This window comes from Amphibalanus amphitrite, unplaced genomic scaffold (genome assembly GCF_019059575.1).
Source record: "Amphibalanus amphitrite isolate SeventyFive unplaced genomic scaffold, NRLGWU_Aamphi_draft 001215F_arrow, whole genome shotgun sequence".
Taxonomy (NCBI): Eukaryota; Metazoa; Arthropoda; class Thecostraca; order Balanomorpha; family Balanidae; genus Amphibalanus; species Amphibalanus amphitrite.
In genome coordinates, this window is record NW_024882709.1 from 44,843 (window position 1) to 189,021 (window position 144,179).

The window sequence follows — 144,179 nt, forward strand, 5'->3', positions numbered from 1 at the left end:
GAAAATCGGGACCTGTTAGAAAGTCGTAAAGTGTGGCTGTTATGTGGTTTTCCGGGGTGCTGATCACGAATATCGTGTTAGTTTTGATCAGAGATGATGTCTTTAAGCATTTAGACCAGGTCGGGTCAGGTCAGGTCAGGTCAACCGGTAGGGGTTGTGACGGGTATTCGTAATACGTGTCAACCGCCTCTGACAGCTTCGTAACATGTTCGTAACATGTTACGAAGGCACCAAAACTACTTCGTAAATGTTCAAATGGTTGCTAAATTCGAATTCAGCTCCAAAAACTAGCCTAGAAACATGTAAAATTCAAAAAAGTGAACCGAAGTCACCCGAGGTCACCAAAGGTCAATGACCTGACCTGACCTTCAGGTGACCTTGACACCCACCCTAATGTATGGGAGCAACATCAAATCACATGTTTGAAGGTTTGAAACCACGAAAAGCTTGCAAACGCGCGGCTAATGCGAGCCGACATACGCCGAATCGCGATTCCGGCCAAACATGGTCTCGGAAAAGAGGTCACAAGTCAAAGGTCATTTGGGTCAGGGTCATGAAATTTTTAGGGTAGGTGTAAAATTGATCAATGCGAGGGTACTGAAAGTTTCGTTGCGATCAGACGCTTTTTACGCGAGTTATTCGCGAAAAACCTTAAGGGGGGTTGCATCAACCCCCCCCCCGTGCCGGCGAGGGTTAAAGACTACTTTTTTTGACTACTTTTTAAGTCATTTATAGGTTATGTTACACAAGATATAGGTATGCTTATTTCTTTGGACCACGTAACAGAATCAGTGAATGGTGCAATCTTTGGCCGTTGAAGGCCGTCTTCAGCATGTTTAACCCGCGGACGGCTGGGGGTCCTGGATTTCCACGCCCTGCTGGGGGGAGGGGTGTTTGAACACCCCCCTTCTAACTCGGCTCCTGGGCCACGTAGCGATACGCGGAAGGCAGCGTTAGAAAGAACGCCAAAAATAATGACGAAATCACTTCGGTCACTTTTTGGTCAGGTCAAAGGTCAGGTCACCAGAGGTCATTGAAGGCAAAATTTCGCCGATTTTCAGGTCGAATGTCGACAATTTCCAGGAAGCCAACGCATAACTCGGGAACCAATAAAGCTACAGCGCCGCGGAAAAGCGCATTCGATAGCCCTATTAACGCCCTTTCTGAGTAATTCTCTCAGATTTGACCTAACGTCAACGGTTTTGCCTGCAGGGGACAAAAACTGCAAAAATAGCCGATTTTTTCTGAAAGTTTTTCTGCAATAACTTTTGACCCAAGCCTTGTAAGAGCTTACTTTTACCGGCATCGTGTTCCTCTCGTCAAGACGCATCGAATGAACTACAACTTGACCTTGAAAGGTCAACTTGAAAATTTGACCTCAGGTCAAGGTCATGACCTGACCGGAAAGGGTCATGTTGCATATCAGTCGATCTGTATCGTCGAGCTGAGCACATCTAAGGCGTTTTCACCGCTCTAGCATGCCTCTATCAAAAGTTATTTGCGAAAAACTGTTAGACACCATTCGTGACCTGAGATGACCTCAGGGGCATAAATAGGGGTTACAGACACCAATTTCATGTTCAGTGTGTCTAAACCACTTGTAAATCAGTGTTTGGGAGTGTTTATAATGTCTTTCGTCCAAAAGAGACGCATTTCAATTTTCTCCCATTGACTTATAATGGAGAGGTCGCAAAATTGATCTGACCTTAGGTCATGGATATCAAAATTCCGAGATATTCATTTTATAGACACTGTTACCCTTAGCAATCGCTGAAAGTTTCAAAGCGATCGCTCACTCGGTGTAGCTATGGCAGACATTGAAACGTTTTATGAGGTGAGGTCACTTCAAGTGACCTGGTGACCTGACCTTGAATGACCTCGGTCTGAAATTTTCACAACATGTGTAGAATTGATATATGATAAGGTGTACCAAAACGGCGGCGCTCCGTGCCGCCGTTTTTGAGATATTCGCGAAAAACCACAAGGGGGGTGTTCAAACACTCCCCCCCAGCAGGGCGCGGGTTAACCCTCGCCCAGTTGGGGGAGGGGGGGGGTTGCAATCTGGCTCCCCTGTGGTGTTTTCTAAGTAACAAGAAAACGCTTCGCACAAAATTTCAAGTCTTAGGTCACCTTAGGTCAGGAGTTATTGAGGTCAAACTGAGGTCATGTTCGAGTAAAAATGAGCAAAAAACATGAAATCTTGAAACGCTCACCAATTCTGCAGTTAAAAAGCAATTTTAAAGTTCTTTATGTGGTTGTGTAGACAAAAGACGGCGCTACAAAACTGCTATCTCGGATTTTCGAAATTTTGGGATTTTAACCCCCAAAAATTAAAAAAAAATTGACTTTTTAAGAAAAACTAAAAAAAATCCAAAAACTTTTTGAATGTCGAAAAAAACGGAATAAATGTGATAGTCCCTGCGCTCTTCGATATACATACCAAATTTTAGATCGATACCCCTTTTTTGCCAAGTTATAGCGAACAAACTGTTAAAAATTGATGACGTCAAATTTTTGATACCCATTTTATGCAAAAATATTAACTTTGAAATTTGACCTTATTTGACCTGACCTTGACCTGACCTTGACCTGACCTTCACTAAAACAATCTCAACTGACCCCAAGGGCTGCCTGTCCCACATAATCGCATTTGGCATATAAAATGGACCATAAAACATGCATCACATGATATTTTTAATTTGTGACCCTCAGTGACCTGACCTCTGTGACCTGACCTGGTATCACTGACCTCAAGTAGCAAGATATGTGTTTGACGAACATTTCCCCATCGATGATTTTCAATGAAATGCATTTTACTCGATTTTACAACGCATTTCTTGAAATGCCTATAAACGGTGAAAATTCGACCTTTGACCTGACCTGTGACGTCATCGGTTTGACCGAGGTCAATGAAATTGGGTCACAAGGTAGTTCCCCGTTGGGGCTATCCCACGCCGTTTGCCGCTTGTCGCTACGTTGCGTGGTTCTCGAGATCTTAGGTGGGGGGGGGGGTCAAAATGCCCCCCCCCCCCCATCAAACCGCGTTGCTCGGTAGACCCCATCATGGCGCGGGTTAAATCTTAGATTGATACTTCCTTTTTTTGGCCAAGTCATAGCAAAAAACTGTTCAAAGTTCATGACGTCAATTTTTTTTAGATAACTCAATTTGTAGCCATTCTAGATCACGTAGCACAAAACAAAGACCACCATTAGACTTCCCGTGACGAGCTGCATCGAATCGATGCCCATCTTATGCAAAGATATCAACTTTGAAATTTGACCTAATTTGACCTGACTTTAACCTGACCTTGACCAGAGCATAACCCAAACTGGCCACAAAGGCTGCCTGACCTACAAAATAGCATTTTTCATGTAAAATGGACCATAAAACATGCATCGCGTGACTTATTTTCGTATTGGGACCATCAGTGACCTGACCAGTGACATCTGTGACCTGACCTAGTATCAGTGACCTTAACCCGTGCCCCGTAGGGGGGTGCCGAAACGGCCCACCTGTCCTTTTCCGTCGATATATCCTAAACGGCTGGAGATATCGCCACCAAACTTTCAGGACCCCTCCGGGCATCAATTTTACACATTGTGACCAAAAATTTTCCAGAGGCTATGATAGGTTGGCCACAAATGACTTCAGAATGACGTCATGTTCTGTCATTTTCAACCGAAAAAAGACCTTCGCGAGAAGACCTGTCAGGCCTACAGCTTTGAAGATACAGAAAAATGATTAAGGCATAAAAGGTGTAGAATTAATAGGATTACAAAACTGCTATCTCGGATTTTTAACATTTTTGAGTTTTGACCCCCAAAAATCAAAAATGCAATTTTTGTTTAAATATTAGCCAAAAAACCCAAAAAGTTTTTGAGTTTCGTAAAAACCGGGATATATGTCATAGTACCTACTGTCTCCTATCTAAATATCAAGTTTTAGATCGATACCTCATTTTTTTGGCCAAGTTATAGCGAAAAAAACTGTTCAAAAATGATGACGTCAAATTTTCAAACTCAATATTTGGCCATTCTAGACCTCCTAGAGCAAAACAAAGACCACCATTAGACTCCCCGTGACGAGCTGCATCGAATCAATACCCATTTTATGCAAAAATATCAACTTTGAAATTTGACCTAATTTGACCTGACCTTGACCTGACCTTCACCAAAACGTGACCTACGCTGGCCCCAAAGGCTGCCTAACCCACATAATCGCATTTGTCATGTAAAATGGACCATAAAGCATGTCACACGACACTTTCATATTGTGACCCCGGTGACCTGACCTCGCTGTGACCTGACCTGGTATCAGTGACCTCAGATAGCAAATGATGTGTTTGACGAACAATATGCCATCGATGGTTTTCAATAAATTACCAATTTACTCGATTTCACAGCACATTTCTTGAAATGCCTGTGAACTCCGACCTTTGACCTGACCTGTGACGTCATCAGTTTGACCTAGGTCAATGAAATTTGGTCAGAATGTAGGTCCTTGGTGGGGCTATCGAACACCGTTTGAATTTTGAAAAGCGGCCGGTAAATTTCAGAGATCTTAGGGGGGGGGGGTGAAACTAGGGTCCGCCGATAGCCCTACGGGGCGCGGGTTAACTAGTAAAATATGTGTTTGACGAACGATTCCCCATCGATGATTTTAATGACATGCATTTTATTCGATTTTACAACACATTTCTTGAAATGCCTGTGCCCCGTTAAAACCTTCGCCCCAGAGTGGGGGGGGGGGGGGCATATGTTACCACCCTGTCGTGTTTTTCGCGTGTGAATAAAAAACAGCGGCGCGTAGCGCCACGCCGCTTGGGGTAGCTTTTCGCACATCAATTGTGGACAATGTGTGAAATTTTTGACCCCAGGTCATGTCAGGTCAGGTCACCAGGTCAAGTTAACTGACCAAGCCTAAAAAAAAGTTTGCAATTATGTCCAGCCTGCAGTGTTTGTCAGAAAGGTTTTAAACTTGGTGGATTGCATGATGTTATAGGCGCCTACAATTTGTATATCTCGGATTTTTTATACCCGTGACCTAAGGTCAGGTCAGTGGCGTAACCTTACCATTATAAGTCAATGGAGAAAAATGAAAATGCCTCTAGATCCGTGTGTACGCATAGGAACAGTCCAAATATTTCAGAATCACAATGATTCGGACCACCCGTGACGACCAAGGTGTCGTTTTTGCTGATAGCCTCTAGAAAGGTCATCCGAGGTCATTTGAGGCTACAAACAGAGTTTTGCCAATAACTCTCGATTGGAAAGAGATAGAACGCTGGGGATGGTCTCATTGTGTTTGTCTTGCCGAGACGCATCGACTGATATGCAACATGACCTTTTCCGGTCAGGTCATGACCTTGACCTGAGGTCAAATTTTCAAGTTGACCTTGCAAGGTCAAATTATAGCTCATTCGATGCGTCTCGGCGAGAGGAACACGATTCTGGCAATAGAAATGTCGTGGCGTTTTTTAGTCAAAAGTTATTGTCGAAAAACACTTTCCGTAAAAACAGCTATTTTTGGAGTTTTTGCCCTCTGGAGGCTAAACCGTTGACCTGAGGTCAATTTTGATGATCAACTTATCGAAAGAAGAGTTCAAGGGCTATCGATTGCTTTTCAATGCGTTTTTCTAACTATCATAGTTCCTGAGATAAATGCATGTTTTTGGAAAAGTATAATGACATTTGGCAAATTTTGACCTTTGATGACCTCCAGTGACCCCAATATTGCTCTAAGATGAAAAATGACCGAAATACTTTCAAACGTACGCATTGAGAGCTATCGATTGCTTTTTACCGCGTCTTTCTAGCCCTCTTAGTTTTTGAGTTAGAGGTGGGTGGTAACATAACCCCCCCCCCCCCCCACTAGGGCGAAGTTGGCTGAGACCGCCACTGGGGCGCGGATTTAACGGTGAAAATTCGACTTTTGACCTGACCTGTCACGTCATCGGTTTGACCGAGGTCAATGAAATTAGGTCACAAGGTAGTTCCTCGTTGGGGCTATCCAAAACCGTTTGGAGTTTGTCGCTATGTTGCGTGGTTCTCGACATCTTAGGGAGGGGGGCAAAATACCCCCCAAACAGGGCGCGTTGCTAGGCCGACCGAAACGGGGCACTGGTTAATAGTTTTTCATGCCAGAATAAGGCCTAGAAATGTAAAAAATAGATATAATTTGTTCAACATTTTTCACTAAGCCTATTGCATTGTTGCCAATGTTTCAATAATGTTGGATGAACGTTCTTCTTCAACTTTTAACTAAATCTGGCCACTCTTAGTGAGAAGTATTCAAGTACTTTTCCAATTTTTCACTTCTGAGTTCACAAAATTTCCTACTTCTTTAACAACATACCACTATTTGAATAAATCAAATAAATAATTTAGTGACTCATTTATAACTTGCATATCTATTCCTGTGTGTAAGACCCAGACAACAAATAAGTCTCAGAAGACTCTGTTCCAGATTGTCCACCTCTACAGTGCAACAGTTCTCGACATTTATTGGGTCGGATCCGGTGTGTTGCTGTGAAGTTGTGCCCTGTTTGCTCCCTATTTTGAAATTATTGCTACAGAACACCCATAGCTATTCGAAGAAAAGTGTTGCAAAACCACGGTGAAGTGTTTTATAACTGTGCTGCCGTTGGACAGTTCTTAAAAGGGGCGTTGAAATACACTGTCAGCTGCGCAAGTTTCGCCTAATTTGTGCAAGGGCCTGGCCCCTTAGGAAAATATTGAAATAATCGTTGGCTTTTGGGACGATGGAGGCCATTGCCAGGCACGATTTTGCAGCAACAGCTGAAGATGAGCTTAGCTTCAGAAAAGGAAATGTCTTAAAGGTGAGTTATACTGAGTGGGACTTTCAATAATTTGCATTGGGGAAGTTGTTTCTGTTCTGCAATATCAATGTCAGTGTTTGCCTCTCCCTTTTGCTGCTTTGCAAAGGGACCCTTAAACTACTGATATATTAATTTAATATGAACTTGTATCATTCACTACTCTGGCATTGCCATTGGGCAGCCATTCTCTATTTCAGTCGGGGAAACTATGGTGAAATCTGCTATTTTTAGCAGTCTGCTATTTTTAACAGAAATCTGCCAAAAATGGGTATGCATGTGACGTCATCGTACCCAAATATAGCAGATTTGGGTACGGCCCCATACAAAAGCAGATCTGCACCCTAATTGAAGCAAATGCGCATCAAATGCCTGGCAGATTCATGATTAGAATAGTGCTGAGAATGTCCTCTGATATTTTTGTTCAGATCCGACTATTTTCAAATAATGAATTTGAAAATAGTCAGATCTGAACAAAAATAGCAGAGATCACTCTCAGCACTATTCTCATCATGAATCTGCCAGGCATTTGATGCGCATTTGCTTCAATTAGGGTGTAGATCTGCTTTTATATGGGGCCGTACGGCGTACCCAAATCTGCTATATTTGGGTACGATGACGTCACATGCGTACCCATTTTTGGCAGATTTCTGTCAAAAATAGCAGACTGCTAAAAATAGCAGATTTTGCCATAGTTTCCCCGACTGATTTGTTGTTGGCAGATCACTTTCACTAGGCAATAGCCCTCCAGCCAAAGAGTTGCTGGTTAGCCTTAACTGCCTACATTACAGGGGTATACATCAATGCAGGTCTATTATTGTGATGTTTGCAACCAACTACTTGATATCTGGAGTGCTGACCTACCCATCTTCTTAAATGAAAACTGCTTTTGTGCTTGTGAGGCATACCATTATATTCGTCTTCAATAGCTGATTTTACAGTTGTGAATGCATCCACTTTTGTTGTTTGTGTCACACAGCACCAGCTCTTCTGATAAATGGGTTGTATATATGAATGGGATGAATAGATTTCACCAAATAAATAATATTAGTGAAAGCAGCTTAGGTTTTCATATCAATGCATTAAAACTGCAAAGATTAACTACTTCCTATTAGAACTGCTTCCCAATAGACAATCTTAATGAGTGTTTTGATTAATGATTTAATTAGTGTTAACCATGTAATATATTGATTAGATGTCATTGATACACTATCTATGCCTTGGTGTGGTTGCAGATATTGAACATGGAGGATGACATGAACTGGTACCGCGCGGAGCTGGAGAGTCGAGAGGGCCTCATCCCCAGCAACTACATCGAGATGAAGCCCCATGAGTCAGTATCCCCACACCACTGTCTTCTGCAGTTGGACATCATGATTCAGCTGCTCTCTGCTGTAATGTGACCTATATCTGGTTTATCAGCTCATAAGTGAACCATTTTTCATATCTGTCTTGTATTGCTAGTTTCCTTGCTGCCTTTGACATCAGTAAAAACATTCATTATGCCTCACATTTTTGGAAGCTGCTTACGGATACACATTACTCCCTTTCACCTACACACTGGGGCAGACTGTAAAATGTTTGTGATAAATGGCAGCAGCTCAGGTGGAATGTTTGGATTTGTTACTTGCTGATGGCTCTGCTGGCTGTTTCTGCTGGTGCTGCAGTTCTGTGCTTTGGATGCTGTTTGCCAGTTAACCCTCATGTTTGTGTTGGTGTTGTTTCTGTTGTTTGGCTGCTGTTTGTCAGCTGACCCCTGTTTGCTTTTAGTGTTCTGTTGTTTTGTCTGCTGTATTCCAGTTGATACTCCTATCTGTGCTTGGTGATCTCCTGCCAGTATGCTTCTGACACTGCCTGTTCATTTCCAGCTGTCCTTGACACTGTGTATATTTGAAAGTGGTCCTGACACTGAGTTTGTGTGTTTGACACATAATTATGTTTGTGTGTGTGTGTGTGTTTGCAGCTGGTAGTGACTCAGTATGTGTGTTTTCAGTTGGTAGTGACTCTGTATGTGTGTGTTTACAGCAGTGGTACTGACTCGATATGTGTGTGTGTTTTCAGCTGATACTGACTCTGTATGTGTATGTTTTCAGCTGGTACTACGGCAGGATCACGCGCGCAGACGCTGAGAAGATGCTGATGAACAAGCACGAGGGCGCGTTCGTGGTGCGCGTCAGCGAGAGCTCTCCGGCCGATTTTTCGCTGAGCGTCAAGTGAGTGCCGCCGTCCGTCCCGTCTCACCGACACCGACTGCCCGGGGGAATTCACAGGGATCATGTAGCCAACAAATAGGTGCTAAGAAGCTTTTTTGGCGACAAACGAACGCGAGCTTGGCGACAAACGAACGCGAACCATAGCCCTGCGCCTGAGCACTTGCAAAGAGAGACCACTGACTTAATTTTGCGGAACTGTTTGGCTAAAATCATTGAGGTAGCCGCCAGCCGGTGCCCACAGCATACCAGTTTGTCGCAAACCGGCCCAGTCCCTCTGGAGATGCGGTATCGTCACCTGCCTGCCCCGTACCCTCGTAAAGTTACGCCCCAGCCGTGACGTTTGGAAATGCATCGTCTGATTTTGACACCTCTTGATATTGCACGTGGCACGTGCGTTAGACAGTGGTGATCATCTACTGGGTTTGAGGCATGGAGAGTAGTTTGAGCTTAGGAAGAAGGGATGTGCCTACCTAGCTATAGACTAGAAGTCTTTCGGCTCCAAGCAGTTACTGTGACATCAGCCTCTGAAAAGTGCTACGGGCTAGGCTGCCCAATGCCCTTCCTAAGGTTTTTTTCTGTGAAAGGACTGCTTTGCGCTCGTTCATAATAATTGTTCAGGTATGAGACCGAGAATTACACATTGGAGACCAAGAAAATAAGACAAAATCGTGTCTTTTGCTTTCTTGACCAAAAGTCAAAACTATTTTGCTTGTTGTCAAAACTACTGGTTCAAGGAGGAGTTAAAAAACGGAAACAATAACACCATTCTTCTACATGGGATGAATGTAGGCGAGATCAGCTCCTCGGTTCTATCCTCGTGTGCTCTCCAGATAACTCGGTTCTTAAGTGAAGAAATTCAACTGGAAAGTCCGTGCCTAGTCCGGCACTGTCAGCGCGCGGCTAAGCTGTGCTGTGTGGCGGCGGCTGAGCGCGGGCCGTTTCGTCGGTGTCGGACGCCGTCGGTGGTCCGGCCCGACTCGGATGACGTCACGGTGTAGCCGGCCCGGCGCGTCGCGTCATGGGCGGCTCCTGGCGGGGTGGGCCAACTCCAAACGGCCCGGCCTGCTCCGTGGGAGGGGTGGGGGCGTCACCCCGTCCCTCCCCGTATGGTGTTAGACATTCCGGCGTATCGTCTCCCTATCTGCTTCGGGCGCCGGTGGGGCGTTGTCACCGGTCGTGCGGCGCGTGTCGCCGTGTTTAGCGGCGGTGTTCCCCGTGTGACAGCGCAGGCGCTGAGTGTCCGGGCGGTACCGGGGAGGTGGTGGCTCCCCCTACTGGGTGTCCGGGCGGTACCGGGGAGGTGGTGGCTCCCCCCTACTGGGTGTCCGGGCGGTACCGGGGAGGTGGTGGCTCCCCCTACTGGGTGTCCGGGCGGTACCGGGGAGGTGGTGGCTCCCCCCTACTGGGTGTCCGGGCGGTACCGGGGAGGTGGTAGCTCCCCCTACTGGGTGTCCGGGCGGTACCGGGGAGGTGGTGGCTCCCCCTACTGGGTGTCCGGGCGGTACCGGGGAGGTGGTGACTCTCCCTACTGGGTGTTCGGGCGGTACCGGGGAGGTGGCTCTCCTACTGGGTGTCCGGGCGGTACCGGGGAGGTGGCTCTCCTACTGGGTGTTCGGGCGGTACCGGGGAGGTGGTGGCTCCCCCTACTGGGTGTCCGGGCGGTACCGGGGAGGTGGTGGCTCCCTGCCCGGCTGGGCGGGTCGGCCTTCGATCAGCGCCGGTTCCTCGTCCAGTGTGCTGTCTGAGGGGCTTACGGGGGACGGATACCCCGGCGCCCACAGCAGTTTCATTCCGCTACAATCAGCTGCCGGTCCTATCTTATCAGTTGGAGTACTACTCTCCAAATACTACGCCACTCCTGCTGGGAGCTGCCGGTGATAGCGATGTGGATTATTTGCAGCGTCAAAAGTACTGCACAATGCTATGAATTATATTCATCCACCCCGCATCAGCTTATTTCAGTGTGGAGTAGGCTCAACGTTAGTATAATGTAAAAGGTGGAGTATTATAGCCGGTGTGTTACACTTTGCAAGTAGCTATAAGTACGCTACAAACTCTTTTACGTTGCTGTTTGCTGCACATGATAGGAGGTGCACGCAGCTTTTTATTGGCGATGCTTTTGTATGAAGATGACCCCGGTGTGTCTGACAATGTGACTAATGCAGTTGAGCATAACCAGATTGGCAAACGTCCTGTGGTAAACTCCCGTGAATAGGGGAGACGATCTTACGATGTTGATAAGATTGCATGCTATCGATGGCTTGATCGAGCGGAATCTTTTATTGCCCCAGTGTATAAGATTGAGCCCGGGTGGGGCTTTCCTCCCCACTGATCCGTCCTTACCCTCCCACCGACCCCTCACCTGTCCCACTGACCCCTCACCTCACTTGTCCAACCGACTGACCCCCCTGTTACCTCCAGGTGCGGGGACGGCGTGCAGCATTTCAAGGTGCTGAGGGACGCCAGCGGCAAGTTCTTCCTCTGGGTGGTCAAGTTCAGCTCACTGAACGAGCTAGTCGAATACCACCGCTCTGCCAGCGTCAGTCGCTCTCAGGACATCAAACTCAGGGACATGGTCTCACAGGAGGTCAGTGCGGGCTATCAGGGACATGGTCTCACAGGAGGTCAGTGCGGGGTTCTCAAACTGAGGGACACGGTTTCACAGGTCAGTGGGCTTTCTGAGGGACATGGTCTCACAGGATGTCAGTTGTGTCAGTATTCATAACCCATTTAGAGTGTTTTGTGGGTACCCAGAATGGAAAACTGTATGTCCCAACCCCCAGTACCTTTCTCGGTATTTTGTACCCTTCCGCCGTCCCCGTTACTGAGTAGTATGTACTATCAGTCTCATAATAAATGTTCCATCTGATTGGATAAGAATTAATACCCTCACCCTCGCGCTCACTCGAGCTGGGCTGGTATTACTCGGTCTGATTACACAGTCGGGTCGCTGGGGCGGCTGGGGATATTCACAGAACCCTGACAACTGGTCACTGGAACCCTTATCTCAGTACTATGTGTGCCGGTATAAGACAGAGCCTTTCCCAGCCCCTCCGCGGACACCGGTGTCCCCCGGCCGACCCTCCCAGTATCAGGCGGAGCCACCCCTCCGGCCGAACCATCCCTCTGGCGGACTGGGAGCGCCGCGGGACCGTCCCGCCTGACTCGGCCCGCGTTTCGGTCCGTTCCAGTACCACGTGCAGGCGCTGTACGACTTCAAGCCGCAGGAGCAAGGCGAGCTGGAGTTCCAGCGGGGCGACATCATCACGGTGACGGACCGCTCCGACCAGCACTGGTGGAACGGCGAGATAGGAGACCGCAAGGGCCTCTTCCCCAACACCTACGTCACCGCCTACCACACGTAGAGGGGCTGGAGGACCGACCGGGCCGGGCCGGGCCGCGGGAGGCGCCGCCCGGACTGACGGAGGGAGACACCGGCGACAGAGCGCACAGCCAGCCATCTGAGGGAGAGGGGAGGTACAGACATCACTGACACAAACTGACACACACACACGGACCCCAGCGTCCGGCCAAAGATAATATTAAAACACAAACGCAACACTGAACAGACTACCTGTAACAAGCAGCCGAATACAGACGGAACCGGACGCGCACGGCCGGGCCCCTGGACACCCACAGTCAGACAGAGACGCGCCGACTCGACCCGTGCGGCTGCCGGGTGTGGCCGGTGCTGACGGGCGGCGCTGCGGCGGCTGGCCGTCCCCCTGCTGGGTGGGAGGTGGCCGGCGGACAGTGGTACAGCGGCGGCAGCAGTCCGCGGACCGATGGACAGAGAGTGCGGCGAACGGACGGCGCAGGACCGGCCGGCCGCCCGCTGTAGTCATGATGTGTCGCGCGGCCCCCTCGCCTGTCCCAATGTGGAGAGAGGGAACGAGAGAGAGAGTGTGTGAGAGACTCGGCCGCGGCGCCGGACGGCCGTGCGATATTTTTAGACGGAGCGTCTCAGAGGGCGCCGCTGGACCGCCGCGCCCGGCCACTAAATAGACAACGAATTGTACGTGTCTCCGGCGGCGCGGCGGCGGCTGCGGGCCGGGACGGGCCACCCCGCGCAGCGCTAGTTAAGTTGCTGGTTTCTAACAGTTTATTCGTTGTATTGTTTACCAGGCGTCCGCTGATCACCGCTATGTATGCCCTCGGGGCGCTGCGACCGCCCGCCAAACCCGTGAAATGGTGCTTTCTGCTTGATTCCTGTGCTAGCGGCGTCCCGTGGTGGACGGCGCCGCGCCTGCCATCTGCCGGCCGGCTGCAGAACTAGTGGTTCGGCCGGTGGCCGTGTGGAGGACGTTTTGTACATAGCGCAGCCCTCGGCCCCGGCCATGCACTTCGCAGACGACTTTTTCAATAAACGGATGACGAGAGGACCAGGGTTTTATGTGCTGTATATGACTGGGATAATAATGTTCTCCAGCTGGGATGATGGGTTAGCGCTCGCCGTCTGCAGGTTCTACACGTCTAGCCGACTTCGAGTTATTTGCTGGGGTGGGTACGTGCCAACAACGGTGTGCTGAGTAATCTGTTATCATATTTAACCTTCAGGCTACGGACAAATAACACCTGTCATCACACATAACTCCTCTGTAGCGTCTGTCCGCGCCTGGCCGCCGCGGGCGGACCGACCGCGCTGACATCTGGCGGGGACTGCCGGAGTTGAGTGGGGAACGTAAACACAGGGCTCCGTCGACTGACAGAGCCTGCCACCCGTCTGCAGTGAGACGTTCCGGGCAGCCTCAGATCAGCGGCACGGCGCGGCGGATACCGTGAAAAGAACTCAGCCCCGGGACGGAATTATCGCGCAGCTCTCTGGCTGGTGTCTGACTCCCGCCTCTGTCTGGTGAAAGGCCGTTTGGCACGGGTCTTGGCTTTAATCGTCGCCTGGTGCAACTGCTATGAAGGAAGTGTGGAGCAGATTATCCGAGACTCCACTGCACGGCCGATGTCGGGTGCGTATTATTTAGGCCAGGGTTCATAATGTCCAGGGTACGATGTGTCCAGTGCTCGAAATGGCCAGTGCCTTGAATTGGCCAGTGTTCATATTGTCCAGGGTTTGCATGGTCCAAATGTGGCCAACTGGCTGCAGATAGGGTAAATTCAAAGAGGCCAGGGTTCATAATGTCCAGGGCACGATGTGTCCAGTGCTCGAAATGGCCAGGGTTCATAATGTCCAGGGCACGATGTGTCCAGTGTTCGAAATGGCCAGGGTTCATAATGTCCAGGGCACGATGTGTCCAGTGTTCAAAATGGCCAGTGCCTTGAATTGGCCAGAGTTTATAGTGTCCAGGGATTACACAGTCAACCAAACCAAACCAAACCAAACCTAACCTAACCTAACCTAACCTAACCTAACCTAACCTAACCTAACCTAAGGTAATGATGTTTGCCTACCGGGGATAAGGAAATAGTTTCTCGCATGAATAGATTGCAAGCAATAGTAAATCAAATATTTTTAGGTTAAGTGGTTATGCATCAGGCTTCAGGCCTTCGGCCTGAAGCCAGATACATAACCACTTAACCTAAAAATATTTGATTTACTATTGCCTGTAATCTCTCCTAAGGCATTGCCTTCGGCACTGCACTGCTTCGCATTGAGCTGGTTCCGTGTTTTTACATAATGACGTCACTTTCAATGACTATGTAATCCCTGGACATTATGAACTCTGGCCCATTCAAGGCACTGGCCATTTTGAACACTGGACACATCGTTCCCTGGACATTATGAACCCTGGCCATTTCGAACACTGGACACATCGTGTCCTGGACATTATGAACCCTGGCCATTTCGAACACTGGACACATCGTGCCCTGGACATTATGAACCCTGGCCTCTTTGAATATACCCTATCTGCAGCCAGTTGGCCGCATTTGGACCATGCAATCCCTGGACATTATGAACTCTGGCCTATTCAAGGCACTGGCCATTTCGACACTGGGCATATCGTACCCTGGACATTATGAACCCTGGCCAGAATGAATGTTCCCCCCGATGTCCCTGGAACGACACCTGCGCAGGTCACACGCACCCGAAACCCCAGCTCGGGGCGGACCTCGGTCTGTAGGACGTGCCCCCGCCGACCCTGACCCTGATGTTCCCGTCCGGTGGCTGTTGGCACCTCTCGGATACCCTGATGTTCCCGTCCGGTGGCTGTTGGCACCTCTCGGATACCCTGATGTTCCCGTCCGGTGGCTGTTGGCACCTCTCGGATTCGGGATATTTGGCGTAACAGGTGACCACTACATACCACGGCCTTATCTCGAGCGTCAGACGGGACAGTGTAGAACGGACAGGGAAGAGTCTGGGACGAGAAAAATATCGGCCTATAGAACTGTCAGTCATGCCTATATTCGTCACCGGGTGTCGGTTATACCTCCTCAGTGGTGACAGCCATCCTCCACCTGTCGACCTGCCATTCCCTTTGTTAGATGACCCCCTCTCACACAGAGTGTCAGCAGAAGCAGGCACTCCCCCCCCCCCCGTGTAGTGGTGCTCCGTCCTCCGTCAGCTGCTCCGTCCCGCCTGTCTTGTGGTGCTCCCCCAGTCTGGTTGTTTGGTACCCCTAACGGTGCTCCGTGCGGTGCTCCGTCCCCCTAATGGTGCTCCGCCCCGCCCGTGCGGTGTTCGGTCCCCTAGCGGTGCCCGGCCCGCCGCCTGTCTGGCGGCGGGCCGTGCCCCGCCGGCCGCCGACAGCCGCCGGGCGCCGGGCAGGCCCGCGGAGCCCGGCGCTCGGCGGCCCCTGCCAACGAAAACACGCCGACGTGCACCACTTCCGTCGACCCGGTTTTCCTCCAGCCACCCCGGCCCGACCTATAACCGATCTCCGAGAGCGAACGCCCTGCCTCCGCACCGGGGTGTGAAACGGTACTGAAACAGGTGACCCGGGAATGATTTGGGGTACGTCAGACGGCGGACGAACGGTCTGAACGTTTTGATAGAACGTTATGAGGCCGGTATAGAATATCGTAATTTTCCATACCCAATGCGAACAAATAAACGAATCCTATTATACAACAAGTTACAATAGACTGATCATAGACTGATAGATTAGGGCCCCAAGGCCTAGGGACCGACCACCGTTTCCATCTAGACCGAACACTTCTTCGTAATGGACACACGTAGCACTAACAATGAATATCATTTATTTCGGTATATCAAATGTATGTCACACCGTTCACTTATGACATCATGTGTGAGGATCAATCCGATTGGTCTGGCACACAAATAATGCGAGGAAGACATGCACGCGGTGAATAGGTGATGCTCGTTACATGGAACATGAACCGCAGACGGAGGCCCAGGTCCAAAGCCACCGATTGTGTCCAGGCACACCAAGAGGCAGTCCTTTCATCGCAGCTTCTGGCGGCTGGCAGTCGCCGTCAAACGAAGCAATCATGCAGCGAACAGTCACAACGGAGCAACGATAGCGGCATCGACATACGCTCACACTGCACAGAAACGGGACATTTAGCCTCACCGTGACACCAACGTTTTTACGGAGCGAGCGAAGCGAGCGGAGTCTCATACTGAATTAAGGGAAAATCCTGAGTATGAGCGGCCGGCCGGCCGGCCGGCCGGCCGGCCGTGGGGACGCTCTTCAAAAGCTAATATCTTAGGAACGGGACATCCGATTGACAAGCGGTCTTCTTTACTGAATGTCACTTGGACGTAAAAGTTCTGTGGTGTGATGGCCACCATGCGTTCTTGCCAACCACCGCACGTGGCGCGTGGTAAAGTTGGACATTTTTTAAGAACCCCAAAATTGCAACCTCAATAACGGCACAACGGTCGGGCCGATTGAATTGAAACTCGGTACACAGTTAGGTCTCCATCAGATAACTCATCTGCATGTGTTAAGGTTGGGGTGCTACAGCACGTGCGCACGTGCAGGGGGCGCTCCCAGATCTCGAGAACGGCTGGGCCGATTGCGCTCAAGTTTGGTACACGGTTGGGGACCAGTTAGTAGGGTGCCGTGCAAAAGTCAGTTTGGACCCCGCTTGCACGTGCGCACGTGCAGTGTGCCGCTTCCAGATCTCGAGAACGGCTAGGCCGATTGCGCTGAAATTTGGCACATCGCTAAAGACCGGTTAGTAGGGTGCAGTTGGAGGTACAAGTTAGTTGGAGGTACCCCCTCGCAATTTCGCACGTGCAAGGCCCATCCTCTCGCTCGCTCCGTTGGTCGCCCAAAAGGCGTTTTACTGGTAGTAGTTTCGCCACGGCGAGACTTGGTAAATAATCTAAAATCATCTGCCAGTGCACAGTATTGGTCAACACGTGTCGTAAAAGTACGCTATTTTGATCGTTTATCTACCATTTTGACCGTATGTCTAGCATTTTGATCGGGTACTTTTTTATCGTGACCTTTTTGATCGTATACCACTTGATAGCGCACGAGTCTGGCCGAGTCAAGTCGTTGGAGTCGGATCTCTCTACCTGGCCAGTTCGCCCGGCAGTTCAGAGTCTACTCGACGTCTTCCTCGGCCAGCGAGCCGGCCGGACTGTGCCGCGGACCGGAGGCCGCCGACGCCGCCGAGCTCTGGCTGCCGCCGCCGCGGCCCTCCGTCAGCTCCGGCCCACCCTCCTCCTCGAGGGCGGGCCCGCGCGCCGTCAGCGCCACCCAGTCCCGCAGCCGCTGCCGCTTGGCGTCGTGATCGACGACCGTCTCCAGTCCGAGGGCGCGCAGCGGCGCCAGCACGGCGTTCTTCTGCTGCTGACACGAGTGCACCGACCACGTCGAGTAGCAGACCGAGGTGGCGTCGCCGGCGTCCACGCCGTCGCCGGCGGCGGCCGAGGCCGAACGGGCCGTCCAGCGGTGGCCCAGGTGCCGGCCGATCTCGGTGACGGCGCAGCGGCGGCGCGCGCGCGGCTCGAACAGCCGCCGCAGCAGGCTCTGCAGCCGCAGCGAGAACTCGCCGAACCGGTGCGGAGCGCGCAGCGCCCGGTAGCCGCGCCACTGGCAGAAGGCCGCGTACCGGGCGTCGGTCTTGTCGGCGCGCTGCCAGGGCAGGGCGCCGGTCAGACACACCACTAGCACCACGGCCAGCTGCCAGGTGTCGTGCGCGGCCGCCACCGTGTACAGCTCGCCGCGCGGCTGGCTCACGACCTCGGGCGGCGCGTACGGCGCCCACTCGTCGCCGCGCCGGGCGCGCCAGCCCACCGGCCGCGTCTGGTCAAAGTCGGCCAGCTTGACGCGCGACAGGTCGCTCTTGAAGACCAGGATGTTGTCGAGCCGCACGTTGCGGTGTACCAGGCCCTTGCTGTGCATGAAGTCGAGAGCGGCGACCAGCTGCGGCGCCAGCAGCTTGGTGTTGCGCTCGCCGATGCCGCCGTTGGAGACGTAGCAGGCCAGGTCGCCGAACTGAGCGTACTCCTCGGCGAACACGAACATGTCGGACGTGCTGAACGCCACGTCGTACGTGGTCACGATGCTCCGGTGGGGACTCAGAAAGTAACTGCCGGCCGGGTGGGAGGTACGGGTCAGCACACCCGTCACACACGAAACGAGCATCCATTCGATCATCCTTTATAAGACAGAGTGGACAGTGGCTTCCGTCTTTAGCGTAGTTCAGTACCGGGGATACCCTGGAAGCGGCCGAGCTCACCTGTAGTGGAACTCGCGCAGAAAGTCGGCCCGGCTGGTGGCCACCTTGTGAAGCGCCTTGAGGATGACCTCGTGTCGGCTGTCGCGGTGCTCAGCCAGCAGAATACGGCCGGACCACACCTCGCAGAGCGTCTGCAGCACCTCATACTGCTCCTCCAGCTTCACCTGACATGGAGGGAGCTGGGGTTTGAACGCATCTGGCTATTTCACCAGCCACAGTCACACAGTCATTCAGCGTCTGTAGGATATCAAACTTCTCATTTAGCAACCTGTCAGCGTTTGCAGTCGTTTATCGTGCAATGGAATATCCGGTATTGCGGCTGACTTACCTCCTCCAGCTTCAGGTTCCTGATCTGATGAATGCTTCCCTTCCTTTCACTGGAGCTGTGACCGGATTTTCTGGGCCGGTCGCTCATGCTCCGTCACTTCACTGGGAAGTATCCCGTTCGAGTTCGACCGAAGCTGTCACCGAGACGCTCACTTCACTCTGCTCCGTCAGCATGAGCGCTGTGAGACATCACTGACAAACGAAATCACCTTAGACACTTTTTTCTACCACTTCAGCGGTAACACGGTACCTATCACCTGAATAACTCAGCACTCAGCACGCCTTGTGGCGCGGTTCTATCATGCATAAAATAATTATCACGACTAATTTCCGCGAGTCACTACAGGTGACACTACCCTGCTCTCTGGGTCACTGTATCTCGTGTGACTCCGTTCACCGCCTCACTGCAGCTGGGCGGCCCGTTTCTCGGATCCCCCTCACACCGCCCGCCCTCCGCCTACCTCGACACCCGCTGCCCGACTGCGCCGCTGACAGCGCCGTCGGCCGGCCCCTGCTGCAGGGCAGGTGTGCCGCGCACAGACAGTGTTTGGCACCCCCGGCACCCGCCGTCGGCAGCTCACGCAGTGCTCAGCAGCCGTTCCGCCGCTCTGCGAACCAGCGTCGGCAGCTCTCCATGGTATTCAGAAGCTCACTTCACCGACGTCGATACCGCCTTTCCGCTTAAGTGCTCGTCTTTTGGTGTTCGTCTAGGTATTCTTCTCTACTTACGTCCTCCCGCCTGTCCGTCTTTACGTCTCTGCTTCTGAGCCTCAGTCTCTTTCCGTCTGCGCGTCTCCGTCTCCGATCTTTGTTCCGGTGTCTCTGCCACTGTCAGCACGGGCCGGGCTCTGCCACCGACTGTCGTGACCGCCGCGCCGGCCGGCAGAGGTGAAATAAACCTGCTACTCGCCTGCGTGCGTAGGTGACAGCCATAGGAATAAAGAGACAGATTCAAGCATCTCAGATGATGCACTTAAAATAGATAACTAGGCCGTTTCCGCTAAAATCAGAGCTGTCTTCCCACAGAGGGCCACTATGGACCACGGCACAAAAAATTTAGCAGCGTCATCTCTTTGTAGCCAGCTCCGGCTGAAAAATCCCGCCGGTACGACAGCCGGTGCGTTGTAAAGCGCCATAGACAACGCAGGAAAAACGGCGACAGCGCGACAGCTCGTCCCCGTTCGTCGCCGGTTGAGCGGTGGCGGGGACCGGCGCGGCCTTGGCCGCCGCCGGAGATAGGGAGGGACCGGGCGACTGGGACGGGGGACGTCACATCTGGGCCACAACTGGGGTGAGGTCCATGACCATCGGTCCCAGAAACTTGGTAGGAGCGTTGATAATTGGTTCTGACTACTGAAGCAAAGGCAAGTGAATCAGTGACAACTGACAATCCTTTCGTGAGTTCTGATTGAACTGGATCCGGAAGCCAGGACGAGCTAAGAAGTCGATCAGACCTATAGGTAAGTTGGATGATAGTAATTTATTTTTGTTGTTGTGTCACTGAAATGTGGTGATGCATTGTAATGCACAAAGGCCGAAATTTGAAAGGTCAGTTTCTTTCTAACATTCTGGCCTCATTTCATTAGGCCTACAAAGATGATGAGAAAATGTCAAAAATATGGTGCCTACTGTTTCAAGATGACTTGTAAAAAATTGGTGACAGCTGGACATTGCGTAGGTGACAGCTTTTGAGTTTTATTCACCTCTGCCGGCCGGTCTGCGCTATTTAAGTACCACACCTGTGCCACAGCACGTGCGACTCGGCCGACGGTGCCGGCCCGACTGAGGGCGCGCCGAGACCGTCCCGCTCTACCGCGGGCCCGGAATGGGCCGCATGGTCTCCAGACCAGCCGTCCTGGCAGCCCGCGATGTTTACCCCGGCAGAGGCAGTGTTTCCTGCACGAGACACTTTAGCCTCGACAGAAGTCCCAAACGTCTCCATTAAACCTCTCATTAGCAGCGTTTCCTGCAACATCCCAGCTGTGAGCCCGTCTCCGAGTCCCAGCTGTCCCAGCTCATAGTACTGTCCCAGATCCTAAGACCGCCCAAGCTCGGACGGCCGGCAGCTGACGGCACCTGGCGTCCGCCCAGCAGAGGTGCACAAACCTTCCTACTTGCCTACAATGTAGGAGACAGGAAAGAGCCGAAGAGGGTAGCCGCGAGACAGATTTCAGTTTGTGTTTTCTGTACAAAAATGACTATAAAAACAGCTAACTGGTAGCAATTGGTCGGTACAATCAGCTGTCAACGGCATTTGGTCATTACATTTCTTTACGTGTCTTCAAAAACAGTTCCTACAAATCTCCTCCATGAGACACCCACGAGACAGTTCCCATTGGATTAACATTGTGTCTCATGAGACACCGTGTAGGTAAAATGTAGGATGAAAAACTGCGAAAGTGGTGGGCATGTTTCGAAAAACGGCGCACAAATTCTTGGGGCGCCTTAACAAAACTCCTGTTCGAAAATGGGTTCTGGTTAAGTTTCGTCAGCTGGTTTCCATAGCAACCGCCATTCGTAGGACAAGCTGACGCCATTTGCATAGCGCGTTGCGTGGTAACCAGCTATCGGTGTCAGTTGAATTTGAAAGATAGTTGTAACAGTGAACAGCTCGCTTCAGTTGCTGTACTGTGCTGTGGATGTGTGTCTTGTGCAGTGTAAGCAAAGTGTATAAGGACTTTCTTCACATTATATTTTGTGATGTGATGGTGTGGTAATAGAAGGTTGTGAGCTCCAAGTGGAGTTAAGGAATTGCCAAAGAAATGAAAACTCTGCATGGGCCGGAAATCTGCAGCCTGCACTTCTATAAACTCTTCATAAGAGGTTCGTGGCAGGGGGCATTTTGGGGAGCGATTATGGAGGTGCTGGTAAGTAGGTAGGTACCCAACCTAATTGGCTTGATGAGAACTGAAACTGAAAGTCAAATGAATTGTGAAATTGCTTTACCTATCCTATCTGATCACTTCTACTTATTTTTTAAATTTTCCATTCATTTTGATTGATAAAGAACAACATTGAAAGATGCTAACTGTAACATGCAGGTAACTACCTACCTAGCTCTAATGTAAATAGGTACCTAATAATTTCCTTCAAAAGAATATATGGCTCTTCAATGTACTGGAGATTTAGTAATTGAAGGCATCTCACTTCATTTTGAACATTACCTAGGTATAACTTCCCTAAACTGCATGACAAATTTTCAATTTCCTTGTTGTAACACCAATACCACAAACATTCATCTTGGCACAAGGCTCACAACATCAAATTATTCATGTTTTATAGACAGGTACCTATACAGCAAAAATGCAACAGATATATGTGATTATTTTAAACATAGGCTTTGTGTTCAGTTGTGTATATAATAATTTTGTGTGTGGAAAATGTGTCATGAATTGTCTACAGGTCTGTGTAGAATTGTAATTAATATGATTATAGAAAAAGGAATGGTCAGTTAAGTAGTCAACATGTTTACTCAATAACAAGATATGCTGGCATGGAGTTTGCTCATGAGTTTGCTCAAAAACCTTTCAGTTAGTGTGGGAAGCATAGCAATTTGAAGCATATGCTTATAAAACTGATTTGTAATGGGGTTTGTGAAGTTCTCCATAAATTTCACACCTAGCAATGTACCTACCTAATGCATTGCATTACTTTAAAAAGAGGGAGACCATACAAGTTGTCAGGTAGGTAGGCTTTGACATTGATTTCAAGAATTCAAGGTGATCTGTGCTTTTTGCTTATAACTTGTCCTCATTCTCTGACTAAAGGAGTGGCAATACAATCTGACTTGTTCTATTTTCCTCTTGCCTTGCCATTTTTGACATAATCCTTGCCCAGGCTATATGTTGGTATGATGAAGGTCAATCAGATGACATATTTCAAATATTACAGTCATGATTTCAGTTTAATTTGCCTAACTTTATTTAAACAATATAAGATTACACATTGCATATATTTGCAGCAATATTTGAGCCACCACTGGCATAGAAATTAATAGGTTGCAAAACATTACTCAGCAAGAAGAAATCAGTCATTGACAGTGGAGAAAACACATCTAGACTTGACAACAAATTACAATTGATTATTGTTCTACCATGCATGCTGGCATAAGTAATAATTCAAATGGATACTTAGTGCATTTTTCTAAAGAGTTTAAGCACATGAGATCCATCCAAAGGCACAGACTCGGAACAAAGGCTGTGTTATAAACAAGGATATTGCACCTTTTTGGTATCTTAACATGTTGTTATATTCCGACATCCTAAGAAAAATAATATGGTAATCTGCCCTGCTTCATTTGATACGTATCGATGAGTAACTGGATGTTGCGGGAATGCAGTTAGTTTTCCGGCAGTTGTCTCCAGCAGCGACAAAATGGCCGCTTACTTTCTGTCAAACATTTGCTTTCGTATGGCTAAGTACATTAATTCACTTAGTCTAACTTTGTCTAGCAAATCTCCAGTTTTACTTCGGAAAAACCGGCAGCGTGTTCCACATTGGTGACCCCGCCAGGCGAGGCAGTTCCGTCGGCCGTCGATGTCCTTCGGTCATATAACCCCCAATAAAACTAGCGCGTCGAACGATCGGCAGCATGGATGGCCTCACACCATCCATGGCAGGGACCGACCTCACAGAGTCACGCAGAAAACAGGAATATCGGATTTATCTGCCTCTAAACTGTAATGTATGAATGCGTCGTGAAAATTTTACAAGACAGCTGAGGTTTGCTAAGCAAGAAAAAATAGACCAGGATCTGTATTAGCGAAGAGATTAGCGATGCACGTGAAATGTGTATAGATTGCAGCATAGATGTAGTCAGCGATGGATTATAAAAGGATTTAAAGCCGCTTCTTAAAGCCTACAGTCAAAACGTTTTCTGAACGTTTGCGGTCCTCAATATGATAGGTATTCCATAGCAATTTAATGGGCTTCGTCCCATTAGCAAATATTGCAAAATCGTCCTCAAATAATGTTTTCTTACCTAAATGAAGTAATGTTGATCCAGGAAAAAAACTTGTTACACACTCCTTAAAGTTTCATATTCCTAAACAGAAACACTGATGTGCACCGTACACTGCAGCGTTACGTCACTTCACCTTCAGCCCGCCAAGTAGTAACTGCCCCACTAAACGGGAGAGGGACGCTATGGGACGGCAGATGGACGCCCGTCTGGTCCATGTGGAACTGAACCCTCATTGGATGAGAGGAATTAATTGAGCGTCCCGGTGGTTTTATGAGGGTAGTTCTTGACTTTCCAGTGTTTCCAGACACAGTCAACAACCAGACCGCCTCACTCTAGTCTATTTATACACCACCAGTATGCATTTCAGGTGGAGGTGTACAAAGTCCTGCCTCGCACTTTGCCCAAATCAGCGCATACCGTATGTCTGTCGGCTTCTTAAAAAATGACGATATATCTGCGGATAGCTTCAGAAATAAAAACACTTCAGGAATAGCGTTTACGTCCTGTATATATTAATAACTGTAATGTAAATAACCAGCTTTACTTGAAAGTATAGATATGTTGGGATATACCTAAGGATGATCGGTGAGACAAACCGGAGCCATCGGAGACCGTGTAGGAGACAGGCTGGGCTATTTGTGCACCTCTGCCGCCCAGCACGTCTGGCAAACTGCCGGCACGCGACGTAGGATCTCTATCGGCAGTGACGGCGTCACAACAACGGAGAGCTGTCAGCGGGCACCGCGAGACCGCCAGGCTGACATCCGATGTCACTGTCAGAAGTGGAGAATTGTCATAATCTCAGGGGTGCTTTTTCGGCACCTGGTGAGTGGCAGCGTCAAATTCTTGCAAAGTAAAACTCGTGATTTCACGCAGTCCTGTTGTGGCCTCTGCTCGAGGCATTCCGTCCTCCACTCGAGCTCCCGCGCGCAATCCGAGCACAGCTGTATAAGGTGTGTTCTAGGAGTAAAACGAATCAACGCCGTCCGGTCGGGCGCCGCCGTGAGACCAGGGAGGCACCGGTTCTGACGTCACACGAAAATATCAGTCGGCTGGTTGTGGCACTGCCCCCTGCCGGCGCGACTGTGCTGCCACCTAGCTAAGCCTAGTCAGCCTAGGACGGGACGGTTTTACTTTTTCTCGTCGAAAGGGGTAGCTTGCGACGACACTCGGTCGACATAGCTGTGCTGCAACATACCCCAGGTTCTGAGTCTCTCGGACGGCCAATCCTGTTCCATAACCACAGCTAAGTCCCCGCTGACCTTAACCAGGATTGGCCGGACGACGTTGAATTTTCGTAGTTCGAGAGACACCGAACCCGCGGATAGTCTGTCGAAGCCTTGGCGGCTGAAGAAAGGCTAGACATATCTCACTTGATTTTGGCGTGGCCAGCCTCACTTCTGTAGTTTTGCTTCACAGCATTCCACGTCCTATTGAGTTTCCGGTTGCGTAGTACACGACCACGTTCAGAAACTTGATGTCTTTTAGATACATCACGCAATGACAAACTTTTGGCAGCATTTACATTTGTTGCCTGCATATTTTGGTGAGGAAAAATCACTATCGCAGTAGTACAATCAAGACATACCACAAAGGATCAGAGCTAAAGCAGCATTATTAATCAAGTGTATTGCATTGATCACCAGCATGTTCGTAAAATAAAATACATCACGAATAAAGATGACAACCAAGCCGGACCAGGACACTTATGACAAACATGAACGCTAAAGTGGCAACACAAATGAAAGAGAGAAGATGAATCTGCCCTTCGCAATCGTCAACCTAAAATAAAACTTCAAATATACAACAGACTTCTGTGCATTAAAAGAACATGAATATACTCGCTTTGCCGTCGACACATGGGAAGTGGGAACATCCTGCCGGCCCAGCCAAACAGCGCGCCCGCTTTCGAGTAGGAAATGGCAGCTTCCGCAGAAGTGGCCAACAGACACATTGTTCGTCACGCCACCTGCACTGAAACGTACCAGCTATTTAATCGTGAAATGTAGCTAGCCATCCAAAAATGTTGCACTACACCAGCACTACCGCACAGTTAGCAGATAGGTACGGACCGGAGACCGCAGGTCCTGGTCTCTGTCTCTTCCGAGTACGGTCTCCGGACCGGTCACCGGCGCCACCATCTCCGCGCGGTAGCTATAGCACAACTCTCCGGCCGGGGCCCGCAGTTCCTCGACCTCTTCGTCCAGCCAGACCAGCACGGCTCCCGCCCAGCGCCTGAAGACTCCGCCCTCCACAGATCCGTCCGTCCAAAGCCGGACAGCACACAGGGGCAGGAACGCGAGGTGCAGCGTAGCCACGCTTTCCCTTTCCGCCGCCGTGGCCCCAGCCCGGATCGGGCACACGTCCAACCGGAAGGTGACGCCAGCCGTCTGTTGCCACGGTGGGATTCTCGCTCTCGCCCAGGCCTGGCGGCCTCGCAATCTCCAGCCTCGGACCGAAGGCAGGCGCGCCGGTGCCGAGGCCTCGGCGGTCGCGTGCAGGGGGTCCCCTGATGGCAGACCCAGCGCCCTCCCCAGCAGCCTGGCAGCCAGCGTCCAGCTTCTCTCCTCCATCGGAGAAAGTCGGGCTTCCGCCATTAGTGCGTGGCACGGTGTTGAGCGCGGATACAGGTGATGATGCGGCCGCCTCCCGCAGTCCTCGCTCCAGGAGATTCACGTGCGAGGGGGCGGCCGCCGGCAGCCACGCGACGGCAGCGTGTTCGAGCGCCCCTCGGACGTAACCGATTGACCACCGTACTAAGGGCACTCTCGTCCAGGCCCCAGCTATTCAACCAGGTCGACGGCGCCGTAGCCGTCAGAACCTGGTGATCACTCGAGCCACGCCACAGAGCTCACGCCTCAAAGCGGTTGGCTCTCCGGTCCTCGGCATCCGGCATCCGCAGTGATTTGGCGTAGCCAGGACACGTGAGATGCTGGCCTCAGTCATAACCGGAAAGCCTGTAAAAAAAAGCAATATGTGATTGACAAATGGAAATATATTGTATGCATAGAGTTGAGAAATCATGACGCACACTGCATTGTGACAGTAGATAGTTTAGTGTGATTGGCAGAGGAGGGACTTATTGTAATAAAACAATGAACAATTGAGGCATTGATTTGATTTTGTAGGTAGCTACCTACCCTTCTCATATGAATCTGGATGATTTGTACCATTAAGAAAAAAAAGGTCTAGGATCGGGGGGATGTCCCCACTTTTCAGCTATGCTAATTTTTAAAGTACAATATTTATTTTTCATTTAAATTCAAAACTAAGAGCAAGAAATTGTTCGGCAAGGTGAGATAAGCACGAAACTGCAAAGAATTTGTTTATAGGGGCACTGGGGTTCCCACAAAGTGACATTGAAGTTCTCTGCCCCCTCCCCCCACACTTTAAGTGAGGTTCCTGCGCCCATGGAAAAAAACACATTGCATTATGTGCATCAACACTTAACCCTTGCACTTAGAGAGGGCCACAAAGCCCACTATAAAGCCCACAAGACACCACCTGAAATCAAAGCATGACAAATGATAGCATGTAGGCACCTGACCTACTATAACCTACTGAACCACATACCCCATATATCAATATGTATGTGTACTGTGTAGATAAAGTATGAATGGTAGGTTGATACCAAGGCTGTTTAGTAGGTTGTAGGCATGCTGAAAGGATGAAAGATGGGTATTTGTTCAAAAAATATCTGATCTACAGTTCATATGAATATGCAACATGGGGTCCAGACTGGAAAAAATACACGTTAAGCCGAATATGTCCGGCGTAGTGGCGGGATTGCGCCGAAAATTTAAGCGCACGTCCGGCGTAACTTCGCATGCGCCGAATTCAGCGCATGGCGGCGGACGAATTTTTCGGTGCAGGGCGGTCGCATATTTTTTTTGGCGAAAGACAGTCACCGAATTTATGCGGTACGCTGGTCAATCTAGCAGCAGATTCGCCCCGTGGGCAGCTCTGGAGAGGTTGCGGGACGAGACGTCCCCCGCCCCGGTCGTCGCGTGCTCGAACTGGCGAGCCGCCCTGAGTCTACTCAGCGGAGGAACGGCCGCCCAGGTGAGGCCTCAACCTTCGGCGTAGAGATAAGCATGGAAAACGTTGTTGAACGTCGCCAAGCGTCGTTAAGCAATAGCAGTGGGTTCCTGCCCACTGCAGTATCGAGGGGAATGAGAGCGTGGACGATCTGGCAAAACTGGCGGCCGCCCTGCCCTCAAACGCCCGATCGCTGACCAGGGCGGTTCATTGTGCGGCCTCGCATCAGTGGCGCGACAACTGCTCAGAATCACTATTCAAGCCACTCCTCGGGAGCACGCCGCCGCTCCCTCTCCCCGGAGAGGACCGAGAGGATGCCATTTCGGTGCACCAGATGAGGGCCGGCCACCGGGGCAGCTCGCTCCAATACGGCACCGAATCGGCTGTCTCCACTCCGCCGCGTGTCAGCAGTGCCCAGACAAGCGGTGCCCAGCGGCGCTCTGCACCGTGAGCCGAGAAGAGGCTGATGTGCCGGAGCACGTGCTGCTCCGCTGCCGGGCCCTCGCTGGCTCCCACCGAGGTATTGGGTTTACGTGGAAATAAAAACTAATTCGGACGCTCAAACATGGGATAGCGTACAAAGCCCCGAAACACTCTGCCTGGTTGATATAGCCTTGATCAGTATATGTGCACATGTGCTTTATATGAAAAGGGCTTAATTTTCGCACAAATAGGCACCTAATTTTTGGCGCAAATCACTCAGAAATTTCGGCGCAAAATCGCTTGCGCCGAATTTCGTCTCACTGGCATCCGGCGTAGTGTATGGATGTTTTCCAGTCTGGCATGGGGTTAGGTAAGGTTTGATTTTTGTTTTGTATTTGTATCACATGTAAATATCATATCTGGATTCAGGATGTCAAATAGTGCAAGAATGTACAAAATGTATGCCTGAAAAGTGAATCACTCTTTCTGAACATTTACCAAAAGTGGTAGTTTAGTACGCAAAGGTTAGGCTAGGGTAGATGATGTTTTTTATCTTCACCATAGTTTATCTACACAGTAACCGAGAAACCCTCGTCCAGACATAGGTAGGCATGGCAAATCATCAAAAAGTTAATATTTTTCTGCTCATCAGCATTTGACCAAAATAAGGGTTCTAGCATGTCTGGTTATTTCAGGTTATGTTAGGTTATATGTAGGTGAGGTTAAAACTTTAACAATCTCTAAGACATATATACGGGCTTCATCTGAGATTAATATTGAGCTAGGGGTCTGGGTACCCACCTTCCTGTCAGGCCATGATACTTGACACACCATCCTGCTATCTGAGGCAGCCCAGGAACAAGCTCAAGCAATTACAATGAAAGTCAACAGTCGTGCGGGCATTACACCACTCCCCATTAAAATATATCAAGTAATTAGTTAATGACGATAATCCCGCCACCACAAATCTTATGAAACACATCAACATTGACCTTTGATATTCCGAAAAGAAATATCCATAATGATTTAAAGCGAACGTGTTCTTACGCTGCTGTGACATAAGCTGCGCATGCGAAAAACACCCGCTAGACCAATTGATGGCGAATAAACCTGTTGATGAAGAAATACTTGTCTCCCATTGGTCTGTGAACACAATCTGCAGGAAACGCAGCTTAAACTACAGTAAAATTTTGCAGGAAAATCTGCAGAAAGTAAGAAAAATGCAATTTAAACATATTTAGCCAATGAGTCTGGCCAATCTGTTGATATATTCCGGTAGATATTGAGCATTATCGGTCATTTTGAAAGAATTACGGTCCGACTCTCTTTATTTTTAAAGCAATGACGCATAATATGATTATTGAAAAATTGACAAATATATTTTCTTGGAGGGAAAAGTGGGACTAGCGTTAAGTTAAAAATCAAAATTTACACACTGATCGAGACCTCGCTTTCAAAAGTATATATCAGTGCATTTTCGCATCGAATCTCTCTCAATCATGAACAAACTTGGGCAAAAACAGCAAGATTGCCTGTTTTGTCAATTCACACATTTTCATATTCGGGGGCAATTTTAAAGTTGATGGCCAATGTTTTCAAAGTCAACATTTTCATAGGAAAAAATACAGCTATTTTTCTTCCAAATTCATTCATTTGTAGAGTCCGACTCTCTCTTGTTTTCTCGCAGTTTCCGTTGTGCTCTGAGAGAAACGATCATGTGTATCATAAGCGTTTGGCTCACTTCAAGACGGCAGAATTTGCACTTGCATTTTCTGCCGTGTGGAAGACCAGAGGGAGTCAGCTAATTTATGACAGAATGTGCTTTAAAAATGACTGGTGAATAATATCTTTTGTAAGTGCCTGACAAATATTTATATTTTAAATCACGCTCTTCAGCTGTCAAGTGAGCTCCAAATGGCCTAAATTGTCAGCTGTTTATCATCCTAGGTCAGCTCAAGGTCACAGACGTCAGCTGAAGAAAGTGGTGACCATTGGCTCTGTGTTGAGCGGACAAACCGGTGTTACCTAGTATTCTATGTACCGTGCGTGAGACTGCTGTCCGAACTGCGCCGGTCGGCGATTCGCGCGCCCCCCGCCGGCAGGCGCGCTCACTACCGGTATCGCCCCTTCGCATAGATGGCGCGACACCACAAGTTCGTCTGATGTGCCTTCCGCCTCGTTCCGTGGTTGCGCTGTTTAACCTTCGCCCCAGTGGGGGGGGGGGGGCATATGTTACCACCCTGTCGCGTTTTTTGCGTGTAAATAAAAAACCGCGGCGCGTAGCGCCGCGCTGCTTGGGGTAGGTTTTGGTACATCAATGTCGGACAATGTGTGAAATTTTTGACCCCAGGTCATGTCACGTCAGGTCACCAGGTCAAGTTAACTGACCAAGCCTAAAAAAGTTTGCAATCATGTCCAGTCTGCAGTGTTTGTCAGGAAGGTTTTAAACTTGGTGGGTTGCATGATGTTATGGGCGCCTACAACTTGTATATCTCGGATTTTTTATATCCGTGACCTAAGGTCAGGTCAGTGGCGTGACCTTTCCATTACAAGTCAATGGAGAAAAATGAAAATGCCTCTAGATCCGTGTGTACGCATAGGAACAGTCCAAATATTTCAGAATCACAATGATTTGGACCACCCGTGATGACCAGGGTGTAATTTTTGCTGATAGCCTCTAGAAAGGTCATCCGAGGTCATTTGAGACTACAAACAGATTTTTGCCAATAACTCGCGATTGGAAAGCGATAGAACACTGGGGATGGTCTCATTGTGTTTGTCTTGCCGAGACGCATCGACTGATATGCAACATGACCTTTCCCGGTCAGGTCATGACCTTGACCTGAGGTCAAATTTTAAAGTTGACCTTTCAAGGTTAAATTATAGTACATTCGACGCGTCTCGGCGAGAGGAACACGATTCTGGCAATAGAAATGTCGTGGCTTTTTTTAGTCAAAAGTTATTGTCGAAAACACTTTCGTAAAAACAGCTATTTTTATAGTTTTTGCCCTCTGGAGGCTAAACCCGTGACCTGAGGTCATTTTTTATAGTGACCTTTTCAAAAGAAGAGTTCAAGAGCTATCGATTGCTTTCTCATGCGTTTGTCTAGCTACCATAGTTCCTGAGATAACGGCATGTTTTCTGAAAAATATAATGACCATTGGCAAATTTTGACCTTTGATGACCTCTGGTGACCCCAATATTGCTCTAAGATGAAAAATGACTAAAATACTTTCAAACGTACGCATTGAGAGCTATCGACTGCTTTTTACCGCGTCTTTCTAGCCCTCTTAGTTTTTGAGTTAGAGGTGGGTGGTAACATATCCCCCCCCCCCCCCCACTAGGGCGAAGTTGGCTGAGACCGCCACTGGGGCGCGGGTTAAGTCTCGTGATTCCGTGATGTTACGTGCTTTCTGTGATAATTTCCACCGTGCCTTCTGTGTGACGATTCGCTCTCTTCCCCTCCTGAATGGTACGATGGCTCGTTCCGCGGTCTCCGTGACGTGCGGTGTTCCGTTACCGGTAACCCTCTGACGGCACGTTCCCGCTGCCGACAGTCGCTCGCACACCGTCTTCTCTGTGACCGTGCACATCAAGGAGAACACGGTGGACGGCGAGGAGCTGCTCCAGACCGGCAAACTGAGCCTGGTGGACCAGGCCGGCAGCCAGAACGTTTGCCGATAGGCGGCCGGCGCGCGGGGTCGTGCCGTGTGGTAGCAATATACGAGTATATACGATATACGAGTATTGTGCTGTGAGTGATTGAGGATATAGGACGACAGGTGAGGTCTCTTTGAAACCTGGGAAAAAAATTGGCCATAAATGAACTCGACCTTGTCCGAGTTGGCGTTTTTAGAGGAATTATGCGATTGGTGTGTTGTCCCGAGATAGGTATTTAATGCTTTTTTTGTGACGAAGCTGGTTAGTTTTATGCATGAAGCGATTTTTCGTTTTTCACACCGTATCGTAAGAGCTTCGATCAAATCAGCACCTGTGGGTGTGACTATTTGTTACCTTTTTCCGGCCGCCGGGCCGTCTAGCTGGCCGCCGCTGCTGCAGCGAGCAGCACTGTGGCACAGTCTATATGCTCCGTTTTTTTCTTCTCAAAAAATGAAAAAATATTGCAAAAAAAGATACAAATATAAATTCTGAAATTTATTACAAATAATCAGATACATGTATGTGATCAGATGCCTTGAAATTTAACCTGCAGGGTGTCTCAAAAGTTCGTTCACACGTTTTCCATGTTAACCCGCGCCCTGCTGGGGGGGTGTTTGAACACCCCCCCTTGTGGTTTTTCGCGAATATCTCAAAAACGGCGGCGCGGAGCGCCGCCGTTTTTGGTACACCTTATCATACATCAATTTTACACATTTTGTGAAAATTTCAGACCAAGGTCATTCAAGGTCAGGTCACCAGGTCACTTGAAGTGACCTCACCTCATAAAAAGTTTCAATGTCTGTCATAGCTACACCGAGTGACCGATCGCTTTGAAACTTTCAGCGATTGCTAAGAGCAATAGCATGTACAAAATGTATATCTCAGAATTTTGATATCGATGACCTAAGGTCAGGTCAATTTTGCGACCTCCCCATTATAAGTCAATGGGAGAAAATTGAAATGCGCCTCTTTTGGATGAAAGACATTATAAACACTCCCAAACACCGAATTACAAGTGGTTTAGACACACTGAACATGAAAATGGTGTCCGTGACCCTTGTTTATGCCCTGAGGTCATTAAAGGTCACGAATGGTATCTAACAGTTTTTCGCAAATAACTTTTGATAGAGGCATGCTAGAGCGATGAAAACGCATTAGATGTGTTCAGCTCGACGATACGGATCGACTGATATGCAACATGACCCTTTCCGATCAGGTCATGACCTTGACCTGAGGTCAAATTTTCAAGTTGACCTTTCAAGGTCAAGTTATAGTTCATTCGATGCGTCTTGACGAGAGGAACACGATGCCGGTGAAAGTAAGCTCGTACAAGGCCTGGGTCAAAAGTTATTGCAGAAAAACTGTTTCCGAAAAAATCGGCTATTTTTGCAGTTTTTGCCCCCTGCAGGCAAAACCGTTGACGTTAGGTCAAATCTGAGAGAATTACTCAGAAAGGGCGTTAATAGGGCTATCGAATGCGCTTTTCCGCGGCGCTGTAGCTCTATTGGTTCCCGAGTAATGCGTTGGCTTCTTGGAAACTTTCGACATTCGACCTGGAAATCGGCGAAATTTTGCCTTCAATGACCTCTGGTGACCTGACCTTTGACCTGACCAAAAAATTGACCGAAGTGATTTCGTCATTATTTTTGACGCTCTTTCGAACGCCGCCTTCCGCGTATCGCTACGTGGCCCAGGAGCCGAGTTACAAGGGGGGTGTTCAAACACCCCCCCCCCCCAGCAGGGCGTGGAAATCCAGGACCCCCAGCCGGGCGCGGGTTAATAAAACATATAATAATGAGCCAACAATATACGGCTTTGATGCCTATGCGTGCCTACACTAGACAAATATGCGTACTTTGACAACGAATTCGGAATGTCGGAAACCAAATCCTTTGCTGTAGCTCCAAACATATTTGCCGATACCGATTTTCGTCGCTCCGTCAGCTGCTGGAGGCTGATAAAAGGTTACCTGCTTTCAAGCTTTTGCAGGGAAATCCCCTGCAGTTTCTGCGTCGGATTTAGGTTTGATGAGCTCCTTGGCCACATTTGCTTCTCCCTGAAAGCCGACAGCTTGCATTGACACCATTCATGAGTATTTTGTAGGTATTCTCTGGCACCAACTCCTTCACGATGACTGGCGCCGACATCCAAAGCACCATTTTCTCTTTCAAAACGACCACATTCCTGAACAAACGGGAAGTGCCAGGGGTAATTTTTTGCATCATATCGTAGCCGAATGTGTTGGCCATCTGTTTCTGAGACACACAAACCGTTCAAATTTTGCTAATTCCAAGCGCTCGACATTCCCCATGCCAAAACATTTGCTGGGTTGCGGAGGGACAGGGCTTTCGAATGCCGTTTGAATTTTACGGATTTATCTAGTAATTTCGGAGATACAAGGGAGCAAAAAATGCCCTCCCCCTTCCCCACCGCGCGGATGGTGGCCAGGAGGCCCTCCGCCTGCCGGGATATATACTCTTGACCCGCGCCGGGCCGGTGCTCCGTGACTTCTGCGCCGGGCCGGGGGGGGGGGGGGTCTGAACACCCTTTCCCCTTCTAACTCGGCTTAAAGTCAAATCAAGATCTAATCTAAGGTGATGGTCATTACTTAGCCGTCGAAAGTCATATAACGGTTTATGAGTACTTCAGGAAGCCCTGAGACGTAGGGTGGGGGTGGGGGGTCCGAGCCTACATAAACGTTTTGTAGCGGTAGAGAAATGCGTCTCACTATGACTGTCACTTCAGCCTCATATCGAGGATCATCCCGGCGCGCACTGTCGGAGCAGCGCTGCCGTCACTGGCGGTGGGACTGAACAGGTGGCCGTGCCGCTCCGATACAGGCCGATGTGGAGCGGCCGCCGGCCGGCCCTGTCGAGCTCACTCTGCCGGCCGCCGGCCGGTCCTGTCGAGCTCACTCTGCCGACCCCCGCGCACCGCCGGCATGCTGACCTGGCTGCTGCTGTGGGCCGCCGCCGGCACCCTGGCCGCCGGCGACTACTGCGAGGACTTTGAGAGGGGCGAGCTGGGCCCGTTCTGGTCCACCAGTCCTCTGGACAGCCGCGGCCACTGGAAGGCCACCGGGTACGAGCAGCTGCGCACGGCCGTGCCCGACTTCCCGGCGCCGGCCGATGGCAGCACCGTGGCCTACCTGACGGCCGACCCCTACCAGATATACGTGTACGCCCGGCTGCAGATGGCCAGCGCGCTGGTGCTCCCGGCGGGCTCGAGCGTGTCGCTGCGGTACTGGCTGCGCACTGACTACCCGGGCTCGGGCACGCTGGAGGTGCGCCGCCAGGTGGACGGCGTGGAGCAGAAGGAGCCGCTGCTCTCACTCACCAACACCACCGGGCCCAACAGCACCCAGTGGGCCGAGGTCAGCGTGCCCATCCCCGACAGCAGCCGGCCGCAGAAGGTGAGACCCCCGACAGCAGCCGGCCGCAGACGGTGAGACCCCCGACAGCAGTCGGCCGCAAACGGTGAGACCCCCGACAGCAGCCGGCCGCAGAAGGTGAGACCCCCGACAGCAGCCAGCCGCAGAAGGTGAGACCCCCGACAGCAGCCGGCAGCAGGACGGGTTCTAAGTCAGGCACTAGTGACCAGTACAGTAGGTCTACTAAAAAAGTCCCCCGCTCCAGAGGCGGCCGGCCGGCCGAACCCCCGGATTCCAGCCCCGACTCTATTGCGCAGGCCGCGGCAGCGACACGGGTCAGGTCGCGGCGCCCGGCGAGTGGGTCAGTTGGCGGCGGCCGGCCGTGGAGTGAGGATGCCGTGTGTGGGGCGCAGAGATGCCGCAGTGCAGAGGAGGGGAAGATAATGACTCTGCACGATGCCGGAAATGATGCCTTTGTGATCTAAATTAAACACCTGCAGTGCATATCCTCCCTTGCCCCAGTCCTATTTTATCATAATCCTTCAATAATCCGTAATGACCATTCAACGCAAGCAAGCAAACAAAACAACCCGTTTAGCGGCGACATCATCTCGGATAAAAAAAGCGACAGTGATGATTAGAATAGACTTCGCGCGAGGGCAAATCGAGGGGTATAACTATATAATATATATCACATACCGAGTATTTTATTCCCATCTAGCGAACTAAGATTGGGGATCTTGTCCAACAAGTCAGCGGCCGTTCTAGACACAGATAAATGCTTTGTTTTCGGTCGCATCATTATCCGCAATAATTCGAAGCGAGGTTTAACCCTCGCCGGCCGAGAGGAAGGGGTGGATGCCGCCACCATGTATTTTTTTGCGGTAGCTCAAAGCACACTGATGATAGAAGGCTGACATTTCACATGCCTTACATTTCATTCAAGCCGGATCACGTGACATCAACCACGTTTTCAGGTCAGGTCACTTAACTTATAACTATGACGGGTTAAGTAAATCTCTGCACGGTTGTCGGTTATAAAATGATGCAATCCGCAATGCACTTAGTGTCATATTGGGGAATTATGGAAACTGTTAATTTGGCGTCGGAAATGATCTGAAACTATACCTCAAGCACATGAAATCGTGACTTCATACATTCTTGGCAAGGTCTAATGCTTCACTTTTGCATTGTTCACCTTGCGTGACGTCATTTATGACGTCACTAGGGTCATAGGAGTGCTTCGTCAATAACTCCCGATCAAAATGAGCTAGCCAGTCGGGACAGCCATCAATGGACTTTGCAAGACTTGCCGAATCAAATGATATGCAACATGTCCTCCTTTCAACAGCTTCGTGACCTGCGTTGCCCTAACATGACATTGACCTGAGTTAAACATCCTAAATTGCTTCACCTAAACAAAAAAGCATATAAATCGACGCGTCTGAGAACAGAAAACACGATTGTATCGAAATGACGATAATGCGTTTAGCTATTAACCAAAAACCGATCAAATGCCTTGTGGCCCTTGACCTGCCCTAAGAGGTCATTGATATTTTAAAGTGACCATCCCACCTTAACATTAGTTTTGAGTTGAGATAGCCAAATTGGTGGCCATGGCCTGCAAATACCGGTTTGGGCACTCACAACATCGAAAAATGCTTTAATTCGGAGAAATGGAATTTCAATTCAAACTTGCAGTTTTCGGATTCTAAGGGGCTAATGAATTGGAATGCCCTCTTAGAATTTGTGACGTCAGCGGATATCTAACGATTTTAAATCTTTGACTAAAACGTTTGGTAGCACGCGGTGGTATACGCTGCTTTCCGCGCAACAAGTGCCGCACTTTCAAATAAAGTCGCTAGGAACAGCGGAGATGCCAAAAAGTAAACAAAAGTAAAGGTCTAATATCTTGAAAACCGGTGAATATTTTTCGATGAAATTTGGTAGATATTCGTTTTTGCTCTTTTTGAACCGAGCGACATCACTTTCATGCCAATTCATTAACTTTTTTGAAGGTGGGAGGGTCCCTTTAAAATGGGGTACCAGTCGCTGCGTCACGTAACGACGCAAGCGCTCGTTTTTTCCGCGAGGCTCTAGCAGCTAGCTCAATTATAGGAGCTAAACATGGGGTCGGGGAATCGCTCCCTTCTCACTCACTATTTGGCCGGGATAGTGTTTGCAATTATTTTTAAAATCTAGCATTTTAAGATTTCAAATGACCCATTTTTCCCGCCCAAGTCTTTCAATTCAAGGTCATAACACCAGGTCACGTCAAGTGACCTTACCTCAAGGAAAGTTCCTGTGCTCATCATATCTAAATACACCGACTAACCGATCGCTTCAGAACTTTCAGCGATTTTAATGGGCAACAGTATATGTATTTGAAACGTTTACTTTGCAAGTTTGACATTGTTGACAGAAAGGCCGGGTCAATTTTGAGAGAAAATGGGAGCCAATGGGAGAAAAAAGCCAATGGGAGAAAATTGAACTGCGCTTTTTTACGTGACGCATAATAAACACTCTGAAAACATGTGGTGCTTGATGAGATACAATACTGAATGAGACAATTGTTTGTTTTGTTGGGGGCCATCTTTTTCGGTCTGAAAAGGCCCTTGCAGAGCTATGACATACATATTACATAACCATGCTCTGGTGTAGTAATTGGGTTGTGCGAGCCAGCGACAGTGATCTGCAGAAGCGAGACTGTTCCCGTGGGACGATTGCCCTGTCGGGACGGTCCAGCCGTCTCCCAAACGGTCACCCGAAGAGGATTATGTGTCCTGGAATGGATCCGACATCAACTACAGGTTGGCTGGTGGGGTGACCTCCAGTCCAGAGAGGGAAGCATGAAGACTAGGGGCGATGCGGATTGGTTTTTCCTGAGGATAGCGAGGACGGAAGGAATCTAGCACCCTTGAACCTTCCTTATACTGAATGTATCTGAGGCTGTTAAATCTACTAAGCGTTTTTTTTTCTCGACATCGTCAAGGTGTCATTAACAAAAATATGAAATCCGGGAGGATAAATTAAATATAGAAATTGTGGCCAACAGAACATTATCAGTTGCGTTCAACATACTCGTAAGCATGTTCACACACCCATCTTATATATGAGCCATGTAATCATTATTTTTGATAGACATGCTTAAGTTATGAAATCATCTGAAGTGTTTGTAAAGTTCCACGATACGGATCTAATATCCTGCTATGCATTATGACCATTTCTGGTCAGGTCATGTCTTTGAACATAGGCCACATTTTTCAAATGACCTTTAAAGATCAACTTTTGATTCATTCGAAGCGTTTTGATAAGAGGAACACGAGGCTGGTAAAATTAATTTCATGCAAGTTTTAAGCTAAAAACTTTTAAGTGTTTGTGGAAAAGCAATTGGTTTTCTCATAATACCAATGCGTGGCAGTTGTTGTTATTTACATGCTAATCACCTTAATTAAATCTGGCAATATTATTCAGACATAGCGGTAAACGAGCTGATTGTTGTGTTAGGTTAGGCTCTTTCGGTCGATTTCAGAGTGAGAAGGATGACAGGAATTAGGGGGAGACAGGGGGCCTGGGCGGGAGTCCTGGCCCTCATGCTCAAGGCCCTATATAGAAGGTATGCTCATTAGGCCGAAGCAGCGATTTCCGTGACGTCACTGGTACGAAGGGTTGGACGGCTGTAATGCAATCCTATGGAAAATGACCCAACTTTAGGGCTCTCCCACATAGCTGCCAACCTCGACACTAAGGTAAAAGTTATATCACATAAAAGCTCAAATCAAGACGAACAAGAAACCTATCTGACGTTTTTACGTATTACTAACGGCTTAGACTCTATTCAAGTATATTCAGAGCTCTGCATTACCTCACTTTTTTGCCGTCAATGCCACTACAAATGTCTAGTCGGCGCACGTGCGCTTGTCGAGCGGAGACCACCAGTCGGGCGATTCAGAGCTGCCGCCCAATCAGAACGCCGCAATGCCGTGACGTCATTGGTCGCACACGACACGTTACGGAGATGGGATGAGACAGCCCTGCCTCATGCTCCGCTGGGGCCGAGCCCATCACGTGGGTTGGATTGCCCTGACACATGGATAGCCCTGGGCGGTGTTTTACGGCCCCGCGCGCGTTGCGCTGCTGCATTGTTGCGGCGGATGATAAGAATTCGGCTCCACGCTAGCGTTGCGAGCTTCCGAGTCTGTTGATGTTTCCATGGAAATTGGAAACCCAATGCACCGGTGCGCGCAACGCGCCCTGTCCAAGCAAAATGTTACCACCGATGACCTGTAGTGACATGATCTCTGGCTATGACCCGATCCAAAATTGACTAAAGTATTCTTTCTTCTTTTTGCTACTTTTGACGCTACTTCGAATACCACTCAAATTCCCAAAGCTGAGTTATAAGAATGATGCTCAATCCCCATTTCCCCTCCAACAGGGCGTGAGTGTCTAGGCATTCCTGTGGGGCACGGGCTAACAATGACTATCTCATAATCATTGTGGCCATGAACATCTACTGCCATTCTTTAACACCGGTTTCGCTGCGCTGAGCGGTGGCCGTCCCGTTTGTTGGATCCTACAGCTGGCTGGCGGAAAGCGTTACCGGCCGCCCGTCCACCGCCCGCGGGCCGGACCGAGCGGTCCCGCTGACCCTACCTGACCTGAGCCCGGCGCGATATGGGACAGGCAGACGGGGGTTCGGCTCAGCGAAGGCAGCGCCCACTGGTGCTGGGGACTTTTTTAATAGACCTACTGTACATACAGACATGGCTGATGTAAACAAGTGTGTAGTCGACTACAGAATGATGTTCCACTCCTCAGAAGCTATCACTTGACCGGAGCGCTAAGATGTGCCGTATATCACGCAATCAAGCGTGTCGATTGTGAGCATTGGGACAAAGCTATAAGTTGTGAACTCAGCCCATGTGATGCGGCACAGCCTACCACCCCGGGCAAATATTGCCTGTGAGAAGTGGAACATCATTCTGTAGTCGACTACAGTATGATGTAGTCGACAGTGTAGTGCTGGGGGGAGGGGCGTTTTCACGCCAACGACTAACCCCGTTCTAGTCCAGAGGGCAAAAATAGTTTAAACGAAAAAGTTTTACTGTAGTAACTCTCGACTCAAGAGAGTCTCGACACTAATTTTGCCAGCATTGTGTTTCTCTCGTCGAGACGCGTCGAATTAACTACATATAATTTGACCCTAAAAGGCCATTTTCAAAATTTGACCTCAGGTCAAGTTCATGACCCGACCGAAGAAGGTCATGTTGCGTATCTGTCGATCCGTATTGTCGAGCTGAACACATCTGAGGTGTTTCCATCGCTCTAGCAGGTCTACCAAAATTTATTGTAAAAGAACTGCTGGGGACCTGCCATAACCTGAGATGACCAAATGCTACTTATCAATCTTTTCAGATAACTATTTTCGGTGGATGCGCAAATCATGAACAGAACAACATTGCTGTCGACGACGTCACAATATGTGGGCCGATGGAGCTAAACCAGGAGTGCAACGCATTGACAACTACCACAGAGCTTACAACAATAACGGAGGTCCCCACCACCCGCTGGACGGAGGATCCCACCACCCGCTGGACGGAGGATCCCACCACCCGCTGGACAGAGGACCCTACCACCCGCTGGACGGAGGACCCTACCACCCGCTGGACAGAGGATCCCACCACCCGCTGGACGGAGGATCCCACCACCCGCTGGACGCCGACCAGTCCGGCGCCCGTTCCGGGCGAGTACTGCGACGATTTCGAGTCGGACGACTTTGGTTTGTTCTGGCGCCAGAGCCGGTGGGACTCGGGCGGCCACTGGGAGCAGAGCGCCTTCTCCCGGCTGCGGGACACGGTGCCCGATTTCCCGGCGCCGGCCAGCGGCGACTGGCTGGTCTTCCTGACGCCGGCGGCGGGCAGCAGTTTCGCGGCCGCCCGGCTGCAGATGACCGCGGAGTTGGTGTTCCCGGCCGGGTCGCGGCTCTCGTTCCGCTACTGGCTGCGCTCCCAGGTGCCGGCCGGCGCGGCGCTGTTCGTCAAACGGTGCGTCGGCGAGGAGGAGGACCGCGATCCGCTGCTGGACCTCTCCGAGACGGCCGCGCCCGAGAACGACCGCTGGAGGGAGGTCAGCGTGGCCGTGCCAGCCGACCCGCGGCCGGCCAAGGTAACGATCCGCCGTGGCCAGCGGCTGGGATAGGTAACAAACCGCCGCGGCCGGCGGCTGATCCCAGCCCGCCGCATACCGCCACCGGCTAGTGTCAGAGTGTAGGTGTGTGAACACAGCAGGCAGGCTAAAACAGATGGTGCTATAGCAATAGTCAGATAACTGTGTATCTAGTGTTGTGGATATGCTTACGGTGTTCAGAGAATATGTATTGTGTATGGACAATTCACTTTAATTCGCTGGACCTTTGCCGAGAACGCAGCTATTTATGTATATACTCTCATCCCTGTCGCCTCTTCTGCGTTTTCTTCATTCCTCAGACGTCCAGCCGCCTGTGGAGCGTCTTTTGGCACCGAACACCTTGCCCTAGTGAGCCTCGATGTTTGCTTTCAGATTATCATATTCGGCTCGCGCGGCACCCAGCCTCTGGACAGCATTGCCATTGACGACATCCGCATCAGCGGGCCCGAGGGCCTCGACCATCAGTGTTTGACCGCGGCTCCGCCACGGCTCGGGTAGCCCAGCGGTACGTGCCACCCCTGTGACGTATCTGACAACACTGGTATTCCGTCCTCTGTGTGACGCCTCTGGTATTCATAATGCTGTAATGTATCTTATCGGCCGCACTGCCTGGATTCCAATGGCATGAGACGGTGTTGGGAGCGGCTCCAGCGTTCCAGAGTCTCCGCCTGGCTCTGGCCGCGGCCCAGCCGCTGACGGAACCGCTCTCTGGACACGGGCCAGCCGCCGACGGCCCCAGTCGGCGGAGATACGAAATCGCCAGCTTCGAATGTTGCCTTCTCTTCTATATGTATTTCTTTATCGTGCACATATTTTACAAGGTCGGGTCTATAAAAGACATTTGATCAATTTGTTTGTTTGTTTTGTTTTGTTGGGTTAGCCCCTTTCGGTCCAATTAGACTATTTCAGAGCCGGAAGGATGATAGGAATTAGGGGGAGACATTGGTCTGGGCAGGCACCCTAGTGAGTCACCGGGGCTGAGCCCATCCCGAAGGACAGGCCGACCAGCCCCAAGGTACTCACTGCACCCGGCTACGGGGTGCGCTCCCTCGGGAGCAGCGGTGCCGCTCCAAGGGAGCAGCCCGCATGAGATAAAGTTGCCTGTCCAGCCCGGAAGGGGGTTGCGGCGTGGAGGAGAAGGATTTCCGTATCCTGAGGATAGAAGCATGGAACGGTGACATTTGATCAACATTTCATACAACTCTTCATCAGCCAGATGCTTCTCCCTCGAGTCAGTTTCGGCTCAGTTTTACATCCACACAGTTTTATCCACAATCCACAGTTTTACATCACTGATTTTGGTATCCTGATTGAAGCTTCGGCGATTGATAAAAAATACGGAGAAATACATACAGCATACAAGGTGGAAAGTCACTACGTGAGCATACTTGTTCGCCTTCTAACGATGGAAAAACGGCAGTGACATGAAAATATTATCAGTTACTATATCCTTGTTTCTGTACAATATACCTACAAAACCGTTCCGCATGATTGACACCACTACCAGGGATGAAGGCAATGCTGGCCAGACCTTAGCCCACGCCTTCTGGAGCTGCCTGGTGAGGTAATCGATGTTGGTGGCTCCTAACTAGTAGAACTCTGATGTTCTGTTGCAGAATCACACAGTGATTTTTCTTTTTTATCGGATTAACCATCGCCGGCCGAGGGGGGGGGGGGCGGGTACCATCCCCCCATCAGTTTTTTTCGCAATAGCTCCGAACACGCTGGCGATAAAGCGTTGAAACTTGGCATACCTGACCTTTGATTCAAGCCGGATCTTTTGACGCCAACTGTATTTTCGAGTCAGGTTAGGTCACTGACCTATGACGTCATAAGTGAACCTCTGCACGGTCTTCATATGTCGCAACTTCGCAACACCCTCACTGCCAGAGGAGCTTTAACAGAGAAATGAAACTTGCAGGATCTAGTATCCATTACCAGTCTCACAGCTTGTATATCTCGGACTTTTTCTAGAGGTCAAAGAAGGTCGGGTCATTTTCGTGACCTCACCATTAAAAGTCAATGGAGAAAAATGAAAACGGCTATTCTGGCGCCGGGAACGATCTCCAACTATCTTAAGCACACAGAATCGTGATTTGGTGCACTCCTTGCAAGGCTCGATGCGTCACTTTTGCGATTTTGACCTTGTGTGACGTCATTTATGACGTCATTAGGGTCACATTAGTTTTTCGCCAATAACCTTACATCAAATTGAGCTAGCGAGTCGGGAAAGCCACCAATGGACTCAGGAAGACCTGCCGAATCGAATGACATGCGGCATGACCTCTTTCGACCAACTTCGTGACCTGGGGGTGCTGACCTGACCTTGACCTGAGGTCAACACCCTAAGTTGACCTGACCCGAACAAAAAGTATATCATTCGACGCGCCTGAGCGAGGCAAACACGATGCTGCCAAAATCGCGGCTCTGCGGCCGTTTTTTTGCGAAGTTATTCACCAAAAACTGAACCGTACCCTGGGGCCCTTGACCTGACCTTAGAGGTCATCGGTTGACCTAGGACCTTAAAATCGGGTATCAATCTCTGCGTTTCGTAACGGCGCACACGCTCGTTTTTTCCGCGACGCGCTAGCTCTACCAGGGGCAAAACGGCGAAGGGGGTCGTACCCCCCCCCCCCCCTCCGCCCCCTCGGCTGGCGCGTATGTAGAAAACCAATAGGTCCGGCGCGGGGGTCTGGGCTATTCCCAGATCAGATAACTCTGCCCAGAAGGATAGGTTCTCACAGCACCAGTCTTGAGTCTTCTGGCCATAGGCGGCGGAACGGGGAGGGCACCGGGGCACCGTGCCCCCCTTTGATTTTGGCATTTTAACATTAGCCCTATGGGCGTTGCATGGAAAGAATGAGACCGAAAGTCGGCGGTGCCCCCCCCCCCTTAATTGAAGGTGCTCCGCCACTACTACTTCTGGCCGTGTGAGGAGGGACTTCAGCAATCACGATGAATATTTTATTTGCTCGGGCACGAAAGTGCGCATAATTATTTTGCCAGTTTTGTCCCGTCGGTGGATTAGAGGAGACACTATTCTGGGAAGATGTTCCACTGGTTGCACTCTTTTATTTTGGTACGCGTAGTGTTGCTAAATTTGTCATACCATCAAAAGCAATATTTTGACACCTATCATAAAGATTTCAGGTCTCAATGATTTCAGGTCAGGCATCCAGGTCGCAAAAAGCCGGTACTAGATCAGGATAAAATTGGGCTAGTTGAGCAGCATCAGAACAACAGAGCCTTTCGTTAAAAGCGTGAGTGCCGTTGCGCATAGCGCCACCAAGCTTCAGACACCACTTGGGACATTCATTTGACACGTTTCCTGGGAGTTTCCTGCCTTTGCACTGCCGCACAAAGGCAAAAACTACTATGTTGGGCACCCAGCCTCTGACCCAACACGACCTGACCCAACATAGTAGTTTTGCCTTTACACTGGGTCACAAGATCACTAGAACCGGTACATTGTCAAAATGTCACTAAAAATACAATATGTTATCCATAAAAACTATAGTTATTCATCTAACTTGATTCAAACTTGCAGGATGTGCTAAAGCTAAGTTAGTCCATACATTTTTTAAGAGTGCCATGTATGAAGAGAAACAAGAAGCTTCAGCTCGGGTGATGGGTCATAGCGAGATCACTTCTGGGCAGGGAATCATGGAAGACATTTGAAGTAATAGGCCATAAGTGATTTATACGTGTTTGGGTGTTTGGATGGGTGAAAATGACCTCGAATTCGGTTTCCTCTCGTCTCTCTCTCCCTCCCCCCGTGCCATCCAGCAGCTGGGGGCTGCCAGGCACATTTCCAGAGCCCTACTAAATCGGGTCCTGGTGCTTCCAGTGCGGCCGTGGGCGCAGTCTGGACGACTCTGATTGGTCGGCAGCGCCTTCCAGCGGGCCGGCCGGCCAATGGGCGTCGCCGGTGCGGGTCGGCCGGCCCGTCTCGGGTGTCGGCCGCGTCGGGTCGCCGGCGGAGGTGCTCTGGCCGAGCTCACTGCGACTTCAGGGCGGACACGGTACGGACTGCAGCCGACCCAGTGTGCGCCAGTGTCTGTGTGTGTGTGTCCGTGTGTCTGTGAGCCGGCTGGCAGGTAACGCGACCCGACCGGCCCGCCGAGTCAGGCCGGGTCCAGTCGGCCCGGCCACCCTAGCACGATATAGGGTGACAACATTAACACGGACTGCAGACTCCGGTGTACCCAGATGTGGCATGCCTCTGATTGAAACCGACGGGAGTCCTATTTTGGGAAATCCATCACGTTTGTAATGTTAAATAATTTCGAAAAATCTGTCAACTCATCAATTTAAGTATCGACAGAAGCACGGAGCTTCAAATACGCATCATTTCCTAATGGGACAGGTGTTGCCAAGGAATGTTGGTCTTTGTGAGTTAGAAGTTGTTGTGACTTAGAGTTATTGACGGAATTTTAATCGCCGGGATCTCTTGTTTGGTTTGCTCCTCTGCTCTGAATGGTTTGTAGCCTGCTGTCCCTCGCTCGGTTTGGTTTGTAGTATGTGTGTGCTCGTCCTCACCGGCCCGGCACGGGACTGGCTCGCCCGTCTGATCTGTAATGCGTCTGTCACACTCACGCCCTGTCCCCGGCCGCTGCCAGGCTCAGTCGGGCCGGCCGTCCGTCTGCCCCTGTTTGTGTGAGAGAGCGGGCAATAAACGTCTTCCCCTGTACACGGTCTTTATCTGTACCGCATGCATTCCGCACGTCCCGTACACAACACGGCGACCTGGTGGCTGGCTGCACATACCACAGGTGTGCGTACTACACGCGACATCCGCCGGTGAGAGCCCAAGCAGATACGATCTCAGCACATCACTAAAGTCATTGGCCATTAGTTGACCTTCCGGGCTAGGTCAATGATACCACCGTCGAGAATCTGGGAACCTACTAGAATTTCTTCAAGAAGAAGCCTTCCTGGACCCTTATTTCGGATTTTGCATTTGTTTTGATCAAAGAAGATATATCCTTGCAGTTGGATTGGTGGGTCAGGCCAGGTCAGATCAACAGGCAAGCGTCCCGTACTTTCATAATAGTTTGATATCTAACCAGTAACCACTGATGCTTTGGCCCTGCAACACGGCGCGAGTCTTACAATATGTTGCTAAAACCAGCTCTCAGTTGTTAAAATGGGCACTCAATTCTAAATCAGCTAACAATGCCTTGTGCTCGGCGCCATCCACGTCGGGCTGAAGGGGGAGGGGTGAACAGCCCCCGTCCAAGTCGACTCCTAGTCCACGTAACGACCCGCGGTAAGCGACGTTTGAAATAGCGTTAAATCACAAAGTTAGTGTCCGGTCCAATTTTGGGCCGGGTCCACCAAATGTCTTTACCTGCGCCGTGCTGGAGGTCTGAGTTTTCCGTGTCGTGCTGGGCGGGAGGGGGCGTCTTCACCTTCCCCGTCTAACTCGGCTCATGGGCCACGTAGCGATACGCGGTAAGCGGCATTCAAAAGAAAGTAAAGAAATAATAACGATGGAAATACTTCGGTAATTTTTTAGGTCATGTCAAAGGTCAGATCCCCACATGCCATTAAAGGTCAAATTTTGTCTATTCCAACAATTTTGGAAACACCGACGACATCGATTTTGCCAGCATCGTGTTCCCCTCGTCGAGATTCGTCGATTGAACCATGATTAGACCTTAAAAGGTCACCTTTAAAATTTCCTCAGGTCAAAGTCATGACCTGACCGGAAAAGGTCATGGTGGATACTAGTCGATCCGTTTCGTTGAGCCGAACACATCTAAGGCGTTTTCATCGCTATAGCATGCATCTCTCGGAATTTATTAGCGAAAAACTGTTAGAGCCCATTTGTAACCCGAGATAACTCCAAGGGATATAAAGAGGGGTCGCGGGTGCCAACTCCCGGCTTAGTGTCATTTTTACTTGTTATTAGGTGTTGGGAAGGGTTAAAAAATAACGTTCGTACAAAAGAGGCGCATTTCAATTTTCTCTCATTGATTTATGATGCGGAGGTCGCAAAATTGATCTAACCTTAGGTCATGCGGACATCGAGTTTCAGAGGCATACCTTTTGTACACACGAGTGGGGATCGGCCACTCGGTGTAGCTATGGCAGACATTGAAACTTTTTATGAGGTGAGATTTTGAAGTGACCTGGTGACCTGACCTGGAATGACCCGGATCTGAAATTTTCACAGCATGTCTGGACATTGAACAGGTCTGTTGTCGAAAACGACGACGTGGAGGAGGGCGTGAAAATACCCCCCCCCCCCAACACGGCGTCAAATTTATCCCTTATTTCAACACTCCTAGAGAAATCGCCGCATAACTTAACCCGCGCATGACTGGGGTATTTTCCATAACGCGAGTGACGGGGGGGGGGGCTCTCCAGAGCCCCCCCCCCCCCTCCTATCTCCGAAACTACTGGGCCGATCGTCAAAATTCAAACGGCGTCTGATAGCCCTGGAAAAAACTGTCGACCGAAACCTGTTTTCATTGACCTCGAGGTCACCGATGACGTCACAGGTCAGGTCAAAGTAAAAATTATCGACATTTTTGCTAGTTCACAATTCAGGCTCTGACCACCGGACGGCCGGTCCGACCAGGCTCATTTTTGGTTTACGCACTCCTTGACGGATCCCTTAGATACCCTGAGGGTACCGAACTTTTACTTCGAATTTTTAACCCGCGCCCTGCTGGGGGGGAGTGTTTGAACACCCCCCCCCTTGTGGTTTTTCGCGAATATCTCAAAAACGGCGGCGCCGAGCGCCACCGTTTTTGGTACACCTTATCATACATCAATTCTACACATGTTGTGAAAATTTCAGACCAAGGTCATTCAAGGTCAGGTCACCAGGTCACTTGAAGTGACCTCACCTCATAAAAAAGTTTCAATGTCTGTCATAGCTACACCGAGTGACCCATCGCTTTGAAACTTTCAGCGATTGCTAAGAGCAATAGCATGTACAAAATGTATGTCTCATAATTTTGATATCGATGACCTAAGGTCAGGTCAATTTTGCGACCTCCCCATTATAAGTCAATGGGAGAAAATTGAAATGCGCCTCTTTTGGACGAAAGACATTATAAACACTCCCAAACACTGAATTACAAGTGGTTTAGACATACTGAACATGAAAATGGTGTCCGTGACCCCTGTTTATGCCCTGAGGTCATCTTAGGTCACGAATAGTATCTAACAGTTTTTCGCAAATAACTTTTGATAGAGGCATGCTAGAGCGATGAAAACGCCTTAGATGTGTTCAGCTCGAAGATACGGATCGACTGATATGTAACATGACCCTTTCCGGTCAGGTCATGACCTTGACCTGAGGTCAAATTTTCAAGTTGACCTTTCAAGGTCAAGTTATAGTTCATTCGATGCGTCTTGACGAGGGGAACACGATGCCGGTAAAAGTAAGCTCGTACAATGCTTGCGTCAAAAGTTATTGCAGAAAAAACTGTTTCCGAAAAAAATCGGTTATTTTTGCAGTTTTTGCCCCCTGTAGGCAAAACCATTGGCGTTAGGTCAAATATGAGAAAATTACTCAGAAAGGGCGTTAATAGGGCTATCGAATGCGCTTTTCCGCGGCGCTGTAGCTCTATTGGTTTTTTGAGTTATGCGTTGGCTTCTTGGAAATTGTCGATATTCGACCTGGAAATCGGCGAAATTTTGCCTTCAATGACCTCTGGTGACCTGACCTTTGACCTGACCAAAAATTGACTGAAGTGATTTCCTCATTATTTTTGACGCTCTTTCGAACGCCGCCTTCCGCGTATCGCTACGTGGCCCAGGAGCCGAGTTAGAAGGGGGGTGTTCAAACACCCCCCCCCCCCAGCAGGGCGTGGAAATCCAGGACCCCCAGCCGGGCGCGGGTTAAGGTCAAGGCCAGGTCATCCTAGGTCACGAAAATTGTATATCATGTATCGGTCACGTGACGCATGTTTTATGGTCCATTTTACTCATAGATTTCGAAAATAGTGTCGTCTGTGTCATTTGAGGTCATTGTCAGCTGAATTTACCGGAGGTCAGGTCACTTTCAGGTCAGAAACGGTCAAATTTTGAAAATGAAATTTGTCAACAAAAAAGGTGCCTATCAGATGCAGTTTGAGCTCAGGAACACGATAGTGCCATTTATATTGCTGTACGACGTCAAAAACGTACCGAAAAATGGATTTGAAAAAAAACATAAAATTGTAAAATTTTGACAATAATGCGAATAACTTGGCTATTTTTGAAGATATTGGGCTAAAACTTGCAAATGTAGTTCATCAGTGTGTGTCCTATCACATGTATTCCGGTTTTTGCGAAAAGTCAAAAACTTTTTGAAAAAAAAAATATATATTTTTGTAATTGTAAATACATATTTTTCAAAATTTTCAAAATATCGAAAATTCGAGATAGCAGTTTGATAGCTAGGTGTATTTTTAGTCCACTCATGCAAAGAAAATGGATCTAGCTTTAACACGCGCACCGACGGGGGGCGGATATTCGCCCCCCTGAGATTTTTTGCAGATAGCGGGAAAACCGCGGCGCGTAGCGCCGCGAAATTTAGTACGACTATTCTCTCATCAGTTTTAGACATGGTGTGCAAGTTTGAACCTCCTAACTTTGAAGGTCAGGTCACCAGGTCACTTTGAATGACCCAACCTCAAGTCCCTTTTTGCAACTTTGTCACCGTGCCAGAGCTACAGTAGATGTCGGAGGTCTTTGAAAGTCGCAGGATGTTATTAGGTCATTAGTAGCTACAATTTGTATATCTCGGAATTTCGATGTCGGTGACCTAAGGTCAGGTCAATTTCGCGACCTCCCCATTATAAGTCAATGGGGGAAAAATCAACTCCCTGTTTTTACCACTAAAACGGGTCGGAATGGCCCCATATACCATACATGACTTCATATACGACCAACCTTCACTACCTTGAGGTCTGTTTTGCTGTTGGGCAGCTGAAAGGTCATGTGACGTCATCAAAGGTCACCAAAGGTTTTTTGCGAATAACTCCGTACAGAAACAAGATACAGCCGCGCGGATGGTCTCATTGTGTTCAGCTCGTCAAGACGCATCGAATGATATACATGATGACCTCGAGGTCACGTGACCTGAGGTCAACCTTTGACCTTGACCTTTCGAGGTCAACATATGTATCATTCGATGTGGATTGACGAGAGGATCACGATGATGCTCTTAGTTTGTTCCTATCATGACTAGTTCGAAAGGTATTCGAGAAAAACTCTCCCCATATCTAGCGCCGCCATTTTGACTTTTTCGACCCCTGTGACGTCATCTTTGACCTGACCTGAAAATGACCTTTGGAAAAATTGTAGACCTTGTCCGTGCGTATCCGATGCCGTTTACCGCTTCTCGCTATCTTGCTTCGTACTCGAGATCTCAGGGGGGGGCGGTCATCCGCCCCCCCCCCCCCGTCGGTACGAAGTTGGCGCAGACCCCCGTCGGTGCGCGGGTTAAAACTGAGCTCTTGAGAGCGTTTGCCGTAATTCAGTATTTTGCATGAAAATCGGACGCCATGACGTCACTCTGACGTCATTTCCGGTCGTACTATGGTAGCTAGAAAGTTGAAATTTTAACACATGGTGTCAAATTGATGCCTTTGAAGGTACCGCAAGTTTCGTGTTGATCCATCAAACGGTTTAGAAGATATTGCTGAAAAACGGGAGGGGGCTCCGTAGAGCCCCCCCCCCCCCCCCCCAGTCATGCGCGGGTTAAGAAACATGAATGAATACGAAACTACAGCGTCTTGGAAAAGTAGAGGTCCTATTCGATAGCCCTTATAAACATTTTTGAACAATATGCGTAGATTTTACCTAAGGTCAACATTTACGCCTTTAGAGGCCTTAGGTATATACCTAAATGTCTTTCCGGATAGCGTCTTCTACAATAAGTTTTGACACAAAGCTGGTAACACGTTGATTTTATCACCACAATGTTTCTATTGCCGAGACGTGTGAAATGAAATAAAAGTTAACACGCGCACCGACGGGGGGGCGGATATCCGCCCCCCCCCGAGTTTTTTCGCGAATAGCGGGAAAACCACGGCGCGTAGCGCCGCAAAATTTAGTACGACTATTCCCCATCAATTTTACACATGGTGTGCAAGTTTGAACCTCCTAACTTTTAAGGTCAGGTCACCAGGTCACTTTGAATGACCCAACCTCAAGTCACTTTTTGCAACTTTGTCACCGTGCCAGAGCTACAGTAGATGTCGGAGGCCTTTGAAAGTCGCAGGATGTTATAAGGTCATTAGTAGCTACAATTTGTATATCTCGGAATTTTGATATCGGTGACATAAGGTCAGGTCAATTTCGCGACCTCCCCATTATAAGTCAATGGGGGAAAATCAACTCCCTGTTTTTACCACTAAAACGGGTCGGAATGGCCCCATATACCATGCATGACTTCATATACGATCAACCTTCACTACCTTGAGGTCTGTTTTGCTGTTGGGCAGCTGTAAGGTCATGTGACGTCATCAAAGGTCACCAAAGGTTTTTGGCCAATAACTCCGTACAGGAACAAGATGCAGCCGCGCGGATGGTCTCATTGTGTTCAGCTCGTCAAGACGCATTGAATGTTTTACATGATGACCTCGAGGTCACGTGACCTGAGGTCAACCTTTGACCTTGACCTTTCGAGGTCAATATATATCATTCGATGCGGATTGACGAGAGGATCACGATGATGCCCTTAGTTTGTTCCTGTCTTGACTAATTCGAAAGTTATTCGAGAAAAACTCTCTCCATATCTAGCGCCGCCATTTTGACTTTTTCGACCCCTGTGACGTCATCTTTGACCTGACCTGAAAATTACCTGTGTGAAAATTGTAGACCTTGACTGTGCGTATCCGATGCCGTTTACCGCTTGTCGCTATCTTGCTTCGTTCTCGAGATCTCAGGGGGGACGGTCATCCGCCCCCCCCCCCCGTCGGTACGAAGTTGGCGCAGACCCCCGTCGGTGCGCGGGTTAAGCTGGAGAGGTTAAGCTGAATATTTGACGAAGAGTCAGGTTCTAGACGTGACCAAACGAGTCATGTTGCATATTAGTCGATCCGTATTGTTGACCTAGATAATTCCAGGTGCTTTTATTGCCCCACCATTTCGCCATCAAGAGTTATTGTCTGAAAACTGCTGGTGCCTTTTGACCTGGCCGGGCCCAGGGTAGCTAGCTCCAACCACCGCAGTCCGGGGAGGGGTTTTCGCCCCCCTTTCCGACTAACCTATCTTATCTGGTTTCGGAGATATCAGACAAAATGTAAAGGGAGGGGGCAACTTTTTGTCCCCCACCCCCACCCCCATCCCGAGGGGCTCATGGGTTAATAGCTAAATTTATGCCAAGTAGGACATGTCTGGCAGCGCTAAGTTCCAACAAATGCATGCAATGGGACAGAATGGCTCAAATGCCCCCCCCCCCCCCTAACCTAAAGAAACCTTTTTTATTCTACCATTTTCATTTCGCTAAGATTTAGAAAAAGCACATGTCTAATGATATGTTTGTAATTGGACATAATCACATCGACTTCATAATCTGTCATTCACTTTGATGTCTATCTAGTGAACGTAGCACGGGTGATGCACCATCACCCTTAGTTTTTTTTTTTTTTTATAAATTTAGTCCGAACCTTTTGATGGGAAGGATTCACAAGGACAGAGCCACCGCTAAGCGAAGCTTGTTGCGATGACCCTGCCCTCTACCCTCCGATCGCGCAATTCCGATTCTATGGCAGAATTTAGAGTCCAAAGTTTAACGTGCGCACAAAGCCGCGCACGGCCGGTCCCCTCACTGACTTCCCCTGGCTACGGCCTGCCACCAACCGCAACCATACCTGTCAGGAGGCCCATAAATGTCGAGCGCCCGTCGCGCTTCGAACCTGGACTGTCATAACCAGGAACGCGTGCTCTCACCACGCGGAGTCCAACGCTCTAACCAACTGAGCTACGGGACCGGCAATGTTCATAGTTGCCGGTCCCGACTAACATCTTCATAGTTGGGGTGTTAAACAGCTAAGACCGCCTTCAACCATAATATTGTAGACTATAACTCTGATCTTTGAGCTCTGATCTCCGTACTTAACCCGCGCGGGGCTGGGGGGGTAAATTTTACCCCCCCCCCTCGTGAATTTTTGCAATATCTCGAAAACGGCGCCGCGCAGCGCCTCCAAACTTTCAGAACCTTTTTTTACATCAATTTGACACGTTCCCTGAAAATTTTAGCAAAATCCCTCGGATATTTTTTTGAGAAAATGACGTTTTAGTGACGTCATGTTCGCCATTTTCGCCTCAAAAACGGCAAAATTTCAAACGCCGCTAACATCTTCATTTTAAGGGAATCAAGACGTAACAAAAAAGGCTATACGTGATGCTACTTTGTCTATCAAATGGCTATCTCGGTTTTTTGAAAAATTTTATTTTGGCCCAAATTTTTTCAAAAAACTGACTTTTTTGGGAAAATAATTATGAAATCCAAAATTTTGCGTGTATAAAAAAAACGGAATATATGTCAGAGAAGTGGTTTATGTGCACCTACATACCAATTTTTAGAAGAATTGGTTCAAAAATGTGGAAGTTATTCAAAATGTTATGACGTCATGACAAACAATTTTTTTGAAAAATGATTTTGTTTGAAGTTCTAGACCTCGTACGGAAACAAGAATAGCACCATTCGATTCGCCGTGAAAAACTGCATCAGATAGATACCTTTTTAGGCCTTAACAACCAACTTTAAAATTTGACCTTACTTGACCTGACCTTGACCTGACCTCGACCTGAAATTCATCCAGATGTGGTCCATATCACCTATTGAGTATGCCTATTGAATTCTATGAATAAAATGGCCCATAAAACATGTGTCGCACATGCCCTTTTCTATATTTTGTTTTTGGTGACCTGACCTGACCTGACCTGACCTTGACCTTGACCTCGGAATGATATCGTATGCAAGGAATATTGTCTTGGTAGCCTAAGAACACGTTTTGGGCAATCAGTCTCAGTCCATGACTCCATTCTTCGGCAACTACGGTGCAAGGCCGATACTGTAGAAACTTTCAATTTGTACCCTTGACCTGACCTTGACCTTGACCTCAAACTTTAAATTAAGTACATTTTGTAGTTGTTCGTGATGAGATCTTTCGATTGGCGTTTCAATTTTCCAAATCGGACCATTAGTTCGGGAGATAACAGGGGGGTAAAATTTACCCCCCCCCCCAGCCCCGCGCGTTCGGCTGGAGACCCCAGCCCCGCGCGGGTTAATCCAGAGCACTGTAGGAGCTATCTCTGGATACATGATCAATTCACTTCTCTTCACCCGCGGCGGGTCCTCGTCGCCGGGGCAGCAGAACATTCACACCGCTGCACCTTGGCTCGTCAGCCTAGTGCGTCCACGGTGACTGACTGTGGATTGGTCACCGGACCAGCACAGCATGTTCACGCCACTACACTGGGGCCCACGGCCTCACGGACTGACCACTGTGCACGCGAACCCTCGGCGGCTCCTCTCTTCACCCGCACCGCGGACAGACTGACTGAGTGGCCTCCCTGACCACTACCAGAGCCCGCGGACTGCGTCCCGGCAAAACAGACTGACTCACCGGAGCTCCATACGCCGTGCCGGGCGGGCGGCTTCAGTCACGTTCGGCCGTGTTTGTGCTCTCACGTCTGAACCCCGAGCTCCGACGGCCCGCTCGGCCTCTGACGAATGAATCAGGCCTTGGTGTGCCTCCCACGTCAGCATTGACGCACGTAATACCGCGGATGGGCGGGCGGAGGTGCAGCTATCCATATCACTGGGCAATGAGACATCGATAGGGAGTGGGTCCGCCTGACATGTGCACGGAGCCGCCCGCAGTCCGCGCTTCGTCCGCAGCGTCCCGTTGTCAGCGCCGCTGACGGCGCGCTCTTCTGCCCGCAGGAATCCAGCCTCCGAGGCCGCAGCCGAAGTACGTAGGTCGCCGATCTCTCAGCTCTGAGCCGCCCCGCAGCCGGCAGCCATGGTCATCGAGAAGCAGTACAAGCCGGAGGACGAGCCGGATCCCGAGCCGTACCTGTGAGTGAGCAGCCCCTCAGCGGGTCATACCTCTCCGCTCCCTCCGTTCAGCGCCCCCGCCGCCTTCCTTCGCGACGGTCCATTAGACCGTCCACCTCAGCCGTGCCGGTGCCCTCGCCACTCTGTTTTATTATTGAATAAATATTAACTAAGCCATAGCAATCACACATCACATAAGCAATATCAGAGCAGTAAGCTCAATAAGTTTTGTTTGACTTTTCAAATGCCTGGTGCTGCTGTCTAAGTTATTCCCCTCGGGACTGCGTCTTTTACAGTCGTGTCCTTTCACCGTCCCTTCCCAGGTTCGTCTCTCTCGAGCAGAAGCGCATCGATGGCACCAAGCCGTACGATGCCAAGACGGCCTGCTGGGTGCCCGACCCCAAGGAGGGCTTCCTCCTGGGAAAGATCGTCAAGACCGAGGGCGACAAGACCATCGTCCAGATGCCCAACTTTGAGGTCCGCATCAACTATAACTGGTTTACAATGTTTGGATGTGCTTGGAGTCTTCATCTTTTGAACTTACTTGTCGGTATTTGTTCCTGAACTGTCAGTTCCAACTCCGACCCTTCGACTCTCTCGCCCCCGCAGGAGAAGGAGTACAAGAAGTCGTCGCTACAGCAGGTGAACCCTCCCAAGTTCGAGAAATGCGAGGACATGTCCAATCTGACCTACCTGAACGACGCTTCGGTGCTGCACAACCTCAAACAGCGCTACTACACCAAACTCATCTACGTAAGTGGACGGAAGAGCCCGTGTGGATGACGGGCAGCAGTGAAAACTTTACATTGTGATTGTAGTTTGACCTCTGACCTGACCCGGTGACTCCTCAGGGACCTCTGACCTGACCCGGCGCGCCGTTTCAGACGTATTCGGGTCTGTTCTGCGTGGCCATCAATCCGTACAAGCGGTTCCCGATCTACACCCTGCGCGCCATCAATATCTACAAGGGCAAGAGGCGTAATGAGGTGCCGCCGCACATCTTCGCGCTGGCCGACGAGGCCTACCACGACATGATGGCCAGTGAGTGCCGCAGGGGATCGGCAGTGGCTGTCCTACCAGGTCCCCGGGCAGTCGGGAACAGTCGTCCTCTGGTGTCGTGCTCAGCGCCGACCAGCTCGGTCGATCCCTGCCGACCCCCCGTGTATCGAAACGATAGCTGCTGGCGTGGGCCCCGACTGCGCCGCTAGGAGCCTCATATAACCGAATCACCGTCATCATTAGTCAGACGGTGAAAACAGCACCATCCACCGGAGAGGCGGCGTTTACTGCCGGTCCAGAGCCGGCCCCCGGACGACTCTGCCCCCCCCCCCGGACCACCTCCGCCGCTGCCAGCGCGGCGGTTCCAGCGGCGACCACTGGAGGAGGGAGGGGGAGAGGGGGGATCCAGGCAGCCCGATTTAGACCCAGCGGCGGTGCCGTTGGCTGGAAGCCCGCTCCAGCCGGCCGGCTGGCCGTATTTAGGGCGGGCACGGCGGAGATCTGGTGACCGGGCCGCGGGCCGAGCCCCCAGCGGCCGCCCAGGCCCTCTGCCGGCCTCACCAAACGACAGCTGACCATCGCCAACCGTTTACACTGACGGAAATGGTCCTGGATACTTAATGGAAGCCTGAATTAATCCTCGTCGGCTCAGGGGAGGGGTTGATGCAACCCCCCTAAGGTCTCCCGCAAATAACTTGCGTAAAAGCGGTCGATCGCGACGAAGTTGTTTAATACCCTCGCGTTTATCTATTTTACACCTATCATAAAAAATTATGACCCTGAAGCATGTTATATGACGCAGGTCCCATACATTAGGTTGGGTGTCAAGGTCACCTAAAGTTCAGGTCAGGTCATTGACCTCTGATGACCTCGGGTCACTCTTCCAAGTTTGATTTATTTTTAGGCTAGTTTTTTAGTCGAATCCGAATTTAGCAACTATTTGAACATTTACGAAGTAGTTTTGGTGCCTTCGCAACATGTTGCGAAGCTGTCAGAGGCGGCTTACACCTACCACGAATACCCAGTGGGACTTCTACAGGTTGACCTTGCCTGACCTGACCCGACCTGGCCTAAATGAATGTAGGCAACATCTTTGATGAAAACTAACATAATATACTTCATGTTTTAACGACACCTGTTGTATTTCAGATGGAGTGAATCAGTCCATCCTTATTACGTAAGTAGGGGTATGCGTGTGTTTTCGACAAACGTTTTAACTAAATTGGTTGTACATGCCTTCGATGTTAAACTCAACAAATCATTACGTTCGCTGAAAAGTGATTTAAAAAAGAATGATATTTGACACTAAACGTAGTAGTGATGTCAATTACAGAAAATCAGGATACCGATACCAAACCAACTACCAACCAAAACCATGGGAAAATACCGAAACCAAACCAACTTGGGAATCCAGGAAAATACCAACTTTTCGCCAAATTTACAGCCTCTTGGTACATTAGTGAGGATTCATAATACTAACAAAATACCAAAAACATCAGGTTTGAAATACCAAATACCAAGTTGTTATCGGTTTGGTATCGGTATACCAAAAAGTCGGTATCCGATTGACATCTCTGAAACGTAGTGCTTTCTACGTAACATCATAAGTATTAAGACGTTTAACTTGGCTTTTTCTATCTAAAATCTTAAATATAAGTTTGAAGTTCTCAAAGATTCTCAAATCTCAGCACATATATCATCTCTGAGCCACGAGAAGGGATATTCTCACTGCCTCTCTCTCCGGTATACTCTGCTGACCTCCTTGACTCTGGAGTGGCGAGTGTTTACCCCCGGTATACTCTGATGACCTTCCCAACTCTGCAGCGGTGAGTCTGGAGCCGGAAAAACCGAAAACACCAAGAAAGTCATCACCTACTTCGCCAATGTGGGCGCCACTGGCAAAAAGAAGACCCAGGAGCCCAGCAAGGCGAGTTGCACATAAACTCACCGACGTATACGCATTAACTTGCTACGTAATCTAACATATAGAAAATGCCAATAAAGGATTATTTTGGCGAAGGGTGTCTTTCACCGATAAGATATTGTATTTGACGTAATATACATAATAGATGTGGAAAATATGCAGCAGCCACATACTCTTGTATGTTTAGCGTGAGCATGACTTTGCGTCACCTCTTCATTGTGCTCACGCGCGTACGACTCAGAGCAGCGGTGTTGTGAATCTGTCGCCATCTCGCCACCACGTCAATGTAACCAGTAACCAGTTCACCTATCTGGCGGAGGCTGACATGTGTGAGCTCTGGTGGCCGCAGGGTAATCTCGAGGACCAGGTCGTCCAGACCAACCCCGTGCTGGAGGCCTTCGGCAATGCCAAGACCACCCGTAACGACAACTCGTCCCGCTTCGTGAGTTCTGGTCTGCGCTGCGCCGGGTGGCCGATTCAGCAGGGCCGAGTGCGACTCTGTATCAGAAACGACTCGGACATCGCAATATCTGCGGACACAACCATTGCGGAGATGTAGACCGTCAGTGAACAGTCTTACCAATTTGTATGGAGGACTGGGGGAAGCGGTTGGGTGGCTCCGTATCAATGTCACGCCTAAATATTTTTACGGACTCATTCAGGTGTAGTTGTGAGGGCGGCTTGGTAAAAATATTACAACCCAGCTCAGAGCTGTCCCCGAGCTGCACTACATTTATACCGATGCTAGCATGATGAGGTCTCTGTTTCGCTGCCACCGTGGCCAGTCGCGAGTTGGACCACTGCTCACCGTCCCCTGTCCGCGCGCAGGGCAAGTTCATCCGTATTCACTTCGGCCCGCTGGGCAAGCTGGCCGGCGCCGACATCGAGACCTACCTGCTGGAAAAGGCGCGCGTCATCTCTCAGGGCCCGCTGGAGCGCTCCTACCACATCTTCTACCAGATCATGTCCGGCGCTATCGACGGCCTGCTCGGTGAGAGGAGTAGGACAGAGACACGGGACAGCAGCGCAGGGAGCACAGCTGACAGAGGCTCAACAACATCAGACTGTAGCGCACATATATCCTCGGTGTCTCCAATAGGCCCACTGAGTGATCATTCGTTATTGTGGACTGTGGTGAGTCCGAGGAGCCGTTTGGAGTCATTGGGTTAATCATGTGACCCTGTCTCTTCGCCAGATCGTCTGCTGCTCTCCACGGACATCTACGACTACCACTACGTCTCCAACGGCAAGACCACCGTGGACAGCATCGACGACCACGAGGAGATGAAGATGACGGACGTAAGTGCAGCGACATCCGCGGCGTCACTGTTAACGCTCGGAGGAATTCATGTTCCGATCCCGACAAGGGAACCGGTCAGGATATTTTCTCAACAGAGGTGCAGGAACAGCTCTTTGGTCGCTGCATATATTTTATATATCTAGGTTCGGTCGCAAAGCTCACGCTACCCATCATTTGTATTCACGTTTCACATTCTTTTTCGTCATTGCAAATATGTTACGAATCAATAGAAATATTATTTTGTGTTTCTTAAGTCAATTATTAGGTATTCTGGCTCTACTGGAACAGTTTTAAACAGCGTGATATATATATTTAGAAGCGATTGATATTGTGAAAAAGTTTACAGCACACCCTGTAAAGGTGAGTCCAGTGGGCTTTTTAGAATTATTTGGGCCTCAAATGTAAACACTAAGCAATCAGATTCCCGCGCTTTTCTGTATTCATTGTCGGCGGTAATCTTTACCAATGCTTATGTTGCTGTCTTTATCAACCTGCCGGCGCTATATGCAAAATTGAAGTTCAATATCAAGTTCCAATTGAGTAGGGAATAGAACTTTGTCAACTCCTGCCGAGGATTGGATAACTGTTGATGCAGCTCTAAGCGCAAATAACATCCAGTCAACATGCGTAATGCCTCTGCTGCCTGGTGCAATGATCTATCTTACTGCTTTGTTTGCTTCATGCTTGCCGTCCGCAATCTTTCTCTCCCTCTCTTTACCACTCTCTCTCTCCCTCTCTCTCTCTCTCTCTTTCTCCTCTCTCTTTCCCTCTCTCTCTTTTTCTCCCTCTCCCTCTCCATCTCATCTCCCTTCTTCTCTCCCTCTCTCCCTCCTCTCTGTCTCTCTCCCTCTCTTTCTCGCTGTGAGCTGTGGCGTGCCCCAGGGCCCGGTGCTGTCGCCCACACTCTTTGCTAGTTGCTGATCCGCCGCCTCCCTGCTGCCCCCGCCCCCGCAGACGGCCTTCGACGTGCTGAACTTCAGCCAACAGGAGAAGGACAACATCTACGCCATCGTGGCCTCGGTGATGCAGCTCGGAGAGATGAAGTTCAAGCAGAAGGGCCGCGAGGAGCAGGCCGAGGCCGACGGTACCTCAGTACGTGCTGACCCCGCCAACCCGCTGACCTGACCGCCTTGTCGACCCGCAGCAAGCGTTCGACGTGCTGGCCTTCACCCAGGCAGAGAAGGACAACATTTACGCCATCGTGTCGTCAGTGATGCAGATGGGCACGCTCAAGTTCAAGCAGCGCGGCCGCGAGGAGCAGGCAGAAGCGGACGGCACGGCTGTAAGGCGGAGCCGCTGGGCTGCTGCTCTGGGCTGTTGAGCTGCTGAGCTGCTGATCCGGGCTGAGCTGATCGCCGCCGAGCTGTGCTGAGCTGGTCGCTGCTAAACTGAATTTATGAAGGCCCTCACTTATGCTCTGGCTCTCTCGAAAGGCTTCCTGCTGAGTCCTGGTCCTGCATTTCATCAGAAAAATATCTTGCCATCCATCTTTTAAGCTTTATTTGTTGAATAAGAAAACGAATAATTCACTTCGATGAATTCTGAGATATATTTCGTATGAGAAAACCCTTATTATCATATCATGATTATCATAAAAGGCTAGACCAGGTCTCAGCGTCGAATAATCATTTCTCACTTCTTACAATCGTGGATTTTAGACGAACTAGGGGCTTACTGTGGGTGCCATCGTCACTTCATGGCAGCTTAAATATGAGGTTGAGGTGATTTCTTGGCGCATTCTAAACTATAGACGCCACCTAAACATCTCTAATTGCATGACCATTTATTTGTGTGTGCCAATGCTTCAAATGCATGCTGAATAGCTCAAAGGACGGCAATGTGTGTGGACTCTTTGGAATTTATGTCAATTTGCTATGATCTAATCTCCAATCGTGTTATCACTCTTGCATGGGTCGTTCTCAAACCCTGCACATGTGTGCGTGTAAGCCAGAAACACCTGGCATGGTACGAACCACATGTTATTGCTGATGACGTCATTTTACAACAGCTGACGCCTCTTGCTGTGTCCACACCCAAGTCACGTGACCAACGACTGTTCTGGCACTCGACCCCACGTCCCCTCAGGGCAAGATAGTGGAGCACGCGGAGCGAACGAGCACACCTAGCGGAATGTGCCCCCCCTTCCCTTGAATGCACCCCTGGAACTCGCCTGAAGGCCGTGGATGCATACGAACCCCTTTGTGTGAACATTGGTGGCTGGAATGCCTGTCAGAGCAATTCTTGTGCTTGGTGCCCCGGACAGACTGACCCTCTCTGTTCCCACCCAGCCCCCCCCCCCCCGTCCGTCAGCATGTTCCTGGAGCCGAGACCGCGACGCTAGACCAGTGCAGCCATCACGTGTGACTCCACTGTGTGACTCCTCTGTGTGACCCCTCTGTGACCCGTGCTGCCCTGAGATCCGGTGTCTGGAGGGTTATCCAGTCCGCCCCGAGCTCAACACCCGCCACAGCACGAAACCCGTCACTGAACTGCCTGGGAATGTCCCCCAGGCTGCCCCGCACGGTCTGAACACTAAAATCTGCCAGTAGAAATGTTTTAGATGATGGGAGTGGTCTTGCAATCATTAGTTTTAACACATTACATTGAGCACTGAAGAAGTTAAACAATGATATTTGTTATTAGCCCTCACCCGCACATGGGGGGTTGCCCCCCCCCCCCAGGTAGTCTTTCTGTTCTGCACTCAACATTTTTAGAGCTAGAAGGCTGATTTTTCGTATAGCTGCTCCTCTATCCTTTCTGGATGTTCACTGAAAATTTCAAGTTTCTGTGTTTTTTGGTTTCGGAGATATGACCTTGTTTTTAGGTCATGTCATGACCCAAATGGCCAATTCTCAACATCTTGCGTTGGCTATGGGCCTTGTGAGCTTTTGACACCTTGATTTCGGCCTTTTTTACCAGTCTTACCTCCCACCTATCATGGAACATGTTGTTGGACGATGTACAGATGTCAAGGTCAAGGTCAAGGTCAACCTAGGTCATCTAAGATAATTGCGTTTTAGGCAAGCGGAATTTACTTTTTGTGAAGTTTTTTGACTGGATTTTTGGTAAAAAGCTTCTCAGATCATGATTTCATGTAATATGGACACATAAAATAGCGGTGCACACATCAGTATACACACAGACACACACAGACATACAAACCCATATAATTGACCTTGACCTAACTTGACCTGAAATGACCTCAGCAGCAAAAACCTGGTCGGGTAGTGTGACAAAGAGGTTCTAGCTGGCTTGGCACCAGAAAACGGCATCGTCATCGGTATATGATAAGCAGCGTACTTGATATCCAACGGTGACCCAAAACAGCAATATTTTTTAGTTTGACCTGACCTGGAAGGTCAATGACTGACCTGAGAAGGTAAAACTGGGTATCATTGGATTCGTCTCTTCCCAAAGAATCTTTTTGGTCTTTACCGCTAAGCTCTATCTCCAACAGGAACGAAATGGCGCGGGGGTGACAACCCCCCCCCCCCCCATGTGCGTTCTAGGATGGGAAAATGGCATGTGCGGGCGAGGGTTAAAGTCGATTGCTGTAAGACTCGTATGTTGCTGATAGTGATATGTAGGTTGGTGTTCAGGCACTAACACTGTGTTTAATTGCTATAAGGCCAGAGAAATGGCAGACGGACTGTTAGTGAATGTTCTCATATTGTATGTGAGGCTCCAAGTGGAGGGGAGCATTATTCGCTATTTGAAGTAAAGCATCGAATACGACAAATCCCAGAATCTGTGTGGTCTCTCACTACCATATCAGTCGACTGTCGCGTGATAGTCGCGTGTAATTTCATGGAAAATGATTCGAACGAATGCAAATCTCTTGTCAACTTGGCAGGAGACATGGATATGGGTCGTGTTCATATTGTGTATGATATAAGATATGTGCACACTGATAACAGCTCCGGAACTAATGACTGCACTCATGACAGTACTATGTTTCCCTCTTCCATCTCACCCCCTTCAATAATCGAGTTCGCTGACTAGTTGAATCGTTCCCTATCGCTGAATTTCAAACTTTTCAGCCTTGTAAGAACCATTGAATACCACTCACAATTCCTTTATTTCAAGCGACTCTCGCAGTCTCCGGGGACCACTGGGCCTTGCTTTCATGACATTCTGTGTTACCCACAGCATATTGTTTTGACATTCACCGGAAACTTCTTGTGACGTCTGCATTATTGTCATGGCCGTCTATAGCTCCTTGTGATATTATTTCATATGTTGCCCTCAACGATAACTTTTATTGTTCCGATTATTCGTGATCAACCGCAACTCCCTGTGGTAACCACTGGTTGGCTGTGATCCGACCTGAGCCCAAATAACCGTGCGAATTGCCTCGCCGGCGCGTCACAGGAGGGCGAGAACGTCGCCAAGCTGCTGAAAACGGACGGCGTCGAGCTCTACAAGAACCTGCTGAAGCCCAGGATCAAGGTCGGCAACGACTTTGTCAACCAGGGTCGCAACAAGGATCAGGTCAGTGGCCTGAGAGCCGCACAACCAGTGCTCGCTTGGTGACCTCACTGGCGACTTTATAGGTCAGCGTAATAAAGACCATGTCAGCGTACTCTGAATGAGTTATGAATCATTTCACAGCAGTTTATGTGAGTGACATATTCTGATAAGCAAACGTCATATTGATACCTTTCAGCTTTGTGAACCATCATCGGCAGGGAGGATAGCACGATGCAATATTTGCTCACATTCGCATTACGTGGGTTAACGGGAGTACGCCCCGCCCGGCCGCTAGATGGCAGTGCCCTGTGCGCCGTGACTGCTAGGCTATACCGCAGTACAGTGCAAGTCTGCCCCGCCCGGCCGCTAGATGGCAGTGTCCTGCGCGCCGTGACGGTAGGCTGTGCCGCAGTACAGTGCAAGTCTGCCCCGTCCGGCCGCTAGATGGCAGTGTCCTGCGCGCCGTGACTGATACGCTGTGCCGCAGTACGAGCTCGCCGGCCGCTCGGCGGCGTGTGAGTCGCCGCTCCGAGTCGCTCGCTCGGTCCGTCTGTACCGGCGTGTTGATCAGCGGGTGACACGCCTCCCCTGCCTGTGCCCAGGTGTACTACTCGGTGGGTGCGCTGGCCAAAAACATGTACGACCGGCTCTTCAAGTGGCTGGTCAAGAAGGTCAACATGACGCTGGACACCAAGCAGAAGCGCGCCTCATTCATCGGCGTGCTCGACATCTTTGGCTTCGAGATCTTTGACGTGAGTTCAGCGGCTGGGAAAATGGCATCGGATCGACAGGATGTGTGATTCGAGAGGACTAGTCACAATCAAATAAATGTATGTACTTACCCGGCAAGAACTGTGGCCACTGACCAGAGCACCCCGTTCTGTTTGACAGTTCAACAGCTTTGAGCAGATGTGCATCAACTTCACCAACGAGAAGCTGCAGCAGTTCTTCAACCACCACATGTTCGTGCTGGAGCAGGAGGAGTACAAGCGGGAGGAGATCGACTGGGTCTTCATGGACTTCGGCATGGACCTGCAGGCGTGCATCGACCTCATGGAGAAGGTGACTTGTCTACCGGGACCCTTGCATGATGTACTGGAACCGTTTATAGCCATGATTTTATCTGCCTGCAGGCGGATGAATCGTAGTTTATACCGTCTTACTCATGAAAAGTTTTGAGTATGTTGCAGTCTGTTTCTTGTGTAGGAGTTGGCTGCGCCAGACGTCTGTGATGTAGGACCTCAGCGTCTTATCTGACACACTATCTATGCGCTCGGCAGCCCATGGGCGTCCTCTCGATCCTCGAGGAGGAGAGTATGTTCCCCAAGGCCACCGACAAGACGTTCGAGGAGAAGCTGAAGACCAACCACCTGGGCAAGTGCCCCCTCTTCGTCAAGCCAAAGCCGGCCAAGCCGGGACAGAGCGAGTCGCACTTCGCCATCGTGCATTACGCGGGAACGGTAAGAGTTGCGGGACCGACACCGTAAGAGACTAATATTATCTCACTATCGTCACTATCGTTTTTCAATTTCAGTTTTCATTTCTTCAAATAGGGTGGCGTTCGCTTGGAACAGCCTGCCGCCAACTGTCCCTGGATGTAGCGGCAGAGCTGGTTTTATCTCTGCCCTGGACACGTAAATGTGTTAATATGTTTCATATTTTCCCTTTTTTACCTTGTATGCCATTTGTAATGTGCCTGTTCTCGCGTGTTTATATCTGTAACTACCAAGTACGACATGAATCAAACATGAAGCCAATGTAGGTAAGTGGGATGATTCGAAACACATCTGAATCTGAATCTGAATCTGAATTTTGATAATTATAAACATGGCTTAGGGTACACCCGCTTGCAAAGTTCTAATATTCCGCGGTCTATGTGACACTTTATTTTTGATTGAGCTCAGTGTTCATCCATTCCCCTTGAACCTGTGCGCTATGGAAGGTCGGATAGTACACTTTACCTGGTGGTGCGCAACGTGCTGACATGACACGTTACTACGGACAGGTGAACTATAACCTGGTGGGCTGGCTGGAGAAGAACAAGGACCCGCTTAACGACACGGTGGTCGACCAGTTCAAGAAGAGCGGCAACGCTCTGCTGGTCGAACTATTCGCCGACCATCCCGGACAATCGGCGCCAAAGGAGGAGGGTGGCGGCGGCGGAAAGGGTAGGTGGAGCAGGCGCAGAGCCGCGGCAGGACGGCAGGGAAACAGAGGGGCGGAGGGTAGCGGGGTACGAGTGGGCCAGCTGAGGGAGACACATCGCTGACGTCCACCCCCCCCCCCCTCCCCCGAATTCTGCCGCAGGTGGCAAGCGCGCCAAGGGCTCCGCGTTCCAGACCGTATCTGCCATGTACAGAGTGAGTACAGGGATCTGACCACTGGGGACGGCGGCATTCGCTCTGCCGTCTCTTCACCGAGCAAAGTCAGGGGTTATCACTCAACTGGGGTCCACTCTGTCGGAACTGAGTTCTCCGTTATGTTTTTAATTGCTTCTTAGCCATTTTTCATTGTTGATCAATATTTTTCCCAAAAAATTTCCGTGCTAGTTGCAATTGTTTAATATTCTGACGCTCCTCTGCTCATCACTAGGGCGTCGCTGGGATGCTGAAGACGCTGCGTCACACTCGTGCTTTCCAAGTGACAGTTGACCCAGTGCGCTGAGCTCTGCAGGAGGTATTGCCCGACTGTCCGGTCAATGTGCCCCCTGTGGGCCGATGGCTGACCTGCCCGGTCCCCCCCCCCCCCACCCGCTCGATGTGATGCCTGTACATCGGACCGTTCCCTCCCCCCCCCGTCAACCCAGAGTGATCCCTGCCGGACCAGTGGTGTTCCGTATACGGGTCCCCGGCTGCCGCGCCGCCACTGGGCGGGCCGCTGACCCCGTGTCTCTCTTTGGCCAACCCGTGTAGACGGCACGCACCCCGCCCCCTTATCAGTGATTCTTTGTACCGTCACCCCGTGCCGTACAACCCGCATCGTACAAGTGTGCATCCTGTACCAGAGACAAGTGTACCCCGTACCAGAAGACGAGTACCCTGAATCACCCTGCATCGGAGAGTTGGATATCCTGCATTGGAAAGACATGAGCCCTGCATTGGAGGGAATTATTGCCATCATGCATCGGGAATATGTTTACCTTGCACCAAAGATGTGTGATCAGCACCTCGGACAATGTGTCCCGCATCTCAACCCTTCTGAACAGATGGTGTTTAAGTGAGCGCCTTTGGCGAAATCCCTGACCCCTCCCCCCGCCCCCGGTGTCACCTCCGGCGACTGCCGTTTGAGCCACCTCCCCTTCCTCAATATCTAGAGTCAAGAGTGTGAGTAGTGAGTACCCTGTGCCCCTGCACTCCAGTATGGTATGCGTCTTTAGCTCTCTGCACCTTCCCGGATAGAGTCCAGCATGTGATGCAACAACGCTCGTCAGGAGAACGCACCCCATCGGACCACTCAAGACAATTGTTATTCTCTTACGACACGCTGCTGTCTTCAGAGTTGAAATTAAGCGCCTTCGAGATCATGCTTGCAAAAGTCCATTCTTGGCTCGTGCTTTCTGTCCTTCCCTTTTCTAACGAAAAAGATGTTAAAGTCACTCGAAAAGTCCAAGACGCACTGTGTTTGATCTTCGGCCATTGTTTGCATGAACAAAGAAGGACTCAATGCTAAATGTTACGTAATACTATAAATGATAAGGTCTGTAACAAACGGACTTCATAAAGATCACAAATGATTTCTATCTACAGTTAATACAGATGAAAGCATAATCGTTCAAAAATTAGTGCCATGGCTGCGCGGTAGTAAAGATAACACTGTATACAAAACTGCGCAATGCACACCTGATTTCTGAGCGGTTTTCTGAGGCGATATTGATTACGTTTGGATCGTTACGGATGATAAAATATGGCTATGCTTTTGAACAATTCCTTTGTCATTTTATCGTTAGGTTTTCCCCCTGAACAGATCACAGGAAATCGGTTGTCATAATTACAGGCACGTAGAGGTTCCAGGGCGGCGGTCGGATTTCTCGGCGACCGCCCGGTGTCCCGCTGTCACGATCTGACGCGGTGAGCTGCCAGCGGCTAACCCCCGGTGCCCGGTGTTTTAGGAGCAGCTGAACGGACTCATGAACACGCTGAACGCTACATCTCCGCACTTTATCCGCTGTATTATCCCCAACGAGACCAAATCGCCCGGTAAGGCCCCGGTCGGCCGCACCACACACTCGCCGGCAGTGAACCCTCACCGGCGGGGAGCCGTGCCGTGACCCAGAGAATGGTTTGACCCTGCATTGTGCCCTGACCTAGCGGTGGAATTTCCCCTCCCCTTTGCACAGGATTGGACCGAGAGCCTGCTGTTTGAGGCGATGTGTGGCCGAATGTGCCCTTGCGTGTGAAGATGGCCTTGCTTCCCTCAGTGCTGGCCTGCCTGCTGCCCTGGCCCCTAGTGTGAGATGCCCCTGTGACCCGGTGCACCCTACAAACGGCTGACGGCACCGTTTGGCTGTGGGTGGCTGAGGCCGAGATCCGGCTGAGCACCCTCCGTCTGCCGCCCCTGAGTACCTGGAACTCCAGACTGCCGCGCCGAACTGCCCCCAGCGCTGGCTCCTCATCACCGCGAACGACATCCGCTACTCACCTCCTCATACCACCCTAAACCAACCCCGAGTCTCAGACCAGAGGACAGACCCTGCACATGTGTAACGCTTGGAGTGCCCCGCTTGACAGTCGGCACCTCTGAGTGACCCCAGGTGTACGGCTGGATGACCCCGTAGTGACTCCGCCTGATCCTGCCTGACCCTGCGGTAGGCGTGGTTCCCTTGCCGAGCACCCCGCTAATCGTCCGGCTCCGTGTCCCAGGAGCAGCTGAACAACCTGATGGCCACGCTGCAGGCCACGTCGCCCCATTTTATCCGCTGCATCATCCCCAATGAGACCAAGTCGCCCGGTAAGGTCTGCCGGGCATGGTCTGCGGCCCGGCATCCTGTGCCTGGGTGTCGCCCTCTGCATGGCCGAGTCGCGCCCCGGCGCCTGAGTGTCCTGAATCTGCATGGTTGAGCCGCGTCATACAGCCAGACCTGCCTGCCAGACACATACGCAGCATGACGATGTCGCTGGTCATTTGCAGCCAGCTGTTCAAGTTCAATATCAATGAATACATAGTCAGTAGCTTACGCTTTGGTGGTGTCAAATAATTACGTTCGTTAACCCTCGCCGGCACAGGCCATTTTGCGTCCTTCGACGGCACAAGGGGGTTGGGTTGGTACGCCCCCCCCTCGCGTTTGGCCCCTGATCGAGCTTGAGCTCCGCGGAAAAAACGAGCGTGTTTCCCGTCACGAGAGGAAGCCGATGATACCCAATTTTAAGGTCCTAGGTCATCGGGTGACCTTCCAGGTCAGGTCAATGACCCGAAAACCGGGAAAATCGGGACCTGCTAGAAAATCGTAAAGTGTGGCTGCTATGTGGTTTTCCGGGGTGCTGATCACGAATATCGTGTTAGTTTTGATCAGAGATGATGTTTTTAAGCATTTAGACCAGGTCGGGTCAGGTCAGGTCAGGTCAACCGGTACGGGTTGTGACGGGTGTTCGTAATACGTGTCAACCGCCTCTGACAGCTTCGTAACATGTTACGAAGGCACCAAAACTACTTCGTAAATGTTCAAATGGTTGCTAAGTTCGAATTCAGCTCCAAAAACTAGCCTAGAAACATGTAAAACTCGAAAAAAGTGAACCGAGGTCACCCGAGGTCACCAAAGGTCAATGACCTGACCTGACCTTCAGGTGACCTTGACACCCACCCTAATGTATGGGAGCAACATCTATTCACATGTTTGAACGTTTGAAACCACGAAAAGCTTGTAAACGCGCGGCTAATGCGAGCCGACATACGACGAATCGCGATTTCGGCCAAACATGGTCAAGGAAAAGAGGTCACAGGTCAAAGGTCATTGGGGTCAGGGTCATGAAATTTTCAGGGAACGTGTAAAATTGATCAATGCGAGGGTACTGAAAGTTTCGTCGCGATCGGCCGCTTTTTACGCGAGTTATTCGCGAAAAACCTTAGGGGGGTTGCATAAACCCCCCCCCCCCTGTGCCGGCGAGGGTTAAATGTTCTTTATAAAATGCTCGCGGTAGGTGTCTAAATCCAGCATTTAATTATGAGCCTCTACAAAAGATAATACGTTTTTGCATTGTATTTCGCTTTCACAAAATAGTCTTCTGTTGCGCGTCCATAAAAACGCCTTATCTGTGCCGCCTTCTCTTTTTGTAACGCTGTTTAAATGCAACATTACTAGCTATTTACCGTATTTGATCACCATTTTAAGGTATTTTAACTCCGCATATTTTTTGTTTTCAATAAAAATTGACCATTTAATGGCTTTCTTAGCTCTTCTACGGCTCCAATAGCATTAGTTAAGTGTCCTTGAAACAATACAATGAAAATCCACTTTTTATAGAGCAACATCTCTTTGAGGTGTAGCCACTTAGGTGAGAGAGTTGATGCGTCTAATTTCATTAGCCGGTGAGCCGAGATTCTGCGGGTCCCTCCCCGTTCGGTCGGGTCCCCTGACTCCGTCCCGACTCGTCCGCAGGTGTGATCGACTCCCACCTGGTGATGCACCAGCTCACCTGTAACGGTGTGCTCGAGGGCATCCGTATCTGCCGCAAGGGCTTCCCCAACCGGCTGCCCTACCACGACTTCCGTCACCGGTACGTGCTCACCCTGCGACTTCTGCTGACCCCTCACCTCGCTCCTGCGGTCCACAGATGGTATCCGCGAGAGGGCGCACCCCCACTCATCAAACATACTAAAGAGACGCTTTTTCGAGGGTCCGGCAACCCGGTGCCATCAACTCCCTGTTAGGTCAGCCATAATTCAGCCAGTGGTGACACACTGAACTGAGCGGGGACGGACAGGCGGCTGACACCACCCCCGTGTCCCAAAGCTATAACATTCTGGCGACAAAGGAGATGGAGGCTCTCAAGGACGGCCGAGAGGCCTGCGCCGCCTGTCTGAAGGTGGTCAACCTGCACGAGGATAAGTTCCGCCTCGGTCTGACCAAGGTACACCCGCCAGGCGGTCCGTCCGTCCCGCGGTGCAGTGGCATGCAGTAGATCCAGTCCAGTAGACGACATGACGCGGCGACGTGGGCACCTGACCAGCGCTTCGTCAGCCGTCCGTTTTAATAGTGGCTGCTCTACATAGTGCTCACAGAGTGATTCAATTTTTAGTTAAGCCAGTCAAGTGATTACCATGCTGCTCCAGCACTCAGTCTTCAGGTCTTCCAGCAGCGGCAGAGGCTTAGTGATGTAGCCCGCACCCCGCTGGGGGGGGGGGCAGAATCTGCCCCCCTCCCGTTTTTCGCCAATAACTTCTAAACGCGTTACGCCAGCGACGTCAAACTTTCAGTACCTTATCATACATCAATTTGACACGTTTCCTGAAAATTTGAGCGAAATCCGTCGGAAAATTTTTGAGAAATTGACGTTTTAGTGACGTCATGTTCGTCATTTTCGCCTCAAAAACGGCAAAATTTCGAACGCCGCTAACATCTTCATTTTGTAAGGAATCAAGACGTAACAAAAAAAGATTATACGTGATTTTACTTTGTCTATCAAATGGCTATCTCGGTTTTTTGAAAATTTTGGATTTTGGCCCAAATTTTTTCAAAAAACTGACTTTTTGGGAAAATATTTATAAAATCCAAAATTTTGAGTGTATCGAAAAAACCGCAATGTATGTCAAAGAAGTGGTCTATGTGCACCTACATACCAATTTTGAGAAGAATCGGTTCAAAAATGTGAGAGTTATTCAAAATTTTATGACGTCACGACAAACAAATTTTTTGAAAATTGTTTTTTTTTTGGAAGTTCTAGACCTCGTACGGAAACAAAAATAGCACCATTCGATTTGCCGTGAAAAACTGCATCAGATAGACACCTTTTTGGGCCTTAACAACCAACTTCAAAATTTGACCTCCCTTGACCTGACCTTGACCTGACCTCGACCTGAAATTCATCCAGAGGTGGTCCATATCACTGATTAAGTGTGCCTATTGAATTTTATGAGTAAAATGACACATAAAACATGTGTCGCACATGCCCTTTTCTATATTTTGTTTTTGGTGACCTAACCTGACCTGACCTGACCTTGACCTTGACCTCTGAATGACATTGTATGCAACGAATGTTGTCTTGGTAGTCTAAGAACACGTTTTGGACAATCAGTCTCAGTCCATTCTTCGGCAACTACGGTGCAAGGCCGATACTGTAGAAACTTGCATTTTGTACCCTTGACCTGACCTTGACCTGACCTCTGACCTACTTAAGCAAAAAAATTTGGGCTCTTTAGATCCGCCTCGTTGAGAGCTTTCGATTGCCGTTTTTCCCGTCTTTCTACGACCATCGGTTCGGAAGTTAGACAGGGGGGGCAGAATCTGCCCCCCCAGCAGGGCGCGTATGGCTGAATAGCCCAGCGGGGCGCGGGGTAGTGCACCGCTAGTGTCCTGTTGTAGACTGTTTTAGTGTTAGTCCTAGACGTGACTTCGTTAACATGGATGCGTCGTTTGCGAGTTGCACTGGTCGTAGTGAGATGGCGATGCAATGTAGCTGTGTCGTCGTTCACATAACAAGGGACAACAGCTGTTGCAGCCATGGGCGATTGACGCATGGTGCTTAAAGAGCTCCGGTCACTCTCAACACAAGTTTTGCACTGTACCAATGCGTAACAATTGCTCACATTTGAAATCTAGCCTTACCAATGATAATCGCCTATGGCTGCTCCAGCTCGTAGAAATGATCGTGCCGTCCATTTTGCATAGTTGAGTCATAGCCTAAACCAGATAAGGGAAGAGCTCGTACTTGTGCTGCCAACGGCAAACGCCACCAAAATTTATTGAACATTCCCATGGCTGTCGCTGGGTGGGTGAGTCACTCGGCTGGGGAGCAGCAGTACGGTACCAGCTCTCCCCTCCTCCTGGGCTCAGCCGGCACTGAGAGCTGACGCCCGCGGCAGACGTAGTAACCAGCACACCCCTCGCACCCTCTGTGCAGCTACAAGATCCTCGCCGTCGAGGAGGTGAACAAGATCAAGGACGACAAGGAGGCCTCGGCCGCGATCCTAAACAAGATCGAGCTCGACCAGGAAAAGTACCGGCTCGGACTCACCAAGGCATGTGCGGCAGCGCCGAGGCGTCCGTCAACCGTGCAGAGAGATGCAGGCGCTCTGCTGTATAGGTTACCACAGGAGTTCACATGACGAACGAACAAATGTCTCGTTTTCACACGTAGATAAGACTATTGACTTAATGGTTGGTTCCTTTCACGTCCCATAACAGCCTCCGAAACGGCACGTTCTTTCTAAGCGTTTCACTATCCACTGCGCTAGTGCCTCCCACGCTTCCTCTTGGTGACCTCGATATGCCGCTGCCAGGTGTTCTTCCGTGCCGGTGTGCTCGGCGACCTCGAGGAGCTGCGTGACGACAAGCTCAACATGATCTTCTCCTGGATGCAGGCCCAGATCCGCTCCTACTTTTCCCGCAGGGAATACGAGAAGCTCAAGGAACAGAGGTAACCAAGTGATTTCACTAGTTGGTTTGACGATGTCAGATATCTTCTATGTGTCTGTTTGACGTCTTGTTTGGTGTTGTTGTTGGTTATTTCCTGTCTAACCCTGCCCTCGCCACGCCCAGGTCCATGCTGCTGGTGGTCCAGCGTGCCATCCGCAAGTACATGCGTCTGAACGGCTGGCCGTGGTTCCGCCTCTGGATCCGCGTCCGCCCCATGCTCTACGAGACGCGCATCGAGGACGAGATCAAGGTACGCGGCCGGTCTGCCAAAGAGAGTCGAGTCACTCACTCTCAGTGTAGATGACAGTCAGCAGGGCAAGCCAGACGTAACACGTTCAAACGGGGGCCTGAAATGCAGTAGACGGGACAGCGCCAAACGCCGGTATCGAAAACGGAGAGCGAAAAACGCTCTTTCTTCTCGTCAGTAAACATTTGCACCAGCCGAGCTCTGAGCACCAGTAAACGATTGACGTGTTCACCTTGTCAGAGTTTTATGGCGCAAAGATCAATGACGACCGGCTGGCAATCGTACCAAGCACAACGGAGAAGCTTAGCCGAAGGTCGTAGGTACGTTCAATATCGAAATCAGCTCAGAAACAATACATGCTGTATGCTTATATGCTGATTGCGTCATATGCACCAGATCGGACGCCAGATAGCCGCTGACTGCCACGAGACCGCGCGTCAGACTGACGTTCTGGTGTTTCCCGGTTCGGCAGAAACTGAAGGAGGAGGCGGAGGAGGCTGAGGCCAACCTGGATGTGATCTCCAAGGCGCGCCAGGAGTCCGAGGAGAACAACGTGCGTCTGATGAAGGAGAAGGCCGACCTGGCCGCCCGGCTGGAGGCTGAGCGCGGCGAGATGGGAGACGAGATCGCCAAACAGCAGAAGCTGCAGGCGCAAAAGGCCGACCTCGAGAGCCAGCTCAACGTGAGTGCCGCTCATAGACGTCTCTGTACTCGGCAACCAAGGCGAAAGAGGAACTTAACGGTGTCATACATAGCTATTCCTTGCTGAAACTCAAATGTAATTAGAACCATGAATATTCAAACGTTCGATTATACGTTGAATGCACCAATGGTCACAAAAACTGCAACAGGACTCACCATGCGTAGTCACGTTCTCAGTATGACTGATGTCTGATCTCCCGTCCCACCGCTCCGTTCTCAGTGTGACTGATGTCTGATCTCCCGTCCCACCGCTCCGTTCTCAGTGTGACTGATGTCTGATCTCCCGTCCCACCGCTCCGTTCTCAGTGTGACTGATGTCTGATCTCCCGTCCCACCGCTCCACAGGATGCCCAGGAGCGCCTCACCGCAGAGGAGGAGGAGCGCCAGAAGCTCTCCCAGGAGAAGCGCCGCATGGAGCAGGAGATCAGCTCATTCCGCAAGGACCTCGAGGAGGTTGAGCTCAGCGCCAAGAAGCTGGACGCCGACAAGACGGCACGCGACCACCAGATCCGCACGCTGAACGACGAGATCGCCCAGCAGGACGAGCTGATCAACAAGCTGAACCGCGAGAAGAAGCGTCTCCAGGTTAGATACGATTGACTACTGGTCTACAATGATTGTATCCTACCTAAAAACTCGAATTGCTTTCATTCATAATGACAGATCACTGTCCTGCAGAAAACGTTGATTGCTTTTAATGTTAAACGAACTGATCAATAACAGATGCTTGTACTCTATCTGAATGTTTTCACTCTCTATCCTCCAGGAGAACCAGCAGAAGACGGTGGACGACTTCGGAAGCCAGGAGGACAAGGTCGGCCACCTGCTCAAGGTGAAGGCCAAGCTGGAGCAGACGCTGGACGAGCTGGAGGACTCGTTGGAGCGCGAGAAGAAGACGCGCGCCGAAATGGACAAGGCCAAGCGGAAGGTGGAGGGCGACCTCAAGCTGACTCAGGAGGCCGTGGCTGATTTGGAGAAGAACAAACGCGAGCTCGAGCAGACCATGCTGAGGAAGGACCGCGAGATCGCCCAGCTGTCCAGTAAGTCGCAAAGGAAGTCGAACATCCTGAGTGTGACACGAATCACTGCTTTTTAAGATGTGATATTCACAACGAAGAGCACTCAAGACAATGGCCCTGAAGGTATAGTTATTTATGTACTGTGTTTCGAACGTTGATATTATCACTCCCTCCATGCCCAACCTGACGCTGTGTTCTGACCTCAGCCAAGCTGGAGGAGGAGCAGTCCCTGGTGACCCGGCTGCAGAGGATCATCAAGGAGCTCCAGGGCAGGATCGAGGAGCTGGAAGAGGAGCTGGAGTCGGAGCGCCAGGGCCGCGCCAAGGCCGAGAAACAGCGTGCCGACCTGGTCAGTGGCCAGCTATGACAGCTGTCCAGTATTTTTACGTCCTTATCTTACCCAGGGACGTTAACCTCCGCGAGCGACTATGCATTGTACAAGAACTACGCTGTTACAATTTAGCGTCTGTAGTAAGCTCAGCTGTTTTGTGAACTCGACGCGCCGGTTCTGCTGCCGTTCTCGTCCACAGTCACGGTACCTCTGCAGCTGCTGACATTTCTGCTGCCGCCGACAGGCCCGTGAGCTGGAAGAGCTGACCGAGCGTCTGGAAGAGGCCGGCGGAGCCACCGCCGCCCAGATGGAGCTCAACAAGAAACGCGAAAACGAAATCGCCAAACTGCGCCGCGACATTGAGGAGCAGGTACGGTTCAGGGCTCGGCAGAGCGGCACTACCCCTTCACCGGCACACCGATGCTCCCTGTGGTATATATGTACCCTCCAGTTGATGTGTAAGGCTGAATTTCCTCTCTGAGGTGTTCTGATCCGACGTTTGGCCGCTTACAGACCATCCAGCAGGAGGCGACCATGGCCGGACTGCGACGCAAGCACAACGACGCCATCACGGAGATGGCCGAACAGATCGACCAGCTCAACAAGTCCAAGGCCAAGTGAGTTAACTGTGCAGCCGGTTTCTAAGCCGTTTTTATGACTACTCAGGATCGGCGATCGGACGTCTTCATTTGGAATGAAAACGTTCAAAACTAAGAGAGGGTGCTCTGATGAGTTAAACCGTATCATGTATGCAGATGACGCTAGACAGGTCGAGTTTATTTCATTATTCCTTGATTGGCAATTATTGTATATCGTATTTTCAAGTGCAGGGAAGCTTGCTAGCAGCACATGGTTAGCCATTTGGCCAAGTGTGAGTGATTCGTCTCGGACGGTTACAACTCCTGCCCCACATCGCGCTCTTGCACAATGCCCCAGGGCTGAGAAGGAGAAGCATGACAATGGCTCTAAGTGCCACGAGATTCGCTCGGCCATTGACCACGTCTACGGCGAGAAGGTATACCTGCTAGTCGGACGGTCCCTGTTTCTGTCCGTCTGCGCAGCGGACCAGGCGACTTCCCGCGCTTCGCTTCCACAGTCCTTGTCTCTAGTCACTCGTGTAGAACAGTGCCCCCGTTCGAGCCGGTAGTCAATGTGTTAGACCTCTGTGCCTAGAGTAGCCGTCCCGCAGTGGCCGAGTGACTCCGTGTCTGTGTCTGTCCGCCCGCTCGGCACCCCGGGTCCGCCTACCCACCCGCTATACCTGTCTGCACGGCCGGAACCGTTTCAGGGCCGACCGCGAGGGCGAGCACCTGCGCAGTGAGACCCAGGAGCTGCGCTCCGCGCTTGACCTCACCAACAACGAGAAGGTAGCGCTCTCTGAGAGCATAGACCAACACACGGCCCGCCGCCCGCTGTATCATAGAGCCCAGCTGACACCCATCTAACACCTTTTATTTTGCAGGAATGCTGATTTTGTCCGCCATACTGATATTTTTCTGAGTAACTTGTTTCTGCCTGTTTTCGTTGGTGTTTGCGAGGAGTTGGTTCTTTCGTGTTTGTAGCATAGAGCGGCACACTGACCATCTGCGGAGCGACGCGGCGGTACTGGGCGCACTGCTGGGAAAGTGCTGCCAACTGACGGTAACACTCGGCGCGCTTCTCTGCATGGGGTCCCTCTCCCATTTCGAGCTATCCCGCGCTCCGTGGCGGCCTAATCATTAAACTGCGGTGACAGCGGATCTGGCGCTCGAATCTGTCTTGGCTGACGTAATTAAACGTAAACTGTCATGCAGTGTGTCCTTATAAAATGTTGTGATTGATATTTATTTTCATAATTACCAATATGACTCACGTAAACTGTAAGGATGTTTATTCAGCCAGCGATTATATCAACATTCCTAATAATTCCAAAGCCATATTAAAGTACATCGGTCCGCTGCTTTCCCTACAAGCAATTGCCCAAACTACTTCCAGGCATGACATTGATTCGATACTCGGATAGCGATACAACAATAATTCAATAAAAAAGGAGTGTCACGTTTTAATGCATCAAGTGAATCTCACAGCAATCTCACTAATGACTGGTGAATATGTGTACTTACGTGATTGTCTCATCTAATAATAACGAAAATACACTGCACTCCAGCTAAGCGTGTGAAAGTTACTTCAGCGGCTATCCCCATGTACCTTTCGAGTCGGCTTACGTTGTATCGCCAAATCTGTCCATTGAAGTGTCGGCAAACTGATGCTCTTTTTGGCTGGCATGCCACTGCCCGGTATGGTAGGCCTCATTGGCCAGTTCTGCTGCTACATGCGGCCTCAGTAGCCTGTTTCCCTCGGTGCGTTCGGCCTCTGACCGTCATCGATCGGCAGGCGGCGGAAGAGAAGCAGACCAAGGCGCTGCAGGAGCAGCTGGCCAGCATCAACTCCAAGCTGGAGGAGGCCAACCGAACCCTCGGCGACTTCGACACCTCCAAAAAGAAGCTGGCCATGGAAAACTCTGACCTGCTGCACGAGGTAAGTGTCCTAGCCATCACCTGTGATGGAACGTTTGAAAATACAAGCTGTGGTAGCACACAATATACTTTATCGGAACGGATGTTGCTTAAAGCGATTGTAGGCATCAAAAGACCATTCTTGATGAATAAATTGTATTTGGAGAAAGGTATTTTGATGTAACCGCTGTCCGATGTCGCTGTATCAGTCTCCGCTGACCATTCTCGCTGGGTGGTGGTACCCGTTGATCTCTGCCGACCGTTTCACCGCCTACCGCTGACCTCTACTGACCTCTAATGACCTCTGCTGTCCTCAGGTGGAGCAGGCTGAGTCGCAGGTGTCGCAGCTGCAGAAGCTGCGCAGCAGTCTTCAGTCGCAACTGGACGAGTGCAACCGCGTCTGTGACGAGGAGAGCCGCGAGCGCGCCACCATCCTCGGCAAATACCGCAACCTGGAGCACGACCTGGACACCATGCGAGAGTCGGTCAGTGGCGGCAACGGGGAGGGGAGAGAAAATCGTGGGACGACGATACTGACATACGCATACCCTATTCTATGTCCTCAAATTGCCGTGTTATTATCATATTCCAATTTTGTAGTAGTGAAACGTCGCTCTACTTCAACTCTGTCCTAGCAACACCATCATTATGACTGATTTTATACGTTGATGACGAGCTAGACATGTCCGATACGTTACCGCGGTGCTTACCTCGACAGGTGGACGAGGAGGCCGAGAGCAGGTCGGACCTGACGCGCCAGGTGGCCAAGGCCCAGGCCGAGTGCTCGCTCTGGCGCAACAAATACGAACAGGAGGGCGTCGCCAGGTGAGACAGCCGATGTTCGCTGATTGAGGGTACAAGCTAGAAAATAGTTCGTTCATCGCTGTTTGATAGAAAATTACTTTGGAACACCTTCGGTTGTAGTGTAAAAGATGTAACCATGTCCCGTTTGCAGCCTTGTTTTTTTTTTTGCTGCTCTTCTAATAACTTCCGGAACAAATGACTCGGTAAGACTGAAGCAGCCTTGTGCTCGCAGTGCCATCTGTCCATCTCCGCGGACCCTGCTGACGCAGTGCCGCGCTCCGGCAGGGCCGAGGAGCTCGAGGAGCAGCGCAGGAAGCTGGCCGTCCGCCTTCAGGAGGCCACCGAGCAGCTGGAGGTGCTCAACCAGAAGAACATCAGCCTCGAGAAGATCAAGCTGCGGCTGACTGGAGAGATCGACGAGATGCACGTAGAGGTGGAGCGCGCCCAGCAGCTGGCAGCCCAGATGGAGAAGAAGGCGAAGGGCTTCGACAAGATCATCGCCGAGTGGAAGATGAAGGTGATAGAAACGTCCTCCATGCACCGTTGCAGGGCTTTACGGTGCATAATGAGTGTTCTCATTTGATCATCTTACCCTAAGGGGCTTTCGGCTTACGCCTTCTTCAAGCTTACTTTAACAGAGATAGAGGCGTCATAGGAGCCATCGCAGCGCTCATGGCTGACTGGGCCGGCATTTCTCTCAGGTGGATGACGTTGCCTCGGAGCTGGACGCCTCCCAGCGGGACTGCCGTAACTACAGCACCGAGCTGTACCGCGTGCGGGGCGCCTTCGACGAGAGCAACGAGCAGCTGGAGGCCGTCAAGCGCGAGAACAAAAACCTGGCCGACGAGGTCAAGGTAGGTACCGATTAGGCGCTGCTGCTTTCTAAGCACGTGACTTATGACGTCACTGTGACGTCATTTCAAATAACATCAACGCCAAACTTAGACACAACGTTGACTAGGTATTCAGAAAGATGTGTGTCAAGTTTCGCTTCTCTATCTCTTCGCGTTGCGACGATATTGTCGCAGAAGTAAAGGGGGGCAACTATATGCCTCCCTCAGCGGCCGGCGGGTAGCGCGGAGGCCTGGCGGCCGCCTGGTTAACTGCCGTACCATGCGGATTGTAACGTACACATCGTGAGCTGGGTGGGATATTCCGTTGCTGATGCCGTTTGCCCGTCCCCATCCGCAGGACCTGATGGACCAGATTATGGACGGTGGTCGCAGCCTGGCCGAGGTGGAGAAGCTCCGCCAGCGGGTTGAGCAGGAGAAGGAGGAGCTCCAGTCGGCTCTGGAGGAAGCCGAGACCGCCCTGGAGCAGGAGGAGAACAAGGTGCTGCGCGGCCAGCTGGAGCTCGGCCAGGCGCGACAGGAGATCGAGCGCCGCATCCAGGAGAAGGAGGAGGAGTTTGAGAACGCGCGCCGCAGCCACCAGCGCCAGATGGAGTCCATGCAGGCCTCTCTGGAGGCCGAGGCCAAGGGCCGCACCGAGGCCATGCGCATGAAGAAGAAACTCGAACAGGACATCACCGAGCTGGAGGTGGCCGTCGAGCGCGCAAACGTCGAGACCTTCGAGACCCAGAAGAACATCAAGCGCGTACAGAACGAGCTGCGTGAACTGCAGGTAAGGCAGGACATCTGATACGCTGTTTTTTTGCTGTGTGGTAGGAGTTAAATGACGAGAAAGTGTCCAACCGGTGTCATTTTCTGAAAACTCTGGTTTTGAAAAGTTGACTTTTAATGTCTTTCGTCGTTAAATTACACAGATTTGACAAGATAGTGAGGACTCCACCCCCTCCTTCAGCATATACGAAGACTAAGGGGATTGTCCACTTCATTTAATTTCATATTAAATTGCCATTAACGATGAACGTTATGCCGTCCACAGACTCAGCTGGAGGAGGAGGAGCGCTCCAAGGCGGAGGTACGAGAGGCGCTCGGCCTGTCCGAGAGGAGAGCCAACGCGCTGCACAACGAGCTGGAGGAGACGCGCACGCTGCTGGAGCAGGCCGACCGCGGCCGCCGACAGGTCAGCGCACTCTCCGGGACGACAGGAGTACGGGGAAAGGGGTCGCATGAACGCCAATGGTTGACAGGCCAGTCAAGTAGGCTAGCCTCTGAAGGAGGTACTCGGAGATGTATGTGGTTACTCCCCATCCGTTGAATGATCCGTTGTAAGTGACCTGGTCGGTCGCTTTCTCCAGGCGGAAGCGGAGCTCGGCGACGTGCAGCAGCAGCTCTCCGAGACGGAGGCCAACTACAACAGCGCCGCCATGGCCAGGAACAAGCTCGAGGAGGAGGTGAAGACCCTGCACGTCGACCTCGACGAGATGCTCAACGAGGCGCGCACCTCCGAGGAGAAGGCCAAGCGCGCTATGATCGATGCCGCCAGGTAACGAGAACATGCTTTTGTAACATGTTTTCCAACGTGTTGTGGATCTGCTTTACGCTCAGAGTTAGACGGCAGCACTCAACATGCCCGCCAATTTCGTTATGGTACAGTCCGGTAACTGTTCAAGTTTCGCTCACGTGAATCTGGTCTCTGAGCTCTGACCGTATCTTTCCTCGCGTGCGCAGGCTGGCGGACGAGCTCCGCGCCGAGCAGGAGAACGCCCAGCAGCAGGAGGCCAGCCGAAAGTCCATGGAGATCACCGTCAAGGACCTCACCGTCCGCCTGGACGAGGCTGAGGCCAACGCCGTCAAGGTAACCCTGGGGCTCGGGACAGTCGCGGAACACTACCGAGTGCTGAAACAGGACACATACGATAAGAGACGTAATTTGGCCTTAGAGCATGTGGTGCAACTTCAAAAGTTTTCAATTATTGAAGCCTCTGGTGTGAGATACATTATCTGTTGAAAGACTGGCATCCCAGTTTGGCAAGACCATGTTGGCAAGCGCCAACGACTCTTTGTAGTGTATTGCTGAAGCCCTGGTGTGGTGTTCTGCACCAATGGTGGGTGCGGCAGTATGAATCACACTTTGGCTTCGCCAGGGCCGGGGGCTGCTTGGTCCTGGTTCCCATCCCTCATACTGGAAAACTTGTATCTAAATCAAGTCTGAGCTGTGCTTATCGCCCATTTTGAGTTTTGAATTGTAAAGAACTTTACGTGTTTGATTGTGTTAACAACGGCACTTGTGTGTTATAATATCCTCCTCATGCAGTTCATTCTTCCGACGACGCCCCTGCAGCTGACGCTCTATTCCTGCAAACGACTCCTCCCACACCACCTAACCGACTCTGTTTGATCCACAGAACGGCCGACGCATCATCTCGAAGCTGGAGGAGCGTCTGCGATCGCTGGAGTCGGAGCTGGACCACGAGCAGCGCCGCCACAGTGACGTGACCAAGAACCTGCGGAAGGCCGACCGGCGCATCAAGGAGCTCGTCTTCCAGGTCAGGAACGGACATTTTGTTCGTTTGTTGGTATTTTAGGGCTCATCGACAGTGGGTTCGTTATGTGCTCATCGGTCAGAAACTAAGATTAAAGACAAACAAACTGTTTGACATTACAGCCGAATCGCCTCACATCCTGGACTTTTCGACATCATCTGAATCCCGAAAAAACAAAACGTAGGATATTTACCACTTAACTGGCTTTGTTTGAATTTCTTGCGGAAGCCTTGTGTTACCCTGCACCTAAATCAGATCCGCCGTGTTCTCCGCAGGCGGACGAGGACAAGAAGAACCACGTGCGCATGCAGGACCTGGTCGACTCGCTGCAGCAGAAAATCAAGACCTACAAGCGGCAGATCGACGAGGCCGAGGAGATTGCCGCGCTCAATCTCGCCAAGTATCGCAAGTGCCAACAGGTTAGTGGGGAGAGCACTCCGTCAGATTGTGTGTAAATGTGTCGTTCAACTTTAAGTGCCGCTCATGAGCAAGTTGTATGCGACGCACATCGATTCAGTATACTGACAAATATGCCTATGCATTGCTTTTTTCGCTAGTTATATGAAATAGCATAGCATAGATTAGCATGCTCTTTCCTCGGATAAATCACAAGCCAGATGGGCCCCCACCGGCTGCCGGCCTCTGTCGTCTGATCCCGCCATCCTCTGTCCACAGGAGGTGGAGGCCGCCGAGGAGCGTTGCGACCAGGCAGAGTCGACCCTGGCCAAGTTCCGCGCGCGCGGCCGCGGCGCCTCCACGGCGCGCGGTGTCACGCCGGCCAAGTAGACGGTGCACGGCGGCGGCGGTGGCGGGCGCCCGCCGGCAGCCCCTGGCGCCGCGGGCCCGCGCCTGTCGCCCCACCACCCTCCCACCCTGTCCCATCCTCCGCTTGTAGTACGCTAGAATGTCGCGGTGCTCGTGTGTCTTCACGCAATGATGAATAAAAAACCAAGGTGAAACAGTATGTTTTGAGATCGGCAAAGAACTGTACGGAGAACCGTAGTGGCTTGAACCAAGCCGGGAGTGACCGTTCTAGCGTAAGCGCTCGTCTATTATGATTGTAGCGCTGTGAACTGGGAACTGGGGAGATAACGTTTGAACGGTGTGGAATCTGAAACGCTCGCCGGTCGAGGGGGGATGGGGCGGGTGCCGTGTCCCATTACGCGGAACTGTTGCAGACCTCGTCCCGTCGCGAAGGCCGTCTTCTGTCTTCCGGGCTCATACCAACCTGCCAATAACCAGTGGCCATATCCAGGGTGGTGAACCATTGGGCACCGGCAAGTGAGTCCAATGCGTCATCAACTCGAGAGAGAGGGTATGCCACTCCTTTCGTGACTCCATTCACCGCCCTCATGTCCACACAGAAGCGAAAAGAGCCGTCCTTCTTTCGCACCAGGACGACGGGGGAACACCATGGACTCGTGCTCTCCTCTATCACCCCGTCCCTCAGCATCTGCTCCTTCTGTAGTTCCACTTGGTCTCGTATTGACGTCGGTATCCTGCGGGCCGGCTGCCGGATCGGGGTGGCATCGCCTGTGTCAATCCGATGCTGCACTAAGTGGGTGCGTCCAATGTCTCCTGAGCGCTGACTGAATATGTCCCGGTACTCCGACACCAGGCTTCTTAGCCGGGACTTACCACCATCAGACATGTCGGAGCCGTCCACGTCGACTGCTGTGACTGGTGCCGGAACATCATCATCGCCTTGGTCGCCGTCGCTGCCCCGCGGCGACCCGCCACCGGTGACAGCGCCGGCGTGAAGATCATCATCCTCATTCAGGTCGAATTCGTTGTCCCCCCGGTAGAATCGTGTACAGCGTCCCGATATCGCTGCCCTCTAGAAATCTGGCATCGTGGGAACCGACATTAGTCAGCTGTATCGGAACAGTGCCACTACCATCCACAGTCACCACCTCCCTCGGAATCAGGAGGTCCTCCCTCTGCGCCGTGTGACTGGGCTCGATCACTCCCTGCAGCGCACACGGGTTACTCACCCTCCCGTAGACTGGTACCACAGAAGCTCTGACGACGATGACTGACCGCGCCGGCACCACCGTCGTGGCGGCCAACAGAACTCTCGCCCGACTGGGTTGAATGGCGCTGTACGGAGGCAGAGGGATTGACATCCCGGCCAGTCTGATCACTCCCGCCTCGTCATCGATAACAGTGCCATGACGGCAGCAGAAATCAAGCCCCAGGACCAACTCGTACATCAGTCCCTTGACCACTGCGGCGCTGGAAGTGCCGAATGTCTTTCCCTAGATTTCGATTGTCAGGTCTTGAACAACCCCCGCGATGTGAAGCGGCTCACCGCCCGCCCCTCGCGCCGTCTGGGATGCCGTCGTTAGCCGGCACCCCAGCTCCCGCTAGACATGCTCCTGCAGACCATCGCGAATCATCATTTCCATGATGATGCCATTTCCCCATCCTAGAACGCACATGGGGGGGGGTGGTTGCCACCCCCCCCCCCCGCGCCATTTCGTTCCTGTTGGAGATAGAGCTTAGCGGTAAAGACCAAAAAGATTCTTTGGGAAGAGACGAATCCAATGATACCCAGTTTAACCTTCTCAGGTCAGTCATTGACCTTCCAGGTCAGGTCAAACTAAAAAATGTTGCTGTTTTGGGTCACCGTTTGATATCAAGTGCGCTGCTTATCATATACCGATGACGATGCCGTTTTCTGGTGCCAAGCCAGCTAGAACCTCTTTCTCACACTACCCGACCAGGTTTTTGCTGCTGAGGTCATTTCAGGTCAAGTTAGGTCAAGGTCAATTATATGTGTTTGTATGTCTGTGTGTGTCTGTGTGTATACTGATGTGTGCACCGATTGTTTATGTGTCCATATTACATGAAATTATGATCTGAGAAGCTTTTACCAAAAATGCAGTCAAAAAAATTCACAAAAAGTAAATTCCGCTTGCCTAAAACGCAATTATCTTAGATGACCTAGGTTGACCTTGACCTTGACCTTGACATCTGTACATCGTCCAACAACATGTTCCATGATAGGTGGGAGGTAAGACTGGTAAAAAAGGCCGAAATCAAGGTGTCAAAAGCTCACAAGGCCCATAGCCAACGCAAGATGTCGAGAATTGGCCATTTGGGTCATGACATGACCTGAAAAACAATGTCATATCTCCGAAACCAAAAGTCACAGAAACCTGAAATTTTCAGTGGACATCAAAAAAGGATAGAGGAGCAGCTATACGAAAAATCAGCCTTCTAGCTCTAAAAATGTTGAGTGCAGAGCAGAAAGACTACCTGGGGGGGGGGGTGTGGCAACCCCCCCCCCCCCCCATGTGCGGGCGAGGGTTAAGGGGGGCCGAAACGGCCTCCCCTACGGGTGGTAGGGTCCGCCGGTAGCCCTACGGGGCGCGGGTTAATATTTTTATTGCACAGCTGACTCTGAAGCTGCTCGTTACGCAGCCCGCAAAGAAAACGGCTCGTCAAATGGAACTCGACGGGGGCGTCTTTCACGCCCTCGTCTGGGTACGCGGCGCGTCCCAGCTGACGGATACGATCGGCAAAATCGGCTACTGTCTCCCCAGGTGTCTGCATCGCGCGTCAGTTCCGCCTGTGCATGCAGTGGACCAGGCTCAGAGCCGTAACGCACACTCAGCGCCTCGACAACCTGTGCATAATCGGCCTGGGCAGCCGCCAACAACGACGCATATAGGTCCAGAGCCCCATCTTCCAGCAGGGCCGGCAAACACTGCAGACGTTCCGCGGCAGACCAGGTAAGTCTGTGCCTCGAAACGGGTCAGCCAGCGACGCCATTCCTGCCAATTTGCACCGGTAAAGGGTCAAAGCCCATTTGCCTTTGACATAAAAATCAACCTGGGATCCATTTCTCACTCAAACTGATATTAACCGATCGTAATATTTACACTACACGATATCCTATTCTGCCGAAAATATCGATCAAATTGCCGGTTGCGGCTACCTTACCGTGATTCTGACTCACCAGCTCCGGTTTTTCGGTCGTGGCGTCCTACCGACCGCGCCAGTTTGTAACGTTTCTTCTGTATTTTCACTTTTACACAACACTATTTACACATCCGTCGACATCCCTCAACACTATTTACACAACCGTCGACAGCCCCGCGTCCCCGTCCTTTCGTCTGGCGGTCAGCAAGCCGACTGACTGCCACCACAGATTAACACAGATTGGAACCCGAGCGTCGGCGCCTTTGATGTCGGCGACCCCGCGCGCCAACGCCATCTATCGGCGGGGAAATCTTCACGTAGGAGATTCACGCACGCGGGCCGGCTCGCCCGTCACGTTAACACGGGCGAGCATGATGTCGCGGGTGACAAACGATTATTTTACGACGATGATGGCTAATGCACTTTTACAACTACACTCCGGTCACTGTATTATTATTTCCTCGCATACCTAGCCTTAAAGAGAGATGATTCTCGGCCCAATGGTAAGCTATACGGGTGCACCCAATCCTCCAGCGTGAATAACGCAAACACTCGACTCGAGTTCCGTGGCCAACAGGCCGTGTATGTATTTGGACCCGGCGAGCAGCAACATCTCTCGAGCACATCACACACGCACGTATGTACGTACTTACACGCACACATAAGTACATACTCATCTACATACAAGCACACACGTAAGCATACACGCACACAGGCGCGCGCGCGCGGACCCGGCGACCACCACCATCTCTCGAGCACATCACACACGCACGTATGTACGTACTTATGCCGGGTTCACACCGGATTCCGGACCGGCAAAATTCCGTCTGCCGGGCCGGAAAAATGGCCAATTCCGTGCCGGAAAATTGAAAACTGGTGTGAACCGGCAAATCTGGCAACTTCTTTTGACCGGTCCGGCAGGCCGGAGAGCCAGATTTTCCGGTCCGGCAAAAAGTTGAAATCATCTCAACTTTTGCCTTGCCGGATAGCCACCGTTTGTGATATGAAATTAAGGCACGAGGGAAATAATGTTATGTTTCAGCGCTACAGGACCAATTTAACCAACGGTGCCCTAATAGTCTCGCGATTTTTCACGAGAATATAAAATTCAAGCGTAAATTTGACGGCGTTTCATTTTTATTTCAAAACATTTGCACAACATTTGCATCTCAAACGGAGTGATAGCTACATTTCTGTTTTTGTATTTCACATGACTCATGGCCTTTTCAAATTATAAATTAATTTCATTGGTTGGAAAATATCCATGACTTTATAGTAAAAAGATAAATATTATAAGGAAGCGGTGAAAAGGGCGAATTTGTGGAACAACATTGCGGACGCGCTGGTTGTAGAAGGAGCGGAGCCAGTATCTGCAGAAGAGATTATCAAGCGCTGGAGCCGGCCGCAGGACAGGTAGCACAATGTACGTATTGCTAACTTCCGTCGTCTACGAAGTGGAGCCAGCCGAGCAGATTCTGAAATCTACATTCTACAAGACGCGCTGACAACACTTCTCTGCCCTCGATGCCCTCCTACACAAGCACATAGCAGCTCGGGAGGGTGGAGGCAGTTTTGCCATTCAATCGCAAGTAGAAGATTCAGGAAATACGATGGTACTGAATGCCAAGGATATTATCCCGCGCCCTGCTGGGGGTGGGGGTGGGGGGGGATATTTGAACCCTCCCTGTGGTTTTTCGCGATCATCTAAAAAACGGCGGCTGTTTTTGGCACACCTTATCATGCATCTTTTCTGCACATGTAAAAATTGTAGAGCAAGGTCACTTAAGGTCAGGTCACCAGGTCACTTCAAGTGACCTCACCTCATACAAAGTTTCAACGTCTTCCATATGCTACATCGAGCGACCGACCTCTTTGAAACTCTCAGCGATTGATAAGGGCAACAATATGTACACAATTTAAATCAATAACTATCTCGGAATTTTGATATCGGTGACCTAAGGTCAGGTCAATTTTGTGACCCCCCCCCCCATTATATGTCAATGGGAGAAAATTGATGCCAAGTTATGCGTTGGCTTGTTGTAAATCGTCGACATTCGACCTGAAAATCGGTGAAATTCGGCTTTCCATTACCTCTGGTGACCTGACCTTTGATTTGACCAAAAAAAGTGACCGAATTAATTTCGTCATTAATTTTGACACTCTTTCGAACGCCGCCTTCCCCGTATCGCTACGTGGCCCAGGAGCCGAGTTCAAAGGGGGGGGGGGGTGTTAAACACCCCCACCAGCAAGGCGTGGAAATTTAGGATCCCCAGCGGGGCGCGGGTTATGGCAGTAGAGTTCAGTGACAGTCAGATGACCGATTTTGAGACCCAGCCATCTACATCAGCAAGCGTAATATCAAGCTCGCCGTCTCTAATGCGCCCTGCCCAGCCCTCAATTCCTCTTTGTTCGCAAGTGTTTTTAAACCAACAACAGCCAGCGCGATTGAAATTTATTAGTGTCTTTTTGTCGATACCAAGCCCGCATGCTGTAAATGTTAAATTGTATTAATCTTGCTAATATACCTACCAGTGAAGTATGGATGATTTTCGGTTGGGTGGAACTGCATCAGGGACTTGTAAAGCCGTCCCACAAGTATGTTCGATTTCAAAATAATTCGCGAGATTGCTTGGTACCTACTTATCGTACTTGATGGTTGATGATTATGACATTTCCGGCTCGACTTTCCGGTTTTCCGGTTCTAGCGACTTTTTTGACATCTAGCGACAATTTCAACATTTTGGTGCCGGCCCGGCAGACGGAATTTTTCCGGACCGGAACACCGGTGTGAACCCGGCTTTACACGCACACACGTAAGTATATACTAACCCACATATGGATTGTGGTTTTAGGGCGGTCGACTGCCAGGGTCATATGTGAAATATTGACGTAAAATGACATGATTCACCTGCTCTGATGTTTGCAGAAAAGTCTAAAGACATGCATAATTAAAATTCATTCAGCATCAAGCTAAGTACCTTTCTGGTTGTGGAGGAAACCTGAAGAAGCTCAGTTCAGGATGCTGAGCCTTTGACGCTTTGCAGTTTATCGCTCCGCACCATTGGCTGCTGTCTCTCTTCATCTTCATGCCCTCTGAAACAAAATGGCACAATATTATTATCACTAGCATATGGCTGTTTTATGAGGTAAGACATTAACAGTTGAAGTTGTGAAAATTAATGGTCTGCCAAAAGAAACTCAGGGTTACGTTGTTATGATTAGGATGCAATCATGCACACATAGGTGTCGATTTGTATACTTTTGGGGGTGCCCGGGCACCCCCAATGCTGAGTTGGGCACCCCCCAAGGTGCTCTGGGCACCCCCAACCAAAGTTGGTACTGGCATCACTATCACGGTTCTTTGAGCGCATTATTATTATTTTTTAATTACCTACCGTACATAAGAATGCGTTGTAAAAAAAAATGACGCGATTTTTTTTGCTTTGTTTATACCAGAGTCAAAGACAGCAGCATTTGGTAGCCATCGTCGCACTCGTACCGCGTCAATGGGGCGGTGTTTCACGGCCGGTAGTAGCGTGCTGAAAGCACACGTGTCAAATGGGGTTTCCATGGAGACGTTGACAAACTCGGACCCTCCAACATAATAGACCCCGCGTTCGATGTCTCTCGGACGACGAAGATTCTATGTCGTCCGGCCAATCCCGTTCAAGGTCAGCGGGGGCTCGGCTGCGGTTGTGGAACGTGATTGGCCGGACGGCGTAGAATCTTCGTCGTCAGAGAGACATCGAACGCGGGGAGAGTTTTCGGTTCCGGACGTCCTTGAGTTTTGTTTTGAGTGGCGGGGCTTGGGCGGGGCAGTCTTTTGGTCCGAAAGGCGACAGATCATGGTTTAATCTGGGATTCTGCCTCTGGTGAGAAAGAACTTAAGAAGCATGGACATCAGAAGGCTTTTTAATTTTTACCAAAAGAGTAAGTCATTGGTGTGATATACGACTGCATGATTATTGCTTAGGATTGCATACGATGACATGATAGGTATTGCCGCTGGCTCTTCTTCCGTTGTTTTATAGTCTAAGAGGCTCTTCTATTTATACTAACCAGAAGAGGCCCCTAGGACTGATGGTCTAACAGGCCCTTCTATTTATACTAGCCAGAGGAGGCCCATGATACTGATTGTCTGAGAGGCCCTTCTATTCAAACTAGGCAGATGAGGCCCCTGAGAATGATAGTCCAAAGAGCCATGCGGCGGCAACTGGCCGTGGCCATATTTCGGCTCGGTAGGGCCCCACAGAGCTCATGAGAGCACCTCAAGGGCTCCTAAGTAGACACGCTTATCCCCATAAGGGTGCCACGCCGGCTTCTGAAGGCTCCTTGTAGGCATCTAAAGGGCCCTTTCCGGCCTCTAACGGCTCCACCCGCCTGTGATGGCTCCACACCAGTGTTAATGAGCGCCACACAGCGGCGCCTTTGAGGGTCATACTAGTGTCTCTTAGGGCCCTATATCGGTGGCTCTGGGGGCCCCACACCGGCGCCTCTGTGGGCCACCACACCTGTGTATCTCAAGGCTCTATAGGTATATCTGAAGGACCCACACCGACACCTCTGAGGGTCCCACACCAGTATCTCGGAGCTCTGAAGGCCCCACACCGGTGACTCTGAGGACTCGCCGGCTCCTGAGAGCACCATGTTGATGTCTAACGGCTCCACAAGGCCACTGAAGGCACCACACAAGCTCTCACTGAGCTCTAATGTCCATGTACCGGCCTCTGAGGGATTTAAGCCAGCGCATTCATAGCTCCACACCAGCAATTGTAAGGGCTTCACACTGAAGTATCTGAGGGTTCCATACCGGTGTCTCTAAGGGCCACATACCGGCATCTCTGAGGGCCCCATACCGGCGTCTCCGAGGGTCCACATCTGGTGGGCACCCATCAGCGACTGAAGGTCCCACACTGTCGACTCCGAGAGCCCCATCTGCGTCTGGGAGCAACATGCCGTCTCTAAGAACCACAGCGGCTCCTCCGTACGAAAGATGGGCGTCTGCATGCCAAATGGGAGCGGTTCTGAGACAGTAGGGCACCTACGTGCAATAGAGGGGCGCCTATGAAGCCCATAGGGGCGCCTCAATGCGAAAGAGGGGTGCCTCTGAGGCCTACATATATGGGCGTCCATATGCAATAGAGGTCTGCGACTGCAATTGATCAATGCCATGGGGGTGCATTCATAAGAAACAGGGGCGCCGGCATGGCAAAGAGAGGCGCCTTCAAGTGTCCATAAAAGAGAGACACCTATGATAAGCGCACATTGTATGCGACAACGTGGCGACTGTGGGACATAGGGATGTCTCTGATGACAGTATACATAGGGCGCTTATATGCCAAAGAGGGCGCCTATGAAGCTAATGGGGGCACCTGGGAAACGAGGAAGACATTTGCGTAAGGGTTTTCAGGGGTCATGCGCCGTTTGCGGCAAATAGATTCTAAAAAAAATCGGAGGGGGAATAAGTTTTAAAATGGTGCGGACTTTCCGCACTGTTCGCTTAAGTGGTTACGCCCCTGGGTACATCTGCCCGATCTCAGAAGCTAGATTTGGAGGTCATACTTGAAAGCAGCCAGCAGGACGAGGCAAAAGTTGGAGGCCCCTGAAAATAGGAGGCCCCTGGAAAAGGAGGCCCCTTGACAGGGTGGCCCACCCACTTTTCATGACGTTTCTACGCCCGTGCCGGGGAGGGGGGGGTAGTGGGGGCAGCTTCCCCCCCCCCAACTCTGGGGCCGTGGGGGTGGTGCCCCTACAGCTTTTAGACGGAATACCACACTTTTTTTTGCAAATGTTTTCTTTTTTGTTGAAAAAGCCAAGGGAGGAAAAATAAGTGGCCTAAAACCGGTGAGAAAACTAGATTTGGGGGTACCCTAGGTTGATCTTTATCTGAAAGTAGTTCCCGCGCCCCTGCTCTGGGCACCCCCAACCATTTTCACAAATCGACACCCTTGCATGCACATCCACGGTGTCAAACATGTAATTACAATTTGTCTGCAATGTAAGTTTGTTGAATGCTCAAATTCATTTTTTCTGTCCTGATGGGGGAGGACCGAGTACATCCATGACCATGATATCACCCAAAATCAGAGTATATAATGGTCCAAGGCCAACAAGGAAGGCCGTAAATGGGATCCAAGGTCAATGTTAATGCTTATGACAACTTTTAGTTTGTAAGCATTTTGAACTAATATAATACCTATGCATCAAGCTGCATATATGGCTTGAAAATTGTAATTTAAAATTGCCATCAAAAGAAAATATTCATAATTGATATTAAATCATAAAAGTATCGTCAAGCTAAAATGATTCTATCACGCCTGCCCAAACTGAAGCCGCCATTGCTGTCATATTTCAGGACTGAATATCGCTTCACACACAGCTTGTTCGGGTTATATTTTCATGCCAGATTAATCTTACCTGATTTTCAAGTATCTTGAGTCACTTTTTTAGTCAGCTAACTCAGTAATAACGAAAATATAGCAATATTTCGACTAGAAACCGCGCCACGCTCGATTCTCCTACGAGAAATGTTGCCGGCGGCCGCCGCCAGAGGGATATACGGGGGTCGCTAAAATGCTGCAGGGTTCCAATCTGTGTGTTAATCTGTGCTGCCACGTCAGCCGCGCCGGCGCGCACCGCTAAGTTCCGGGCCGTGCCGCTAGGTGGCAGCAGCTGCCGGCTGCTATTAACCCCTACACGTGTAGGGGGAGGGTGTCGGTTGGACCGGCCCTTGCCGTTTGGCCCCTGATCGAGCTAGAGCTTCGCGGAAGAAAACGAGCGTGCTGCCCGTCACGAGACAAAACCGATGATACCCAATTTTGGGGTCCTAGGTCATTGGTCTACCTTCCAGGTCAGGTCAATGACCCAAAACTAGGGAAAATCGGGACCTGTTAGAAAGTCGTTAAGTGGGGCTCTTATATTTTTTTTTCGGCGTGCTGATCACGAATAGGCCCGGGCAGCGCTTATCGAACAGCACTGCGGATCCGAAGGTTGGGACTTTAATTGTGAAAAACCGCCCGCCCGCCGCAAAACGCAAACACCGCAAAACGCGCAAAACGCGCGCCCAAAACGCCAACGCAAATGCCGCAAAAAAAAAATCGCCCGCCCGCCGAAAACCGCAGAAAAAAACGCACAAAATGCCGCAAAAAACGCGCGTCCGCCGCAAAACGCAAACACCGCAAAAACGCAAAGACCGCCGCCGCAAAAAAACGCCCGCATCGCCCGCCGCCAACCGCGAAACGCCGCAAAAAAACGGCCGCACGCCGCGAACCGCAAAACGCCGCAAAAACGGCCGCCCGCCGCAAACCGCTAAACGCCGCAAAAAACGACCGCCCGCCGCCCGCCGCTAACCGCAAATAACGGCCGGCCGCCGGCAACCGCAAAACGCCGTAAAAAAACGGCCGCCCACCGCAAACCACAAAACGGCCGCCCGCCGCAAACCGCGAAACGCCGCAAAAAACGTCCGCCCGCCGCAAACCGCCGCTAAAACGGCCGCCCGCCGCCAAACGCAAACAGCAAAAACACCCGCATCGCCCGCCCGCCCGCCGCCAAACACAAAAACCGCAAAAAACGCAAACACCGCCGCAAAAAAAAACGCCCGCAACGCACGCACGCCCGCCGCCAACCGCAAAACGCCGCAAAAACGGCCGCCCGCCGCCAAACGCAAACACCGCCAAAAACGCAAAAACGGCCGCCCGCCGTCAAACGCAAACACCGAAGAAACGCAAACACCGCCGCAAAAAAACGCCCGCCGTAGGCAAAAAGCAAACACTGACGCATTAAGACAAATATGGCGCCCTGCGGCAAATGTGGTGCATTCATATCTGCCGTTTAAGCAGCCATCCCTTAATTACAGCGCATCCTAATCGTACAATGTTCGACTAAGTTACGCACATTCTGCGCTTTGCGGCAAAAATGGCGCTTTGAGACAAACGTGGCGCACTGCAACAAACATGGCGCATTCGTTCATGTCGCTTAACAATTCATCCACCCACCAAATTCTAGCCCAATCAGACTTAAACTTACAAAGTTATGTACATTTGAATATTTCACTATAAAATATCTCCGCAACGGAGGTGCCCAGATTTGCACGTGTGCCACGTGACCAGCGGTGGTGAAAGCAGGACTTGTCCCCTCACCGATTGCACCATTTCAGTGTTCCTGGCTTGTGCTGTTTTCGTGTTATAAGGCAACAAATCGGCAAACACACGATAATCTGGGAGGTACGCGACTCAAACACGTGGCCACGTGGCACGTGCCGGACCTTTGATAGCTTCACCGTTCACGCCACGTGATGACCCATCGACGTGGCCATCAGCATGTAAAATATGACCCCGGCCGGTGTCACCGTCCCTAAACAGTGGAAGGCTAAACTCGAAAAACGGGAAAATTTAGGGAAATTTCACCTTTCGAATATATAATTTCCCCATAATTTTAAATTTTTCATTTTACAAAAAATCCGAGATAGCAGTTTCCTAGCCTCCTTCATTCTGTGTCTATAGCCGTTTTCAGATCGACCCTATCATAAAAACCGACGGCCTGACGGCTATTTCCCCCATTCCTTGCATTTCACAATGCTAGTATATTTAAGCACCGAAATTGACCCCGTGCCACTGCACGTGCAATAGCACGTGCGCCACGTGACCACTAGTGCGACAAGCTGGACTCATCTGCTCACCGAATGCGTTGATTTTGTGTCGCTAGGTGGAGTGGTTTCCACGCCATAGGACCCCCAGTTGGCCAATGTCGGATTTTCCCGGAGGTTACCCCATCAAACACGTTTGCACGTGGCACGTGCTTTTCAATCGCCCCATATCTGACCCATACCATGTGGTAGCCGACAACCCGGGGCACAACATATTTAAACATTTTCAAAATCTAACGTGGAATTTTTTTACAAAATCGATTTGAAAATAATTTTTCGAAATCGCCATAGGCTTAGCATGGGGTAACTGTCCGTCCCGATTACCCGAAATTTTGTCATTTATATTTTAAATAATTACCACCATAAGGTGGGGTCCCGGCCCGAGATTCGACCCTAAAAATATAATCCATTTCTAACGTGGAGTTTTTCCGCAAATCGCATTTTAAATTTTTCCCCATGTTAACCCTATGGGAAAATGCACGTGCCGATTACCCCAAAACGTGTCAATTATATTTTTTGCAACTTTGCCAGAAGGTAGCTCCCCGATACGGGACCAAACGCTGAAAATGGCAACAAATTCTACCGTGCCGTTTTCGCGGGGATCAAAATGTCCCAATTTCCGGCAGAAACGCAAATGTCCCCCTAGAGAGGTAGCTCAGGTTGGGATTTTCAATAGAAAATCACAATTCTAAAGAATAGTGATTGTCTTATTGAAAAGTCCCAACCTTCGGATAGGGCAGCGCTTATCGAACAGCACTGCGGATCCGAAGGTTGGGACTTTAATTGTGAAAAACCGCCCGCCCGCCGCAAAACGCAAACACCGCAAAACGCGCAAAACGCACGCCCAAAACGCCAACGCAAATGCCGCAAAAAAATCGCCCGCCCGCCGAAAACCGCAGAAAAAAAACAAAAAACGCCGCAAAAAAATCAAACCGCCCGCATCGCACGCCAAAAAACGCCCGTCCGCCGCAAAACGCGAACACCGCAAAAAACGCAAACACCGCCGCCGCAAAAAACGCCCGCTGCCAACCGCAAAACGCCGCAAAAAACGGCCGCCCGCCGCTAACCGCAAAACGCCGCAAAAAACGGCCGCCCGCCGCTAACCGCAAAACGCCGCAAAAAACGGCCGCTCGCCGGCAACCGTAAAACGCTGCAAAAAAACGGCCGCCCGCCGCAAACCACAAAACGCCGCAAAAAACGGCCGCCCGCCGGCAACCGCAAAACGCCGCAAACCGCAAAACGCCGCAAACCGCAAAACGCCGCAAAAAAAACGGCCGCCCGCCGCAAACCGCCGCCCGCCGCCAAACACAAACACCGCAAAAAACGCAAATACCGCCGCAAAAAACGCCCGCCCGCCGCCAACCGCAAAACGCCGCAAAAACGGCCGCCCGCCGCGAAACGCAAACACCACAAAAACGGAAAAACGCCCACCCGCCACCAAACGCAAACACCCAAAAAACGCAAACACCGCCGCAAAAAAACACACGCCGTCCGCAAAACGCAAACACTGACCTATTAAGACAGATATGGCGCCGTGCGGCAAGTGTGGTGCATTCATTTCTGCCGTTTAAGCAGCCACCCTCAATAAAAGCGCAACCTTGGATTTTCCACGAGGTTCCCCCCATCAAACACGTTTCCACGTGGCACGTGCTTTTCAATCGCCCCATATCTGACCCATACCATGTGGTAGCCGTATAAAAATGTCTTATTGTATGCCCGGCAACGGTCTGTCCTGGCACGTGGCATAATTTTGGAGATAGGTATATCCTGTATGCTATTTTCGTGTAGTAATGAATACAACCAACACTAAGAATAACTTCAGATAGCGGGATACGTTTAGTGAGATGGTTGCGTGCGAAAGTTATTTTTAACAACAGTTAGCTGCTAGAAACGCGCTGGGTATCAACAATTATCAAGCGTCAAGAAGTCTCATGATAAAGCGCAATACAAGTCGTACATTTATGATCGTATGAGACGTTCTGCATTGATCTTATAACCACTTTTCAAACAGACAAAATAGAAACTAAAAAAGTAATTATGCAGCGAACTATGTGAACTTCATTCGACGTCAGGCAACCATCTCTCCGGGGGCGCCACGAGGAGGCATCCCACAGTGTGGCATATCGGCAAACACAGATCTGCTGTAGCAGGTGAATATTATTTACCCTGCCGATGGCATTGGCAGCAATAGCCGATATTCCCACTGTCCGCCCCCATAAATTTTGCCTGTGGCAATGCAAGCCACTCCATTCATTATGAATGGTTTACCTTATTGTTCAACATCAAAACTAATAATGGGTCAGCTACTCAGGACGAGTCAGCACCACCTAGCCTTACGTAACATACATTGCTTTTTTGCGAATAGTTGATGAATGGGTCTATAGCTTCAATTTAAAATTGGACGTCATTTACCCCAAGAAAAACTTTTAAAAGAATATAACTCAATTAGATAGTGACTACTTCAAATTTGGCGAGAAGTTTGCTGAATGGATGCCAATGAGATAGGTCATTAGAACGCTTCTTTAAAGTTTCAGATTTAGACATTGCAGCCACTAAAAACGGTCATATCGGGGATCAGAACCCAAACGGAGCTAGAAATCTGATGCAACTCGCTTTTGTACCTTCTTGACGTAATTACACTTAGTTTGCATAATACGTTCGTGGAACTGGTTAAGATAAACTTATTATATTACTGACACGTTTATATTGGGGGATCAAAAGCCGAACGGAGATAACAGCCTGATGCAGCTGGTCATTGTACGTTTCTTGACGTAATTAGGATTAGCTTTCAAAAAAAAAAAAAAAAATGGAACTGGTTCAAGTGTACATTTTTGCCCAAAGTCCAAGATATTGACGTCCCAAAACCTGCCATAACCAACAAATTTAACTAAAGAAGAAATGAGGTACATGCATTCTCAAATAGACCATGCGAGCACACATGCAGTACATTTTTTTGAGGGTGGCATGCAAGCACGGAAAGTTTTTGTTTTTTGTGGAAAATGGCATGTGACTCAGGGCTGCGGAGTCGATGGATTTTCGGCGAATCTGAATCCGACTCCAACTCCGACTTTCAAAAACCAACTCCGACCCCGACTCCGACTCCGCGCAGAACTGTCGACTCCGACCGACTCCAACTCCCGACTCCGACTCCGCAGCACTGCCAGGACAGCGGAGTCGATTGATTTTCGGTGACTCCAACTCCGACTCCAGATCCGGTTTCCAAAATCGACTCCGACTCCGACTCGACTCCGGGCAGATCTGTCGACTCCGACTCCGACTCCGCAGCCCTGCGAAGCACCAGGGCTGCGGAGTCGATGGATTTTCGGCGACTCTGACTCCGACTCCGACTTTCAAAAACGAACTCCGACCCCGACTCCGACTCCGCGCAGAACTGTCGACTCCGACCGACGCCAACTCCCGACTCCGACTCCGCAGCACTGCCAGGACAGCGGAGTCGGTTGATTTGCGGCGACTTTAACTCCGACTCCAGATCCGGTTTCCAAAATCGACTCAGACTCCGACTCGACTCAGGGCAGATCTGTCGACTCCGACCGACTCCGACTCCGACTCCGCAGCCCTGCCGGAAGCACACATGCAATCGTACACGCAAGCACATATATATTTTAAAAAATGAATTTAAGGTGGCATGCAAGCACACATGCAAGACATGCAAGCACGGAAAGTTTTTTTGTTTTTTTTTGTTTTTAATGGAAAATGACATGCAAGCACAAATGCAATCTCTGAGTGTTGGAATTGGAATAGGTTGCTTAATGTCGTTTCGTTTTTAGCCTACCTAAGGTTCAGTAAACCCCTCATTTAATTACGGCGACGGGAAGAGGGATAGCAGTCTCCAGGCAGAACTTACGTCACCTTCCCACTATCCGTCTACCTACTTCATTCGATCTAACCTAATTTACCTAAGGGCCTCGCCCGCCATCCCCGGCGAACCGGGGAGCTGTGACTAGCCGTGACGATTCAAAGATCTAATATTCATCCCACGCCTGGGCAAGGTTCCGTAAGTTCATACCTTGGAGACTGCTATGGGACGGAAAATAATGAGCGGGGACAGTGCAGCAAGCACAAATGCAATCTCTGAGTGTTGGAATTGGAATAGATAGCTTAATGTCCTTTCGTTTTTAGCCTACCTAAGGTTCAGTAAACCCCTCATTGGTTAATTAAGGCGACAGGGTGGGGAATAGCAGTCTCCAGGCAGAGCTTATGTTACCTCTCCACTAACCACCTACCTATATATGTCGGCGTCACCAGCAAGGACTCGGCGAACCAAGTCTCGCCCGGATCACCCACTATGTTACGAGCTAACGCAGCTCCCACGCCTGGACAAGGTTCCGTAAGCTCACGCCTTGGAGACTGCTATGGGAGAAGAACAATGAGCGGGGACAGTGCAGCCTCGAGATTTTTCACCTATGTACTTGTCTTAAGGCTCTTTACATCCTCCTACCTAGGTATAATAGAATGAACGCCTAGCGACCTAGTACCACTTTTTTGACAGCTTCCTACCAGTGACGCGTATTGACCAGCTGGTGCATACACCATGAGCGTTATTAATGGCACCGGACCAGCGTAAAAATGTGCAGTTGTGCACTGCTGATGGGTGTGTTAAGGAAAGAAACTCCTGAAGCTCCTACGGTAGAAAGGGCTAAGGGCAGAAAGAAAGAAATACCGGTTGGCCTAGGCCTCCCAGACCCCGAATTCAACACCGACCTAACTCTGTGATATTCTGCTTCCAAACACGTAACGTAACCACCTTGTGGAGCCCATTGACATGCGCGTGACATAGTGTCGCTCGTATTCTATCCGATGAAAAGATAGCATTACTGTGCAGGCCTACCAGTTTTGCGACCCCGCTTGGCGGGTCGTCCGCGACTAACTGAAGTGGACGCTGACCTTTTAGCCCCGGTTGAAGACCGCTTACGCTTGGGAACACTCATCTCTAGCTGTCTGTGTTTGGACTGAGTCAAATAGATGGGCTTGGCGAGGATCAGGCTTTCTTCTGTAGCTAACATTTTGTTTATAACCGCTACGACTTCCACCATTTCTACGTGTCTGCCGGAAGCAGCGAGACATTGCAAAACAATTTCACCTACGTCCTGAACATGATGCTGTCTCCACGCCCTGTGTACGTAATCTGCAATCATATTTTCCTCCCGTGACCATTCAGCTCCGCCCTCTATCTCTACGTAAAGACGCCACGTTTTGGCGGCATTAATGCGCATTTGGCGCTCAAAAATTTCTGCTTCAATGACGTCATCATTAAGGCGCTGAACATTTATTTCCTGCGCGGTGGGCCATTCTGTCTCAGGAATGTACATGTGCTTTGGATGTTTAACGCGCGAAACTACGACAGTCCAAAAGCCCGGATTGCCCACCCATTCCTTTACTTTAACTTCTACCCGAGACAAAGTGGCACCCTGACCTTTAAAGCCGGTAAACGCGCTGCCCCCCTCGAGCGGAAAACCTACGCGAAATTCAGAACAGTTACCTTCAGAAACAGCGCTACCCTTTTTGCGAGATGCGCGGCCGCGTTTCACTGCACGGATGGGAACAAGATCATCTGCGTCTTCTATGCCTAGAACGTTTTGACCACCGTTGGCGGTATAGCCAGGAACACGAACGACAATAAACTCGGGCAAATGAGGCGCACACTTTGGTGTGCGCAAAACTAGCTTAACAGGGTCCGCGGTGGCCACTAGTTCATCCAGACAGTTACCCTCTACATCATTGCCATTTACTTTAACGATGACGCTTCCCACCGGCACCTGATAAACGTTTTCCCTATCTGAATGGGGCGTGTCGATAGGCTCCACAAGTGTCACACCTTCAACACGTACTTTCTCAGCAAAGTCGCGACGGCTAATAGTCACGAGCAAATCATCTTCTAGATATAGGGGACCCACAAACTCTACCTGAGACCCGTTAAATAGCCCGAAGCTGGGTGCTACATTTTCTAGCAGCATCAGCGGCAGACCCCTACACGCAAAGAGAACCGAAGGCACCGCGCGAAACTCTTTTGCCGATAATTTTTGTAATTTCTGAGCCTTCCTGGCTGGCATGTGCTGTGAATTTACGGCCATGACGTGAGCGCTCCTATCCGCGGCAAAATTAACCAGAGCACGAGCATTATCAGACTCTACTGTTGAGCGGTTTGCAGCCCACTCACTAAACCAGTGATACCCATGTAACGTTATAGCACATTTCCACGCAGGATCAGCAGACATGTCCTCAGTTGTGGCACAGTTTTCCTTGAGCCACTGAATTTTCTCCGGGGTGGCCTTACCGTATCTCATAGAAGGAAGAATCTCCCTGGTAAATTTTGCGGCTACTTGGTCATTTTCAATAGTACGACGAACCTCATTTAAATAAACAGTTTCATAGTCGCCGTCGTACGCGGCGGCGCGAAAACGAGCTACTTCCGCACGTACGCGGTCACTAAGATCAGCGCGGTTTACACCTAGCGTTTTTCTCCACGTTTCATACCCTGGCAAAGTGTCAAGCGCCGGCATTCTGAAAAGTTCACGGAAAGATGCCATACCCAAAATAGAGGCCTCACAGCATGCATTACCGTCGTCCGAGCGCTGACGCAAGCTCCAAATAGGAACATCCCCGATTGGAAAAATTTGCGCTGGATCACCGACAAACAGGACACCTATATGATCCATGTTAACACCTGCCTGACCGAGACGCTGCATTACCCAACGTATCATGCGACGCTGAATCATTGAAAACTCGTCAAAAATTATCAAACCTAACTCGGTACTGAGACTATCACAAAGCTGCGAAAAGCGACGGCTATCCTCGGCCAGCGGCTCGTCCCCTGTTTGGCCCACGCTGATGGCGTATAAGCGGTGAATGGTAGTGGCGCCGTGCGCCATGTGAAAAGACGCACATCCTGTCGGTGCAGACAATTTAACTACATCTGTCCACTTGGCAAAATCATCACCTAACATTTCACTGAGCTGATGCACGGCCGAACGCAAAGTGAAAGATTTGCCGGCACCAGGATCTCCTAGCAGGAACGCGCGCAGTGCCTTCGGCGGCGTTTGCCGCAAGTCTACGATATCCGGTCTGACGGGTGGGACCTGACGCGATGAGCCCGCCAGACGCCACTGCTTCACCTGCCTATCGTATGAATCCCACTGGCGACGCGAGCAAGCAAATTCCCTCTGTTGCGTTAAATAGCGCTTTAAAACCGCCGACAGCACGCGCTGACGCCCTGAGAGGGCAGCCAGCGGTGCGTGTGCGACGTCTCCTGTACCGCTAGCGACTAGCCTACGATAATTGCGACGCACTAGGTCGGGATTAACTGGCCTGTCTCCTAGCCAGTCTGCTTGAAAATCAAAGCCAGCCGGATTGGCAATGCCGGCCGCGGCCACCCCTGGTACGCAATTTGCTTCCCCATCATCCGCCGACCTATCATCCCCCCGATTACCTAGCATTGCGTCTAGAGCCGTCTGATAAAAACGATCGGGCAAACGCGTCGCATTCGCCTCCGGCTCCACTGGTTCATTTTGTTCTAAAACAACTTGATCTTCGGGATCGGGGTCGTCGCTATCCGACGACTCGGACGCACTCGAATCGTCGTTGGCGTCAGACGGGTGAAAATGATTATGATACCGCCGCACAAAAGCCGGAACGTCTAAGCCTGTTGACAGCAGACGATGGTACCTACAGATCCAATGGATGCACACCTCAGCCGGTGAAGCCTGCTGAGACGGCATCAGGTCCTCTGCGAGCAAGCAGGGTTCACACCAAAGAACAATATCGCGGGCGTATTTCCAGAAGCCCTGCCTGGACGGATTGGCGCTACTTTTACCGTAGTGTGGAGTCAGACGGACGCACACACGTGACCCGCAAACCTGGTGACGCCGACGCCCAATTGTCATTACCTTTTGATCACCTATCTTTTTCTCAGAGACTACAAAAGTATCAAAAAATTGACGAACCGACATGACACGCTGAAACTCGTCGGCAGCTATGCCGCCATGATGCACATTATCATTTAGACGCGCGTTGAAATGCTCCAGACGGCTAGCAAACACATATTCTCCGGCATCTTCCGCAGAAATTGGCCGCAGAAGGCGAGTACCACTAAAGCCGAAACCGCGCGCGCGAATATTCCTATACAGCAGAGGCAGCTGCCAATTTTTGTGCATTGCCTGAAAGATTGACTGACACCTTGCCGACGAAACTGCATTGTACATTCGCATGACTACGCCAGCGTCTATATTTGCGGTGGCGCCGCGCGTCTCCAGAGCCGTAAGAAGAACATCGGCCGGAGTTCGCACGGGAGCAACTGGCTTAAAGCCGTACTTTAGCGCGTATTCTACGTTAGCATCACCTGACCCGATTGCCAACTGCATTGTGAAAGAAAAGGCTACACCATCGTCTGTTGTCACGCTTTCCCAAACGACAGACGGCGGCCGCGCCAGCCACGCCGGAACGACCGCTTTATCGTCTACGTTATTCAAAATGTGCAAGACGGCGAATGGATCATGCCCTCCCATCCACACGTCATTGCACGCCGTTTCACACTGTTTTATACGCCTATCGTGAGAGTCTGACGCAACGACCGATTCCGTCCGGAGACGACGAGGCATCCGCCTTTTGCACCGAACAACCTCTTTCTTCACTGGTGCCGCGTTAGGATTTACTCTACGTGCTTCCGCGGTGGCTGCCTTGTCGACTTTCAGACGTTTAACTGCACATCCGTCTTTCAGCGACGGTGCTGTACCCCTACCGCTGTGACCCGTGTGGCGAAGTGTGCCGTTAATTACGCTCACATACAGCTGGTCAATATAAGCAAAGTCACCGGAGGACATGGCCTTATCGAGCTCGGCGGCCATTCGCGCGCGACAAACGGTTGTTTTCCTATCGTAGGCAAATTCAAATGTGCGCCGACCACCCTTAGTAAAGCCCGCGTTCCAATTTGTGTACATGTTCTCAATGCGCCTAATGTAGGACTGCTGACAAGACTGCCACGCCGCGCGCACCTGTGTCTCGACCGCGCTGCGGGACGTGTCCCGTGCCAGCGTTGGGTCCTCGTTGCGCGCCGCGCGGTCAATCCTTTCAGCCTCAATGCGAAGTTGAATCTGAAGACGATGCAAGAAAGTAGAAAACGATTCACTAATTATATTACGGTGAATGTGAGGATTGGCGTTCGCGCCCCACTCCGCACGCACAATATGATACGTGGCGGAGTAACGCACGCGCGCCAAGGCAAGGGTGTCCATTTCCCCAATGAACGCTGTGACCCACGAAACGATGCCCGGATGCTTAAGGGTGCTGGCAAATCGAGCGTGTAAATACTGCTCGTCACTAAGTGTTTCGCTGGCGGCTGCGCCGTCAGACAGACGATGAATAGCGGGATGGTGGTTATACGGGACGGCCCTAGTTTGCCAAAGATGAACTACGAGCGGAATGTCACCAACCCGCCATGACGGCGGGTCTTCTAGATCACGAATAGCGCCTATCATTTCGTGCTTGTGTGCACGCCAAAATGCATCCGAATCATCCAATTTTGTTTGAAAACAGAGCAGAGAGCGAGCCAGCGTGCGGCACAATTGGGGATCGTCTACTAGCTGCTGTTTTGTGGGGAGACCATCTGGAAAATCGGTCAGATTTAGAGCGACGGTGGCATCGCGATTTGAACAGTCCCTACTCTTTTGGTTGCTTATTACAAATTGTAGCTCAATGTTGCCCTCGGATTCTGGCTGCTGAGCTAGCCAGTGCAAATATGTCTGACGCCAAGTCGTTATCGGTTGACGAATAAGAACAGGCCGCTCCTGAAACGGGTCGGCATCACCAGTTAAAAAGACGTCTGGAAAACAGAGCTGAAAATAGCCGGGCGTCCACTCCGGCAATGGATGTTCGCGGTCGGCCGGAGGCATGCTAATACGGTGCAAGGCTGTCTGTGCCAGTCCTCGCTGACGAATGTCCTCCGGCCGTTCACTTTCGGGTGCGGCAACGCCGCCTACCGCCACGCCGCTGGCTCCGCCCTCGTCATTACCAAATTCACGGCTTAGAATTTCGAGTTCCTCGCAGCACATCAGCAGAAGCGTAGAACCGCGAGGAACAGTGCCTGCCGCCTCGTCTTCGACGGACGGCGCTAACAACCAGTGACGCTCCACCGCGCACTGAACTACGTGTCGTATCGTTACGTTAACATCGTCATCGTCGCCCGACCCGTCGTCCCGTGAGTCCCTGACAGCATTGCGAATTTCATCCCAAAGATTTTTCAAGCAAGTCTCGCTCGTGTCCGCGCCCTCACCCCCGTGCTCCAGTGAGTAGCTGGTGCGGAGTATGTCCGCCATCGGAAAGCCCGACTCTAGCCAGTTAACAAACTGATTAAAATGTAAAACTTTATTTACGCGCGCGTGAACCTCATCTACGTTAAGTACGCGCAGACCGTGTGGCTGGCAGGGACGGTTGCGTTCGGGAAGGCGACTCTGAAGCTCCCGCAAATTTTCATTGGAAAATGGCACCCACTGCTCGGCCACAAAGCGATAGAAGGGCCGCGTGTTTCGCGGATTGTACTTGCACGGCATTAGCCTTTCCATGAGGTGCCTAGCTTTTAGAATTGTCTCCATGTTAACCATAGCCTCGCAATGGGTGCCGTCACGCCTGTTTTGCTGAACGACAATGAACGGCAGCTGGGCAAAATCGTACCAAGGCAGACGCGCGGCTTGGACGGGACGCTTCATGGGATAGCAAATTGATCCGTGCTTTGTGAAAGGTACGTTATTGGCCCTGGATCTGAGCACGGCAACAGTAAGATGAACGGGGCGCAGAATCATGGTTTCCGCACGAGTCCACGAATTAACAAAGAGACGGTACTCATCATCACCATAAACGTCAGTAGACATTAAATTTCGTGCAGAATAGGGGCAAATGTGAGTACGGGGACCATTTAGCTCCTCAGAATCCTGACTATCGCCGGCAACGTCTGCCATATCGGCAGACGCACCGGCCTGTGAAGACGGCAGCGACTGGTCCGTGTCGGACACAAGTGGTCGCGGTACGATGTTATTCAAAGGGTCAATTTGGAATGAGGGGGAACACGTTACGCAGACGCCTAAGGCTTCGCGGTCGGTTAAAACGGTGCCGTTGGCACCGACGAATTCCGGATCTAACCTAACCGTACACTTGTTATCTCTACGCAAAATTTCTGAATTTGACAGCGCGTCGTCTACGATACCTCCCGGCACGAGCTGGACCATGTTGCCGCGTTCCGGGACACGAACTACCAAGCCCGGATGCGGCAGCCCTGGCGTTTGTTTTTTACAAATGATACAACGAACTTGACGAAGCGAATCATACACGGCATGCAAGTCTCTGAGCACCTGCAAAGAGCCTACGGTTAACTCTACCGACGGATCCTCGTGGTCAATGCCGTCCCCAATAGGATCGTGCCAAGCCTGACAACACTTGGCCTCGCGCGGAGTGGCCACCGTGAAGCGAGCGGCCGTGAAAGGTAAGTTCCGCATTGCCTGAAAACGTTTACGGCGCGACATTAAACCTACAGTTACTTTACCTACCGGTGAGGTCCGCGTCACGAGCGAGCCGCGGTCACGCCACACGACGGATCCCGAATCCCCGCGATGGCAGTAGGAGCCCATAATTTGATTTTCCTCCTTACAATCCCCAAAGTCCAGTACCCGCAATGTCTGTAGCCGGATGACGGCCGGCGGCAAATGGTCGCCGAGCTCGCTGACAGCTAACGCTACCCATGTTGAGGGTTTCTCTTGGCGGCTGCACTGCGCAATGTCTATGGCTGTGCCGCAGGTAGTACCTACCAGACGGTCACAAGTGAACTTTATGGTTTGTTTCCCACCGGCGTAGGTGTAGGAGCCTAACGGATATTTGGCGGCCGCTCTGCCGTCTATCACGCGAAGTTTATCACATTCACAGCAGCGACGAATGAAAAAGGTTGGGAATTCACGACCTACGTCGTCGCTGCTGACGTCTGCGGTCTGCTGCGAACCGGCGAGCGGCGGACGGTTACGACCGCCGCCCGGCGCCCTACCCTGATGTGATGTGAATTTAACGTCATAATCTACGCGAGCACTGTAAGCCCTATCCTCATGGCATTGGGGACCCGCAAAAGTTTCAAAGAGGTGTGTATACCGGGCATGATTTTTCCGAATTTTTTCATGAACCTGCCTAAGCAGCTGCTCAAAGTGTTGCTCGGACACTGTGTCCGTCTGAGGATTGGCCTGGAATTGCTCCCAACCGTCCCGGCCGTACATATTACAAAATTCGTCCTGGAATGTAGTCTTTCTATAATACATATACCACCCCCTACCGTAATAGTGCAGCTTAAGTAAATTGTAGGCATCCTCCCAACGTTGTGGACCTCTGTGGGGTTCTAGACCCTCCTCCTCTACACAGCGTGAGTGCATTGAATAGTAACGGTTAACTTCACCAAGAATTTTCATGAAAAGATACTCGCTGTCAAGGACGTCTGCCACTGAGTGACCAGACTTCTTTGCAAAATCTTTAAACCTCAACCATGAATAAAACCTGAAATTAACATGACTACCACGAGTCGGGTCGCAAAAGCCCCGCCTACAAAGATTGCACCAATTAGTCCGACGCCGCTCCCCTATCTCACCGGTTAAATAGGTGATAATCACCTTCGTACTATCCCTGTACGCCCATGGACCGTTAAGATCGGACGTTGCGCCTAAAAGGTCAGTCTGAACGGATTCTATAACTATATCACTATTGCTGCGCTCTTCCAGCTCTTCGAGCATGGCGCGCGTCAAGAATGATACTCTGTTTAAGTCTAAGGGGTTGATTTGCCTTGAGACAAGACGATTAATATCCGCTTCACTGTACACTGATGGTGCACTTTCCCTATCGGACCCTACCTCGGGGGGTGCCTGACACGCGCTGCTATTTGAACCCGTACCCTCCACGATTTTGTCTGCGGGTGTCTCCCTGGCAGCGGCCACCTCCTCATTTGGAGGAGCGCTGCCAGTCGAGGGGCGCCTAGTAAACCGCCCCCGTTTACTTCCCTTTCCCCTTCCTCCAGGGCGTCGGACGGTATCATGTGAGGCCGATTGTTTATCAGCCGGGGAAATCGTTAAAACGCTAACGTCAAAAATATCTGGACTTACACTACGCGACGGCGCCCGCTTTCCTGATTTCCTACCTCTGTTTCCCCTACCGTGACCCCGCAAAACGCCACGGGCCCTTCCCCTACCCGCGGGCCTGCCTACACCACTCGATTCCGGCTGAATCACTACAACCCGCGGGGGGAACTGGATCTGCGGGGCGCCGTCTGCAAGAATATCTACAGTTACAGCACGATTGGGAGAAAGCCCGTTTTCAACCATCCCACCCCTGCCACGACCGCGCTTAGCCCTACCAACCTTTACCCACGGCTCATCAGCCGGCTTCTGAGCCTCGGAGCCGACTACGGTACTACCTACTGGTTCGTCTACTGTTAGCAGGGGTGACTGTACACTTTGTGCACAGTCACCGGCACTGAGCATCGGCACTGAGCTCGACACTTCGGTGACAATTTTCTTTGGGACCTCTACAGCTGTGGTGACCTCTACAGGGGAAGATACGACAGGCTCAGATGGAGCCGGGACCGCCTGACTAATACCTACACTACCTAGCACGAGATCGAACGCCTCCTTATGGGAAGCGAACGTTCTCTTGCCCCTACCACGCATCGTCTTACCCGTCTTTGAGCGTTTGGGACGGCGCGAGGCGGACACTGCGGGGGTCTGGGCGCTATCGGAGGGGGGTTTCTTGACCTGCGTTTCGCGGGTCACCTGGGACGGCTGGGGGGATGATGACCTAGGCGGCACAGCATACAGGTCATAATGACCACCGTCCATTACCCCAGTGTACCGCACATGAATTTCGGGGTGATCCGAGTTCCCATGGCGCTGCATAACTTGCCCATTGCGCCAGACGACGATGCGGCGCCTCACGACGGCAGCCGCCGCGGTCAGCTCCGGCTCGGCGCCCCACTCTGCCCTAGGCACCACCCTCCTATTTAGGTAATCCTCAAAGTCTCCCACGATGAACCCCTCAAAGTCGGCGCGGTTAGCCCACATGTAGGTCACTACCATGAAACGCAACATTTCCGCGTCGATGACCCCACCTCCGACGCCGCGCGAGATAGCATGGAACATACAGTCCCCATCCATGGGCATGTTGATGATGTTTAGGTTCTGGGGGCCACTTCCCGTTTTGACTACCTCCGCATAGGTGTTGAGCGCCATTTTGCTTTGTTTTTTAAGGAAATATAACTAGAACAAAAAGCCAACTGGCTAACTGATCTGCGAACCAATGCAGATCCAAGCAAGATGTTTAAACAAAAATCAAGATGCGTGCAGGAAAGGAACTACAAACTGGCGCAACAGGCGCAAACAACAAGAGGAAGTTGGCAGTTGTGTGTGGCCGTGTGCCTCTCAGAACTGCTCGGCAGACAGGACAGGACAGGCCTGGAAAAGGAAACATCCCATCAGATGTTAGGACCGCTGAGAGATACATTCTTGTGGGGCGACATCCGAGAAGGGACACGGGTGGGGACACTTATGAGTTGTAGCCACAACTGCAAGGTAGGAGGGGGGAGGAGCAGTGGAGGCGGAACACCTTCAATTAAGGGGGACACTGCCGACCTTTGGTCCCATTCTTTCCATGCAACGCCCACTGGGCTAACGCCCCTAGGCCTAATGGCAGCGTGCTGCTAGCGCATTTCGACTCCAGACTGTGGCAGTGTTGGAGATACGAATCTGTTGATGTATCCATAGCAGGGCTGCGGAGTCGATGGATTTTGAGGTGACTCCGACTCCGACTTACAAAATCGACTCCGACTCTGGACATTGCTCATTGAGTCCATATAATTAAATCAATTTTTCATCTTGGTTGAAGCGACCCTTTGCGCAATGCGCATTCCAAGTCTTTACGTTGCAAAAAGTTCTTTTAAATTTTTCCACCTTCTAAAAAGTACCGTTTAGGATTCGGAAATGTTACTCATGATTTAGTGACGAATTCTGCAAGTTTTTACGCGTTTTCATCTTATACTTTTTGAAATATTGCGACTTTTATATTTCATTGTGACGTCATTAAGATCGGATCTGTGACGTAATGAAGGATTTACTTCATGTCAATGTGGAGGGAAATTTGGCAGCAAATATTTTTGCTCTCAAATATGACGCGGCTCATACAATAGCAAAAGTAGCTCTGATTGGCTTGTTCGTAAATCAAGTGATACTTCATTTGATTGCGTGACAAGCGTTCAAAAGGCAAATGACGTCATCAGATTGCCGTTAATGGTTAAGAGATTGGGCCTTGCGCAGGGCTCATTTTCAAATGAAGGGAACGAATTTCTTCAACACCACGAGGCCGCGGGGTGGGATAATCCCTTTAAAATAACATGCAAAAACAGGTTTTGACGCAGCAGCCGTCTTCAGTTTCTTTTTCAATGAAAACGGTCGTCCAAAACAGGGTATGTGTGGCCTTAGCTTCAACAAAATTTGATTCTGAGAGGTCAACGAGCAAAAGATCGTCAAGCAACCAGATGAAGGACATGACTTAGAGCCATGCAGTGTGAACCAGGGTATATTGAATTAGGTGTGAACTCCGACACCGGTCGGAGTTCCAGTCGGTTTCCAGTCGGTAAGATTTTAGTGATTTCAACTCCGACCAAGGGCGGCGCCACCGTGGGGGCAGTGGGGGCAGACTGCCCCCACTGGCAGGAGGCCGTGGGGGCAAGACTATGTTTTTGCCCCCACAAAATTTGGCTGATGTATGGGAACAGAAGACCGGTGCAACATTCATTATAGGCGGTTATAATAGTACGCCTGTTTTTGACGGTCCTCGTATCAAGTGCGTCAGCAGAACGTTCGTTCTCGGACGGTCTGTCGCATATCTCCTACTCCCACTCATTCTCCTGCTCATTTTCATTCACCAAAAGGCTGCCCTCGAGCTTGATCTCGAGGAGATTGAGAAGCAGTTTATCAAAAGTCGGCCAGAGAAGAGATCACCCTCTTTTGGGAACCCTTAGACTGAGACTGAGCTCAGAGAGGTATGACAAAATGTGATAGGTATGTATATCCCGGGTTATCTGGAATTGTATGTGGGTCGCCCTTATGGAGCTTATTCTCGTACCTATATCAATCGTATGTGAGAGAATCGCACATATATACGTACTACGGGGAAAAGGAGGAATAGGTACTGACCATAGTTTTGAGGAACACACCATTTTACATCTCAACGAACAACATAACGTTTTCACAGGTTTGTGTCTCGCAATCTAGTTTTATAGTTTTATTTCGGCCGGGTCCGGGGGTAATCCTAACCACCGCAGCCCGGGGTAGCCCTCCCCCCCGTTTAACTCTGTTAAAGGAAATAGTTCACTTTTAACATGGGGTTTTGAGCTGGAATAGCAGTTTCGTAGCTTGAGCTGAGACTAGCACAAATCAGGAGCTTTTACGGCTCAACGATCACCCTAGACGAAGAAATTCCATTTCTCGTTCCGAAAAGAGTGCCTTGTAGAGGAATGCGTGCCTTGCACAGGAATGCAGCCACGTCATCGTCAGCCAATCAGCGTGCTGCTTACAGCCAATGCAGTATTCGTAGGTTTGAGCTACGCAATATGATTGGTCAATGCGTAATAAGCTTCCGCGTCAAACATTATTTTACATAGAATATAGTTCGCCCTATATTAAAATAAAGAAAATAATTGTTTTTACAAAAAGGTTTTATTTTATTTCATGATTATTTTGAGCATAAAAAATCATAAATCAATAGCAAAATACTGATTTCAGGAAAGTGGACTGTTTCCTTTAATAAGGCAGCTACGGAAACAAAAATGGTACCAAACGAAAAGTATCTATGAGAAGATTCTAAAGCACCTAAACTTTTTGACCTTAGGTCAGTTTTCAAGGTCAGAATTCAAGGTCAAAGGCAAAAACCGGCATTTATGTAGTGGTCTCAAAGTACGTGTTCCAGAGGACGGCATGGTGCATAAAATCGGCTAAAAGGGATGTTGAACAAAAGAAGAGAATCCGTGGATTCCGATGATGTGCATAACATTCGAATTCAAGGTCACGATCATGCTCAAAATTGACCACAAACTTTGCACTTTTTCTTATATCTTGTATACTAAATTCCGAGATGTTTTGATATGTTTTCAAGCTTAGCGGACCCCTATTTGTGCTTTAGCTTACGATACAAGGCTGCTACAAGGTCAAAGTCACAAGAGAGTACCTATCCTTGCTAGAGGCTATTTCACTATTCAAGTCAGGCATAATAATTAAGACATGTTTTGCCATACTGAGGCTCTAAATGAATGCTTACAGCAAAATGGATGCCAGAGGCCCAGAATCGTGATCAGCGGCCACGAAATCATCACAAATGACCTTCCATGTGTAAAAAATCAACCAAATGTCATTCGAGGTCACATGAGGTCAACATAAAACTTGACCTTTTCCAAACAATATATATGTCATTCGACGCGTCTCGACAAGACTAATGCGAAGGTACCACTGCCGTAGCTCCAGGACCATTTTTGTTGAAGTTATTTGCGAAAAAAGAAACTAAAGCCCCAGCTCGGGGTCGTTGCCCTGACCTCTGACCTCAGGTCACCAAAGTTACTTAAGTATTTTTTTTTCTAGGTCAAATGCTACACAACCGTGCTCGTAATTTGTCTTTATCTCTAAAACTCAATTTTTGGCAGCTGGTTGAAGTTCACGTCTGTGACGCCGAAGTTTGCCGTGCAGGAGTCTAAAAAATCGGCCCTGAGACATTATCACGGAGGCTAGGTCCAAATTTTTTGCTTCAAAAGATGTCAAATTAATGGGGGATAAGGTACAGCAAGTTTCGTCTTTCTATCCCTAAGCGTTCGTGAGGTATCGCAAATATTCGCCAGGGGGAGGCGAAAAACGCCCCCCCCCCCCTTCCGGGCCCGCGAGGGTTAATGGTTAAACTCAATACGCCTATGCATGAAACCTGAAACCAAAATAATTTTGAATGACATCTAGGGACAAGGTGCTCATGGATTTTGCAGATCGGCGTTATCAGACAACAGTCGGGTCAGTCTCAAGCTTGCCCCCACTGGCGAAAATTCGTGGCGCCGCCACTGACTCCGACTCCTGGCAAAACTGCCGACTCCGAATAAAATACAATGCAAAACCAACATGAAATCAATGCTGGATCGATGTCAAAAGTCGGCTGATCCTCGATGTTGACAATCAACCTGGATTCAAGCAATTAGGTATAACGCAAAATTAAACGTGAAATCAATGCTAGATCGATAACGAAAGTCCGTTGATCCTCAATGTTGACAATCAACTTAGATTTAACCCGTTCTAATGTTGAATCAATGTTGTGTGCTACTATGGAGCCAGCCATTCCAAATGGGGTCCACCTAGGCTAAAAGAAGGAATCCAAGCGAAGGTTGGCATGGGCAACATCTGGGCTTTTATTTGGACTCAATATCTGCAGACTGGTGTTTGATTCATCTGTGATTGAATCGATTGGATTGAATCAAACAAAATTTGTTGAATCAAAAAGGTTTGATTCACCGTCAGGATTGTTAGATTCACAAGCCATGATTGAATCAAACGCATTGGGAATCAGGGTTGATTGAATAAAAAAAAATTAATGATTCATGAACTTAAAAAATTGAACTGAACGAACATAGTTCATTATCAAAAAATATTAACACTACTGCCATTACATGACAACAAAAAGAACACAACAAATACAATACTATCCCTGATATTTTGTATATTTTATTTTTTAATTGAATCAAAAAAGAATCATTCAAGAAAAAAAATTGGCTGAATCAAACATGAATCATTCCTTTTATTGTTTTTTGATTCTCTGAATCAAAAGGAATCGATTCACCAATTTTTTTGAAGGAATCAAACGGTGATTGAATCAAACAAAAATCAAATGAATCAATGATTGAATCGATCCAAAAAAGGTGAATTAAAAACCAGTCTGAATATGTGGCCCATATGGGTTGACCACAAGCTGAAGCTTTTCTAGGGTTCCAACATGAATTGCATGAGTAAGCCTACATGGCTTATCCAGTTCATGTTCCTCCAGATCAGATATGATCAATTTGCTGTGGCCTTGGTCAGACCAAATTCACTCATCTGGCCTCAGGGGCCCAAATGGGCTGTTGGGTCCACCCAGGACCAGAAAGAGCAGCCAAAACCAGCACAATTCATACAATGTTCTCAAAAGCAAGTTATGATGATGATGATGATGATGATGATGATGATGAATTGGGGTTTTTGGGCGCCCGGACTACAGTGGTCATCGGCGCCCATAAAAAGCAAGTTATGAAGTCTTGCATCCAAAACCAGTGTCCAACTCTGTTCATCTATGTACAATGTCCTCAAAAGCAAGTTACGAAGCATTACATCTAAAACCAGTGTCCAACCCTGTTCATCTATGTGCCCAGGACTCTGGAGGACTTTGAAGCAAGTCTTCATTATGTTTAGATTTATTTTCGGAACTTGTCAAATTTCAAAACTCAATCATTTCAGTTTTTACATATCATCATATAGATAATTCATGAATAAATCTTAATAAAATCAAATTAATGAAATGCTGGTTCAGTTTTTCCCTTTACCGGTCTCGCAGAGCATGGGCGTAGGAACCTCACAAAAAGTGGGGAGGGGGAGTGGGCAGAGAAACTTCAATGTCACGTTATGGGAGCTCCAATACCCCTATGAAGAAGTTCTTTTTAGTTTAAAAAAAAGTTAGTTAGTTTAGTTTTAGTTTAGTTAGTTTAGTTTTAAAAAAGTGTAAAAAAGGTCAACAAAATTGTGCCAATCCATAGTCTCTCTTGTTTCCAGAACAACACAAAACTGAGCCTATTGAGCCTAAACAATAGATTACAATGACAAGATCTGATTGAGTAGATCCAATTACAAGTAGATCCAAGAACAATAGGTCAGCTGTTGAAACTTAGGAAAAGGAGAACTTTGCATCATTTCAGAATATATATTACTGAACAGCTCTGGGAAATAAAAATGGAAACCGAGGTCCTTAAAATTTGTTGGCATGAGGCATAGCTGAGTGGTTATCAGAGACTTTTTGAAGACCAAGGTTTCCATTTTTCTTCCAGAGCAAGTTCAGTAAGTTATTTCCAAATTCCAATACGTCATTTGGCTATCCATTCACAAACTCACAACTGTATTGTTTCCATCACCTTTAAAGGTATTTTATTATGAAATCACCAGTACTGTAGGTCATCAACCCTTGCCGGAAAACAGTGTCAGTTGTGCAAACTAGACCTTTGGAATCAAAACATGGAGGCATCAAAAGATTGATTCCTTATGACCATGTATGGGCATAAATGCAGACCATTTCTAACTTACCAAACACATAAAAATAAGAGTGTTTCAAGAAGGAGCATGCCTGATCTTGAACAGAAATGCTGGAAGTATCTCCTAAGCAAAATAATATTGCTCCTATCATAACAATTTGAATTCTATAGGCAGTGAAAGGCCATCAAGGAATTGATTCACTTTAAACAGATAATCATTGATTCACATCATTGATCATCATTGGCATGAGGCATAGCTGAGTGGTTATCAGAGACTTTTTGAAGATCTTTCCTTGGATCTACTTGGATCTACTTTAGTTGACCTTTTTTGGTGAATCATCATTGATTCACTAAGCCAGCTGATTCACCATCAGCTGGCTAATCATTATTTTGATTCACAGGTAATGTTAACATATAGGCAACAATGACTTGCAAGAATATAGCATTTATCTTGCTATTATTCTCATTTAGTGGTATCCTCAGCACCACAACAGATAGGTACCTATAGCATTGTTGTACTTTACCTTCACTACATTTGATAACAATTCACAATTTTTAAATGTCAAGAATACAAAAACTGAAGCAACAGGTAAAAACCATAAAATAGATATAAAAACACTACAACAATGGTAATTAGGGGTTTGAAAATTTCATTTTGCTATTTTACACAAATACTGATTGTTTAGTATGCGATTCATGATACAAAAATGACATAGAGTGTGATTTCCTCAAAACAGCTTTAACGTGATGGACAGTGCCCCTGTCTTTTTCCCATTCACAAGGCCAAAGGGACAATTTCTTAGTTTTGAGGTAACACTTTTTGCAAACCTACCACATTTTTCTACCTTTTTAAAGAAAAATCTCACCATCATGGGCCTTTTTTCAACCATTACAATACATTTGAAGTCAAAAGTGTACCCAAATGAATCAAAAAATTGATTCCATGCCCATATTTGGTCATGGCTCCTCCCACCAGAATCAAATTATTGATGCCTCCAAATTTTGATTCCAAAAGTCTAGTTTGCCCAACTGGTGTGGGAAAGATCACTTGCAATGTTTCCTGCACGGCTAGGATAATGCTTCAGGGATATCTTGGCGTATAGGAAGCAAGTTTTTCACCAACAGAATTGTGGAATCACATCATGGGGTCAGTGTGGATGGATCTATCCATGCCGCTTGTGCCACACAGGATTACAAAACTAAGTGTGGTTATCCTACATGTTATATCATATCTATGCTGCCACCCATTTGTGAAAAATTGCTATAGCCTTAACTCACCAATTCTTGTTCACTAGAAGTTCACTGGTCAACTCACTGGCTGCTTGCAAGGCAGACATAGCACATGCTACCATTTGCACGAGATTGCATCTTTCTAACCAAACTTAAAGGAAATAGTTCACATTTTAACATGGGTTTTGAACTGGAATAGCAGTTCCGTAGCTTGGGCTGAGACGAGCATAAATCAGGAGCTTTTACAGCCCAACGATCACCCTAGGCAAAGATATTCTATTTCTCGTCCCGAAAAAGGTGCCTTGCGTTGAGGATGTGTGCCTTGCATATATTTGCATCCAGTATGAAACGAGCATGGGTCCCGAAAATTCTTCAGAAACTAGAGAAATTATCTACGAGAACTCTAGAGAAATTCTCGTACTGATCAATAAGGACATTCAGGGGAACATTATCGCCCTTGCCAGTAAAACTAGTAAAAGGGCTAACTTTGCATGGTTCTTTAATCTTTAATGCATTATTTCACGCACTGGCGGATCCAGGGTTTCAGCGCGGGGGGGGCATACCAGGTCACGGAGCCAAACCTTCTCCTAGGGTACCCCCAAATCCTGTCTTCTCATCGGATTTAGGCCACTTATTTTTCGTCATAGCCCTGATACGATAGTTTTTTTTTTCTTAAAAAAAAACAAATGGTATGCCACCTGGGCCCTGTTTCACCGGTGATAGCAACACGCTGCTATTACACGTGGGGCGTTCCACGACAAATCGACAAATAAAAAATTAAATTTGCACCCTCATATTTTATTTTTCGTTGAAAACTGGTGTAAGGGGTTGTGATGGGCGGGGAAGCCAGCTGTGACAAGGATTTTTTCTTCGAACAACGGTTTCCGAGATATAGCCTCGGGCAATTCCAGCAGGTCGCGCTGCAGCCCTATGTTTGGCGGCCTATAACTCAGAAACTATTGGTTTTCTACGATAAAAACTTTATATGGTTCAACTCACAATCAGCCAACAAACATTTTGGCTATCTCGCATTTTCAATTTTTGAAAATTTTGATCACGTGACCTTTTGACCTATTTTTCGAAGAGTGACCTTGATATTTTCCCCACTGAAAGTTGTAATTTTGTCTGATGACGATTAAAGCCTTATCAATTGTCATTCATATACGAAAATAAAAAAGTGGATATCGCCCTGCGTTGACCTCAGGTCAGGTAATTTTTATGACCTGTCCATTATTACGAGCGGGAGCGACAGCGAGATCTCGAGAATAAAGCAAGATAGCGACAAGCGGTAAACGGTGCAGGGTACAAATGGATAAGGTCTATAATTTTTACTGAGGTCATTTTCAGGTCAGGTCAAAGATGACGTCACACTTGCCGGCCTATCTTGCCGGCCCTCACTTGCCGGCCCTCACTTGCCGGCCTATCTTCAGGAGCCCTGTGGAGTCCTTATAGATCGGCATGGGACTCTCAGGCGTCGCTGCAGCGACGCCTGAGGGCTCTCATGGGAGGACTCCCTGGGAGCCCTCAGAGTCACCAGTGTGGGGCCCACAGAGTTGCAGGTAGGTAGCCGTCAGATGCGCTTGTGTAAGACCTTCAGAGGCGCCAGTGTGGGGCCCTCAGAGCCGCCGCCGATGTAGGCCCTACATTGGTGTTAGTCCCTCAGATTGGTGGTATTGGGCTCTCAGAGGCGCCGGTGTGAGGCCCTCACAGGCGCCGTTATGGACCCTCAGAGACACTGGTGTGAAGCCGTTCCATGCGGGTATGGGTCAGGACCCTAATTAGAGCTGAGCTGACGCTTAATGGGTCAGCAAGAGCACTCAGAGGCCAGCACAGGGCTATCAGAAGTCGGAGTGGGGCCGTTATGGAGATGTGTGATGTGTGGCGACTCAGGAGCCCGTGTCTCCGTGAGGTGCTCTCACGAGTCCTGCGGGTCTTATATCAGTCGAAATGAGGCTCGCTTGGACCCTGAGCGGCCACTAATTGGCACTGCAGGGCCTCTCGGGCCCATAGGGCACCATGCATCTAATGAGGCGGCACGCGCCCCTTGTGCCCCCCCCCCGCTTACGCTGCGCTGGCTGCGGCCATACAGGTAAATCGTATTCTAACCGTCCCTATTCCCAAGCATAGGCGGCGGCCGATTCCTGGCTTGCGCAATATGACTGCCGTCGTTACGCAATACGGTCAATAGGGTTGAAGCGGCATTGCTCCCTTGTGGTAAGAAGCAACATATTTTTAGACAAAATAAAGGCAATGACAACTAAATTGAGGTTACTAAAACGACTCTGATCACAAAAGTATCTAGTTACTAGGAAGGCTTTCTAATTAATTTTTATTTAGTTCCTCGTTAAAGGCGTAAGAAGTGTAAGTCTGAATGGGGGGGCATACTTGTACTGAATGCCCCTCAGGCTCCTGTCCGGGGGGCATATGCCCCTAACCTATTAATTTGAGGACTCGTTTTAGGGCCTTGGGCGGGCGGGCGGGCGGATGGGGTCTGGGGAGACAGATAGACGGACGGACGAACATACGGAGAGACGGATGGACGGACGGATGGATGGACGGACTGAGAGACGGAAGGGCGGACGGACGGACGGAGAGACGGACAAAGAGATGGACAGACGGACGGGTAGAGAGAGAGAGAGAGAGAGAGAGAGAGAGAGAGAGAGAGAGAGAGAGAGGGAGAGAGAGAGAGAAGAGAGAGAGAGAGAGAGAGAGAGAGAGACTGAGAGAGAAAGAGAGACTGAGAGAGAAAGAGAGACTGAGAAAGAAAGAGAGACTGAGAGAGAAAGAGAGACAGAGAGAGAAAGAGAGAGAGAGAGAGAGAGAGAGAGAGAGAGAGAGAGGAGGGTGGTGAGAGAAAGGAGGATAAGACTAATGAAGGAAAAGGAAAAGACTAACAGAGATTTCAGGGAGGACGGCAAGGAGACTGATACCTACAGAGAGGAACAGTAGCGGCGGAACACCTTCAATTAAGGGGGGGGGGGGGGGCACTGCCAACTTTTGGTCCCATTCTTTCCATGCAACGCCCATAGGGCTAATGTTAAAATGCCAAAATCAAAGGGGGGGACGGTGCCCCGATGCCCTCCCCGTTCCGCCGCCTATGGAGAGGAAAGATGAGTGAGCAAGGGATTTGAGAGATAGGTAAAGAGACAGGGGAGAAATGAGATTTTATTGCTCCGCTCCTAATAACACTTCCTAAAATAAAATATAATTGGCCGTAATTATCGAATAAGAATCGGAAATTGTCAATTGAACGTCTGATTCGCTTACATTAATCGACAATCCGCCCTATACCATGTTTGACATGTTTGCAGTTTGCACCAAAGCCAGCTTGCAGGCTATAGCCTATACATCGAGGCAGTGGTATATACTATACATCCCGGTGAATTCCTGCATATAGCCGAGACCTCCGGCGGTATTTTCCCACGATCAGCCGGATTTCAAAGTCGTGTATTTTTCGTCCATGGCAGGCGGCCGGCGCAATCTCGGGGAAAGAGGCGCTCCAGTAACAAAAGCATGAGCAGATCGCCCAAATGCCGGTGGCCGCGATAATTTCTCTAGCTTCTGAAGAATTTTCGGGGCCCATGCTCTTTTCATACTGGATCGCGTGTGCCTTACAGAAACTGAAAAGTTCTTCCTATATCAAAAATATAGAAAATAATCTTTTGTTATAAAAAGGTTTTATTTTCTTTGCTGATCATTTTGAACATAAAAAATCATAAATCCATTGCAAAAAAAATAATTTCGTGAAAGTGAACTATTTCCTTTAAGCAAAGCGAACCTAACGAAACCTGACCTACATACTCCTTTCTACAACCCACAACCAAAAACCTATGGTGTCACATTATTTATGCTGTTTGAGCTTCAGAGCATATGAATAGGAAACTGTGTTTATTTGGTATAAATAGCTACTCACCAACTCTTGAGATATTTACGCAAAGTCCACTGGGTGCTGGTAACGCAGACATGGCAAAAGCTACCATATGCACGGAATTGCATCTTTCTCACCAAACCAAAAGGGTGGTGTTTCACCGTTGATAGCACCACGTTGCTATTACACACGTCAAATTGGGTTTCCATAGACGTCAACAAGCAGATTGCTCCAACACTACCATAAGTGTGACATCAGCTCTCAAAATGGAGAGGCAGCATGCTGCTACCACCGCCCACCGGTGAAACACTACCAAGAAAACAAACCTAACCAACCTTACCTGCTACCTGCAGCCTACTTTCTAGAACCTACAACCAACATTATCACAAATGGCAGCTCATGCTGTCTGCCCTGATACCAAGTGCTTACAAAAAGTTACGAGCCGAGAGCCCTACCCCAAATCTATGACAGCACACGTGGACATGCCATGAGTACCTTATATGCTTTATCTCAGCATTTTACATCAACATCCTGCACACAATCCAGTGATCCAAGAAAACAAGAGCAGTCTCAAGAATGAGTAGGTAGGTAGGTACCTACCTAGTCTTATAATTTGAATTATATGGCAGCACCTGAAACACCCACTATGAAACTACCCTAAATTGAAATGCTTTATCTCAGCATTTTACATCAGCATCCAGCATGTAGGTTGAACAAGCCAGGAAAATGATTGTTTTCAGCTTCAAGCGCGTTATATATGCGTCGGAATTGCCGCATCATAAACTTCTAGCCATAAATAGCTTCAGGGCCTTGGCTTCAGCATGGGAGAAAAGCAAAACCCAACACTATCTATATTTTCCACAACCAATACCATTAATTTTGGCAGCATACATACACTTCATAATGTCAAATTTCCACTTTATATCTATCCGAATAAAATGTCAACCACCTACCTTCTAGCTCATGCCGAAGCAGGCCGTTAGAAGTGGCGGGAAGTAACAAGTGTAATTTCTTATTATTCAAATTTTGGGCTGCAATTTGGAGCGACAGACCCTTATTTGTCTGTATATCTTCTTTAATTTTTCATATTATTAATCAAATGGAGCGAAATAAAAAATCCTCGACATATTTTCAATGAAAGCTATGGTTGCAAATAATTATGGACGCGTGTACCTATATCACACCACGGTGAGATTTACATAATGCATCGCACTGTAGTGTAAACCTCACCCGGGTGTGATTTACACAATACACTACTCCTGTGTATATCACACCACGCGGAGTGTGATTTACACAGTGGGCCGGCAATGCGTAAATCACACCGGGGTGTGATATACACAATGTGCTCCTAGTGTGTAAATCACACCCGGGTGTCAGACCACGCAGCACCTGGGTGTGATTTACACAGTAGGCCCGGCAAATGCGTAAATCACACCGTGGTGTGATATACACAATGTGCTCCTAGTGTGTAAATCACACCTGGGTGTCAAACCACGCAGCACCTGGGTGTGATTTACACAGTAGGCCTAGCCAATGTGTAAATCTCACCAGGGTGTGATATACACTGTGTGCTCGGTAGTGGGTAAATCACACCTGGGTGTCAAACCACGCAGCACCTGGGTGAGATTTACACAGTAGGCACGGTAACAAGACACTTAACCAAACCTTAGACCTGACCTGACCTAACCTAACCTAACCTAACCTAACCTAACCTAACCTAACCTAACCTGACCTACTGATTTTTGCCTACCCGTGGATGAGGAAGAAGTTACTCGCATGAAGAGATTGCAAGCAATGGTAAGTCAAATATTTTAAGGTTAAGTGGTTGTGCATCAGGCTTCAGGCCTTCGGCCTGAAGCCAGATACACAACCACTTAACCTAAAAATATTTGACTTACCATTGCCTGTAATCTCTCCTAAGGCATTGCCTTCGGCACTGCACCGCTTCGCCACGAGCATTCAGACGTCGCTTTCCATATTGTATTGGTGCTTTTAAACTTGTCGGTCGGCAGCGAACCCACCGCTACCAAGGAAAAGCGAAAATGCGGGAAAAAGCGCCCGCGCCGACGGGACTCGAACCCGCAACATTCGTATCATGGTGCAAGCACCTTCACCACTAGGCCAGGCGGTCAGCTGATTCCGAGAGAGAGGACGCCCGGAATCCCGCCGGAATATTCGTAGTGCTTAGTCTGATCTGACCAATGGGCGAGCAGAGTCACTGCTCTGACCAATGGACGTTCAGCGTTGCTATGACGTCACATCGTGGTGAGATATACACACAGCTGCCCTCTCTGTGTATTCCTCACCCGGGTGTGATTTACACTACGTAGTAGATTTTGTGTATATCACACCGGGGTGGGTGTGATTTACACAAATGGCCGGTATTGTGTAAATCTCACCGTGGTGTGATATACACGGTCCCAATAATTATGTTATTATTTTAAGTCGTTGATATAAATATGAGCTACAACTTGGCGCATATGTTTCAATAATGATTCATTTGAAGCATTTTGTAAACACTTTTGAAGTGTGCATATTTTTATCCCCACCAGAAATCACAAACAAGGTCTCTGCAATACCGGGCGAGTATCTAACAAGCAAAAGAGAAGAGCAGACATGCCAATGCTCCGAAAAAGTTCGACCGATTTAAATAATTACTGCACAATTCGATAGCGGAGACCGAGGATCGTTGCCGTTTTTCGGTGATAGATTACTCTGGGCGGACCAACAGGCAACAAGAGTGAGGACCAAATCGGTCCAGATTCCAGAACCAACCAAACCCCCCCCCCCCCCCGCTAAAAGCAGACGAGCCCATCATAGGGCTGTTCGGGTCCCTGCAGCATAGATCTGTATACTGCGTGCGTCATACTTGGGTGACGTCAGCCGCCCGGCTCCACCCACCCTCCGCCGGCACGCCGGGGCCGAGCGCCGCTGCAGCCTGCAGCCTATTCCAACCGTGGCGAACCGTGGCGCTGAGAGACTGGTGATTGTTGTTCAAATAACGGTTAAAATGCGTTCAAATATGGTCAATACCAATGCATGCCATTGAAAAGAGTGAAAATGAGTGGTAATCAGTAAAAGAGTGATAAAGAGTAAAAGAGTGATAATGAACGTGACTAACATCTGAATCCACCGGGCCCAGTCTAGCTTTAAATATGTGGTAGTATATTTAACCCTCGCATGTGTAGGGGGGTCGGATGGACCCCCCCCCTTGGTTTTTCGCGAATAACTCGCGTAAAAGGCGGCCGATCGCGACGAAACTTTCAGTACACTCGAGTTGATCAATTCTACACCTAGCCTGAAAATTTCATGACCCTGACCCAAATGACCTTTGACCTGTGACCTACTTTTCAAGACCAGGTTTGGCCGGAATCGCGATTCGGCGTATGTCGGCTCTAGAGGTGGCAAAACAAGGAACCGAGGACCCGGTCCAAAGAACCAGTCTGGACCCATATGGGTCCAGACCGGTTCCTGGAAATTTTCTGACGGGTCTAACCGGGTCCTACCATAAACTTGCCTACCATAAATCTTGCACACTACACATTATTGCAAAATATGAAGTGAATGAAGTGAATGTTTCTTTGCACACAGTAGCTCATGAGTATTCTCAGTGGGAAATAAGCTGTTTTACATGAGGCAACTAATGATCCTACAAGTAGTTTGTATTAATTGACTTTTGGGGAACGGGTCCAACTGGTTCCGATTCCAACTAAGACCGGGTCCGACTGGTTCCAGAAATGTCGTTAATTGCAGACTGCAGTCTTTTCGTGGTTTCCAGCGTTCAAACATGTGATATGATGTTGCCCCCATGCATTAGGGTGGGTGTCAAGGTCACCTGAAGGTCAGATCAGGTCATTGACCTTTCGTAACCTCGGTTCACTCTTTCGAGTTTTACATGTTTCTAGACCAGTTTTTCGAGCTAAATACGAATTTAGCAACCATATGTACGTTTTCGAAGTAGTTTTGGTGCCTTCGTAACATACGAAGCTGTCAGAGGCTGTTGCCACCTACTACGAATATCCCAGGGCATATTTTAACAAATTTTTACTGCGTCCCAAGTTGAGCAGAGGGCACGCGCTACGACTAAGGGCACAGGGCAAGGAACAGAGTAGGGCACTGAGGAGGGCAGAAAGTAGGGCACGGCAGGTTACAGGGCATGGCACAGGACATTTTAGAGGGAAGGGTACAGGTAAGGGCACACAGCAGGGCACATGTCAGGGAACCGGACAGGGCACAGAGCAGGGACGCAGTGGGTCAAATCAGCAGGGGCTACGTCCCACCATCGGCCAAGTCTGGCACCAAGAACAGATGAGGTGAAGCGCTACTCCAGCTGCACTGAGATGGCCGCGAGCTGGAGACGATTTTGCCGGCGGGCGTGGTCTGCTGCAGTAGAGCTGAACTGGCGGCGATGCTGGCCTCCCCCACCTGCCTGCGGAGAGCCGATCCGCATTGGTCGGACTCCCGCTCAGGAGTCCAGCTCCTGCAGCGCAGCCCGGATGCTCAGCAGCTCATCAGGGTCGCACCTTTGCAGTGATGATGATCGCGATGGAAAGTGTTTGTGAGTGTTCAGGCATTTGCATTCAAATATACATGTTTTAATCATAAAGCGTTTATTCACAGACAGGATTTCGTAGACTGATCACAGTAGGTAATATTTGGACATTACTTTCCGAAATCGAACCGAGACAGGGCATCATCCCCATGAGCCTCAGACACGTAGGTACGGCCAATGACCATGCATCCGCGCAGCTCTGCGCCGGCCGTTACTGGGGGTCGCCGGTAGACTGGGGAGGGAGCCGCCTCTGTTCAGGCACGTTGCAGGGGCGCAGCCAAAGGGGGGGGGGACACACTGGTCTTAAACCCCTCCCAAATCTAGCAGGCGCCCTCTGCGAAGACGATCATTTCCGGGCGCCGAAGGCGCCTTTCCAGTGTCCAACACTCTAGGCGCCCTCGACAGTAAGCCATTGCGGTACACCACGCGGCACTGGCGCTAAGGCTTACAATTTCACATCTTTTATGAGTGAAGACGCGAAATTGGCGCCCTTCCAACCCGAAATTGGCGCCCTACTGAGCCAAAATTGGCGCCCTTATCAATTCAAGCCCCCCCCCGGATTTTTTCTGGCTGCGCCCCTGGCGCAATGATGTCCTCCTTCGAGCCGATCGGAGGAGCCTCCAGCGCCAGCTGTCTTCCGCTTGTCAGCCAAGAACCCTGAGCAGACCATTTGAGTTTAACATTCCTTGGCTCGGATCAGGATGCGGTCAGCCCACTGCACCACCCTGATCGGCACAGCACCGGTCCTCTTTCCAGCAGCCTGCAGCAGCCGCCTCCTGCGGGCTGTGACAGCCAACCGAAACCGCTGTCTGAGTTAGTTTTTGGAGCCGATTTCGAATTTAACAACCATTTGAACATTTACGAAATAGTGCTGGTGCCTTCGTAACATGTTACGAAGCTGCAGTGACAGGTGACACCTATCCTAATCGGACCATATTTGGCAAAGTTGTGGACATATTGCGTTTTGCGGCATAAATGGCGCATTGGACAAGGGTGGTGCATTGCGGCAAACGCGGCGCATTGTTATTGTCGTTAGAGCATGCATCATAACGCCAAATCGCATCCTTATCGGATCATGTTCGACAAAGTTATGGACACTTCTCGACTTGCGGCGTAAATGGCGCATTGTGACAAATGTGGCGCATTGCGGCAAACGCGGTGCAGTTTTCCTTGTTGCTTAATAGTGCATCCATCCATCAAAATCTAGTCCAATCGGACCATAATTGACAAAGTTATGCGTATTTAGTATTTCGCTATGAAATATCTCCGCCACGAAGGTGCCCATCTTCGCACGTGTGCCACGTGACCACTGGTGGTGTAAGCAGGACTTGTCCCCTCGCCGGTTGCACCATTTCAGGCTTACTGACTGGTGCTGTTTTCGTGCTATAACGCCACAAATCGGCAAACACACGATAATCTGGGAGGTACTCGAATCAAACACGTGGCCACGTGGCACGTGCCGGACCTTTGATAGCTTCACCGTTCACGCCACGTGATGACCCATCGACGTGGCCATCAGCATATAAAAGATGACCCCGGCCGGTGTCACCGTCCCTGAACAGTGGACGGGTAAACTCGAAAAACGGGAAAATTTAGGGAAATTTCACCTTTCGAATATATAATTTCCCCAGAATTTTGAATTTTTCATTTTACAAAAAAACCGAGATAGCAGTTTTTTAGGCCCCTTCATTCTGTGCCTACACCCGTTTTCAGATCAACCCTATCATAAAATCTGACGGCCTGCCGGCTATTTCCCCCATTCCTTGCATTTCACAATGCTAGTATATTTAAGCACCAAAATTGACCCCGTGCCACGGCACGTGCAATAGCACGTGCGCCACGTGACCACTAGTGCGACAAGCTGGACTCATCTGCTCACCGGCTGCGTTGATTTGGTGTCGCTAGGTGGAGTGGTTTTCACGCCATAGGACCCCCAGTTGGCCAATGTCGGATTTTCCCGGAGGTTACCCCATCAAACACGTTTGCACGTGGCACGTGCTTTTCAATCGCCCCATATCTGACCCATACCACGTGGTAGCCGACACCCCGGGGCACAACATATTGGAACTTTTTCAAAATCTAACGTGGAAATTTTTTGCAAAATCGATTTGAAAATAATTTTTCGAATTCGCCATAGGCTCAGCATGGGGTAACTGTCCTTAACGATTACCCAAAATTTTGTCAATTATATTTTAAATGCTTACCACCATGAGGTGGGGTCCCGGCCCGGGAAGCGACCCTAAAAATATAATTCATTTCTAACGTGGAGTTTTTACGCAAATCGCATTTTAAATTTTCCCCCATGTTAACCCTATGGGGAAATGCACGTGCCGATTAGGCCCGGGCAGCGCTTGTCGAACAGCACTGCGGATCCGAAGGTTGGGACTTTAATTGTGAAAAACCGCCCGCCCGCCGCCAAACGCAAACACCGCAAAACGCGCAAAACGCACGCCTAAAACGCCAACGCAAACCTCGCAAAAAACAATCGCCCGCCCGCCGAAAACCGCGGAAAAACGCACAAAATGCCGCAAAAAAACGCGCGTCCGCCGCAAAACACAAACACCGCAAAAAACGCAAACACCGCCGCCGCAAAAAAAAACGCCCGCATCGCCCGCCGCCAACCGCGAAACGCCGCAAAAAACGTCCGCACGCCGCAAACCGCAAAACGCCGCAAAAACGGCCGCCCGCCGCAAACCGCTAAACGCCGCAAAAAACGACCGCCCGCCGCCCGCCGCTAACCGCAAATAACGGCCAGCCGCCAAAAACCGCAAAACGCCGTAAAAAACGGCCGCCCGCAGCAAACCACAAAACGCCGCAAAAAACGGCCGCCCGCCGCAAACCGCAAAACGCCGCAAAAAACGGCCTCCCGCCGCAAACCGCCGCTAAAACGGCCGCCCGCCGCCAAACGCAAACAGCAAAAACACCCGCATCGCCCGCCCGCCCGCCGCCAAACACAAAAACCGCAAAAAAACGCAAACACCGCCGCAAAAAAAAAAACGCCCGCAACGCACGCACGCCCGCCGCCAACCGCAAAACGCGGCAAAAAAAACGGCCGCCCGCCGCCAAACGCAAACACCGCCAAAAACGCAAAAACGGCCGCCCGCCGTCAAACGCAAACCCCGAAAAAAACGCAAACACCGCGGCAAAAAACGCCCGCCGTAGGCAAAACGCTAACACTGACGCATTAAGACAAATATGGCGCCCTGCGGCAAATGTGGTGCATTCATATATGCCGTTTAAGCAGCCATCCCTTAATTACAGCGCATCCTAATCGTCCAATGTTCGACAAAGTTACGCACATTCTGCGCTTTGCGGCAAAAATGGCGCTTTGAGACAAACGTGGCGCACTGCAACAAACATGGCGCATTCGTTCATGTCGCTTAACAATTCATCCACCCACCAAATTCTAGCCCAATCGGACCATATTTGACAAAGTTATGCACATTTAATATTTTGCTATGAAATATCTCCGCAACGGAGGTGCCCAGATTTGCACGTGTGCCACGTGACCACCGGTGGTGCAAGCAGGACTTGTCCCCTCACTGATTGCACCATTTCAGTGTTCCTGGCTTGTGCTGTTTTCGTGCTATAAGGCCACAAATCGGCAAACACACGATAATCTGGGAGGTACGCGACTCAAACACGTGGCCACGTGGCACGTGCCGGACCTTTGATAGCTTCAGCGTTCACGCCACGTGATGACCACTCAACGTGGCCATCAGCATATAAAAGATGACCCCGGCCGGTGTCACCGTCCCTGAACAGTGGACGGGTAAACTCGAAAAACGGGAAAATTTAGGGAAATTTCACCTTTCGAATATATAATTTCCCCAGAATTTTGAATTTTTCATTTTACAAAAAATCCGAGATAGCAATTTTTTAGCCCCTTTCATTTTGTGTCTAGATCCGTTTTCAGATCGACCTTATCATAAAAATTGACGGCCTGACGGCTATTTCCCCCATTCCTTGCATTTCACAATGCTAGTATATTTAAGCACCAAAATTGACCCCGTGCCACGGCACGTGCAATAGCACGTGCGCCACGTGACCACTAGTGCGACAAGCTGAACTCATCTGCTCACCGGCTGCGTTGATTTGGTGTCGCTAGGTGGAGTGGTTTCCGCGCCATAGAACCCCAAATAGGCCAATGTCGGATTTTCCCGGAGGTTACCCCATCAAACACGTTTGCACGTGGCACGTGCTTTTCAATCGCCCCATATCTGACCCATACCATGTGGTAGCCGACACTCCGGGGCACAACATATTGGAACATTTTCAAAATCTAACGTGGAAATTTTTGGCAAAATCGATTTGAAAATATTTTTTCGAAATCGCCATAGGCTCAACATGGGGTAAATGTCCCTCCCGATTACCCGAAATTTTGTCATTTATATTTTAAATAAACACCACCATGAGGTGGGGTCCCGGCCCTAGATTCGACCCTAAAAATATAATTCAATTCTAACGTGGAGTTTTTGCGCAAATCGCATTTTAAATTTTCCCCCATGTTAACCCTATGGGGAAATGCACGTGCCGATTACCCCAAAACGTGTCAATTATATTTTTTGCAACTTTGCCAGAAGGTAGCTCCCCGATACGGGACCAAACGCTGAAAATGGCAAAAAATTCTACCGTGCCGTTTTGGCCCCAATCAAAATGTCCAAAATCGCGGCAGAAACGCTAAACACCCCCCTAGAGAGGTAGCTCAGGTTGGGATTTTCAATAGAAAATCACAATTCTAAAGAATAGTGATTGTCCCTATTGAAAAGTCCCAACCTTCGGATACCCCAAAACGTGTCAATTATATTTTTTGCAACTTTGCCGGAAGGTAGCTCCCCGATAGGCCCGGGCAGCGCTTGTCGAACAGCACTGCGGATCCGAAGGTTGGGACTTTAATTGTGAAAAACCGCCCGCCCGCCGCAAAACCGCAAAACGCGCAAAACGCACGCCCAAAACGCCAACGCAAACTCCGCAAAAAAATCGCCCGCCCGCCGAAAACCGCAGAAAAAACGCAAAAAAAAAACGCCGCCAAAAACCGCCCGTCCGCCGCAAAACGCAAACGCCGCAAAAACGCAAACACCGCCGCCGCAAAAAGAAACCGCATCGCCCGCCTCCAACGGCGAAACGCCGCAAAAAACGGCCGCCCGCTGCAAACCGCAACACCGCAAAGAACGCCCGGCCGCCGGCAACCGCAAAACGCGGCAAAAAAAACGGCCGCCCGCCGCAAACCACAAAAAACGCCGCAAAAAACGGCCGCCCGCCGCAAACCGCAAAACGCCGCAAAAACGGCCGCCCGCCGCAAATCGCAAAACGCCGCAAAAAAACGGCCGCCCGCCGCAAACCGCCGCCCGCCGCAAACCGCCGCTAAAACGGCCGCCCGCCGTCAAACGCAAACACCGCAAAAACACCCGCATCGCCCGTCCGCCCGCCGCCAAACACAAAAACCGCAAAAAACGCAAACACCGCCGCAAAAAACGCACGCACGCCCGCCGCCAACCGCAAAACGCCGCAAAAAAAACGTCCGCCCGCCGCCAAACGCAAACACCGAAAAACGCAAACACCGCCGCAAAAAACGCCCGCCGTAGGCAAAACGCAAACACTGACGCATTAAGACAAATATGGCGCCCTGAGGCAAATGTGGTGCATTCATATCTGCCGTTTAAGCAGCCATTCCTTAATTACAGCGCATCCTAATCGTCCAATGTTCGACAAAGTTACGCACATTCTGCGCTTTGCGGCAAAAATGGCGCTTTTAGACAAACGTGGCGCACTGCAACAAACATGGCGCATTCGTTTCTGTCGCTTAACAATTCGTCCACCCACCAAATTCTAGTCCAATCGGACATAAACTGATAAAGTTATGTTTATTTGAATATTTCACCATAAAATATCTCCGCAACGGAGGTGCCCGGAATTGCACGTGTGCCACGTGACCACCGGTGGTGTAAGCAGGACTTGTCCCCTCACTGATTGCACCATTTCAGGCTTTTTAACTGGTGTAGTTTACGTGCTATAAGGCCACAAATCGGACAACACACGATAATCTGGGAGGTACGCGACTCAAACACGTGGCCACGTGGCACGTGCCGGACCTTTGATAGCTTCACCGCTTACGCCACGTGATGACCCATCGACGTGGCCATCAGCATATAAAAGATGACCCCGGCCGGTGTCACCGTCCCTGAACAGTCGACGGCTAAACTCGAAAAACGGGAAAATCTAGGGAAATTTCACCTTTCGAATATATAATTTCCCCAGAATTTTAAATTTTTCATTTTACAAAAAATCCGAGATAGCAGTTTTTTAGACCCCTTCATTTTGTGTCTATACCCGTTTTCAGATCGACCCTATCATAAAAACTGACGGCCTGACGGCCATTTCCCCCATTCCTTGCATTTCACATTGTTGGTGTATTTAAGCACAAAAATTGACCTCGTGCCACGGCACGTGCAATAGCACGTGCGCCACGTGACCACTAGTGCGACAAGCTGGACTCATCTGCTCACCGGCTGCGTTGATTTGGTGTCGCTAGGTGGAGTCGTTTCCGCGCCATAGAACCCCAAATAGGCCAATGTCGGATTTTCCACGAGGTTCCCCCATCAAACACGTTTGCACGTGGCACGTGCTTTTCAATCGCCCCATATCTGACCCATACCATGTGGTAGCCGACACCCCGGGGCACAACATATTGGAACATTTTCAAAATCTAACGTGGAAATTTTTTGCAAAATCGATTTGAAAATAATTTTTCGAAATCGCCATAGGCTCAACATGGGGTAACTGTTCGTCACGATTACCCGAAATTTTGTCATTTATATTTTAAATGCTTACCACCATGAGGTGGGGTCCCGGCCCGGGAAGCGACCCTAAAAATATGATTCATTTCTAACGTGGAGTTTTTACGCAAATCGCATTTTAAATTTTACCCCATGTTAACCCTATGGGGAAATGCACGTGCCGATTACCCCAAAACGTGTCAATTATATTTTTTGCAACTTTGCCGGAAGGTAGCTCCCCGATACGGGACCAAACGCTGAAAATAGCAAGAAATTCTACCGTGCCGTTTTTGCCCCAATCAAAATGTCCCAAATCGCGGCAGAAACGCTAAACACCCCCCTAGAGAGGTAGCTCAGGTTGGGATTTTCAATAGAAAATCACAATTCTAAAGAATAGTGATTGTTCTTAATTGAAAAGTCCCAACCTTCGGATACGGGACCAAACGCTGAAAATAGCAAGAAATTCTACCGTGCCGTTTTTGCCCCAATCAAAATGTCCAAAATCGCGGCAGAAACGCTAAACACCCCCCTAGAGAGGTAGCTCAGGTTGGGATTTTCAATAGAAAATCACAATTCTAAAGAATAGTGATTGTTCTTAATTGAAAAGTCCCAACCTTCGGATAGGCCCGGGCAGCGCTTATCGAACAGCACTGCGGATCCGAAGGTTGGGACTTTAATTGTGAAAAACCGCCCGCCCGCCGCAAAACGCAAACACCGCAAAACGCGCAAAACGCGCGCCCAAAACGCCAACGCAAATGCCGCAAAAAAAAAAAATCGCCCGCCCGCCGAAAACCGCAGAAAAAAAACGCACAAAATGCCGCAAAAAACGCGCGTCCGCCGCAAAACGCAAACACCGCAAAAACGCAAAGACCGCCGCCGCAAAAAAACGCCCGCATCGCCCGCCGCCAACCGCGAAACGCCGCAAAAAAACGGCCGCACGCCGCGAACCGCAAAACGCCGCAAAAACGGCCGCCCGCCGCAAACCGCTAAACGCCGCAAAAAACGACCGCCCGCCGCCCGCCGCTAACCGCAAATAACGGCCGGCCGCCGGCAACCGCAAAACGCCGTAAAAAAACGGCCGCCCACCGCAAACCACAAAACGGCCGCCCGCCGCAAACCGCGAAACGCCGCAAAAAAACGTCCGCCCGCCGCAAACCGCCGCTAAAACGGCCGCCCGCCGCCAAACGCAAACAGCAAAAACACCCGCATCGCCCGCCCGCCCGCCGCCAAACACAAAAACCGCAAAAAACGCAAACACCGCCGCAAAAAAAAACGCCCGCAACGCACGCACGCCCGCCGCCAACCGCAAAACGCCGCAAAAACGGCCGCCCGCCGCCAAACGCAAACACCGCCAAAAACGCAAAAACGGCCGCCCGCCGTCAAACGCAAACACCGAAGAAACGCAAACACCGCCGCAAAAAACGCCCGCCGTAGGCAAAAAGCAAACACTGACGCATTAAGACAAATATGGCGCCCTGCGGCAAATGTGGTGCATTCATATCTGCCGTTTAAGCAGCCATCCCTTAATTACAGCGCATCCTAATCGTACAATGTTCGACTAAGTTACGCACATTCTGCGCTTTGCGGCAAAAATGGCGCTTTGAGACAAACGTGGCGCACTGCAACAAACATGGCGCATTCGTTCATGTCGCTTAACAATTCATCCACCCACCAAATTCTAGCCCAATCAGACTTAAACTTACAAAGTTATGTACATTTGAATATTTCACTATAAAATATCTCCGCAACGGAGGTGCCCAGATTTGCACGTGTGCCACGTGACCAGCGGTGGTGAAAGCAGGACTTGTCCCCTCACCGATTGCACCATTTCAGTGTTCCTGGCTTGTGCTGTTTTCGTGTTATAAGGCAACAAATCGGCAAACACACGATAATCTGGGAGGTACGCGACTCAAACACGTGGCCACGTGGCACGTGCCGGACCTTTGATAGCTTCACCGTTCACGCCACGTGATGACCCATCGACGTGGCCATCAGCATGTAAAATATGACCCCGGCCGGTGTCACCGTCCCTAAACAGTGGAAGGCTAAACTCGAAAAACGGGAAAATTTAGGGAAATTTCACCTTTCGAATATATAATTTCCCCATAATTTTAAATTTTTCATTTTACAAAAAATCCGAGATAGCAGTTTCCTAGCCTCCTTCATTCTGTGTCTATAGCCGTTTTCAGATCGACCCTATCATAAAAACCGACGGCCTGACGGCTATTTCCCCCATTCCTTGCATTTCACAATGCTAGTATATTTAAGCACCGAAATTGACCCCGTGCCACTGCACGTGCAATAGCACGTGCGCCACGTGACCACTAGTGCGACAAGCTGGACTCATCTGCTCACCGAATGCGTTGATTTTGTGTCGCTAGGTGGAGTGGTTTCCACGCCATAGGACCCCCAGTTGGCCAATGTCGGATTTTCCCGGAGGTTACCCCATCAAACACGTTTGCACGTGGCACGTGCTTTTCAATCGCCCCATATCTGACCCATACCATGTGGTAGCCGACAACCCGGGGCACAACATATTTAAACATTTTCAAAATCTAACGTGGAATTTTTTTACAAAATCGATTTGAAAATAATTTTTCGAAATCGCCATAGGCTTAGCATGGGGTAACTGTCCGTCCCGATTACCCGAAATTTTGTCATTTATATTTTAAATAATTACCACCATAAGGTGGGGTCCCGGCCCGAGATTCGACCCTAAAAATATAATCCATTTCTAACGTGGAGTTTTTCCGCAAATCGCATTTTAAATTTTTCCCCATGTTAACCCTATGGGAAAATGCACGTGCCGATTACCCCAAAACGTGTCAATTATATTTTTTGCAACTTTGCCAGAAGGTAGCTCCCCGATACGGGACCAAACGCTGAAAATGGCAACAAATTCTACCGTGCCGTTTTCGCGGGGATCAAAATGTCCCAATTTCCGGCAGAAACGCAAATGTCCCCCTAGAGAGGTAGCTCAGGTTGGGATTTTCAATAGAAAATCACAATTCTAAAGAATAGTGATTGTCTTATTGAAAAGTCCCAACCTTCGGATAGGCCCGGGCAGCGCTTATCGAACAGCACTGCGGATCCGAAGGTTGGGACTTTAATTGTGAAAAACCGCCCGCCCGCCGCAAAACGCAAACACCGCAAAACGCGCAAAACGCGCGCCCAAAACGCCAACGCAAATGCCGCAAAAAAAAAATCGCCCGCCCGCCGAAAACCGCAGAAAAAAAACGCACAAAATGCCGCAAAAAACGCGCGTCCGCCGCAAAACGCAAACACCGCAAAAACGCAAAGACCGCCGCCGCAAAAAAAACGCCCGCATCGCCCGCCGCCAACCGCGAAACGCCGCAAAAAAAACGGCCGCACGCCGCGAACCGCAAAACGCCGCAAAAACGGCCGCCCGCCGCAAACCGCTAAACGCCGCAAAAAACGACCGCCCGCCGCCCGCCGCTAACCGCAAATAACGGCCGGCCGCCGGCAACCGCAAAACGCCGTAAAAAAACGGCCGCCCACCGCAAACCACAAAACGGCCGCCCGCCGCAAACCGCGAAACGCCGCAAAAAACGTCCGCCCGCCGCAAACCGCCGCTAAAACGGCCGCCCGCCGCCAAACGCAAACAGCAAAAACACCCGCATCGCCCGCCCGCCCGCCGCCAAACACAAAAACCGCAAAAAACGCAAACACCGCCGCAAAAAAAACGCCCGCAACGCACGCACGCCCGCCGCCAACCGCAAAACGCCGCAAAAACGGCCGCCCGCCGCCAAACGCAAACACCGCCAAAAACGCAAAAACGGCCGCCCGCCGTCAAACGCAAACACCGAAGAAACGCAAACACCGCCGCAAAAAACGCCCGCCGTAGGCAAAAAGCAAACACTGACGCATTAAGACAAATATGGCGCCCTGCGGCAAATGTGGTGCATTCATATCTGCCGTTTAAGCAGCCATCCCTTAATTACAGCGCATCCTAATCGTACAATGTTCGACTAAGTTACGCACATTCTGCGCTTTGCGGCAAAAATGGCGCTTTGAGACAAACGTGGCGCACTGCAACAAACATGGCGCATTCGTTCATGTCGCTTAACAATTCATCCACCCACCAAATTCTAGCCCAATCAGACTTAAACTTACAAAGTTATGTACATTTGAATATTTCACTATAAAATATCTCCGCAACGGAGGTGCCCAGATTTGCACGTGTGCCACGTGACCAGCGGTGGTGAAAGCAGGACTTGTCCCCTCACCGATTGCACCATTTCAGTGTTCCTGGCTTGTGCTGTTTTCGTGTTATAAGGCAACAAATCGGCAAACACACGATAATCTGGGAGGTACGCGACTCAAACACGTGGCCACGTGGCACGTGCCGGACCTTTGATAGCTTCACCGTTCACGCTACGTGATGACCCATCGACGTGGCCATCAGCATGTAAAATATGACCCCGGCCGGTGTCACCGTCCCTAAACAGTGGAAGGCTAAACTCGAAAAACGGGAAAATTTAGGGAAATTTCACCTTTCGAATATATAATTTCCCCATAATTTTAAATTTTTCATTTTACAAAAAATCCGAGATAGCAGTTTCCTAGCCTCCTTCATTCTGTGTCTATAGCCGTTTTCAGATCGACCCTATCATAAAAACCGACGGCCTGACGGCTATTTCCCCCATTCCTTGCATTTCACAATGCTAGTATATTTAAGCACCGAAATTGACCCCGTGCCACTGCACGTGCAATAGCACGTGCGCCACGTGACCACTAGTGCGACAAGCTGGACTCATCTGCTCACCGAATGCGTTGATTTTGTGTCGCTAGGTGGAGTGGTTTCCACGCCATAGGACCCCCAGTTGGCCAATGTCGGATTTTCCCGGAGGTTACCCCATCAAACACGTTTGCACGTGGCACGTGCTTTTCAATCGCCCCATATCTGACCCATACCATGTGGTAGCCGACAACCCGGGGCACAACATATTTAAACATTTTCAAAATCTAACGTGGAATTTTTTTACAAAATCGATTTGAAAATAATTTTTCGAAATCGCCATAGGCTTAGCATGGGGTAACTGTCCGTCCCGATTACCCGAAATTTTGTCATTTATATTTTAAATAATTACCACCATAAGGTGGGGTCCCGGCCCGAGATTCGACCCTAAAAATATAATCCATTTCTAACGTGGAGTTTTTCCGCAAATCGCATTTTAAATTTTTCCCCATGTTAACCCTATGGGAAAATGCACGTGCCGATTACCCCAAAACGTGTCAATTATATTTTTTGCAACTTTGCCAGAAGGTAGCTCCCCGATACGGGACCAAACGCTGAAAATGGCAACAAATTCTACCGTGCCGTTTTCGCGGGGATCAAAATGTCCCAATTTCCGGCAGAAACGCAAATGTCCCCCTAGAGAGGTAGCTCAGGTTGGGATTTTCAATAGAAAATCACAATTCTAAAGAATAGTGATTGTCTTATTGAAAAGTCCCAACCTTCGGATAGGCCCGGGCAGCGCTTGTCGAACAGCACTGCGGATCCGAAGGTTGGGACTTTAATTGTGAAAAACCGCCCGCCCGCCGCAAAACGCAAAACCGCAAAACGCGCAAAACGCACGCGCAAAACGCCAACGCAAACTTCGCGAAAAAAAAACAATCGCCCGCCCGCCAAAAACCGCAGAAAAAAACTAAAAAAACGCCGCCAAAAACCGCCCGTCCGCCGCAAAACGCAAACACCGCAAAAACGCAAACACCGCCGCCGCAAAAAGAAACCGCGTCGCCCGCCGCCAACCGCGAAACATCGCAAAAAAACGGCCGCCCGCCGCAAACCGCAACACCGCAAATAACGGCCGGCCGCCGGCAACCGCAAAATGCCGCAAAAAACGGCCGCCCACCGCAAACCGCAAAACGCCGCAAAAAAACGGCCGCCCGCCGCAAACCGCCGCAAAAAACGGCCGCCCGACGCCAAACGCAAACACCGCAAAAACACCCGCATCGCCCGCCCGCCCGCCGCCAAACACAAACACCGCAAAAAACGCAAACACCGCCGCAAAAAAACGCCCGCATCGCACGCCCGCCCGCCTCCAACCGCAAACCGCCGCAAAAAAAACGGCCGCCCGCCGCGAAACGCAAACACCACAAAAAAACGCAAAAACGGACGCCCGTCGCAAACGCAAACACAAAAAACGCAAACACCGCCGCAAAAAACGCACGCCGTCCGCAAAACGCAAACACTGACGCATTAAGACAAATATGGCGCCTTGCGGCAAGTGTGGTGCATTCATATCTGCTGTTTAAGCAACCAACCCTCCATCAGCGCATCGTAATCGTCCCATGTTCGATAAAGTTACGCACATTCTGTGATTTTCGGCAAAAATGGCGCTTTGAGACAAACGTGGCGCACTGCGACAAACGTAACGCATTCGTGCCTGTCGCTTAACAATTCATCCACCCACCAAAGTCTAGCCCAATCGGACTTAAACTGACAAAGTTATGTTCATTTGAATATTTCACTATAAAATATCTCCGCAACGGAGGTGCCCAAATTTGCACGTGTGCCACGTGACCGCCGGTGGTGTAAGCAGGACTTGTCCCCTCACTGATTGCACCATTTCAGTGTTCCTGGCTTGTGCTGTTTTCGTGCTATAAGGCCACAAATCGGCAAACACACGATAATCTGGGAGGTACGCGACTCAAACACGTGGCCACGTGGCACGTGCCGGACCTCTGATAGCTTCACCGTTCACGCCACGTGATGACCCATCGACGTGGCCATCAGCATGTAAAAGATGACCCCGGCCGGTGTCACCGTCTCTGAACAGTGGACGGCTAAACTCGAAAAACGGGAAAATTTAGGGAAATTTCACCTTTCGAATATATAATTTCCCCAGAATTTTAAATTTTTCATTTCACAAAAAATCAGAGATAGCAGTTTTTTAGCCCCCTTCATTCTGTGCCTATACCCGTTTTCAGATCGACCCTATCATAAAAACTGACGGTCTGACGGCCATTTCCCCCATTCCTTGCATTTCAAAATGCTAGTATATTTAAGCACCAAAATTGACCCCGTGCCACGGCACGTGCAATAGCACGTGCGCCACGTTACCACTAGTGCGACAAGCTGAACTCATCTGCTCACCGGCTGCGCTGATTTGGTGTCGCTAGGTGGAGTGGTTTCCACGCCATAGGACCCCCAGTTGCCCAATGTCGGATTTTCCCGGAGGTTACCCCATCAAACACGTTTGCACGTGGCACGTGCTTTTCAATCGCCCCATATCTAACCCATACCATGCGGTAGCCGACACCCCGGTGCACAACATATTGGAACTTTTTCAAAATCTAACGTGGAAATTTTTGGCAAAATTGATTTGAAAATAATTTTTCGAAATCGCCATAGGCTCAGCATGGGGTAACTGTCCGTCAAGATTACCCGAAATTGTATCCTATGATTTTTAAATAATTAACACCAAAAGTTGAGGTGCCAGCCCTAGATCCGACCCTAAAAATATCAGCAAATATAATTGACGAAATTTTTCGCAAATCGAATTTTAAATTTTTCCCCATGTTAACCCTATGGGAAAATGCACGTGCCGATTACCCCAAAACGTGTCAATTATATTTTTTGTAACTTTGCCACAAGGTAGCTCCCCGATACGGGACCAAACGCTGAAAATGGCAAGAAATATAATGGAGCCGTTTTCGCGGGGATCAAAATGTCCAAAATCGCGGCAGAAACGCTAAACACCCCCCTAGAGAGGTAGCTCAGGTTGGGATTTTCAATAGAAAATCACAATTCTACTCTGCGGATCCGAAGGTTGGGACTTTAATTGTGAAAAACCGCCCGCCCGCCGCCAAACGCAAACACCGCAAAACGCACACCCAAAACGCAAACGCAAACTTCGCAAAAAAAAACAACCGCCCGCCCGCCGAAAACCGCAGAAAAAAACGCAAAAAACGCCGCAAAAAAACGCCCGCCAGCCGCAAACCGCAACAACGCAAATAACGCCCGGCCGCCGTCAACCGCAAACGCCGCAAAAAAAACGGCCGCCCGCCGCAAACCACAAAAAAACGCCGCAAAAAACGGCCGCCCGCTGCAAACCGCCGCTAAAACGGCCGCCCGCCGCAAACCGCTAAACGCCGCAAAAAACGGCCGCCCGCCGCCCGCCGCTAACCGCAAATAACGGCCGCCCGCCGCAAACCACAAAACGCCGCAAAAAACGGCCGCCCGCCGCAAACCGCAAAACGCCGCAAAAAACGGCCGCCCGCCGCAAACCGCCGCCAAAACTTCCGCACGCCGCCAAACGCAAACAGAAAAAACACCCGCATCGCCCGCCCGCCCGCCGCCAAACACAAAAACCGCAAAAAACGCAAACACCACCGCAAAAAACGCCTGCAACGCACGCACGCCCGCCGCCAACCGCAAACCGCTGCAAAAAACGGCCGCCCGCCGCCAAACGCAAACACCGCCAAAAACGCAAAAACGGCCGCCCGCCGTCAAACGCAAACACCGAAAAAAACGCAAACACCGCCGCAAAAAACGCCCGCCGTAGGCAAAACGCAAACACTGACGCATTAAGACAAATATGGCTCCCTGCGGCAAATGTGGTGCATTCATATCTGCCGTTTAAGCAGCCATCTCTTAATTACAGCGCATCCTAATCGTCCAATGTTCGACAAAGTTACGCACATTCTGCGCTTTGCGGCAAAAATGGCGCTTTGAGACAAACGTGGCGCACTGCAACAAACATGGCGCATTCGTTCATGTCGCTTAACAATTCATCCACCCACCAAATTCTAGCCCAATCGGACTTAAACTGAAAAAGTTATGTACATTTCAATATTTCACTATAAAATATCTCCGCAACGGAGGTGCCCATCTTCGCACGTGTGCCACGTAACCACTGGTGGTGTAAGCAGGACTTGTCCCCTCGCCGGTTGCACCATTTCAGGCTTCCTGACTGGTGCTGTTTTCGTGCTATAACGCCACAAATCGACAAACACACGATAATCTGGGAGGTACGCGACTCAAACACGTGGCCACGTGGCACTTGCCGGACCTCTGATAGCTTCACCGTTCACGTCACGTGATGACACATCGACGTGGCCATTAGCATGTAAAAGATGACCCCGGCCGGTGTCACCGTCCCTGAACAGTGGACAGCTAAACTCGAAAAACGGGAAAATTTAGGGAAATTTCACCTTTCGAATATATCATTTCCCCAGAATTTTAAATTTTTCATTTAAAAAAAAATCCGAGATAGCCGTTTTTTAGGCCCCTTCATTCTGTGCCTACACCCGTTTTCAGATCGACCCTATCATAAAATCTGACGGCCTGACGGCTATTTCCCCCATTCCTTGCATTTCACAATGCTAGTATATTTAAGCACCAAAATTGACCCCGTGCCACGGCACGTGCAATAGCACGTGCGCCACGTGACCACTAGTGCGACAAGCTGGACTCATCTGCTCACCGGCTGCGTTGATTTGGTGTCGCTAGGTGAAGTGGTTTCCACGCCATAGGACCCCCAGTTGGCCAATGTCGGATTTTCCCGGAGGTTACCCCATCAAACACGTTTGCACGTGGCACGTGCTTTTCAATCGCCCCATATCTGACCCATACCACGTGGTAGCCGACACCCCGGTGCACAACATATTGGAACTTTTTCCAAATCTAACGTGGAATTTTTTTGCAAAATCGATTTTAAAATAATTTTTCGAAATTGCCATAGGCTCAACATGGGGTAACTGTTTGTGACAATTACCCGAAATTTTGTCAATTATATTTTAAATAATTACCACCGTCAGTTGGGGTGCCATCCCGAGATCCGACCCTAAAAATATCAGCAAATATAATTGACGAAATTTTTCGCAAATCGAATTTCCAATTTTCCCCCATGTTAACCCTATGGGAAAATGCACGTGCCGATTACCCCAAAACGGGTTAATTATATTTCAAGCGACCGATGCCAGCCGGTAGCTCCCCGATACGGGACCAAACGCTGAAAATGGCAAGAAAGTTTACCGTGCCGTTTTCTTCCCTGTCAAAATGTCCTAAATCGCGGCCGAAACGCTAAACACCCCCCTAGAGAGGTAGCTCAGGTTGGGATTTTCAATAGAAAATCACAATTCTAAAGAATAGTGATTGTCTAATTGAAAAGTCCCAACCTTCGGATATCGAACAGCACTGCGGATCCGAAGGTTGGGACTTGAATTGTGAAAAACCGCCCGCCCGCCGCCAAACGCAAACACCGCAAAACGCACGCCCAAAACGCAAACGCAAACTTCGCAAAAAAACAATCGACCGCCCGCCGAAAACCGCAGAAAAAAACGCAAAAAACGCCGCAAAAAAACGCTCGTCCGCCGCAAAACGCAAACACCGCAAAAAACGCAAACACCGCCGCCACAAAAAACGCCCGCATCGCCCGCCGCCAACGGCGAAACGCCGCAAAAAACGGCCGCCTGCCGCAAACCGCAACAACGCAAATAACGCCCGGCCGCCGGCAACCGCAAAACGCCGCAAAAAACGGCCGCCCGCCGCAAACCACAAAAAACGCTACAAAAAACGGCCGCCCGCCGCAAACCGCAAAACGCCGCAAAAAACGACCGCCCGCCGCAAACCGCAAAACGCCGCAAAAAACGGCCGCCCACCGCAAACCGCCGCTAAAACGGCCGCCCGCCGCCAAACGCAAACACCGCAAAAACACCCGCATCGCCCGCCCGCCCGCCGCCAAACACAAAAACCGCAAAAAACGCAAATACCGCCGAAAAAACGCCCGCACCGCACGCCCGCCCGCCGCCAACCGCAAACCGCCGCAAAAAACGGCCGCCCGCCGCGAAACGCAAACACCACAAAAAAACGCAAAAACGGCCGCCCGCCGCCAAACGCAAACACAAAAAACGCAAACACCGCCGCAAAAAAAGCACGCCGTCCGCAAAACGCGAACACTGACGCATTAAGACAAATATGGCGCCTTGCGGCAAGTGTGGTGCATTCATATCTGCTGTTTAAGCAACCAACCCTCCATCAGCGCATCCTAATCGTCCCATGTTCGACAAAGTTACGCACATTCTGCGCTTTGCGGCAAAAATGGCGCTTTGAGACAAACGTGGCGCACTGCAACGAACTTGGCGCATTCGTTCCTGTCGCTTAACAATTCGTCCACCCATTAAATTCTAGCCCAATCGGACATAAACTGACAAAGTTATGTTTATTTGAATATTTCACTATAAAATATCTCCGCAACGGAGGTGCCCAGATTTGCACGTGTGCCACGTGACCACCGGTGGTGTAAACAGGACTTGTCCCCTCACCGACTGACCCAATTTAGTGTTCTTGGCTGGTTCTGTTTCCACGCTATACGGCCACCAGTTGGCCAAAACACCAATATGTGGGAGGTACTTGGCTCAAACACGTGGCCACGTGGCACGTGCCGGACCTCTGACAGCTTAACGGCTCACGCCACGTCATGACCAATACAAGTGGCCATCGGCATGTAAAAGACGACCCCGGCCGGTGTCACCGTCTCTGAACAGTGGACGGCTAAACTTGAAAAACGGGAAAATTTAGGGAAATTTCACCTTTCGAATATATAATTTCCCTAGAATTTTAAATTTTTCATTTTACAAAAAATCCGAGATAGCAGTTTTCTAGCACCCTTCATTCTGTGTCCATACCCGTTTTCAGATCGACCCTATCATAAAAACTGACGGTCTGACGGCTATTTCCCCCATTCCTTGCATTTTACAATGTTGGAGCATTTAAGCACAAAAATCGACCCCGTGCCACGGCACGTGCAGTAGCACGTGCGCCACGTGACCACCAGTGCTACAAGCTGGACTCATCTGCTCACCGGCTGCACTGGTTTAGTGTCGCTAGATGAAGTCGTTTCCGCGCCATAGGACCCCCAGTTGGCCAATGTCGGATTTTCCCGGAGGTTACCCCATCAAACACGTTTGCACGTGGCACGTGCTTTTCAATCG

The 144,179-nt window shown here is 49.9% G+C and overlaps 3 protein-coding genes and 1 long non-coding RNA gene across 5 annotated transcripts; 2 read left to right on the plus strand and 2 right to left on the minus strand.

Moving 5' to 3' along the window:
* The first annotated feature begins 6,436 nt into the window (after positions 1–6,436).
* On the plus strand, positions 6,437–13,429 carry LOC122371204 (growth factor receptor-bound protein 2-like). The gene is made up of 5 exons (XM_043347352.1): positions 6,437–6,839; positions 8,072–8,169; positions 8,930–9,049; positions 11,471–11,636; positions 12,241–13,429. Exons 1-5 carry the CDS (start codon positions 6,762–6,764, stop codon positions 12,412–12,414), a joined length of 636 nt encoding a protein of 211 aa, XP_043203287.1. The 5' UTR covers positions 6,437–6,761; the 3' UTR covers positions 12,415–13,429.
* Positions 13,430–16,184: 2,755 nt separating this feature from the next.
* Positions 16,185–19,580, minus strand: LOC122371208 (serine/threonine-protein kinase meng-po-like). Its single transcript, XM_043347354.1, has 3 exons — positions 18,990–19,580; positions 18,662–18,825; positions 16,185–18,511 (listed from the first exon to the last, which is right to left on the minus strand). The coding sequence occupies exons 1-3, from the start codon at positions 19,074–19,076 to the stop codon at positions 17,521–17,523; spliced, it is 1,242 nt and encodes a 413-aa protein (XP_043203289.1). The 5' UTR covers positions 19,077–19,580; the 3' UTR covers positions 16,185–17,520.
* A 2,030-nt stretch (positions 19,581–21,610) lies between these two features.
* On the plus strand, positions 21,611–83,856 carry LOC122371209 (myosin heavy chain, muscle-like). Of its 2 annotated transcripts, none has more exons than XM_043347355.1 (42): positions 21,611–21,811; positions 45,479–45,653; positions 55,532–55,666; positions 55,969–56,122; positions 56,255–56,398; positions 56,530–56,686; positions 57,794–57,821; positions 58,469–58,571; positions 58,918–59,010; positions 59,397–59,559; positions 59,764–59,867; positions 61,013–61,150; positions 64,240–64,359; positions 64,941–65,090; positions 65,230–65,400; positions 65,619–65,798; positions 66,344–66,506; positions 66,646–66,698; positions 69,198–69,285; positions 70,931–71,048; positions 73,392–73,509; positions 73,771–73,907; positions 74,030–74,156; positions 74,626–74,835; positions 75,201–75,440; positions 75,622–75,895; positions 76,081–76,223; positions 76,450–76,575; positions 76,719–76,822; positions 77,494–77,572; positions 78,579–78,722; positions 79,018–79,185; positions 79,419–79,525; positions 79,790–80,021; positions 80,206–80,358; positions 80,696–81,127; positions 81,392–81,532; positions 81,708–81,895; positions 82,081–82,207; positions 82,758–82,898; positions 83,171–83,314; positions 83,571–83,856. In XM_043347355.1, the coding sequence occupies exons 3-42, from the start codon at positions 55,611–55,613 to the stop codon at positions 83,679–83,681; spliced, it is 5,829 nt and encodes a 1,942-aa protein (XP_043203290.1). In that variant the 5' UTR covers positions 21,611–21,811; positions 45,479–45,653; positions 55,532–55,610; the 3' UTR covers positions 83,682–83,856. The 2 variants fall into 2 exon arrangements, with proteins under 2 accessions (XP_043203290.1, XP_043203291.1); XM_043347356.1 differs by lacking the exons at positions 21,611–21,811; positions 69,198–69,285; positions 73,392–73,509; positions 77,494–77,572 and adding exons at positions 42,004–42,136; positions 68,447–68,534; positions 71,285–71,402; positions 77,142–77,220.
* Positions 25,566–29,691, minus strand: LOC122371210. The gene is made up of 2 exons (XR_006254691.1): positions 29,214–29,691; positions 25,566–26,908 (listed from the first exon to the last, which is right to left on the minus strand). It is a non-coding gene; the product is annotated as an uncharacterized LOC122371210 (long non-coding RNA).
* Positions 83,857–144,179: the final 60,323 nt, after the last annotated feature.

Excerpts from the sequence above, each read along its gene's own strand:
- LOC122371208 (XM_043347354.1), bottom strand. The coding sequence starts at position 19,076 with ATGAGCGACCGGCCCAGAAAATCCGGTCACAGCTCCAGTGAAAGGAAG. Across the intron at positions 18,826-18,989 it reads GGAACCTGAAGCTGGAGGAG|GTGAAGCTGGAGGAGCAGTA; the intron begins GTAAGTCAGCCG and ends CCTCCATGTCAG. Across the intron at positions 18,512-18,661 it reads CTGCGCGAGTTCCACTACAG|TTACTTTCTGAGTCCCCACC; the intron begins GTGAGCTCGGCC and ends CCCGGCCGGCAG.
- LOC122371209 (XM_043347355.1), top strand. The coding sequence starts at position 55,611 with ATGGTCATCGAGAAGCAGTACAAGCCGGAGGACGAGCCGGATCCCGAG. Across the intron at positions 56,687-57,793 it reads CTACCACGACATGATGGCCA|ATGGAGTGAATCAGTCCATC; the intron begins GTGAGTGCCGCA and ends GTTGTATTTCAG. Across the intron at positions 81,533-81,707 it reads CCGACCGCGGCCGCCGACAG|GCGGAAGCGGAGCTCGGCGA; the intron begins GTCAGCGCACTC and ends CGCTTTCTCCAG.
- LOC122371204 (XM_043347352.1), top strand. The coding sequence starts at position 6,762 with ATGGAGGCCATTGCCAGGCACGATTTTGCAGCAACAGCTGAAGATGAG. Across the intron at positions 9,050-11,470 it reads GATTTTTCGCTGAGCGTCAA|GTGCGGGGACGGCGTGCAGC; the intron begins GTGAGTGCCGCC and ends TGTTACCTCCAG. Across the intron at positions 11,637-12,240 it reads GGGACATGGTCTCACAGGAG|TACCACGTGCAGGCGCTGTA; the intron begins GTCAGTGCGGGC and ends GGTCCGTTCCAG.